This window comes from Solea solea, chromosome 1, assembly GCF_958295425.1.
Source record: "Solea solea chromosome 1, fSolSol10.1, whole genome shotgun sequence".
NCBI lineage: Eukaryota > Metazoa > Chordata > Actinopteri > Pleuronectiformes > Soleidae > Solea > Solea solea.
Window position 1 is genome coordinate 24,069,990 of NC_081134.1, and position 137,475 is coordinate 24,207,464.

At 41.5% G+C, this 137,475-nt stretch overlaps 2 protein-coding genes across 6 annotated transcripts; both read left to right on the forward strand.

Moving 5' to 3' along the window:
- Positions 1-15,132: 15,132 nt before the first annotated feature.
- On the forward strand, positions 15,133-114,400 carry LOC131466496 (disks large-associated protein 1-like). 5 transcript variants are annotated; one of them, XM_058639800.1, is made up of 16 exons: positions 15,133-15,320; positions 42,518-42,606; positions 58,097-59,620; positions 70,844-71,058; positions 74,397-74,592; positions 89,003-89,285; positions 94,157-94,281; positions 95,655-95,780; positions 95,956-96,114; positions 96,913-96,995; positions 99,595-99,640; positions 100,878-101,159; positions 101,931-102,063; positions 102,686-102,777; positions 103,130-103,282; positions 110,620-114,400. In XM_058639800.1, the coding sequence occupies exons 3-16, from the start codon at positions 58,214-58,216 to the stop codon at positions 110,845-110,847; spliced, it is 3,528 nt and encodes a 1,175-aa protein (XP_058495783.1). In that variant the 5' UTR covers positions 15,133-15,320; positions 42,518-42,606; positions 58,097-58,213; the 3' UTR covers positions 110,848-114,400. The 5 variants fall into 5 exon arrangements, with proteins under 5 accessions (XP_058495783.1, XP_058495951.1, XP_058496113.1 ...); XM_058639968.1 differs by having other exon boundaries at positions 58,097-59,476; XM_058640130.1 differs by having other exon boundaries at positions 58,097-58,477.
- Positions 114,401-129,440: 15,040 nt separating this feature from the next.
- Positions 129,441-130,742, forward strand: ptf1a (pancreas associated transcription factor 1a). The gene is made up of 2 exons (XM_058641608.1): positions 129,441-130,221; positions 130,349-130,742. Exons 1-2 carry the CDS (start codon positions 129,609-129,611, stop codon positions 130,549-130,551), a joined length of 816 nt encoding a protein of 271 aa, XP_058497591.1. The 5' UTR covers positions 129,441-129,608; the 3' UTR covers positions 130,552-130,742.
- The last annotated feature ends 6,733 nt before the right edge of the window (positions 130,743-137,475 follow it).

The window sequence follows — 137,475 nt, forward strand, 5'->3', positions numbered from 1 at the left end:
AAACACCCCAACTGACTCAAAGGAGTGGACACATACACACTTTAAAAGTGTTCAATTTAACATCTGTGATTTTGCTGTCAGGTACTGAGATCTTGGTGGATTTAATTCAGTTCGCCTCATTTCATCAACAATGATTTGCAGCCGTTCCTGCGCTCTTCAGCAGATGGATGTTCTCCTGTGATGTTTCAGACATGAACGTCTCACTCCTTGGACTGAATTCAGGAGGTTTGTCATCAAGGAAGCTAAACTGACTTATGCTTTGGTTCAAATCTGAGCTGCTTTTCCTGATTTGATGCATAACACCTGATCAGCAGAAACAATGCCCTCAAAAAGGTCATGTTTTAGACATGGAAGAAGACCAGAAGAAAGTTTTAATGAACGACCCTCACTTCATTTGAAGGTAACACAAATCCAGGGGTCATCATCAACAGAATCATCTCTAGTCAGAAACCTGCCCATTGTTAAGTGATGGTTAAACACGCGAAGAGCATGTGGGTGAATCTTGCCTTGAGATTATTTCATAACACTCTTTTCTGGTCTTAGAAGTGACATTACAGTAATGCTGCGCTCTCTCTCTCACTCTCTGACAACCCACCAAAGTGAAGTAAAAGGTATCAACACATTAATACTTCCTTTTTGCTTCAAAATAAAACCATACTTATAGGGTAAAATATCCACAGCCACACTGTTACAAACAAATTGTAATATTCATTCCATTTCAAAATACCAATAATATTTTCATAAACTCACATCATTGTGTTTGAGGTTAGGTTAACTAGGTAACTACATTATTGTCAGATTTCCCTACTGTCTTACAACCACAGCAAGCAAGCAGGCACCTGTGTGTCCATCAAGATACCAAGTAAGAGGGAATGTAACAGCAGGACTAGCATAAGGTTTATTAGTGAAAATATTGGTATGTGTGAGCAAATACATACAAAACACATTGATATACTTGTATTTTACCATTACTAGGTTATAATAATATAACCAACTGCATTCTTTTTATAATTATTACCTAATTGTACTGAAAATCAAAGTCTGTCACCTGTGACACAAAAAATGGATGATGTTTCAGAGCTCTCATTAGTTACCGCGTATATCGATCCATGTCTTTATTTCTACATTTGACCCTGCACTGTATTCTAAATATTGTTGTTTTATTATTTTTATTTTTGTTAGGTTTGTGAGGGGGAGAGAGAGCGAGGTGGACAACAGTATCATAGTGGGTAGTAACATTGAACAATTGAAATTATGTAAAATAGACAGAACATACTCGACAAGACAAAACATAAACAACGTTAGACTGACATTCAGGTACAGTTTCTATAGTCATTGTTAACAACCACATCAAGAGAGTGTGTCCGAGCTTACAACAGCTATATCAGTTAAGTTTAATTTATCTTAGTGTGTGTGTGTGTGAGTGTATGTGTGTGTGGCTGCAGCATGGTGGCAGCATACGGCATGAGCGCAGCACTCATCTGATTATACCTGTCGTAACTGCCGCCGTTAATGTAGTCATGTGCACGATGATTTTGTGGAAGACGGTCTGGACAATGTGTTTGGTTCTACGGATCTCGCCGAGCTGGTGAAACTCCTGATGGAGCAGCAAAGGTCAGCCTTTCAAGTACACGAGAGGACCTTCCGGAGCAGCTTGGCGTCTGAGAAACATCATGAGAAACAACACTTTGCTTCATCGGCAGACCCTGGGAGCTCTCCTGAACGGCATATTTTTCAAGAATGGTGTTTTTCAAGCCACCGTGGAAGACCCTTTGGTGTCCCCCTCCTGAAGTTCGTAGTTCAGGTACTAAGAAAGCTCCCGACGAAGCTCCCGGAGGAGCTAACGCTGAACGGTGTAGCATATGAAGATCTCAGAGCCACGCAGGCAGCTGGAATAACATCAATTTTTAATGTCTGCCTGGAAAATAGGAGAGTTCCTGATTCATGGAAGGGGGCTCTCGTTCACAGAATTCCCAAAAAAGACAATATTCCGGACAATCCATCAACGTGGAGAGACATTTCCCTCCTGCCTACCATCTATAAGATGTTGATGAAATGTGTCCTTGCCCGAAAATATTGCCTTGGCTTGTGGAGTTGGACATTTTATCACCCAAGCAGAAAGCGTACATCAACCGGCAAGGCATGAATGAACATGTGTTTTGTCTCAAAACAGGTATTGATGACTTCAAACACGAATCCAGCTAATTCTTTGCAGTTTTTCTGGACTTTCGTGATGCATTTGGAACTTTAGCACATAATGTCATGATAACAGCTCTGAAGGAAATACATCTGCCTCAGGTCTATATTGACATTGTTAAAGATGTTTACTCTGGTTCATTCATACAGGTTATCTGTGGTAAACAGCTCACAGACCCAATCCCTCTCCAGGTTAGCATTAAGACTGGCTGTCCTTGGAGCGCAGTTAACTTTGTGCTAGCGTTAAACCACCCAGCCAACATTTTTATGTGGGGCCCATGTGGGTACAAAGTGGGCTGAATAATGGGCCCCATATGGGATTGTCAAATCGCACCCATATGGGATTGTCTACGGGTTCCATGTTGGCCCCAAGCCAATTGCCCATGTGGGTTTACAGCAGGATTACACTAGGTTTTTTTTTACCCCAGCTGGGTAAAACAGACAAGACCCATCTTGGTCCCAGCTTTAAGTCCTATGTGGGTCCTACAAGATGACAGTATGGGCTGATATATGGGTTACAAGTGGGATTGTCCATGGGTTCCATGTTGGCCCCAAGCCAATTGCCCATGTGAATTTAAGGCAGGATTAAACTAGATCTAAGGTAGGCCACAGCTGGATAAAACAGACAAAACCCATCTTGGTCGCAGCTGTAAGTCCTACATGGGTCCTACATGGGGACAACATGGCTAACCCTAACCCTAACCCAAAACAATCAAAACACTAGCACTGGAAAGTCTGCTGACCCTGCTGACCTTTCCTTCCTCATCGTACACACTCGGGCTGTCAATTTCCCTCTATAATCTCATTTGAATTCCATTCTTTATTATTTTTAATATTCTAATTGTATTCGAATTTTCAAGTAAAATGTTAATACATTTTAACTTAATATGTGGTTTCTATACATTCTGTCCACTGTGCCATGCATGGGACTCGCGACGGCGTTAATATAATAACGCTGTCACATATGCCTCCGTGGCAACTCTGTCTCTGACGGCTAAGAGAGGGAGGTAGTAACTGTCCACCATCATGCACTTCACGTGGCCTACTACAATTTTTGAGCTTGCAAGTGCAATAATATCAGAACTGAAAATGACAAATGAGCATGAACTGACAACAGATTGTACATATGGTAAACTAGTACATTCAAATTACTTACCTGGCAAAGAAGAACAGTTTCCAACAGTGAAGAACTGTGATCTGGACAAATCTAAATGTGACAGGAAGACAATGGTTGAGAGAAGCCAACAGGAGGCAATTTTTATAATTTATGTTTTTGCACAGGTAAATACTGTGTGGTTAACATTTACCCACCAAAAATTTTAATGCACTTGTAGATGAAAACTATATCACCAGCCTAGAAATATAATTTTTAAACACGTTTTAAATTATTAAATACAATAACATCAGATAAAATAAATGCATTTTACAGACTCCTTTTTTCCCCTCTCAATCAAACAGTGTACACTAGCCTATAATTATATTTTATTAAATATTATACGTACAATTATCAGAACATTACGAACATTAAGAGCATCTTACTTAAAGGTTTTATTTTTTTAAATGTTCATGATGAACAAACATTGTCATTGCTCCACAGCCGGACCCGCCACACACATTATGAACAATTAATTTAATGTAACACTAGCTTCATCACTGCTTACACAGCTTGTAAAAAAGCAGCAGCAACAACAACAAAAAGTCGTGGCTGCTGAGCTAATTCAGCTTGCATTTTTGTATACAAAATTGTTTATAATGCCTCCACGTTCCACTCAAATCTTTACTATTCATTTTAAAATTGACATTAATGACAAGACGGATCAGAGAGGACTCAGACGCAGAGGCCTTTTATTGTCTTTATTGGCACTCTTAACAAAAACACACAGGCAGATCCTCTTGCTGAGGGAAATCAAAGCGTGGCTATAAAAAACTATAACCAATGGAGAGCGCAACGCTCCTCAAAAGAAACGTTGCGTCACTATATACACGGGAAACAAAAAATCACTCCGAAGAGGAAACAAAACTCAGACTATGGTTATCATTAAACACTTAAACAGAAAACTCTCCAAACGGAGGAAAAACAAGGCTCAAGGCACTTCAAAACGAAAACAAACTCAAAGCACAATCCTATTGATTGGCGATCTATAACTAACTAAGACGAGGTCAAACTCAAAACGCAATCTAAATGATTGGATATACTCAGTCTATCTAACAAAACGTAAGTCACAATCCTAGTGATTGGAGTTTCCTAAAAAGCTGTGAAAAATGAACAAACAGAAAATCTCTCACAAGGAGGAAAACAAAAGAGGCTATAAATCTTAACTAAGGTATTAACTTACAGGCTATGCTAAGAAAACTTACAAAGGAAAAGCGTCGCTCACGAAGAGGATCAAAACTTGTGGTATCTGTGGCTGTGACAAGGAGCTCGGGTGATCAGGCATGGGCTAAAACACACTGGCACTGCAACAGGGGAACAGAGAGTTTTTAAAGTGCACATGGCTTGATTGTCAGCAGGTGTGTGTAATCAGGCCGGCAGGCCGGCAGAGGAGGGGGCGGGGCAAACTGCTGGAGTGACAATTAAATACACAGATGAAAATTTATATATTAAGGTTATAGAACAACAGCAACACCATCAGCAATATATAAAGTAATAAGTAACATATAAAGCATTCTTAACAACAGTAATAATAACTGCAGACTCCAATGAGGAAGAAAAATAATTATGCACATAAATAAGTTATAAAGGAAGTAACAGGGTCTAAACAAACAAACAAACAAACACACACACCAGACTATTTTTCACACACTCAAAAACTACCTTAAAATGCCTTATTGTCCTAAACAAAATATTTTCCATAAACTATACTGTATACTATGCAGAACTGTATTACTGGACAGTGTGCAATACTAAATTGTATGTGCATTCTCAGCAGCTGCAGGAGGCTTTACAAAAGTGCAAAACGACATTTCCTGGCAGCAAAATAGTTCCACTCAAACCTTTGCAATTTTAAAATTCACATTTTACATACATATGAAACTGTATATATTAAAGGCCACAAAGACCGGAAGCTCCGGTCTCACCACTGTAGCGCCTCCCGGTGCGGGCACTAGTCCGGGCACATCCGGTTGCGTACATTCAACCGCAGAAGAAGAAGAAATACTCTTGTTGTAGCTGCTGAGATGCAGAGCATCCACCGTGCCAGAGGGGGAGCTGTGTATCTGAGAGCTGGCCTATCTATTACGTCACTTCCATGTACCTGGCCAATCACAGGACAGTAGGAAAGCTCTCGTTGGCTGGCCAATCACAACACAGTCCACGTTCTGGGGGTGTGGTTTTGGTCTGAAACAGCGCGGCTGACGAGAGCGTCAGTGAGGAGATATTTTGATCGGCTCGTTTGCAGCGATTAGGAGGATTTTAACCATTAAAACAAGTTAATATATGTAAGTAGACCTCCATAACTAACATATATGTGTGATACAAGCATTCTATGTCGCCTTTAAGTAATAGAATATTGAGATATTTTGGCCAGTGGCTCTAAGTAAATGAGAGAGAGAAGCTGCATAGAGAAAAAAATCTTCTCTTTGACACCATATACTCAAAGACGTCACAATGGATTCGTGCTTTGGCGCACTTTGCATGACTTCTGTCCTGCTTCAGTTACGCGGAGGTCAGGTGCGCTCGCACCTGTTATCAGATGCAAGTCTAACATTAGCTAAAGCTAGCTAAAACACTCACTAGAAAATTAGTTGAGTTCAAACAAGCATTTTTGCAAATTCCCCAGTGTCTTAGCTCACACATTTTTTTTTGACAAAATTCCTGCAAATTTGGGGTGAGCATAACTTTGCTGTGAAGCACACAAGTGTTCAACATTTAAATGCCAAATCTGCTCCCCAGGACCACGTGAACAAAATTTAGCGCTTTAGTATCTCAGTAGGCCCAGCAGGAGGCAAATTTAATTTTACATGTTTTTGGAGTGGAAATTAACAGGGTCTACAAGGTTTCTGGCAGTTTGGGGGTCTTACCAAGCAAACACAGGTCACAATTCAACCCTCCTCAGAGTCTACATGGGTCCCATCCCTCCAACATGCTCCTAAGGCCTCAAAAAGCAGGCTTTTAAAAAAAAAAAATTGAAACATTTAATTTGCCAAAGCAATTTAAACTTGCACCAGGTAACACATGAGAGGTTGTGAATAGGATGGAGTTGGTCCTGTGCATATAAAACTTTAGTTTAGTTTTAAATTTACATTCAGGGATACTATTGTACAAAAAAGAAAACTTAAGCACTTTACTGAACCTAGATAATTTTACCCAATTCCATCCCATTCCCACTCTGCTACTTATATCCGTATAGAGTCCACCAACATCGGCTTACCATGTGGTGCCCATGTTACTGAAGCAGCATGGGTCCCAGTTATTGTTTCCAAGATCCACATTACACCCCACTTACACCCCATGCCCACTTTGCCTACTTATATCCCATATGGGTCCCATGTGTAAGGAACCATATGGGGCCCACACAATTTGCCCGGTTCAAGCCCATGCCCACTTGGTACCCCTGCGGCCCATTTGTAACCCATATGGTGCCCACATGTACATGTTGGCTGTGCAGCTGTGTCACCTATAATGTTATTTCCCCTAACCCTGTCCAGGGCTATGCAGATGATGTTCAGATCGCCTCACGTCAAGAGGCTGTGATTAACAACATGCTCTCCAGAAACGGACTCCTTTTTGAAGTGGTCAGGATTAGAGGTCAAAGATTCAAAATGTGCAGTTTTTTATGAAAGACGAAGTGGGGGAAACTGCTGGTATCACTCTAAATCAGATACAATACCTGTGTTCACTATTTGCAATAAGCCACTCAGAGTCTACTCACATCATGAAACATATACATTCTTAGGTCATAAATTCAATGTGACAGGTGAGTGGAAAGATCAGGTCGATGATATTATATCCGACTATTCCAACAGACTTGAGCTTATAAATCTATCACCGCTGCCACTCATCATGAAGCTGGAGGCAGTAAGAGTAATTGCACTGGCCTAAGTACAACATCTTTTTTCTAATGTGCATGTTCCACGGAAATCACTACATGATTTGACGGAAAAAACTGTATATTTTGTGAGACAATGGACTGGCCTGAATACACATACAACAGGTAACTTCATATTTCATAATAAGTGTGAGGGTGGTTTGGGTGTTCCTAATGTTGAGGAGACATATATTGCTACAAGGCTTTCCTACCTGTTAAATATGTTGAACAATGATGATAAATATGTCACAGAGCTTGCCTGAGCTTCTCTGTTTTTGGACCTAAAAAGACGCAAGTTTCCTCGGGCACGTGGGGCGGAGACTAACTTCCTGGGCTTTAAGGTCTCAGAGGAGGTTATATCTGACCCGAACATCTCCGTAAAAGCAATTGTGAAAGTCTGTGGAACACAACATCTACTCCCACGAAGAAATGCTCAAGGTCATCTCCTGGAAGCACAACAACAAAGGCGGCGGCAACAGTGGACTGAGCTGAGATTTCAAGGGAAGACTGTGTGCCTCCCAGCTGCTGACCACTCTGTCTCACCAAATGTTGCCCTGGATGAGAACATCGTCACATTTGCTTTAAAAGCAAGACTACAGGTTCTACCAACTAAACTGAACCTCTCCATCTGGTTTCCAGGCAGTCATGCTCCCCACTGTATACACCATGGTAGTGAACGAAACCCTGTCTCACATCCTAAATGGTTGCCATGTTTACAGGGGGCTTTACATATGTAGGCATGACAGAATTGTGGATTTGATATCAGCAGATTTCTCATCAGTTTTAAAGTCTTCCATCGTGCTGTATAAGCACTCTACTGTAAAGCCAAGCATGTTCAGGCTGTGTAATGTTGCCTCAGTGTTTTCTAATGTTACAGCTAAAACCCCTGAAGTTATTGTTGCCCCACTGGGCCTCAACACCCCCCTGTGCAACTGGCTGCTGGACTTCCTCACCGACAGAACCCAGTCTGTCCGTGTGGGTAACAATACCTCAAGCGTCATCTCCCTGAGCACGGGTTCCCCACAGGGCTGCGTCCTGAGTCCCCTGTTGTTCACCCTGATGACCCACGACTGTCGTCCCAGGTACAACACCAACCACATCCTAAAATATGCGGACGACACAACAGTTGTGGGCCTCATTCAGGACAACAACGAACTGGCCTACAGAGAGGAAGTGCGACATCTGGTGGACTGGTGCAGGGTGAACAACCTGCTCCTGAATGTTGACAAGACAAAAGAGATCATCGTCGACTTCAGAAGATCCCGTCCCAGTCATACACCACTTCTCATCAATGGCACAGCGGTGGAGGTTGTCAGCAGTACCAAGTTCCTGGGAGTTCACATCAAAGACAACCTCAGCTGGACACTTCACACCACCTCCCTGGTGAAGAAAGCCCAGCAGCGCCTACACTTCCTGCGACGGATAAGAAGGGTGTCTCTCCCCCCTCCCATCCTCTCCACCTTCTACAGAGGGACCATCGAGAGCCTGCTGACCAGTGGCATCTCCGTCTGGTCTGGGAGCTGCAAGGCCTCCGACTGGAAGTCTCTGCAGAGGGTGGTGAGATCAGCGGAGAAGATCATTGGGACTCCACTCCCACCCATCCAGGACATTACACACAAGCGCTGCCTAACAAGGGCTCACCAGATCCTCACTGATCACACCGACCCCCACCATGGACTGTTCTACCTGCTGGCGTCTGGCAGGAGGTTCTGCAGCATCCGCTGCAGAACAAACAGACTCAAAGATAGTTACTTTCCGCTGGCCATCAGTAATTACTAATGGCCAGCGGCCATTAGTAATTACCATTAGTAATTACCACCCCCCCCCCCGACACGATCTGTGCAATATTTAACTGTTATTTGTTCTGCTGCTTACAGATTTTGTTCCTGTTTTTTTTTGTTTTTTTGCACTACTTATATATATATACTTATATACAAAAACACTTATTTATTTCTTTTATTAATCACAGTACACAATAATCTACCTCAATTCAATGCTATGTGTTTTTTATCTGCTTGCCAAGCAACGTAATTTCATTGCCAGTTTTCACTGCTGTGTTTTCTGTGCAATGACAATAAAAGGAAGTCTAAGTCTAAGTCTTAATGAAAAGCACAGAGAGGTGCTCATTCTGGAGGTCGGCTGTACTTTTAAATTACAGCCTCGAGGAGGCCTTTCTAAACTCCAAGGACCTGCCAGGTCTGACCTTGCGGTGCCCTGGAGAGGGGCCCCACCAAACATCCAGGAGTGTTGGTGCCCACCAGCGACCCCCGCCGGGTAAGCAGACCGCCGCCCACCACGGCACCTTCAGGGAGGTGCGTCATGATGGGCCACAGCCATGCCTCCCGGACACCCCAACACGGCCGAGGGGTAAGCAGGAACCGGGCGCTCGGGAAAGCACTCACGACCACCACCCCCTGCCCCAGCCCACCAGTGAATGATTTGGTGGTGTGTGCGTGTGCGTGTGTGTGTGATGTGTGATATGGGGTATGTTGGTATCTAGTGTGCAGTTAAAATGGAGGGGGAAGATGTGGTATAGACACCCCACTGCTGGCAGACAGTGGAGCTGTCGACGTGTCTCTCACCCACCAGGCCCTAATGTCTAACATGCAATACAATTAGGGGGAGAGCGGCAGATCATTGGGGGGAACGGAGAGCGGCCCCATCATGTGATGGTCACACCCCCCGATCCCCCACAGCTCAGCCCCCCCCCCCCCAGTGCCCTAGATGTGTGTGTGTAGATGTATCAACCCTGGTGGGGGGGGCATAGGGGGTGAGCAAGAGTGCCCCCCCAAGTAGGGTGCCAGCTTCCTGACTGGCAGAGCCATAATCCCCAATCCCACCCACATCCCCGGTCAAGAAGGGAGGTAGCCTGTCCAGGCTAGGGCCATGGCACCCCACGAGCACCACCGGGGCGAAGGACCAGATCCCCCACACCCGACCGGAAGTTAGTATACTGGGTGATTTAAACCGAATATATATAGACATTAAAAAAATAACACATAATAATCACTAGCCTAAGCATCACCAAGAAAACTATTCTCCTGAATTGGATAAACAAGAAAAACTTCAAAAGATATGTTGCTGTTAATGCCGTATTGTTCCACTAAATTCTGAAATGGGATGAATTTGTTATCTTGGATAATTTGTTCCAGGTGTCTTATAACTTTTTCTTGCCATGATTTGAATTTTAGTGTTGTTTTATTCCGTAGGATTTCTGGGTTATTCAAGATTGGGGTATATTTACATGGGATATGCGAGGAACCAGTGAGTTTGATAAATTCCCACCAGGCTGACAGGGAGGTGTTTATATTTATGCTTTTTAAGCACTGATGCCGTTTGATGGTTTTGCTTATAAATGGCAGATCGGAGATTTAAATTTCTTTACAGAGTGTTTGTTCAATGTCTAGCCACAGACTGTCCAGTGGATTGGGTTTAATCCATTTTTGGACATAGTGAAGCTTGTTTGCAAGAAAGTAGTTGTGGAAGTTTGGAAGTTCCAGACCACCATAGGCTTTTGCTTTATGGAGGGTTTTTATACTGATGCGTGCTAGTTTGTTTTTAGGAATTTAGTGGTGGCAGAGTCTAATGATTTAAACCAGATTGGTGAAGGTTGAGTTGCGATCATTGAGAAGAGGTAATTGATTTTTGGTAAGATCATCATTTTTATGCTGGTAACTCTTCCCATAAGTGATATAGGTAAGGAATTCCATCGTAGGAGGTAGAGTTTTTCAGATTCCGATACCGGTATCGGAAATGCCTCCGATACTGCCGAAAATGTCCATGCACCGATCCAGTCCAGTCCAGTCCATGCACCGATCCAATACCACGTTATTTAATAGAGCTCCGTTAGCTCTGACGCGGTTCTTCTTCGCCGCTCTTGAAACAGTTGCGCTGTGCTGTTTTAGAGGTGTGAAGAAGAACTGATCACCCGACACCTGTAGACAAGGAGCTAACGTTAGCTCATCATGTCGGCGGTTTGGCAGTATTTACCAGTTAGCTCCGTTAGCGTTGTTAGCTGCACTAGCTCCGTTAGCGCGTCTACAGTCAAATTGGAGCGGCCCGTTTATTAAACGAAAAGAGCAGCGCTACAACTAACCAGCGTACCTGTGTCCTGCGTATGTATGCCTCTGTTTTTAAAGTTTAGCCTTACTTCAGAGACTCATTTTAACAATCTGGAGTCAAGTAAAAATGATGTCACGCACGTCCTTTCCCGGTCAGTCGTCATGGAAACATGAAGCTCTGCCAGTGCCGCGGTGTTTGGACCAGAGTGAAAACAAACGTACAAGCTGAAAAACTAAATAACATATCACTGGTAAAAATAAATGATGTCCATTTGCTGTATTCGTTCATGTTTTACAGAGGGTTTAACCTGAGCCAAACCTTACCACCAATGATTTATTTATTTATTTTTATATATATATATATATATATACATATATATGTATGTTTATTTCGGTCATGTCAGTTAGATCACTCATCATCACACATCATCTTAGTGTAGTTTACACAATAAACATAACCAAAAGGGAAAGCCGGAGAAGCAAAAGCTTATCTAGTCCCGTCCCCATTACCCACAGAATACATATTTTCATCATACAATACATCATTTTTCTTTTTCTTATGACATTTTGACAAAAACATGTTTCAGCATCAGGTAGCACTCAGAGATGCAGTCTAGCTCTAGACAGTCAATCAGACTCCATGTATGTCAGCTGTTGTTTGGTTACATTTGCTTCCACTGCCGTATCCACACGGTGTCTACAGATTTCTGTCTCTGACCTTTGTCATACTTTCCTCCTGGGTCATTCTGTATCGATTAATGGTCATCTCTACATACTTCTTTTTAAATACACTCCGTTTTGCAGATTTTTTCATCTCATCCAGATTATTCCACTGACACCCGTGACTGATACAGTAAAGGATTTGGTGATGATAATCATATCACAGTCATGCAGGCGTAGTATGATATATATTTTTTTATAACACACTGGTATCGGTATCGGTACTCGGTATCGGCCGATACCCACAGCACAAGTATCGGAATCGCTTTCGGGAGGGAAAAAATGGTATCGGAACATCTCTAGTAGGAGGTCATCCTCTATTGATTTAAGTAGTGGAGTATAGTGTAATTGTGCAAGATCTGACAGCCTGGAGGAAAACTTTACACCCATATATATAATGTTTCCTGATTTCAAAGGACTGGATGGTGGTGATTTGAAGTCATGGTTGATTGGTAGGATAATCGATTTTGTCCAATTTATCGAGTAATGTATGGCTGAAAATGTATTAAAGGTCCCATATTATACCCTATTTCTCCAAGTTAAAATAGTTCCCTGGTGTCCTAATGAACATGTCTGTGACATGCTTTGGTCAAAATACCATAAGGATGAAGCACCATAGCAGTTCAATAACCTGCCAAAACCGCCCCTTTCAGAACGCTAGGTTTTGTGCCTGGTCCCTTTACATGCAAATGAGACACAGGCAAACACACACCCACTTCCAGGGGGTGTGTCGACGCCGGCACACTCACGCTACCATGACAACAGTTGAACATGAACCGTGGGAGAACATGGCTGGTGGAGGAAACTTTGCGGTTCAACCATATATGTTTGAACCAGAACAAGAGGAAGATACGGAAGACGTTGTAGTATGTAGTAGTAGTATGTTTGTGTAACTCACTGCTTATAAAACTCTAGATTTGTTTTAGTAACTAGCATGCTACTCCCATGTTCTCCACAGCAGTGGGAATGTAATAGCACCGTTTTTTATTATTAATCTTATGGTCAGTCCAGAATTGTACTGACCAAGGTTCACAAAACAGTCTGATGCAAAGTGGTGCGAACATACATTTGCTGACTTTATCCAGCACATTTGCTTCATATATAAAATCCTCTGAGGCTGGAAGCGCTAGTGACGTGTTTGTGTGTGTATTATATGCATGTGTGTGTGTCTGTCTATCTGATAACCTGCGATACTGCAGCCTGTATGTGGATGTACGTATGTGTGTGAGTTTACACGTTCGGCATGTGTGTGTGTGTGTGAGAGAGAGAGAGTGCATGCGTTTGTGCCATTATATGCAGGGACCTCATTTTGATGTGGTTATTAATTACAGGATACATGTTGTAGATAATGACATAATATCTTCTAAAAATACATGAACATAGAAAAACATGAAAAACACATAGAGGAATATAGTGACAGAAATAACCAACCAAAGTCCAACAATATTCTTACCGTGTTTTTTTACCTCGGTGTACATTACAGAGATGTGCAGTGATTGGGATTAGATGAGGGAGCGAGGAATAATTTGAGTGCGGGTTTAATTATGGTTTTATCGTATTTATTTGTCCCGGTATAACTGACCGTTGACGTAGAGCTTGTCCACTGCAATTACTGCCCAGGATCCGCCGTCAATAAACTTTCTTCTCACCGGGAACAGTCTCCTGCGTCACTCCAGGATCTCTTTCTGGAACTGGTCGTCGCTGAAGTCCGTTCATCACAGCTCCCTGCCACGGCCCTTGACCAACTCCTTTTGTTTGAAGTGTTCGAATTTCAGTTTCTGTCCTGTGGATTTTCAGTTTCTGTCCTGTGGATTAACAGATATCAGATGTCACTGACAGCGAGACCAGGAGGGGGTTGGACTATGTGGCTCCCACAAGGTGTAAATCTAAAGCAGTTTGAGGCATGCCTACATTCAAATGGCCACATCTTCAAATATTTTCACGTGTTAAACATTGTTGGAAAGCTTAGAAATCACATTTTCACAGTCGCTCGGCCCACTTGTTCCTGGTTTTCTTGTGGCTGGTCACATATGGGCAAAGTACTTCTAAAAGTGCTTCTGGCAGCTGCAGGAGCAGCATGAGAATGGTGTGTGTTAGAAAAAGCACTGTATGCGCTGTAAAGGTGTGTATATGTGAGTGAGGGAGTGAATGGGTGAATGTTAAAACTGTAGTGTAAAGCACTTTGAGGTGTCATCAGGACTAGAATATCAAGATGTAAATATCGATCATTTATACTGTTCGGTGTTTAAATGCAAGGAAGTAAATGTGCTTTCACTGCGCATCAGCAAAGCTATCCTACAGGCAACCCATTACCCTGGGATTAAGATTATCCTGTTTCACAAAACATGTTTGTTTGCAATTCTGTTTTAGTTTTATCATCATCCTCATTTCATCAAAAGTGCCACAAGTGTTTAAAACCATCACATAGATATAATAATGCATATCTAATTACCATGTGTCCCGATGTGTTTCCTGTGACCCCATGAGACTGGATCTCAAAAAAATCAATGTTCAGGTTTTTGAATTAATTGAACTTTATTAATAAAATTAACTATTAAAATAATAAAACATTTTTTTTATTATTATTGTCTGTTTATTAACAGACAACTTTATTTATTGATGTGTCTGTGTCTGTGTCATTTAGCAGACACTTTTATCCACCCCTGTGACTGAAGGATAGCAGCAAAAGTGAAAGGGATGGTCTACAAAACAATAGTGAGACCTGCTATCCAGCTGAGCCTGCATGGACAGGACAGGTCTGAATATATATAATATTGTTTATGAAGTATTATATGACTATAACAAGCTTTTGGAACGTTCTAGATTCAGGATGTCAGAATCCTGACCCAGCTTTGGAATGAGATGGTCCCTGACACAGCAAATAGACAGCTAGTTAAATAATAGTTATGTTTGTCCATCCTTTTAACACAAACTTATTATTTTCTGCATGTGGTCTGCTTTATGAATCTATGTTAATGTATTCAGATATATATATATATTTTTTTCTTTTTACTCGAACCCCAAAGGAAGTGTACTGGTGTGCATCATAATCCAACTCTGTGCTTTTAATCTGTAAATAAGTAAATCCCCCTCCTTCTTCCGGTGTCATCCTGGCTCACTGTCGTGAACTTGCTGCAGCGCGCGCCGCAGCCAAGCGCCACCTAATGCCCCCACATTTACGCAAGCACGCGCGCGCAAACATGCACACACACACATTCCACCAGTGATTGCTCTTGCAGCGTCTTGAGTCATACGTGCGTTTGGATGTAGCAGTGAGGCTCCGCGCAGCGATGGTGTGAGTGAGGAGACGCTACAGGTAAGCGGAGCTCATACAGCCGTATATGCCGCTGCACACTGCTGCAGCTGCTGCAGCAGTGTGCAGCGAGCGGCAGCCCCCGTGACCAACATCCTCGTCACATTCCTGCTCGTTTCGTGTCACCTCGCCACACTCAAACGTCGTGTAACGTCACACACGAACGAATGTCTCAGAATACGGCGGGGGAATTCTTCGAATGACTCGTGCGTTTATTTATTTTTTATAGCAGTCGAAGTTCGTGGATGGATTTGACGCGGTGACAGTTCTACGTTTACCGCCCCTGTTTTTGCGCAAACATGTGGGAGAGCGCACGGCTGACGCGGAGTTGGAGCGCGATAAGCGGAGGTGTACAGCTGCTGCGTGTGTGTGTGTGTGTGTGTGTGTGTCTGTGAGAGAGAGAGAGAGAGAGCAGATGGATGGGGTGACATTTTTGACAGGGCGAGGGTCCTGGTACTGCAGGACTCAATGTGCATATTCTGCACAGGTGGCTGCAGGAGACAGCTGTGTTTGAGCGATAATTAGCCCAGCCGTGAGAGAGAGAGCGAGAGAGGGAGGAGGAAGGCTCATGTAATGTCCTCGTGAATGCTGTTGCTGCGCAGCGCGGCGCAGCGGGTTCGTGGATGTGTGCGCTTAGTCTTCCGCCTCGATGAGAAGTTGTGAGCGTCAGTTGTCGCCTGTGGCTGTGGATGAGCGCACACGCAGAACACTAGGTTTCTAATTCAAGATGACAAGGTGGTCAGAGCTTCAGCAAAGGGGAACCATCTCTGTAATAATAATAATAATAATAATAATAATAACAACAATACTAATAACAATAATAATAATACTAATAATAATAATACTAATAATAATAATACTTCATATTATTCGTACATTCCCACTCAGCGGAATGGCACATGGCATATAATTAATTGAATGCATTTCATGGAGGCAGCATCAGCATTTCTTGGTCCAACCAACAGCTCAGCCATGTCTTTCAACATGCTGTATCGTAGCAGGTTAAGTGAGACAGTATCCTGCAGGAATTACTTTTTCAAATGGTTAAAAGGTTTAAATGAAGCATTTACAGCCCAAGGTTTCCCAATCCTGAGCCTGGAATCCCTGCATGTTTAAGCCGTTTCCCTGCTCCAGTAGGCTGGTTAACGTCAGAGTGCATGCTATTGCTTTAAACCTGCCTGTAGCGCACCAGGGATTTGTGATTTTTTCCCCTTTTTAGGATATTCTTAAGTTGGCCAAAAACTGCATCCTTACCAGACATGAATGCAGAGCATCCAGGCTACTGCTCCAGCACACCTGATTGGAATGGTCCGCTCATCAAGCCCTGCAAAGGCCAGATAACGACCCATTCATTTCAATCAGATATGTTGGAGCAGGGAAACATCTGAAACATAGAGGGCAGGATTGAGAAACCCTGATTTAGCTTATCAGAGGTGTTTCTAGGGTGTCTGGGATCGGTATTAGTGGACCCTGGCCGACAGTGGCCGATGGCTTTGTTGCCTCTGCCCACTGGAGAGATGCAAACCACCACTATTCTTTGAGACCTTTGCAGGCATGGGCACCCTAGCACTAATGGGGGATCACTTGCGATATCACTTTGGATGAAATGTGTGTACATGGCATCATTCTTAATAAAAGCAACTACCAAGACAAATGTTTTGGGCAAATGTTCACTCCAAAAAACAAATAAAAAAACGAATTGCAGTGCATGACAGCTAGGTGAGAGTAATGCAGGGACCATGTAGGTCAGCTGTTTGGGACAGAGAGACCAAAGTGTTACTTATGGTTCCTTACATTCGTAACATCTATTGCAGCTTCACAGTTTTAATTAAGAGAGCATCACCCTGCATATAAACATAGTACATGGTACAAGATATATGATCTTTATGGAACTCATCACTCATGTAAAATAGCCTAGAGCACTTTTAAATGCAAATAAGGGAACATATACAATATACTACAACAATTACACAGTTTGTGTGTTATGTCTTGCAACAAAGTTGTACAGTAAAAGATTGAAATAATCATAACTTCTGTAAGTAAAATGAACAAAGTAATACGGCAGGGCTGTGTAAGAGCCATATGTTGGTCTTATAACATGCATGATCTCCTTTAATCATGCTGCTGGTAAAATCTCAGCCACTTACTTAAAGGAATACTTCACCGGTTTGCATTTAGCTTTGTATTACTAGAATAGACGTAGTATTTTTGAAAAATCGTGCCTACCTCCCTCAGTTTCCCCTGAGTGAAGAAATAACTTCCTTCTTTTTTTGTCATGTGCCTAGCGGTGACGCGAAATAATGAAATGAAATGTAATTGCGCATCACTGGTAGGCAAGCCTTGGTCCGAGGCTTGAAGCTACGAAGCTAGTTCTGCACTTTTTAGACCCGCCCATAGGGGGACGGGACCGCATTCCCAGAACGTGAACGGTGTCCGCCATCTTTACCAACAGTTACGCCAACAGGCTCTAAACAGAAAACAAGAATGACAGAATGTAGTTTGTGAACTGATGTAGCTGCCGAGGGAAAATGAGGAGCCGGCTGGCAGCTGCGGGCACTGGTGCTGCCGAGGGGAAAAACCTGCCTCTCATGAGGATGAAGAAATGAAGAAATGGGCAGAGGGAACAGCTGTATGTGTCACAGAGCACCCCAGCTTTGCTCACATGCACAGATAAAGTCCTGGAGACACATTTCAGACCCCTAAGGGTGAATTGGAAATGACAGACAAAGCCTGCAGAGAGAAACGGACATATATAAAGTGAGTATTTTGTTTTGTATTTTTATATTTACCGCCGCGTTCATCCCTGTTGACATGTAGCGCCAGCTAAGCTAACGTTAGCATCTTTCCAGTTCATTCACATCTATGCTACTGTAAGCACAAATAGTTTGTTATGCTAACATTCTCATTGTTTTGTAGACAGTGATGTCACCTAATGTTGTGCTTGTTGTTTTGTAGACAGTGATGTCAACAGCTTACCATCACTATGTGGAGTGGAATCCAGAGAGACCGGGGAAAGACAATCGTCTTGTTTTAGCTGCCTGTTCAGGACATTATTAAAAAATTAAATTCATATTGGCTGTGGTTCATTTTCTAGCCCTTAATGTTGTTCCATTACAGTATTATTCAATAAAAGGTGATTTCATATTGACAAAATAGCATCATTTTTACAGTGTAATTCTAACGTGTGTAGTATAGTAAGTATTATATAACAGCAACTCAGGAACTATTCAGTCTCCTTCCACAAGTCTTTACTTTCGAAACTGTGCTGTACACATGGATGCAGGGTGAGGTGAAAAAAATCACTTTATTGTTCACAAAGGAAAATGTTTTGCCATCATATTCAAGGGTAGAAATTAAAATAAACAAGGAGACAAATGTAAAACAATGTCTAACACATTATGTAAACAAAATAAATAATGAAACATACAGCGGCGACAGCTGGAGGAGCCGGTGAAGAGGAGCAGACACTGGATGGTGTGTGATTAAAGCATGCTTCTCCTGTAAAGGACAAGGAATACAATTACACGTAAAATATGAACAAGGACTTGTCTTTTTTTCAGGAAAACATAAACCTTAGAGTAAAATATGCCAGAGTTTGCTGCGGGAACATTCTAATCCATCCATCCATCATCTACCGCTTTATCCTCCACAGGAGGCTCGCGGGGGTGCTGTGCCAATCTCAGTTGATATAGGGTGATAGGTGGGGGTCACACCCTGGACAGTTCTCCAGTCCATCACAGGGCCACATATTGAGACAAACGACCATTCACTTTCACACCCGCGGTCAATTTAGAGTGACCAATTTAGCTAATCCCCATATTGCATGTTTTTGGACTGTGGGAGGAAGCCGGAGAGAACCCATGCACATACAGGGAGAACATGCAAACTCCATGCAGAAAGGTTCCCTGTTATGTATTTGCCAAGTAATTCCTCACATTTTCCCTCAAGTGCAAACAGTAGAGCAAGCAATGTAGCATACCCCTGTTGTCTGTTTCTTAATGTTTAAAAGAGGGAGACTTCTGAGCAATAGCTTTGCTATTTAACATGGTGCCTAAGTTGGAAGCTAGGGCTAGCTTAATCTTGGCTACTAGGCTCTTTTGGAGATATCGTCTTGTCAGACACGTCACAGGAGGTTGTGAATTACTTGTGATTATTCACCATAAATGCCAACGTTCTCCCTATTTATCTCAAATGACAACTTACGTGAAATCCAATGTAGAGCGACGTGTTTCCAGAAGACTGAAGCTCCATGTGTGAAGTACAGAAGTAAGAACTGGACTTCAATCGTTCACAGAAAGGCAGTCATTCACTAGTGTGTGTGTGTGTGTATGTGTGTGTGGGGGTAACTATTGTATTTTAACATCAAACTGAGTGGATTAGGACAGTGAAAGAAAGAAATTAGGAATGCACCGAAAATTTGAAACTGAAAACAATGTGCACTCTTAAAAGTCTGTCAACACGTTTTACTAAGCTCTACTGGGATCCCCTGCACTTCATCACGACTGCACTCGCTCCTCTTCATAAAGATCATTACTTGGCCATGGGGATAAAGCGGGGCTTGACCCAGGCTGCGTTGGATACGGAGAAGCGCACAACGCAGGAGCGGTGCGCAGAAGATGCACCCTCCTTGTCTGATATGTTTGATGAGGTCCTCCTAAATATTTTCATGCATTATTGATTTATTCTTTGAAGCATGAATATTAATCTATACTAATATAATATACTATAACTGCAATGCATTGACTTTAGTGAGGTAAGTACACACAGTCCCAGCCATAACAACAACATTAGATAAAAAAAAAAAAAAAAAAACTGACGCAGAATTGGCATAATAATTTCTTTCTGTGTTTGGTTTCGGTTTTTCGGCCAACAATTTTCATTTCGGTGCATCCCTTAAATAAATACAAAAATACAAAAACATATTTATTAAGTAAGTTAAGCTTTATCTGTATAGCACCTTTAAAAACAGCTATTTACGAAGTGCTTTCACATACATAATAAAAATACACAGAAAAGGAAGAAAGCAATGAGATGAAAGCATAAACAGATACAAAGATAAAAAGACGGGATTACATAAAAGCAAGTCTATGAAAATGAGTTTTAAGAAGAGATTTAAAAGATGACACTGAGTTTGTGAGCCTTATCTCCGGGGGCAGACCGCTCCAAAGCCGAGGTGCTCTGACGGAGTAAGCGCGGTCAACCCTGGTTTTTAACCACAGCCTCGGAACAGTTACGAGAGCCCCGCCCACGGATCTAAGCGGGAGAATATGAGGGCGTGAACTACTATTTCTAAATCAGGCTGTGATAGAATATGTTTGAGATGGTTCTGATGTGGAGGAAGCAAGACTGTGCAACTTTGTTGATGTGAGGGGTGAAGTCTGAGTCAAAGGTGACACCAATGTTTCTGGCAGTGGGCTTAATGTTACTGGATAACGGACTAAGACTGATGGGACTGAAGATGGCGTTTGGCGGGTTAATTGGAGGAAGTTATGGACTATCCAGCAGTTCACGTCTTTTAGACAGTCTAAAACAGCAACTAGGCTTCTCGGATCATTGGGTCTCAGCGGGAGGTATATCTGTGTATCGTCAGCATAGCAGTGGAAAATAAAATTGGACCTAAAATAGAACCCTGCGGTACACCATAGGCTATTTGGGTTGTAGAGGATGAGTGGTTGCCTATGGTGACCGCACAGGTTCTGTTAAAAAGGTAAGAGCAAAACCAACCAAGTGCTGTGTCCCTGATACCAACCCAGGATTTAAGACGGTCAACTAAAAAGTTGGGATCTATAGTATCAAAAGTGGCACTTAAGTCTAAAATAATTAAAATAGTGCTCTCTCCTCTGTCTGTTAAAAGAAGTTAAAAGGGCAGTTTCAGTACTATGTAAAGCTCTAAAACTGGATTGAAATTTCTCAAATAAAGATCTGTTGCCTAATAAAATAAACCTTGCCTTTAAAAAAAAACTGTAAAAACTCCTCGTAGGTTTTTTGTGTTGGATCATTAAAATGCGAGGGGGAGGTAACTAAATCTAAAACCTTAAATATAACTCTTGAACGGTTCTCTAAAATCAGGTTGGAAAAATAGGCATTTTTTGCTTCTTTTACTGCAGTTTCCATATTTCATCAAAAACATGAATGCCGGTCTTTTTCCAATTTCTTTCATTTTTTTCTACATTCTATTTGAAGTTGTTGCGTAAAATTGTTGTGCCAGGGTTGTGGATTAAAATTCTTCTTCTTCGGACAGAGAGGTAAAAACTTGGCGGCGGACAACTATGTCCTGTTCTGCATGTAAAACGGTTAAAATGGCTTTATGATCGGACACACAGATATCCTCTGATCTTACGTTTTTGGGGCTGAGACCATTGAATAAAACCAAGTGTTAGAGTATGACCTTTACAGTGAGTGGGTTCATTTATAGCTGAGATTAAAAGATTCTAAAACATCTAAAAAGTCTGCGATAAAACCTTGAGTGGGACAGCAGACGTGGATGTTAAAATCACCTAAGATAAGAACCCTGTCGCGTTTACACATAAAGTTAGATAAAAACTCCTGAATAAAAACACTGTGGTCTTGGGGTTCTGTACATTATTAGAATTAAAACTGGAGTATTTAAGTTTATCATAAAACCAAGGTGTTCAAATGAAGTAAAAGCATTATAAAAAACGGGTGCATTTAAAAGTATTTCTAAAAATGACAGCAATTTAAATACTTGTAATCTGGGGGGGTTGCTTGTGCCAGGTTTCTGTGATGATTAAAAAAACTGAACTGAACTTGAACAGCATGGAGAATGTTTGCAGTTAGCATGCTTAAATAAAAATTGTCAATAAAAAAGTTAGAGCTGTGCATGTGGACTGGAGCCAGGTGTGGAGGCTGAGGATTCTGCTAAAATGACCTGCTCCGCGGCCGAGCGAGGGAATGGGACCAGAAATAAAAACGGACTTACCGCAGGACCTTAAAAAAGCTAAAAAGATTGTTAAAATTATCTGGCATTATGGGTTAGGGTTGCGAGTGGATGCTAGTGCTGCTAGCATGCAACCTGAGCCAAGTGTAACGTGGAGTATTTATTTTAAATACAAAATAAATTCCAACCCAAACATGTAAATTGAGAAAGTGGGGTATAAATATATTCATCTGTGGTTCATGTGTACAATTGTCTGTAAAAAGAAAAAAAAAGTAAATAGTAAAACCTTAGATTTTAACCTAAAGGTGAATTTAGCAAACCTTTTATAATAGTATGTAAAAATAAAAAGAATTATGAAGCATGTTGAAATACAAACAAACAAACCGCTGGACAACATTCTCAGAAACATTTAGGGAACATTAGGCTTCTGCATAATGCCAGGGAACTAACTTGACCATGGGCATTCATTGAGTTACACTGTTGGTTAAATGTTAATATTATCTAATAATGATATCTCTTCTAACTGTCTCTTATAACGAACTATGCAGAGAAGTGTAGAAAATATGGCAAAATGGAGTCCTTCGTTCTCTCTTGTGGTTTTGTTCTGAACAAGCTTCCTGGCTGCTGCCTCTCGAGTCTTCTGTTGCCATCCCTTCTCCTGTACCACCCACGTCCAAACTTAAGTGGGAGTATTTTGGTGTACTGTGATGAATTATACATGACCTGTAGCTGTGTGGTCCAGAAACATTCTTGCATTGTACATCGCTGCCTTCATACTGAAAATGGATTTGCCTGCCTTAATAGTGCCCAGAGCCTCCCAAGCCTTTGTGCTACACTTTAGCTTTCACTCCACATGTTGTGTTGTGTTGATGCCAGTACACTTCATAGAGAGTTGCTCCCGTTCAATTCTTAATGATCATAACCAACAACAATGTGACCTTATACAATTATAAAGCTTTGTTCTGTGTTAAAGAAATGAGTAAGATACAAACTTAAATCAGTCCCACCAGGATTTTGTTGGTTGGTTTTGTGATTGCTATGACCGAAAATGACTGATTTTGTGGCAGTTTTTATTACCAAAATGTTATTTTTGATGTACAGTAATTACAAAAATATTTGTGACAGTCCTAGGCTCTCTCGGCAGAATAAATATACAAATCTGCCTCTTCACTATGACATTGTCAGTGTATTGTGTAACAGACTCTTGTAGGGCTGCATGATATTGGGAAACAATTTACATTGTGATTTTGTTTTTGCAAAGTTCGTACAGAGCCTTGAAAGTCTGGAAAATGCTTGATTTTAAATATAGTGTTTTCAAGGTTTGAAATGTGCTTGAAAATTGAGCACTGTGCTGGAAGATGCTGGATTTACTATATATTGACCAGTGTCGTAATTAAAATGTCTTCTGGAAATTAAAATAAAATTAAGTTTTCTTTCCTTGCGCACGCCCCTCACCTGGCGATCGCGCCAGGAATGATCCAGAACCACTTCGCCGCTCTTTGTAAGTTACAATAAATTCCGAGTTGTGTGTTATTGACATGTCGATACAAAGAAATAGTATGCTAAATTGACGCTCAGAACCGTTAGCAATTAGCTGGTCAGCTAGTTCTCGTTCAGTCATTGCATCAAATGCATGACATCAAAGTCATGTTTTTCGGTCTTTTGTGACGCACTCCCGCCACACATTGTATTTCTCACGCTGAAAAAAAATTATAATATAAAGTTATCTGGTGTGCCGCTATCGCTATGGAACCGGGAGGACACTGTTCTCATGCACATGTGCTTGCCTGTTTACCCCCGAGCGGTGCTCACTTAAGTTGATACTCCATCTTGTGGCCAAAAGGATAAACCACACCTCTCTGTATGTGCTACTTTTCATTACAGAAACTGGAGCACAGATACTATCGCTCTACTTACCTCTTAACATTTGAAATGAAATAACTTAAAAAATATATAGGAAGGGGGACTAGTGTAGTCATATTTCCATCATCTGTTTTTGATGTTGTTGTTTATTTTCTTTTTGAAATAACAATTTGAAGTGCAGTTGCAGTAAATACTGTTTCATTGTTGCATATAGTCCATTTTAGTCAGGAAGCTACTTTTAGTTGTAATGTTAAATTTTTAGATTTTACAGTACTGTGCAGAAGTCTTGGTGCACCATTAGATTAGTTGATTCAGCAATGCTATAACGACAATAGAGGATCATTATTTCTATTTCACTTTACTGGAACACATCCAGAAAATATGTATGCAGTTTTTTGTTGTTTTTTAAAAAAAAAATAACATCCAGGTGTCAAGTATTTAGCGTGATCTACCCTTACACTTGAACAATAACACAGCTCTGTTAATACTGGAGTGGAACCTTAATTAATGTTACTGGTGAATCCTGTGTTTGTCATTCACAAGAGATTGTTCCCTTGCTATGTAAATTGGGTTGTCATATCTGCAAAAGAGCAACAATAAAACATAAATGAATGTAAACAGGGAGGATTATTTGTCATTTATGTGTATAGAGTTTATTTAAAGCTTCGGGGTCCTTGAAAAAGTTGATATTTTTTCTTGAAAGTGCTGGAAACGTGCTTGAATTTTACTCTTAAAAAGCTGTACGAACCCTGTTTTTGGCAATGAATATTGCGATATATCCATAATAACCCATGGCGACAGGGCAGTTCTATTCTGTTCAGGCCCCTTTCAATTCCCTAGCCTGTGGTAACAATCCAGAACAGTTAATGATGTTTCAAGCAAACGTAGGGCTAATGTCAGCCACGTTCCGTTTTTTTTTTCGGTTCAGTACGGGAAGAAGGAAAACCCCTCAAAATGTCTTTCATTCATTTATCATGATTTTTTAAAACTTTTTTTTCCCTATTGTTTTAGACAATAGAATATAGTAAAAAAAAAAAAGAAACAGTATAATCCTGCTGCTATAACTCAAATACTAAATAAAAATAATAAAATATTACTTCAACTAAATGTATTCCAAACATTAGTATTGCACAACAACAAAACACAGCTGTACCAAAATAGTTTGGTTCAGTACGTGTACTGTTACAGGTCTACTTATTAACATGCAAACTTAACCACTAGCGGCATAGTCGGGTGGGAGTGTGGGCGGGTGTAGCTCGGGACCAACTGCTAACGTTGCGATAGCTAAGTGGGATTTCAATTTTTAATCTAATAGATTAAACATCTGCAATGACTTTACAGTTGATATGGCCAGTTAGCCACAGTAGGTTGAAGCCAAGTGTTTCATACCATTACTAACTTTAGCGGTTTTACGTTAGCGATGAGAAGTAAAACATGCATTATTCACTCATAATATTCTGCTTACTGTTGTAAAAGCACAAAACATACTGTATCTTTGCTCACTTACATTAATTCATTGGCGTCGTGTCGTCTCTCCCCTCTCATCAAATGTCAGTGTCTCTGCCATTGCGCCGAAGGACGCTGGATTCAACCAATGGGATGGCGCAGCGACCCGATGACGAAAACGAAAAATTAAACTTAGATGCGGACAGGAAAGTCTCAATCAGCGGTTGGATTTTCAGGGAGTCCCTCATCCCTAAATAGACACTTAAATAACTCTACACCAGCATTATACTTAGAGGAAACACCAGCGAAAGATTCTGGTGGCCCCTGACAAGTGTACTCAGTGCCCATTTAACACCGGGTTAACACAAGTGTTTAAATTTTCATCAAAACACTTTGCTGTGTAGGGCTGTCAATTTTCCTCTATAATCCTATTCAAATTCCATTCTTTAGTATTTTTAATATTCAAATTATATTCATATTTCTTATTAAAATTTTAATACATTTTGACGTAATATGTGTGATGAGAGCATGACTCACGACCCAACACTCAGCTCTCCCGAGTTTGTCGCCGATGCATCTGGCAACGTTTTTGGCAGTGTGGCTCCTCTGAGATCCAGTCGTTTTAAGAATTATATTTATGTCTATGAAATGTGCGGTGACTGTCACGTATGCCGACATGGTCATGTGATGAGCATGTGATGGTCGTGCAGCTAAGAACAGTGTACCTTGGCTCAAACTCTTGAATGAAGTCTTTGAAAACGGACCCCTGCAAGATGTTAATCAGTCTCATGTCTTTGCAAATAAAGCGTACCAGTTTGCCATGGTGCAGTTTTGGCAGGTGTCCCCTCAGGTTGCTCGTGTTGAGGGATATTTCATTTCGACATTGTAAATTGTGCAGATGACGATATCCTTTATTTGAATTTTAAAGTTGATGGAAAGCGAAAAACTTTCCACACGTGGCTTTTTAGATGGTCAGGCGTGGTGACCTCCGTGGGTGTTTTATCACCGGCGTTTCTGACTGAACATGAGATTGTTGCGATTCAGAAAACTTTATTGTTCTGCGTGACCAAAGCATTTTGTTTGTCACATGTGGTTTTGGCAAAGGAAAGAGGGCGGGGCTTGTGTCACCACGTTTTAACACATGTACTAAAAAAAACAAAAAACACACATTCGAATAGTAATTAACATTATGTTAATATTGAATTATTATTGATTTTTTTTAATATTCAAATTATACTCGATTCACAAAATTCATTCCAACAGCCTTAGTGGACACAAGTGTCTTTGGTCTTCAGTAGACCGTGGACACAAGTGTCTTTGGTCTTCAGTAGATAGTGGACAAAAGTGTCTTTGGTCTTCAGTAGAGAGTGGACATAAGTGTCTTTGGTCTTCAGTAGACCGTGGACACAAGTGTCTTTGGTCTTCAGTAGATAGTGGACAAAAGTGTCTTTGGTCTTCAGTAGAGAGTGGACATAAGTGTCTTTGGTCTTCAGTAGAGAGTGGACATAAGTGTCTTTGGTCTTCAGTAGACCCGGGACACAAGTTTGTTTGGTCTTCAGTAGACCGTGGACATAAGTGTCTTTAGTCTTCAGTAGACAGTGGACACAAGTGTCTTTGGTCTTCAGTAGACCGTGGAAACAAGTGTCTTTGGTCTTCAGTAGAGAGTGGACACAAGTGTCTTTGGTCTGCAGTAGACCGTGGACACAAGTGTCTTTGGTCTTCAGTAGAGAGTGGACACAAGTGTCTATGGTATTCAGTAGAGAGTGGACACAAGTGTCTTTGGTATTCAGTTGACAGTGGACACAATTGTCTGGTCTTCAGTTGACAGTGGACACAATTGTCTGGTCTTCAGTAGTGAGTGGACACAAGTGTCTTTGGTATTCAGTAGACAGTGGACACAAGTGTCTTTGGTCTTCAGTAGAGAGTGGACACAAGTGTGTTTGGTCTTCAGTAGAGAGTGGACACAAGTGTCTTTGGTTTTCAGTAGAGAGTGGACATAAGTGTCTTTGGTCTTCAGTAGAGAGTCGACACTCTGCAGCTTCACAGAAACAGTGGACCTGTAGTTCTGGATGTAGCTGGACGTTTTCTTCTCCTTCACCTCTGTGACACAATAACCACCAGATCTCTTGTTGAAGTAACTTTGATACCTTGAATAGAAACGTGTCATTTTTTATTTTTATTAACTGACATTTGCACAACGTTTTAGTGAAAAAAACAGTGTTGTTTTGTGACAGTGGAGGAAAGTTTATGAGTTTAGAAAGTTAAAGGGGACATATTATACCCTATTTCCCCAATTAAAATAGTTCCCTGTAGGGCTGTCAAACGATTAATTTTTTTAATCGCGATTAATCGCATTTTTTCCATAGTTAACTCGCGATTAATCGATATATTAAAAATATAGTTAGAATCAAATAAACACAAAGAAAAAATGTCTTTTATCTTTAAATTTCTTCTTTCAAATAAAAAAGTGCATTGTAGACCCACTTGACATGTCTATTTCAAAAACACAGCACATAAAATGGGCCTAATGACAGTTAAATGAATGAGAACTCAGAACTCTGAACTCTTAGTGCTAACTTTTCTCCTATTTATTAAGGCAATTGCTAAGGCAGACCAGTCTGGTAACATTTTCAGTGGACAGTGCTGCTACCGCTGTAGTTAACTTAGCTTCATCCAGTGTTCGACGACGACTCACACACTCAACCATAGAACTCTGATGAATCTGCTGCTTGCTATTAGCCTGGACTGCACTGCCGGTTTGTTTTGCTAGTAGGTGGTAGCTCAGACTGCTAGTACTTCGGAGATAGTGAAATTCTGTCGGACACAAGGCGCATATTACTTTTGTTTTGTCGACTGAGCCATCTTGAAGTTTTTTAAAGTGAAACGAACCATTCAGAAGCTCGGGGGTATTTATTTCCATGACCACGGTTTGAATAGAAGAAGTATTGCTCTCATTCTTCTTCTTCGTCTCTGCGGGTGGCAAACAACTTGAAGGTGCCTTACCGCCACCTGGCCTGGAGGTCCCACACTACAGTCTAGTAGAGGACAATTAAGAGGACGATTAAACGCGATCAAAAAAAATTAACGCGTTAATTTTTTTAATTAATTGCATCGGGATTAACGCGTTAACTATGACAGCCCTAGTTCCCTGGTGTCCTAATGAACATGTCAGTGACATGCTTTGGTCAAAATACCATAAGGATGAAGCATCATAGCAGTTCAATAACTCTGCTAAACCCACCCTTTCAGAACGCTCTGTTTTGTGCGTTGTCCCTTTATATGCAAATGAGACACAGGCAAACACACACCCACTTCTTCCAGGGGATTTCTGATTTGTCCTCTTTACAGCGCTCACTCGCTCAGATCATGTTCCCTCAGCTCCATACCTCTCCCCCTCCCTCCACTAGTTCTCTGACAATATCAACATGGCAGCGTGCGCGGAAAACAATGAGAGTGCCGTCACAGGAAGAGACATCCTACATTTAAAAAACACTGTTAAAAACACTTAGGGATAGCACCACTGATCGCCACCGCTGATCGCCAGCAGCGCGCTGCGAGCTGAATAATCTGCCGCTGTATGTGACTGCATCAGACCGGTGACTGTGCTCCGGAGACCTCGCCACCGCTGATCGCCACCGCTGATCGCCAGAGAGTGCCGTCACAGAAAGAGACCTCCGACACACGGATACTTAGGGACAGCACCGCTGATCGCCACCGCTGCATAAACTGCCGCTGTATGTGACGTGTCAGAATGGTCAGTTATGAGCTCTATGTGACCTTTTCTTAAAAATGTGCGTGTTTGTACGTCGGTGAAATACGTTCGCTGACTAAATACGGCGACCGCTGGCCACAGTCTGATGTGAAGTGGTGCGAACACACAAACACACGTTTGCTGACTTTATCCGGCACATTAGCTTCATATATAAAATCCTCTGAGGCTGGAAGTTTGTGTAAAACACTGTGCTCCACTGTGCAGCCACCAACAGTACACTTGTCCCTCCACGTTAACATAATACCGCTCTTCCTCCCTCGCCTGCACTCTCGCAGGGACAAGGTGGAGCTAAGGTGGAGCTCTCGAAGTAAACTTACTGGTGGGGCGGTAACATTCGCGGTGAAATGCGCATGCTGCCGTCATAAGCGGAGGGAATTCAACATGGCGTGTTTTATCGCCTATACTTACACAAAGGGGACCACGAAAACATGACTGAGTATTCTTTTTCCACACTTTGGCGACTGGTAGGGCCTCCAGAGTCCCAAATCTAAGTATTAAAATGGTTAAAAAGTTGATTTTGCATAATATGTCCCCTTTAAAATATATTTTTTTAGTCCTCTTTTTTGATAGGTCATGAAAATGTTTCGATAATTATGGATATCGATCGATATGAAGTAGTTATATAGTGATATGTTTTTCAGCCATATCGCCCAGCCCAATTTGGATAGTTAGTAAGTTACAGTAAATGACAGTAACCCATAAAAAACGCACTGTAGGGGGTTCATTACCCTGTATCAAGTGAGGCACCGTACAATGGGGCTTTTTTTATTAGTTATTGGCTACGTGGTCGGTGTAGTGGTTAGCACTCTTGCCTCTGCAGTAGGAAGACCATGGTTCAAGCCCCGGTTGGAACGAGGGCCTTTCCACATGGAGTTTGCATGTTCATGCAATATCGGGATTAGGGTTAGGTTAGGGTTAACCCTGAAAGTACCGTCACTTCACAATGTTTCAGATCAAATATGTACATTTTAAATTTGGGGTTGATGGTGTAAAATCTTAAACTGGCTTTTTGCAAATACCCTTGTCACAATCAAACAAGCACAAAAGACAAAGAGAACAGCACTTTGAATATAAGAGTGTGTGTGAGTGGGTGTGTACCTTTCAGCTAGTGACAGCGTGGGAAACAGGAAGCTGGGAATGTAAACAAGAAGGAGGGGGGAAAGAAATGGAAGAGGGGTCTTTGATGGGGTGGTTGTTACAGTGACGCTCCACCCACTTCTTAACCCAAAATGGCCATGAGACGCGTGTAACAGTGGCACTTGCTATTACAACGCGTCCGCGCATGATGGCTCCTGTGCTCAGATTCCGACCATCAGCTCTTGTCTGCTCGTATCGCACATATATGTTAGTTATGGAGGTCTACTTACATATATTAACTTGTTTTCATGGTCAAAAACCTCCTAGTTGCTGCAAACGAGCCGATCAAAATATCTCCACACTGACGCTCTTGTCAGCCGTGCTGTTTCAGACCAAAACCACACCCCCAGAATGTGGACTGTGTTGTGATTGGCCAGCGAACGAGAGCTTTCCCACTGTCCTGTGATTGGCCAGGTACCTGGAAGTGACCTAATTAGCACGTCAGCTCACAGATACACAGCTCCCCCTCTGGCACGATGGATGCTCTGCATCTCAGCAGCTACAACGAGAGTAGTTCTTCTTCTTCTTCTGTCGTTGAATGTACGCAACCGGATGTGCCCGGACTAGTGCCCACACCAGGATGAGCTACGGTGGTGAGGTTTGCTGATAATGGAAGTGCCTTTCCGTTTTGCAGAGCCCAGAAAAACAATAACAATAACCCTATTTTCACAGCAGTGGCTGAACTGTTTGTTCTGAAACTTTAGGATTTCATAAACGAGGTAATGATGCAGATACACAAACAAAAGCAGCGTTAATTGGAGCTTCCGGCCTGTGTCATCTTTAATTGATAATTCACAATGCCACATCAATCAGCTGAATTGAATTGCAGTTGTACGAGGTAAGAGGTTGGCAAAGATGGCCGCTTCTTGCCTGCATGGTTGCTGTGTTTCCTTGTTAAGGCCACTTTTGTAGGATGAGGTGCCAGGTTAGATGAGATGTTAGCACTACTATGCACATCTAGAACTGAAATCTAAGAAGCATGGACATCCCTAACCGAGTAACCTTAATACAATACTTTACAAGGACAAACAGTCTATGCTTTGCCAATTTCTGTGATGCTATGCTAGGCCCAGTTATGTGACCAGCTACGTAGATGGTTGACCATGTTACTGGAACCTGAGGAACAGACACTAGAAACATGGTCATCCATTTACTGTCTCTGGTGTCACCATGTTGCTCAGGTTCCTCCTTACAAAGTTAGCTAGTTAGAGCTAACTTGGCTCTGGATCCTTGGTTAATCCTTAGGCATCCTCTCTCCTACCCTGTGCGACTGCTGGGCGCCCTAGACACCTGGATCCTTATCGACCCGCTGCTGGGGGTTGGCCGGGCACTGGCAAGGTCCCCAACTCAGATCCCAACCATATCTAATGACAATCCCTGCACATATACACATATACACAGATATGAACACACACACACAAACACATCCCACTGCAAGATACATTTGAACTGATACAGCTGCTATAAGCCTCTCTTAATGTAATTTACTATTACTATAGAAACTGTTCTTGTTATACAAATGAATGTCAGTGTTGGGATTAGGAGCGTGATTGGTTATGAATTTAGAATATTAATAATTAATTAATTATGGAATAATTAATTTCTTATAAAAAGTCAGAGTCAAAGTTAAATTGGGGCACCACTCCTCTTAAACAGAGGAGAACAATCGGTTCTGAATAAACCATTAATTCATAACCTCCAAAAATAGTCTCATAAATTAACGACTACCAATTTGGATTAGGATTAATACTTAACTTAATAATTGATAAATCACAATACTACATCAATAGTTAGGTGAATTGAACGATTGGAGTTCTACAGGGAAGAGGTTGGCAATATACACACTTGTGCAACATTAATCAGACCAGACTGTATATTTTATAAAACATTTATTAAAAAGGCATCAAAGATTTAAACAAGAATATCTACTAAATGTAACTATATACAGTGTGTGTGTGTGAAAGAGAGAGAAAGAGGGAGTCTGTGTGTGTACAGGTCAAATGGTCAAGTCAGACAGAGGTAGACTACAAATCAAGATGGCGGTTGACAAAGAAACTACAAATCAAGATGGCGGAATCAAAGATGGCTTCTTGACCGCATGGCTGCTGTGTTTCTTTGTTAACTACTTTTGTAAAGTGAGATGTCAGGTTAGATGAGAGGTTAGAAGCATGCACATCTAGAGCTGAAAGCTAAGAAGCATGGACATCACTAACGTCATATTAACCTAAATCTAGACATTACAACAACACTTTATGTGAGCAAGTAAGCTCAGTACAACATTTCATCTATGCTTAGCCAAGTAGTGTGATGCTATGCTAGGCCCAGTTACGTTACCAAGTCCTTAAAAGATGCAAAAGTGTCCTTTTGAGGTGCTGTCTGTTGGTCCAGGAACAGTAGATGGTTGACTGTGTTTCTGTTGTCTGTGGCTCAGGTTCCTCCTTACAAAGTTAGCTACTTGGAGCTAACCTGGCTCTGGATCCTTGGTTGATCCTTAGGCAGGCTCTGGTATCGCTGCCTCTGATGGGAGGATAGCAGGCTGCTGTGTGCGGGCCTGCTCGAAGATCACCAGAAGGGCAGGGGAGAGCAGAGGAGCATGTGTCCTCCGGTGAGATGGAGAAGAGAAGAGAAAGAAGGAGGGGAAACCTGGCTTTTGTATTGCCTGTTACATGGGGTCACATGTCACAAAGTGACCACTGAGGTGGGTTTCCCACTGATGTGTGGAAGATAAGGGGTCTTTATTGACTGAGTTTTATGACACTCTTTGTCTTCGAGCAAGGGGCCATGTGTTCTCCATCCAAAATACATGTGACTCCATCTTGAATGAGCTGATCCCCAACAGTCAGTCTAATGTTGTTTAGGATTTGTTTTTTTTCAAGTATGTTCTGTCTGTTTAACTGTTTAATGTTGCTCACCTATACATACACTGTCCACCTCTCTCTCTCTCTCCCTCCCTCCCGCTCACTCCCTGTCTTTCCCTCCCCTTGTCTGTTCACTCCCCGTCCCCCTGTCCGGTCCGGTCCACACCACATAATCATAAAACATAATCATAAAACAATAAATAAATAAGAATACAAATAATAATAACTACAGGCCGAGTATCACAGACTTGTCCTTCGTACTTGGCAGGACGAGGTGTGATCTGTTAAGATTTTGTGCTCACTATAAAGATGCATAGTCTGCACAGGAGTGACTGTGGAGTGACATTTCAGCCTTTAGGTCATCAATGGGCAGACTGTGGTCCGGGTCCAGACCCAGACTCTGTCTTGTCCGGACCCTGAGCCAGAACTGACATGTCATTGAGTTGTAATCAGTTTTGGCGGAGATTACATTTTGACCAGCGGCTCTTTTCTGACAGTGTTTCTACCTTTTCTACAGGACATCCTGCCTATCTCTGATTGGCCAGTACTAGTCAGCCAATCACAGGCAGAGTAGGGCGGGACAATAAATATTGTCGAAATGGCATTGAACTACAGCTTTCAGAGTCGTTGAACTCACACAGTGCAGATATTGATACAATGATACTGCCACTTCAATATACATATATATATATATATATATACATATAAATGAATTGTAATGCATTACTAAATTATAATGCATCTTAAACATGATGATGCTGGAGACCTGTACATGAGGACATTTTCTCTATCTGGACCTCCTTAAATCATAGTTGACTATCCCTGCTTTACAGCATCAAATTAAAAAAATAATAATAATAATAATTTAACATATCCGGAAAATTAACACAAGATATATCAGTGACAACTACCTAATAGTGGGCCACACGGCAACATAGTGGCTAGCATTACTGCCTGGCAGCAAGAAGGTCACAGGTTCAAATCCCAGCCGAGGGTCTCTGTGTGTTTGCCCTGTGATGGACTGATTGGCTCCAGCTCCCTCACCACCTTCATATGGAGGAAAAAAACAATGAATGAATGAATGAACTACTCAAAAGTGACAGATACCAGGTTTGTCCTAGTTAATGGTTGTGTATAGCTGGACAGCATTGTGTTGTCTTGTGAAAAAACCCATAATTGAACTAGTAAGTAACTACTAAGTAACCAACACCTCAATTGATTTGTTGTTGTTTTTAATAAAGGATACATGTTGGTCTGTTTGGTCCTCAAACCACTTACTGATTATAGAAATCATCTTATTCCAGTTTGTTGTGTTAGATTGTTCAAATGTACCTAATTAAATGGTCACAGTATGTAAAAGTGTGACTATTGCAGTGTGCAGTGTGTAGTGTTATTTATCTGTGTGAGTGATGTGTGAGGTTGAGAAAGCACAGTGAGTGAGTGAGTGTGTGACAATGTGTCACACATTTATTTCGCCATCTCATTTAAGACACCAATCCAGAGACGGGATGCGGCTGCTTTTCCCAGTGAATTTATGATCTGCACAACATTACTTTTTATAATGTGCACTAATACACTAAGACACAGTATGGTCAGTTGTGTTTTAAGCAATTTATTATGATGAGGTTTTATTTGGCACATGAAACAACATACAGGGTTTCCGCAGGTCATTAAAAAGCATTAAAAGTCATTAAATAAATTTTGCTAAAATTTAGGTCTTAAATGGCATTAAAAAATATTAAATTCTATTCCTAGAGGCATTAAAAGATAAAAAATAAATACTTTTGATGACAATATAATATTGTTTAGGATATAAACATTAATTTTGCAGGGGGGGGGGGGGGTTGGCTGGCAATTAATTGGGCTGAGTGTTTATACGTGTGTGTGTGTGTGTGTATACATATACTGTATATATATATCACAGGTAAAAATACTGTTCTTTTCAATGATTGAGAAACATAGCTTTAACAATTGTTAAACTTTATATATATTAATTATTCAGTGTAATGAGTTGTGAGCTCAGGTCACTTTACTCTCTGTCTTCTCATTTTTCCTGTTGTAAATCATTTTATTTCATTCTAAATTTTTAAATAGTTCATTCTGTTTTCATGGTATATAAGAATATGAGATTGAACTGATTGTTAGTCAACTTCACTTGCATATTGAATGTTAAACTGAGTTATTTACTGTCATTTTATAGAATAGATGGAAGAAGAGTTTCCCGCAGTTTTCTTTTCCATTTTTGCTGATGAGATCTGAACTGTTACTCAAAATCTGATATGATTCAAATCCTGAATAAATCCAAAAATAAATTTGACCTTGACCTATGCTCCATTTCACAGGTCAGACCCAGACCCAGACTCTGTCCAGTCTGGACCCAGAGCCGGAACCGACATGTCATTGAGTTTTACTTCAATATATATACATTCATTGTAATGTATGTACTAAATAATGTATAACTAAATTATAATGCATCTTAAACATGATGATCTCCTCCTTAAATCATAATTGACTATCCCTGCTCTATGTATTCATATAGAGGGTTACAAATACACAGAGTATTTGTAGCAGGGTTTTAATGTCCAATCTGCTGCCCAACCTTGTTTGGTTTTACACCTTAAAATGATTACAAATTCTTAAATGTTATAACGTACATTAGAGACTGCTTCTCCACAGGGAGATCTTAGTCTGGGGGACTCTTGGCTCTTGGCCTGTTTTTCCTTCTCTATGAGTCGTTTTGCAAGTTGACTCTCAAAGAAAAATCAACCCCAAAGCAAATGTTGGCAAGACTTTTTTGCTATGCTTCTTTATGTTGAGGCTGCTTTTGTGTAACGGCGCACACTGAAAATGCTAAACTCCTCAGCAGTCAGAGGAGCTGACAGAGTTGAAAGATGTTGCTGTTTCAGCACAGTGCATGCTAATGTTTCTCAGAGGATATGTTGGATTGACGGGAGGCTTTGTGGATGATTTCAGACTCGTACAGTTCCCCCACAATGTACACTAGATCTGTTTAAATACTGAACATTGAGTTTAAAGTCTCCTGGCTCCTGTTTGTGGAGGATGAGAGAAGGCCAGCTTTGCTCTGACACCATTCAGAATGAAGCGTCTCCACATGAGCTGCTGCCTGACTCCTGTGGAGTGATGTGTTGTCTAAGTTTGGATGTGAGATGTGCATGACTGGCATATGGCTGTGAATAATGACAGCATGGAGCTGATCAAAGACCCCGAGTGTTAATGTGTGTGAAGAGCAATGCAAAATATCTCTTCTGACTTTTCCCCCAGGTGTCAGGAACCACCTTGCCAAATTTGAACGATTAAAAAAAGTTGCTAAATTTGTCCACTGGAGGAGCTGGTTACACACATTGACATTGGTTTGCACTAGAGCTGCAACTAACGATTATTTTCATAATCGATGACTTGGTCGATTATTTAATCGATTCATCGTTTGGTCCATAAAATATCAGAAAACCTTAAAAAATGTTTATCAGTCTTCGTCAAACCTGGAAATGACGATGCTCTCAAATGTCTTATTTTGTTCACAAACCAAAATGATTCACTTTTAATGATTTCTTTGTTCTCCAGAGCACGAAAATGAAGGAAATATTCACATTTAAGAAGCTTAAACAATCAGAAATCTTGTTTTAATCATGAAAAAAACAATAAACCAATGAATCAATTATCAAAATAGTTTATAATCGATTAATCGATTAATTGTTTTAGCTCTACTGCCCACAAAACCACACTTCTTCTTCACATGTTCAGAGCTCAGTGGTTGAAATCCCTTTACACGCTCTTCTTGTTTGTGCATGTGTTTTCTTAGTCTGATGCAGATTGGGGTTCTGTTCATTGGAGCCTCTAAATTGACTTGAGTTTGAATGGTCACTGGCTCAGAATGTAGGTGCTGTGAGAGGTTTGCTGACCTGTCCAATTTAATACAAAAAGAAAAAAAAACACTAAGTATAACACAACAGTGGCAAGGCAGTGGTTATTAGTTGTAGGCCCGTCTGAAAACAAGCAGAGGTGGGTGTGAGGGATGGAGAGCCGACCCATCTACGACTGTGTTTGTGGGTGAAAGAGGTCTGACAGGTAGTGAGGCGTGATGAGTGATTCATACGTAAGGAGCAGGATTTTGTAGGTGACGCGTGAGGTCGATGAGAATGGGGGGTGATGTGCAGGCAGCGGAGTTCATGATGTATTGGATCCTGTTCAGGGCTTTAGAAATGTAAAAGTAATGGTACATATACTGTATGTCTTCTGTTTTCTTATTGTGGTTTTATGCTGACTACAAATCTCCTCTCATGCCTCTTTTTTTATTGTCTTTGGGGATAAACATTGTCTGCAGGTTTGTGCAACAGCAGTGAGAACTCTCTAATTAAACGACATTTTTTTATTTTTTATTTATTTATTTGACCCCTTATGGAGCATTATGAAAGCTTCCCTGAAAATAGATGTTTTGTGTGTGAAGCGGCGGTCGACCGAACAAATCAAAGCCTGCAATCTATACATTCACTATACAGTGAGAATCAGGAAGAGAATGAACCAGACGTGTGCAAGTCCACAATTCTCTTCCTGATATCTTGGCTGATTTATTTTGACTTTCCCATAATATTACACAAAGAAGCAGTGTGTTTCAGGTGTGCCTTAAAATACATCCACAGGTGTGTCTCTAATGAACTCAAATGTTGTCAATAAACCTATCAGAAGCGTCCAAAGACATGACATGTTCATTTGGGCTTTCCCAAATTGTTTAAAGGCATAATAATCTTAGTGTATGTAAACTTCTGACTTTGAAGAAAGTAATACAAAATTGTCTAAATAATCCTTCTCTCATTATTCTGGCATTTAGCAAATAGAAATAATTGTGGTAATCCTAACGGACCTAAAACAGGAAAAGTGATTGTCTGATTTCATGTCAGACAGTGAGAAAAAAACAACAACATATGTGTCTTTTTATATAGTGTATGTAAACTTCTGGTTTCAAACTGTATATCTAAACTTAATCTAAAAAAATAACAACACATAATCTAAATGCCAAGGCTTTATTTTATTCCACAGAATTAAGAACCAAGCAAGGACAACACCAAAGAAGAAGTAATCCAACAATAATACAAACAAGGATTGACAATTAAATCCAGAAGAAGGCAATAACTCAGCATTTATGCAACATTAATCTGTGAGCCTGATTTCTTCAGGAAGCATGTAATACCATAACGCTGAGGGGCCCTGAAAGAAAAACCCACATTCACCTGTGACCATCATCTGGAGATGATCTTTTTTTGATCTTTTTCTTGACAACATTTTTTTATTGTTCATTTGGCATCTGAGGGTTAGACATTCAGTGCACAGCCGTGGCAGAGAACAGGAAGTACAAAGACAGCGATAAGGACTGCTGATTCTAGAAATGGCCCTTTTTACATCCAGTCTAAGGGGGAGAACTGCTGCATGTGTGTGTGCTAACAGTCAGCTGTTTGACATGCAGGGTCACAGGGTCACAGGGTCACAGGGTCACAGGATCACAGTGTAGAGGCTCACAGAAGCTGAACCTGCATCTGCCATTCAACCTGCCAATGTGCACAAGCTTGTTTCTCATGAGCCTGTTTCCAGGCAACAACTTCATTAGGTTTCCACCAGGATGAAAAAATAAAAAATAAAAATAAAATGGAAAAGTTCCCCCGGGTGTCATTTCCCATCATTAGCTGTAGGACAAATCTGAGACTGTTAACACATTAATCTGAAACAGAGGAGCTAGAAATTGCTCGGTTGTAAACAGTATGTATGTATACACTGAACACTGGAGAATAGAAGAGAAGTGATTAAATGAATAATCAGATATATATGCTCCTTTTCATTTTTACTGGTTCAGCTGAGGGCCTTCCAGTTCTGCATGTTCTCCAGGTAGTCCGGCTTTCCACAGTCCAAAAACATGCACAATTAGGGATTAGGTAGAGTGGACACTGTGAGAGGGAACGGTTGTTCGTCTCCACATGTGAGATGCTACGATGGACTGGCGACCTGTCCACTGGCATGGTTATTTTCGTTCATGAAAAGCAACGAAATCACAAAAACTGAAATTGAAAAAATAAACATTTTCATTAACTGAAATAAAAATAAAAACTACAGTACAAAAAAAGAGCTAACTGTGAGAAAGTAGGTCAGTCCCACCTCTCCTGACCTATAGTGTATTTATTTTGAAACGCTTGTATTTGAGACACAATGCTTATTATTATTGTCACCTTTTTGAATCTTGCACCAAATACTCCATATTACAAAAAACTGAAACTAACACTGAAAGTAATAAAAACTAAACAAATTAAAAACTAAAACTAAAACTAATAAAGAATCCCAAACTATTATAACCCTGGTCCAGGGTGTACCCCTGTGTAAGCGCCCCTGAGAGCCTCATGTGGACGATAAAGCGTTAGAAAATGGATGTTTCACCTTTGCAGAGTCAGGCAGATTTAAGTTATTGAATAAGTAAAGGAAACCATTTATATAATCTAATGGATTGACCTGTGTATCAGGTGTATTTGTAACAAGGGATGAACCAATACTTGAAAAAGGAATCATTCATTCTTCTTCTTCTTCTAAGGCTGTGCACTAAGGTGTGATGCTTCCCTCCACAGTAGGGCTGCACGGTAAATTGTTCAAAATCGGCCATCTCGATTCACAACGACACGCAATCTCATCTCTAAGTGACAGCGCTTCTTCTGCATTTTATTTCATGAGCTGCATAACAAATATAAACGTTCCTTTTTTCCTCTCTGGGTTTCCTTGCTGCCTTGCTGCCTTCTCTCTCAACACATTTACAAGCATTTACATCACGTGATTCAGTGGAGGTGAAGCCCGTCTGCGGTTGAGAGTTTACTAGCAGTGGCACTGACAGAACATAGGAGAACATGTGCGTGAAAGACAAATAAATACAAAATGGATGGTGATAAAAATCCAGGTGGTAACGCTTTGATTGGAAAGAAAACCATGACATTTTCAGCTTGGCCAGTTCACTAAACTGTTGCAGCTCTTTTTTAATTGATCACATGGAAATGAAGAACGTTTAATTGTCTCTGCATGTCCACACTGGCGCAGACCATCTGTGAGTTTTCCTGTCATTGTCAGATAATTGGCTAATCCACAAATCCCGGTCTCAGTCTGGTCTTTTCAGTCAAAATCCAGACTAAAGAGTTTCCTGGGAACTGATTGATTAGTTGTTGGACTGTTGATCTGGTCATCTGAAGTTAAACATGTGTAAGTTACAATAGTGATGACCTATAAGGCCGGAAGTTTCCTTGACAACCACAAATACTGCTCAACTCACTCTGGATTAAACGCAGGGTAACAATATAAGGACAAACACACACACACACACACACACTGGTTGATGTCTTTCATAATGTGACATGAATCCAGATGCAACTGTTAAAAAACACTGTTCTGACTGCTGTCAGTGTTAAACATGTTTAAATGGAAGAGGCTTCAGCTCGGTTGTAGTTGCTGTGTACTGTGTCCAGCTGTATTACTGTTGCTAGGTTACAGTGGTAGTGTATTAGGGGAATAGACCAGAGCATCCATCTCATTTAGGCAATTTCTAAAACAGTTTGTACTTTTTTATTCTGGTTATCAGATTCCTGTCATGATTTTGTGATTGTGAATATTTGACATAATGGAATAGTGATATAATTACTTCTGTAGATTTATGTATTTATGTCAGTTGTGTTGCAGCTTGCAAATTTGACTGCACTTGTCTTAAAGAGGCCATAGCCCGGAAGTGCGTTTGGGTGTGTATCGGCGTCATTACCTCGTATATGAAGCCCTACAAGTCCATAACAATCAGTTGAGCCACTGCTGAGAGCGCAGGGTTTTGATTGTTTTCCTGAACTCTACGAAGCAGCTAGGCACTTCTGTTGACTAGTTACGTCACTGGAATTTCACCACTCCTGTAAACAGCAGGCACATCCCGTTTAGAGTTCAGGCACATCCGGTGACGTACTTTCAAGCGTAGAAGAAGAAGAACTACTCTCGTTGTAGCTGCTGAGCGTATCGGTTGAGAACATGTTGAAGCGAGTGTTTGTGATAAACAATAATAAACCATACCAGACACTCCACAAGCTCCCCGCCAATGAGCAAAGAAAAGCTCAGTGGATATCTTTCATATTTGATGGGAATATGCCTGCGACATTCCCCAAACACCGCCATGTATGCGGCAGCCACTTCACGGAGGATTGTTACATAAACTTCGAGCAATATAAAGCAGGACACAGCACCAAACTTCACCTAAAGGAAGGATCAGTGCCAACAATAAGTATATTACAATATTTACAAACCGTAAAACTGTCTTTGTGTGCTTGTTCTGTCGTTCGGCTACAGGCTAAACTACATGTTAAGCTACAGGCTAAGCTCACGTTTCATTTGCATGTGTGTTTATCATCTCGGTAACCACAACGTTATCCAAGCTTCAGGCGTCCTGCAGCAGTCTTTCACTTGTCAGTGTCTTCTGACTCTGGGTCAGACTCCGGATCAAATGCGTAAGGGATTACGGCGTTGCTCAATGTTTTGATAATTGCTAGCAGTGTATCCGCCTTTCCAGAGGGGGAGCTGCGGGTCTAAGAGCTGACGTGCCGATTACGTCACTTCCAGCCCCCACTTTGAGACCCCTGGAATAGACAGTAGTCCCCCCACCAATGTTCCTGTTGTGAGCCGTCTGAAACACACAGATGGCATGTTTTATTTTAATAGTAGAAGACAAAAAATAGAGATCACTTGCAGTCATTCTAACGCTGTACACTTGTGTGTATAGGAGCTAGTTAGCTAGTGATAGCAACCATTAGCTTACCCTCATTTGTCGTCTCTTAGCGTCTTGTAACGTCTCATCTTCGGCTTCATACTATTGCATGGCTTCCCAAACTTTTCCAGTTTTCCGTCTCGCCCCCTTTTCTGGGATCTTCTCTTTTGTCTGTGACTAAAAGTCACAGACATGTCCACCATTGTTTATGTGTGTGTGTGTGTGTATCAGAAGATGTCACAGCAGTTTTGCGTAGGTGCGTTGTGATGACCCCGCCTACGTTGAGAAGATACTATTTTGTAGTGGAAAACCATCCTAAACTGTGCCGTGCCGAGGAGAGTCAAGACAAGCTGGGACCATAGTGCAAAAGGGCCATAATAATCGAAAAAGGGTGATTGAAGGTCAAAATAATATTTTAAACAGATGTCTTTTTGTGTCTTTTTTCCCTAGACAACTTGAGTTAACATGAGACCAGTTACACAGAGATGTTAACGCCGTCTAGTTAGCGATAACTCAGTGGCAATGGGGATCTAAAGGAGGTGAGTAATCATGGAATTGTCCTCACTATCACATGTGAGTGTGGCTTGTTTCCTTTAAAAAGCTTTGACATCATTCAGAGAGAATACAGCTCAAGATGTAAACAAGCCCCCTGTAGGTTCGAGTCCAGATCTCCCCTGTACTGTGGTTTCTGAGACTCACTTGGCCTGTATATCATCATGAAGACAAATCTTCTGTGTGTGTCTATGGCACATTCCATTTGTAGTCGGAATTCTGTTTTTCCTGTCTAAGGAATGCCTCCTGTACACGGATTTCCAACTTTACTCCCAGTTCCAAATTCCGATGTATAGGGAATGCAGAAACACTCTTTAGTGTTTTTCCGGACCCCTGTCTCGCGTTTTTTTTTTTAGATGTTTCCCTGCTCCAATACACCAGATTTAAATTCAAAGATTCAAAAATTCAAAAGGCTTGTAACAGTCACCCTTATACGTGGTGGTGCTACAAGCTCATAATCAAGCTCTGACAATGACCCATACATTTGAATCAGGTGTGCTGGTGCCCTGTGTATATGCTTCTGGTCTCTTCCTTCTGTCTCTACCTCACCTCCCTCTTTGCTTTTCTCTCCCCTATTTTCCTTTCACCCCAATCGGTCGAGGCAGATGCTGAACTTTTGAGTTTAGTTCTGTCAGAGATGTTTTCTCTCCACTGACGCCTGGTGCTTGCTCACTGCTCAAAGTTCCTTGGGGCATCACCCTTTGAAAGAAGGAAAAAATTCACTGATTCAATCTCATGAATTTAGCGGATGACCAATTTGTACTTAATTTGTAATTATTGATAAATCACAATGCCACATCAATAGTTAGCTTGAATTGAATGATTGGAGTTCTACTGGGAAGAGATTGGCAATATTAATCAGACCAGACTGTATGTTATAGAAACATTTATTAAAAAGACATCAAAGATTCAAAAAATAATACTAAATAATAAATTAATAATAATAGAAAATATCTACTAAATGTAACTATGTACTCTGTGTGTGTGTGAGTATGGACTAAATGGCCAAGTCAAGGAACAGGTAGACTACAAATCAAGTTGGCAGAATCAAAGATGGCTTCTTGACCACATGGCTGCTTTGTTTCTTTGTCCAGGCCACATTTGTAGGATGAGGTGCCAGGTCAGATGAGAGGTTAGTACTAGCATGCACATCCAGAACTGAGAGCTAAGAAGCATTGGCATCATTAACATCACATTAACATCAGTCTAGACATAACAACAACACTGTGTGTAAGCGAGTAAACTTGATACAACATTTCACAAAGATAAACAGTCGTTGTCCATGCTTAGCAAAGTAGTGTGATGCTATGCTAGGCCCAGTTACGTTACCAAGTCCTTAAAAGATTCAGAAGTGTCCTTTTGAGGTTCTGTCTGTTAGTTGACTGTATTTCTGGTGTCTGCTGCTCAGGTTTCTCCTTGCAAAGTTAGCTAGTTGGAGTTCACTTGGCTCTGGATGCTCAGTTGATCCATAGGCAGGCTCTGGTGTCACTGCCTCTGATGGGAGGATAACAGGCTGCTTCCAGGAGGCCTGCTTGAAGAACAGCAGAGAGGATTCTCTTGTTGCTGGGAGCTTGTTTTGCCATGTTAATTTCATACAGTCTATGGTTAATTTCATCAGGAGGAAAGTGCTAATGGGAGTGTTTTTAGAGCACCCTTGTTTCAAAGGTAACAGCGTTTCTTCAGAGAACACCCCCCTTGTTTTCACTATTTTGAATTAGCCCAACCCACACAGGGTGAGTGACTCGTCCCGCAGGTGAACACGGCCCTGCAGACGTACTTAGTGTGGAAGTTCAGGACACATTTAAAACACACAAAGCTCTTGGCATGGCTGGTTTATGGGGTATAAATAACAAACGGAGGCTGTTGAAAGTCGACAGGTGGCGCTGGTTTATGAAATGATGTTGTTTTAGCAGCTCGCCTCAGGATGAGCTACCGTGGTGCTAATGGCTAACTCGCGCTCACTGTGCAGCTTCGTAGCCTCTGATTTCTGAGGTTAAATAAAGATGTTAACCTCTGAAATAGCAGTAGCACACAAACACTGTTGTTGTGATCATTGGATCTACATGCATCCAACACGCAGAGCCCACGTGATCAAAACAGGTGCTGCTGGATAGAAGTGCTGGAGCGGAATGGACTGTTGTATCGGAGCGCTTGTATCGGAGATTTTAGAGGCACTCCGATATAATCTGATATGTGTTTTTTGGCAATAGTGGATCAGGACATCCCTTGTTTCACACTGATGTTTCACACTGACTAAGTTTTATGACCCTCTTTGTCTTTGAGCAAAGCGCCATGTGGTCTCCATCCAAGATGCATGTTGACTCCATCTTAATGTCCAACACCTCCCATTTACCTGGGCTTAGGAGCAACACTAGGAGCACAGTGGATGTGGCTGCTCGGTGACTGAGGTCAATTGAGAGTGTCCAATGAACAATGAGCTGGTTTGGATGACCTGGTGGGAATTCAAACTAGCAACCCTCCGATAGCAAGCCCAGTTACAACCGGCAACCATCCGGGTTAAGTGCCCGATTCCTTTCCTCTCGACCATCCGCTGCCAATGCGCCGTCACTAGTGAACAACCTAATTCATCTGACACACAAACTTGGTGTCATGTCGTTAAAAATAACCCTAAGATATGCAGTTAGAAGTAATCGGTTTGTGAATAATATGACAGGAGAGAGGTGTTAAAGAAATGATTCACACATCTTTAACAGCCGGCTTGTCATTTTGGTCCCCAGCTCCTTCACACATCCCACCACTGAGCTGTTCCCTGCTATCTGTCTGTCTATTGTGGGCTTCTTCGGCAGGCACAAACACAGGATTACATTTCTGAAAAGAGAGAGCAGCTCTGTGCAAGAAGGGAAGCAGGTATGGAGAGAGGGAGAGAGAGAGAGAGAGAGAGAGAGAGTCATAGAGACGGTGAGAAACAGGTTAAGCCCACGCTCTTCTCTTCTCAACCCTGTGTTGAATCATAACAATCAGTGGGCGAAAAGAAGGAAAAGAAATCATTTCCACACAGATCTCCAGTCGGGTGGGGGACGTATGGATAGGATGAACACAAAAGAGATTAAAGGGAGTTGTTTGTTGCCTCCAGCGTTAGGCTCCCCCTCTCTCCATTAGAATGACTGCTTTGTCTCTTAGTAAAATCTATATGGTTAGATAAAAATCATTACAATCTTATCCAGTGAAAGAATACTTCTATTAAGGAATTCACTGTTGACAATAAAACATGGATTTTGCAAACTCGGAGTGAAAGTTTAGTTTTTAGTGTTAAGTATTGAAATGATACATGTTATGATAAAGAAATCAGTGTATGTACTGCCGTTCTGGTCAAAACCCCGCTTTTTTAGACCATATGTGCCCAGCCATGGAAAAACCCGGAACACGTCTCCTGAGGGGCATTTTGAGTCAATTTATAGATTCTTGACGTGTGGGTTCTAAGCTTTCCGTCAGGGTCTAACACGAGGTCTAAATCTGAAAATATTTGAAGAAGATGTGGCCATTTGAATGTAGGCACACCTCAAACTTCTTTAGGGAGAATTTTAGCCTCAAAGATTTACACCTTCTGGGAGCCACATAGTCCTGGTCTCGCTGTCAGTGACATCTGATATCTGTTAATCCACAGGACAGAAACTATTGTAGTAGTTTGAACAATGGTTATCAATAGCAGGTCTATGGACCCTGAGGGTTCTATGAAGAGGTCCCAGGGGGTTCCCAGAGAAAATAAAATAAAATATGACTATACATTTCATAAAAATGAAAAACAAGAAAGGTAATATACTTAGGCGTTAGAAGGATCAAATATAGGTCCATATTTCTAATGTCAAATAAAATAAAATACATTTAAGTGGCTCTGTGGTGTAATGTGGATGGATCAGTCTGTAACTGAATGAGCTGATGATGATGATGATGATTTGCTAACCTAGATCATTAGCATCACAGTCAAAGCTGGGTCATTCACACATTATTCAAGCGTTTCAGTTTGGTTTGTTATTCACATTAATAGCAGATGCTCACATACTCCTGTTACAGCTTATAATACGATCATCTGATCAAACACAAGCTTCGATGTGCAGAACATTTGCATTTTAAAACAACAATATTGTACACAGTGAATTATAAAAAGAAAAAAAACAAAACATGTTTTAATCCCTGTATGTGACTTTCAATGAACACTAACGTCACATAGATTAACGAACTTGATTTCAACTTGCATATTCTGAAAAAAAAAAAACTTGTGCTGTCACTGGTTCACTACATCAGTCTCTTGTCCAATCCCAGATGCAGCAGCTGTTGCCCTGTCACCTTTCTCTCTCCACCATGTGAGCAGCACCTTGTTTGGCAGCTGCAACTTGCAGTCACATTTCACCACCAGACCACACCCCTGCTCTGTGTGCTCCATCCCTGGGCGGAGTGAGCTGCAGATGAGGGGGTTTAGGGGCCGCCCACATGGAAAAGGGGTTGAGGTGAATATGCGTACCTTCTTTGCCAGAGTTCCACACACCGTCCACACAGAAACGCGCTTCAGGACCTGAAACAGTTACCAGAGTGGGGAAATCTCAAAACGCCGGCCTTGCGTTTCCGTGTAGACAGCACATTTGATACTTTAGGGAAACGATGACGCCGTATTCCCGGCTCTCTCCCGTGCTGTCATTCATTGTCTTGTGTTTGGAGACTGTTTGACAGTCTGACAACTACTGTCAATGAAAAGTAAAAAAAAGTTAGTCTGAAACGACACATCACAAGAACACGTCCTGTCTTTAGAGAGCCAGCCTGAAACCATCAGCTGAGTAGGGGCTCATGTCCTCTACCTTATGCACTGATCCACAATCTGGGTCGTCACAGCATGTGTCGATGGATGGCCAAAAGAAATGCAATAAATTACACACTATAAGAGATGGAAATCTCAAAGGAGGCATCAAACAACTGAAAAGATTTTAGTATTTCATTATTTTACAAGAAATTAGCGGAGTCCTCTCTCCTCTGTATGGCTCTCAGATACAGGTTGTGCTTTATTTCCTGTTCTTATATTGCACAGAATCTCACACGCCAAAATCATGTGGCACACCTGAAGAGGTGTGCCACATGATTTCAAACTTGTATACACCAGGTTTGCAGACGTGATTGTAACTTATACCAGTGTTCATAAATGAATGAATGAATGACGATCTTTGCGTTGGAAATAAGCACATGCCCACTTTTCTGTGCACTTTGATATATGAGGGTCGTTGGGATCGAACAACCAGCTCCGCCCACTGCTGTGACTATTATTGTTTAGCTTTGATCGGAAGAGCGCAACATGCTTCCAGAAAATCATTTGAGCTGCTCTGCTCCTCAACTGCATAAAGGATTATATGTAGTCGTGTGGGATTTGACAACACTTGAACGCTGCTGAAGCTCAGGCTGAATTCCCATCTGCAGGTCTTGATGCCCAATTCTGATACACTGCCTGCGTCTGAAGACCTACTTACATTTGTCTTACCTGAAAAGTGCACTGGTTCACACTTGGGGAGACAAAACACAGGGTGGGTGTGGAAACTGACCTGAAAATGCTCTGTGATCTGACACAGAAGTGAAAGTGGTGTTATTATGAAATGTAGAAATCCTTGACTTGTTAGAGCACTCGTTGTCTTCCATTGTGCAGGTTGGCCGAGTCATATGTTCATACGTAAGGAAGCAATTGGCAGAGGAATATCAGCGGCAAATGCACATATTTGATTCACATCTAATTTGTTTTCACGGATGAATAAGGGGTGAATCTGATCTGACGACATCAAATCATGTTCTGTATTTTCTGCTTACACTGTTATTGGTCATATCTAATTTGTGCCACATGGGAGACCAACCCAATCTCCTGCTTGGAAGAAGTGTTTGCTCGACGGGAATCAATTTGAGGTTCACTTAGGTATGGACTAGAGCATTTCCTTGAGGTCACCTTGGGGAACACTTTCATGTGTGGCACAATAGCTTCATGTCAGTCATCTTTGGAAATATCCTATTTATTTTACACACTATTTGTCAGGTCTTACAACAATATTTCAGTCTGGTCTACCCATTCCCAGATATCTATTCATATCTTGTATAAACAGAGGTTGCATGAAAGATTAATTTATGAATATACTATACTATAGAAGATAAATCCAGGACAAGCTTTTCTCAGTTCATATTCCAAACAATGTCTCTTTGTGGAGTACAATTAGCATTTAAAAGTCTCAGTTTGAGTGAAATTCATCATATTGTCTGCACAGAGAGCACATTTGTTTCTTGCACACTTCTCATGTCTCGTGTCTGAAAATGAAGCCGTAACCTGAGGTGTTTTGATGCTGCGCTCCTGGTGTGTCTGTTCTTGCTAAGCAACCAAACCTGGGATTAGCTGAGATAGAGTCAAAAGAGTATTATTTTCTCTTCCTGTTGGATTCCTCTATAATAATTGTACAGTCTTGACCGAACCGTTTAAAGTGCCTCTAGATTGTGTGTTATGAATCGGCACTATACAAATCAAATGTAGTTTTATTGAATTGTATCGTCGACACTGCATTCCCATCAAACGCTGGTTTTTCTGCTTCATGCATGTGCAGAAAAAAGAGAATTTCACTCAGCGATTCAGGACGTTTGTCTCGTCGTCGTTCGTGTAACTCCAGAGGAGCTACACAGGGATAGCTACGTCGAGCAGCCAGTTTAGAGTGTCCTCCTCTAATTGGACCAGGCCTCCAGAGCCATGCGGGGCGGCAAATATGGGGCACTCATTTATGATGTGAGATACCGATTGCACAGCCCCACATTGGCAGGCGTCTGAGGTGCTCTCTCCAGTCAGCTTCAGGAAGGACTGAGTATCCTTCCCCAGCCGGTCTGGAGGCGGTTGAGCCGGACCCATGCCCTCCGTGGGAGGGTATGTCCAGGTGGTGTTGGGGAAGGGGTGCCGATGAAGGAGTGCAGGATGGTAGTGTCCTTCCATTCATCGCTCCACCTCATTTCCATCCAAGTGTCGGAGGCAGGGCCAGATCCTAACAGCTTGGCAGCTCTTGTTGCGAAGTGTTGCCTCGAGATCCGCTGTGGTGTGTCTTGCGGGATTGGGATGATGCTATTCTGTCTGGCTGAAGTGCCTTCTCCGCAAGTTTAAGGATCTGGAAGTCGCGCCTTATGTTAGGTGGATGGATTCCGGATACCACATAGAAGGATCGGTTCTGGAGCATAAGCATCATGAACTTCACAAGCTGTACATCAGGGATCATTTGCAGCAACTTCAGATAGAGGCCACGGTGCCACACGGTGTCGTAAGCGACTGTTAGGTCAATGAACACAACTCCAACTTTTTCTTTCTTCTGGAATGCACCTTCTATGTCATGCACGAGGCGGATTATTTGGTCTACTGTAGACTTTCCTTTGCGGAAGCCTGCCTGGGCTTGTGGAAGATGACTTTCCACAATGTCATTGATTCACGCCAGGATTGCGCTCTCCATCAGCTTGTATGGTATACAGAGCAGTGAAATTGGCCTGTAGCTCTTGGGGTCTTCGGCCAGTTTCTTGGGTTTGAGGATAGCAACCACTTGTGCCTTACGCCAGACAGCTGGTAGGGTCAGGGTTGACAGACAGTTTTTGGGCTTGGGTTTGCTGCTTTGTCCAGAGAGGTGGTTAATCGTACTCCACGCCTTCCTGCTTGAGTGGGTGAAGTCAATTGATGTGACGGTTTCCTCCCAGCGAGCTTGTCTCTTTTTTCCGAGCATCTGTATGAGGTGGTTGCTTTTGGAAGGTTTTTCCTCAATGCTAGCGGCGTTATAAGCTTGGAAAACTGCCTCGCACTCACTGTCCCAGCAGGGGATATAGCTTTTACGTCTGCCTCGGGGGATGGAGGCCTTGGCGGCTGAATTTAGCATGGAAGTGAAGGCCTTATACGTCACTGAGGCTGGTTGAAAGGGGTCCGGGAGCTCAGGGAAAAACGACTCGGTGAGGGAGGTAAATTTACTCCAATCTGCTTTACGGAAATTCCACCTTTTTTTCCCAAGGCTGTTGATCTTCATCCCTATTTCGGTACTGAGGATAATTGGGCAGTGTCCAGACCGGGGAAATTTATCGAGTACAGATCTTTTACATGAACTCTCCAATAAGTTTGAGACAAAGCATAGATCTTGGTTAGTCCAGGTCTTGTGACGGCCAGAGAAGAAGGACTTGCCGTCATTGGGGTCAAACAGCAGATAGAGGTCGGATGCTTCTGCCCATTGGGCAATCATCTCCCCATTAGCATTGGAGTCTGGGTAGCACCATAGGGTGTTTCTGCTATTGAGATCGCCACAAGCAATAGTTGTTAAGGTGACCGGGGGAAGATGGTGAGTGGAGACTGTCTCAGGCGGGGGTTTGTATATGTTTGACACAGATACATCTCCGATGGTGACGCAGATCCCTTGTGTTCGGTTGTCCTCTGGCGATCTTTGGATAGATGTTACATGAACACCCTCGCGTGCGTATGTCGCTAATCGTGATGTTTACTCGGTATAAAGGCTATGGTATTAAAGCCTTTGATAGTTAGGTTCTCTTCTGCAGCAGCGTGGGTCTCTTGTAGGAGAATAACGCTGATGTTGTTTTCATCTGCAAGATGGCGGATGAGGTCTCTTTTGGTTCTTGTTAGTCCTTCAGCATTCAGCTTTAGGATACTGATATTGCTGCTAGTCATAGCTTTCGAGTATGTATACTTCCTTCTGGAATTGAGTTTGTCTCAACTGTGCTTTCAAGTTGAAAAAGAGCAGACAGTACTTCTTTGAAAAGTCGGCATCAACCATATCTCCTGCACAATAAATGCACACTTAGCACAAGAATCACACCTGTTGCAGCAGACGCAGGTTTGGTTAAACTGTCGGCTAGAGACGAGGAGAGCTTATTTTAGTTTTGGTATAGTGTATGGGTTTCATTCCCAATTTCTGTTCAGTCATATCTGCTTCCCCTAGTGCTGTGGTTACCATGGAGACACATGCTTTTTTAAGCAAGGGGAGACACAAAGAGAGAGATTTCTGGAAAAAGACACACTTTATAGTGCATGTGTGACTTGTCAGTTCGACGTTTCCTTTCCTCTTATCGGCCAGCTGAAATGGGAAACTAAATAAAATTTAAATCATTTTTTTTTTTACAACATACACATTTAGATGTAAAGTCCATAACTTTGAAATATAAACAGTTGTCTGGGAAATTCAAACCATTGTCAAATGAGTTCACACAACACTATTCGCTCCATGTGACTCTTTTGCAGCCACATGAGAACAACATGCGAGTGATGCGACACAACTTACCCAACGGTCTAAGCACAGTCACTCGGGAATCTGAAAATAACACTGGAAAATCTCACACAAGGGTAAAGACAATCTGGCACTGAAGGAGGGGAAGACCGAGACTAAATTCTCTGTGACAATGAGACACAGGTGCAACACATTAGGACGGGGCCAGTAATCACACAGGAGGGAAACTTTACAGGAAGTGGATCTGAAATGAGTCAAGACATGAGTACCAAAATAAAACAGGAACCAATGAATGAATAGAAAAACAAATAACAGAAGGACAGAACGGGACATGAATAATCTCAGCTGACAAATGGGGCGAAAGGCAGGGTACACCCTGGGCAGGTCGCCGCCAATCTATAGTTTTTAAATTTCTTGATATTGCAAATGGTCTAGGACTCATGGTGATGGGAAGTACATTATTTTCTCGATTCACTGATTAATCTTTTGGTCCATAAAATATCAGAAAACCTAAAAAAATGTTGATCGGCGTTAGTCAAACCTGGAAATTATGACGTTCTCAAATGTCTTGTTTTGTCCACAAACCAGAATGATTGACTTTGAATGATTTTTTTGTTATCCAGAGCAAAGAAATGAAGATTTATATATTAAAAAATATTCACATTTAAGAAGCTTAAACAATCGGAAATCTTGTTTTAATCATGAAAAAAGCTTCAAACCGATGAATTGATTATCAAAATAGTTGTCGATTAATTTAGTAATCGATTAGTAATCGATTAGTAATCGATTCATCGATTCATCGTTTCAGCTCTGGTTATGTCCCACAGAAACAGTTCCACAACTGGACTGACTGGACTGTTGCCTAGCAACACAAACAACGAGCATAGCCCGCATGCTCCACTCGACAGCAGGTTATTTACACTACTTTGACTCGTGTACATTTATATGTATGTTTCCATTAATTGTTCAGCCAGAGAAAAAGTGTGTGTGTGGTGACTGATAATGGACGTCTGCTCTCAAACGTTGTCCTGTAGTCAGCCAGTGTATCGATGGAAGTGAGTGAGTGGATAGATGAAAAAAAACGGCCTATTATTGACCAATACAACTTTTTTAATATTTAGAAAATACAAAAATACAGTATTTTATTTCAGCACATGGTGTGGCTGCTGTATTTTGATATTGTTGTTAGTTATTAGGGTATTTGATGAGGTTTTTGACCATGTGGGCCCTAGTTACTTTTGAATGAACATTCAGATCTGCAGGACAGAACCTTTTTTTCTTGTTTAGACTATATTTGTTGTTCTGTTCAAAGCACATTATAAGTCATGAGGAGTCTATGAAGCGTTTCACTTGTGCCCACTCACTGCCATGATCTCCTGCTTCTTCTCCTCGTCCTCTGCTAAGGATTATTCATGATTTACGTCAAAGGTTTTTTTCTTTCTGGAAAAATGTGTTTGTGGAGTACTTCAGTGTAATTAATGATTATTATAAAAACCTGTGGATTGGAGTGATACGACAGTAAAACATTAAACGATGGGACACTGATTGGTTTATGTCACATTTATATCTATACAGTATGAATGCATAAATGTACAGGTGTGTGTATGTTTGTTATGTTATATATGTATGTTATGTTATATAAATATTGTTATTTTTTAGATCCGACATATGCTTTACATATATACAACAAACAAACAAACAAAAAAATAATATTGATGGTTCAATTATATTGTAAGATGAGCGTATTGAACTGGTAGATAAGGTAGAGACGGGATATGGATGGCTTAAGGTAATGAGAAGTTTCTTTTATATATAATATTAACATACAATGCTTATATACATGAGTGTAAATAAAATGCTGTCTAAGTGCTAAAGAAAAAAGCTTATGTTAAAATCTGTAAAAAAAAAGGCATTTATGTTAAGCTTGCTTTACAGTGTTACATGCTGTTGAATTCTCATTCAATAAATAATAATATTTTGAGTGTTTTCTAATATTGATTTCTAATAATACAGTATAATCTATTTCAGCATCGCGTCCTCATGGACACAGCACGACAGCATTACTGTTGGAAAAAATACTGTGTAAATTAAGCATCATAATTGTCCTCTTTAAATTTGTGCTAAATACACTGCTGCACGGGTAATTATGGACAGGAAGTCCTAAATTACTATGTCTCGCTGAAAAGACATTGTATTCACACTGACACCACAGTGTCTAAGAATAAACTGCAGTGACTCAGAGGAGGAAGTGATTCACTTCAAATGATGCATTAGTGAATCAGACATTAATGTACCAGAGCTGAAACATCAGGGCCTTTAGGTTATTTCTTTTTCAACCTGTGAGAAATAAGATGAAATGACCTGAGCAAACACCCGGCACAGGAGCCGACGTTACCGCATTTTATACAAATATGATTCCACTGTTCTATTTTTCAAGATATAAATAACAAAAAAACTAACTGTGTTTTATTGTTGGTTCATATTCAACTTTAAAGGTTCAGCATTATTTCACCGTTTTCCATCAAACAATGCGATGACTATAGATCTACAGATCTTAACCTTAAAATGACAAGTAGTTCAACACAATCTGTGATTACATTATACTGGTTTATCACTTCATTCAAATGTAATCTCAACTATAATGTGATGCAACTTTACAGATCTTTGTTAATGGTAATGAAGAAATGTTTATGAAATGACAGAAATCTGTAAATATCTGTGGAATTATAGAAATCAGTATTCATTTAGTCTTTCCTGAAATGTATGTTTAAAGATAGTTTATGTTTTTTAAGTGTATTTGTACATGTACTAAACTAATTTACTCGACATTACTGTAGACAATCAAAACATGTTATTTTACAGAAATTTCACACAAAGGTTTTTTTTTTCTTTACAGTTTCCCTTTTTTTTTACATAAAAAAACCTGTAGGTTTGTAGATATTGAGCAGTACATGAAGTCAAACACAGATACGACATTATGCACATTTTTCAGAATAAAAGCCCCCGTGTTGACACCACATCGTATTAGACTTAACTACAACAACGACACTCTTGCAAATCTAGCTTTCTTTGGAGACCAGATGCCCCTTTGCTCAAAAACAAATGGCGCATTTCCACTGGCTCTACTCGCCTCACCATGCCATGGCACAGTCTAAGTAGCGTTTCCATTAGAATAGTATCCGGTCTGTGAGGTTCCAAAAGCGTGCTGAGTAGGTACTATGCGATGATTGGTCAGACTGCCGGCCGCTGACTGCCCAGAGTGCCGTCACAGGAAGAGACGTCCCTGTGAGCTTCACCACTCACAGCTCGTTCAGAGGAAGGAAGAAGTCGCCGTTGTGGTGGAAAATAATCTTTTATTTGTGTCCAACAGAAAAAGTCTGATCTGTCTGTTTTGAGTACATGATCATATCAGAATTGGCATATTTCAATGTTTTAGTCTAATAATCAATGATTTGTTTTATAACTGCAGGCGCACTGGCCCGCAACAACGACAGCGATCTGTTTGTGTCTCATCCGCGAAGCTGAGCTCCTGTGTTCAGTGTCGCTCTGTGTGAGGACATGAGACAAATAATCAGTTACAACAGTTATATCGCACTGATCCTCCACCCCGACTAGTCGATTTTGAGTCGAAATTTCAGGGCTACTGGGAAAGAGGTTGGCAATCTTCACACTGCAATTTAATCAGAGGAAGTGACCCTAGAGCCTGCCTAAGGATCAACCAAGGATCCAGCACCGAGTTAGCACCAACTAGCTAACTTTGTGAGGAGGAACCTGACCAACAGACACCAGAAACACAGTCAACCATCTACAGTTGCTGGACCAACAGACAGCACCTCAAAAGGACACTTCTTGCATCTTTCAAGGAAGCGGCCATCTCAGAATGATTCAGTATTAAAGAAACTGAAAAAATGAAGAAAATACTCACATTTAAGAAGCTTAAACAATCAGAAACTTTGTTTTAATCATGAAAAAAGCTTCAAACAGATCAATCGATTATCAAAATAGTTGTCGATTCATTTAGTAATCGATTAATAATCAATCAATCATTTCAGCTCTAGTGTGAATATTGCCAACCTCTTCCCAGTAGAACTCCAAACCTTCAATTGAAGACATTGATGCGGCCAAATCCAAATTGGTAATTGGCTAAATTCATGAAACTGAATCAGTGAATTTTCCCTTCTTTTGAAGGGTGGTTTCTCGAGGACCTTTATTAAGTAAAGTAGTTATTATTTATAATATTTATTATGAATTCCTGTGTGTGTATGTGCCGAGTAACAGCCAGAGAGGGACAAGCAGCAGCGATTACAGGTCGTATTCTAAAAGCTGAGGTCTGGGTCGTATTCAGGGGTCGGACAGACCCATATTTAAGCTTCAGTTGGAGAAAAGGTTGTCTCTGCTGCACTGTATTTTCTGTTGTGATCAAATCAGACTGAGACGCTTCATTGGTCAGTTCCAGTGTCTGAATCAACCTCCCACATTTTAAATCTAGTGTTGCCCAAGCAACCGCTTGTTCTTTTTTTACCTCTCGGCATCTTGTGTCTTGCAGATAAAAACAATTTTTTTCTGCTTTATTCAATTTTGTTACCAATTTATTCAGTCAATGTCATGTCAATATTCTGACATGTAGAGCAAGACATGAGTAGACTACAATCTGCTACATTGTCCTTATAGGCCGTGTTAATATGTATTTTTTACCATCGTAGGTATTATGCCGTCGCCCTTATTTTCTTCTTACACATGCATATGGGTAAGGGATACCAGGTGGAGGGGCTCAGTGGTTAAGACCGGTACACTGTGTGCGAAAGACATCGTGGTCGCAATGGTCGCAAGTTCGACTCCACCCCTGGCTGATTGTACTCAATTCCATTGTAAGTCGCTTTGGATAAAAGAGTCTGCTAAATGACATGTAATATTATTATTATTATCCTGTGCAAATATAATAATAATTATTATATTACAATTATTACAACACAATGCTTACACACACACACGCCCTGCACACAGTGTCATGTTACGTTGTCCATGTCATTTTATTGTGAAATTCCCCTCTTATTTTGAAGTCTTTTTCGTCCCTCGTCTGCGCGCTCTAACCCGATCTGTTTCACATGTGTCTCGTTCGTCTCAGCTGTTTGTCATCTCCCTGATCCCTCAGTGTATTGAACCACTCCTTATCCGTCCGTCGCCAGTGTCAAACGTACTTTTTGAGCTCTCCCCGTTTTTGTAGATCTTCAGTGGATTATTGCACGTGTGTGCTTCCGTGAATCTGCTAACCTCGGCTTACCTGCTCCAGTCAGTGTTCTGTCCCACGTCGATCTTGCGCCTGCGGCTTTTGGTCGCTCATTTGAGGATCTTTGTGCCTGTTCACCTGTTTTTTGGTATTAAGAAGAATAAACCCTTTTCTTACCACCGTCCTGCATTTGGGTCCAGTCCTGTACGTTGTTAACGGATTCTTGGGATTCAGTACAGTCCAAAGAACTGCCATTCCCATCACTCGTGTGTCCCGAGCAAAAGCAGGGTCGTTTGTTTTGAACTATAATTCCACCCACAAATATCATCATGACAATCTGTAACTGTTTAGGTCATCATACATCATACAGGTCATAGGTACTCAGCCAGATTTTGTCATTTTAGTGCTCGCTGACTTTTCACATTATGTGACTTGGTGTACATTTATATTACATGAATTGCATCCTTTTATTTTATTTTCCACTCACCATTTAATGCTCGACTGTTGTCATAGTAATAAAGGTAAACGTGAATTGAAAAGAAGTTAATCTCCCCATTTCATGAGCTGCGTCACAAACCCGTTCCTTTTCCCCTCTCTGAGTTTCTCACCACGTCACATGATTCAGTGGAGGTGAAGCTCGTCTGTAGTTGAGGGTTTACAAACAGTGGCGCTGAGTGAGTGCGGTACAGAACACAGGAGAAAGTGCTACGGAGAAATAAACAAACTAATTTTCAAACTCTACACTCAACGGACACGACGTGGTATCTGTGTTGAGTGGTGTTTTTGACACACTCGGCAACTGTAGGAGGCGCCTGTGAGTCAACAATTGAAAAGGTTGCTCTTGTATAAATAAGATCTTGATTCCTCCAATGCTACTATAATTTCATCCTGATGAGTTAACTTCCTGACATATCGGTCTCCTTTTTATTTCATGAAACTATTTTTTTGTGACTTGACGTGACCAGGTCTTGTGGTTTTGCTTTAACGTTCTCTTTCTTGTTGCTCCTCTCTCTTCTTGTCTTCCAGAGTCGAGGGCTCTCCTCTCAGGGACAGACTTCTGCAGCCCTTTGCTGACCACTGGCCTGCCTGGCATCCTTCATCCATATCATTTCTCTTTTCATCCTCCCATTCATTCTCCCTGTCATGAAAGGCCTGTCAAGTAGTCGGAGTCACCATCACGTGGTCTCCTATGAACCCTCGTATGATCCACTGGGCCACCATGTTGACCGCAAGCCATATTTGATCAGTCAGATGGACATGCCCGTGCCCGTCCCAATCCCACATCCATCTGAGCTGCCGTACTACAATGCTCAGCGCACCTCGTACCCTTCTGACACCAACAGCATCGTCCCATATGGAACCTTCCCAAGGAGGTGTCACTCAACCTCCTCATCTCACCATCCTGAGGTAAAGGATGAGTGTATGGCCATGGTTCCATATGTAGGAGGAGGAGGAGGAGGAGGAGGAGGAGGAGGCTATGGAGGTAAAACGCCCACCCGGGTACCAGCACACTTTGCGGACCCGTTTGAGCGTCAGCCTTCATTTTCCAGAGATGGCTACCACACACTGCAGTACAAACGAGGAGTGCTGGCCCACAGTGGGGGGCTGGGGGCCAACAACAACAACAATGACAGCCCAGGGAGAATTCGTCACCTGGTCCACTCAGTCCAGAAACTCTTCACCAAGTCACACTCACTGGAGGGTCCACACCACACACAGTCCTCTAAAGGGGGCAAAAATGGGAGCATTAATGGTGGTGATGGTGGAGGAGGAGGAGGAGGTGGTGGTGGTTCACGGGCCAGCACAGAAGGTGAAACTCCACCAGTGGGAGTGCGCCATCGGAAGCGCAGCAAGAGCCGCGAGCGCTGTCGTTCAGCCGAGCCCAAGCATCGCAGCCACCACCACCACCAGCTACACGGCTCCGCATCTGCTCCGGGCTCCGGATACTGGAGCTCAGATGACAACCTGGAACGGGAGCTGTGTCTCTACCACCCTCACCACCACCAACCTCCACCCTCACCCGCGCCCTCCATTTCCCCTTCACCCATTGCCATGACAATGGGCCGGTACCCCAGCAACAACCCTGACAAGTTTCCCCAGACTCCCCTTCCCAGTCTCTCCTCCTCACAGTCCCAGCAGTACTTCATGATGGACCCTTACAGCACTCTCAGTGAGCACACACACACTCATGCACACCATGGCCATACACACCACCATTCTGCACTCAAAGTCTCCCGGAGCAGCAACGATGTGAAGTATTCAGCGCCATCGTCGGCATGTGTGCCAGTTAGTGGTAGCAGCAATAACAGCGGTGGAGGTATCGGTGGAGGAAGTGGTCCCTTGCTGCCGCTGGGTCTTGTGGACGGGCCCCTTGTGAAGAAAGGGGCGTGGTCATCAAGCCTAATGGTGAGCAGGGCCCAAGAGGTCTACACCAACACCAGCCACAGCCAGCTACGAGCCAGCGCAGGATCCGGTAACCTAAACCTAGATAGAGCTCTAGTCAAATCTAAGGGCAGTCAGCAGCAGGAGCGCTCTTGCCATTTCTTACAGGTAAATAATTCCTCCCTGAATCCCATCCAAAACCAGTCAATTCACCCTTTTACCCTTTGTTGACCCCCTCTTCTCCACCACTTTTCTCACCGATGTTTCCTCTAGCACAGTGGTGTCCAGTCCTGTGAGACTCGAAGTTCAGTTCAGTCCCACCTAGCCTTTAAAGTCCCCTTTATTCTCCAATATGTGTATTTTTCCCCACACAGAGTGAAGCAACATTCGCTCTGTATCTAATTAAAGTATTCCTTATGTTGGTAATGTACTGAAAGAATTTGCCAAAGAGAAAACATAATACCTCCTAATCTAGAGATAACACTCATCAAGTTAAGCAGATGGCAATAACTGAATATTTGGTTGACTAATAAGATCATGGGCCAAGAAACCAGATGCAATTTTTTTGAGTATATTTACCAAATTGTGAGCTGAGAGAGCCATCAAAGAAAGTAAAAAAAAAAAAACCCAAAAGATACCATGTACTGCAATGTATGGATATTAGCTGGGTAACATTATCCAATGGTTAATAACGTAACCATTGAATCGATCTACATGTATCAATGTCCAGTCCTTTAATGTGATGAATCAGTACACAACGGCCTTAAATCAGGCCTCAATGTTGTTGACTTAGACTTCAGCTGCTCAGGTAAACACAGGCAGGTGTTTTTTTTTGTAAACAAATGAACAACATAGGATCTCTTTAAAGGTAAAGCAGTCATAGATCAGACTAATTCTACTTTGTCACTGAAAGTGAATGACTACATTAAACAAAGAATCATAGTGCATGAAAACCAAAAAAAAAAACATCTACCGCAAGTCCTGTCGTAATGCTGGTATCAATATATGTATGAAATCAGCTGTGAAGAGAGAGATGCACTTCACCTCTAATAAATATGTCTCTTCCATTGGTGTCCTGATACAGGATAAGGCTGCAGTGCTGATGCTACTGCACATTTAGTTAGTTCGTTACTCTGTGGCTTCACGTTCAGAAAGCATCGTCGCTATTAGCCGCAGAGCTGTACAGATGACAGATGATCTCATTTAAAGAAAAGCTTTGCAAGAGTAGATGCGAGCAGCTATTTTATGTTTTTTTCTAAATGAGCAATTTGTGTACATGCAGCTGCACACGAGACAGTGACAGCGTGTATGAGTGTGATGGGCTGGTCTGAGCCAAATCTAAGGGTTAAGTTTACATTGATGGAAAAATGACTGGACATCACTAGTTAAGGCTGGGGACACACTAGAACTGATCACATGCTGCATTGTTGAGTTTATGTTTGATAGTATTTTATATACTCTCTGTGTCAGAAACATTATATCCTTGTCATTTTGATATGGTTCATGAAAATTATTCAAATCATTTAGTTTATTTGAATAATGAAGTTGCCATAATTAAACATTGCACCGTGGAATCATAATTTATCTATACTGTATACAGTATATATAATGGATTTCTCTGTTTAACTGTTTAAAATATACAGTGTAGAGCAAACAAACATTCCCATTCATTATTTGCAGACTCTCAGTGTCATGCTGCAGTCACATATGAAGCTGTAAAATACAGATTGTAATAAAACCATCTCTCAATAACCGCCTCCTCTTTAGACTGCAGACAAGTCAAAGCATGACAATAATGGCTGCTGGCCTTCTTCTTACATTTGGCAACTTCTCATTTTTACATAGCACAAGTTTCTAAAAAGACTCCAAACTGAAGACTGCGTTACGCTGATATACTCGTGATTAAAGTGAGTTTCTGCTCTGTTAATAACAGATTTTGAAAATGACCGACAATAGTTTAATTCGTCAGATTAGTACCCTGAAGTTGGACTGACCTCATGTCCACAGATTAAATGTGCAGTTGTAGTGTGTCCACAGCTTTAGAGGGAACATCCCTTATTAGTATTCTAAAGTCTCCTACGCTGATCTTGGAAGAATCTCCCCCTTTTTTTTTTATCCCCACCACTCCCCCTGTCTTTCCTCCACTCACCCGACTCACACCCACGCTTCCTTTCGACCCAACCCTCTACCACCCACCAATCCACCTCCACCTCCTTTGCTTCCTCCTGGTTTGGAGAGCCTCCCTCTTCCTTGTCCTCTTCCTCCTCTGTCCTTCTTTTGAGTTGACGAGAGAAGTAAGTGCAGAGCCAGTAGCAGCCTTACTCTCTGAACGCTAGGAAATCACATGAACTCATGAAGAATGACATTCTTTCCTCTTTGCAGAACTCATTTTTTAATTTAGTAGTGCTTCTCCTCCAGTATCATGTCTTCCCTCCATGTTTTCGTCGTGATGGTTCCATGTTCTGCTTCGCTGGGCTGTTTTTCAAATGTTGCACAGTGTTGGAGAGGCATTTAACTGCTAAACTTAAACTTTCCCTTCATTCTATTTAAAAATCCACTAAACCGCCATGACTCGGGATGCACTGAAAATTCGGCGACCGAAACATATATCGCCGAAAATGCTTAGCAGGCTTAAGGGAAAACATGATATTAAAGGCCACATAGACCGGAAGCTCCAATTAACGCTGCGTTTGTGTGTGTGTATCTGCGTCATGACCTCGTTTATGAAACCCTAAAGTTTCAGAACAAACAGTTCAGCCACTGCTGAGAAAATAGTGTTGTATTGTTTTCATGGGCTCTGCGAAGCGGATCGGCACTTCCGTAGTTTGATGTCGTCATCAGAAATCCTCACCACTCCTCTCACCACCGTAGCGCCTCCCGGTGCGGGCACTAGTCCGGGCACATCCGGTTGCGTACATTCAACCGCAGAAGAAGAACTACTCTCGTTGTAACTGCTGAGATGCAGAGCATCCACCGTGCCAGAGGGGGAGCTGTGTATCTGAGAGCTGGCCTATCTATTACGTCACTTCCAGGTACCTGGCCAATCACAGGACAGTGGGAAAGGTCTCGTTGGCTGGCCAATCACAACACAGTCCACGTTCTGAGGGTGTGGTTTTGGTCTGAAACAGTGCGGCTGACGAGAGCGTCAGTGAGGAGATATTTTGATCGGCTCGTTTGCAGCGATTAGGAGGATTTTAACCATGAAAACAAGTTAATATATGTAAGTAGACCTCCATAACTAACATATATGTGCGATACAAGCATTTGATGTCACATTTAATAATGAGACTCCCTCTCCCCAACTCCCAAGAGCAGAGCCCTGGAGGTGACATTTGTTAAAGCTTTATAACTTGCGCACGCTTTACTTGTATGCGCGAGATAATGTCTGTCTATGTCACCTCCAGGGCTCAAGAAACAACCAGCAACACGACAAACAAACCATTTTATAGGTTCATTAAAATCGAGCACAAAATGTCTGCCGGCAGTCTGGCTGTGACTGGTTTGAGGACGTCCACTGCAGCTGGGATGTTCAGGCCTCTTAATCAGATTCCTCCTGTGCAGGACCAATCAGCTCCAAGGATCCACCTAGACTCACTCACACATGCCCAACCACAACCCATCGGTTTCCATTTTCATTTCGGTGCATCCCTGGTCATGACAGAACTGTCAACGCTTAGATGACAACACAATTGGGTTTTTATGTTTACACAAACAACGACTTTCTGCCTATGTGTCATTTCCTGAAGCATGCAGTCTTTCATTAGCGTTGACCTCGTTATTAATGTGCCAGATTATTTAAAGTTTCAAACAACCTGTTTCAAATTCTCTTGTGAGGTTTCCACTTAACACAAGTTCACGCTAAAGTTCTTGTGGAGAAACAGTCAACGCAACAGTCAATCCTGGATTTATTATTAGTAAATGCTATTGAATCCCAGCTTTGGGGTCGAGGAAAGAAGTATTGCTTTCAACTGTGACTGTGTGGTAAAGAGAGCTGCATGTATCACTGAAACACCACAGTTTTGGCCATTGGTCGAGGTGAAGTGTCTCAATACTGAGGGGAAAATGAGAATTGCTAAACGACCTCCCCAACACTCACTGCTGCTGTGCTCATGTATGCCTGTGTGTGTGTGTGTGTGTGTGTGTGGTTATAGGTATTGTCCTCCACAGTTTAAAGTGATGACAGATTAGATATTATATTATAATTTCCATCATATACAAATATTTATAGTAGGTTTGTATAAGAGACTATTAATCCTAAATGTTCTTACATCTCGACCTGATCTGCTCTCATTGTAATTTGGCTTATATGTGATGCTCAAACTGCTGCCTGGATAAATACAGTGAATCAATTCTCTCAGAAATACAGTAGAGTCACAAAACACCACCACGTGTGTATTATGTGATATCCTTCTATCTGACCTTTGCTTTGTATTCTAGTCATATTATATATATCCAAAATGGCGGGCCCCGAAGGGCAGCAGTCTTTCAATTTGGCTGTTGCTTCCATTTTAAGTGTCTTCCTCCATCATCTGGATCATTGTCTGTTAGACGAGTAAAAACAAACACTAAGTCAGTCAGTCAAACAAAATCAGATCCCCTCCACAGCCAAAAAGACACCAAACCACTGCACTCTGATATGACTTTACTTAGATTTAATCACGAGTGAACGACGTGTTTCTCCCATGCAGAGACAGGAGCGATGCAGCCACTCGTTTCTCCGGCAACCAAATTTACCTGTGAGGCAGGGAATCACAGAAAATGACTAAAATCCTGCTTTCATTGCAGTCCATAAGGCGCAGTTGCTGTATATCATTTGTGAATCCTCTGTGCTTCCCTTTTTAACAGATGTATAATCAGGTTCCCCCCTCTAGGATTTGGCTGCACTTTTTTGCTGCTTCCCTCCTTACATACAAAACAATTGATATAAACAGGCAACATCGGTTTCTAAATGAAAGAGAAGATTGTTCTGACCTTCCTGGTTTCTTGGAAAACTGAAACTCAGGGAGGCAAATGGAGTGGTGTTGTGTCGTGTTGCTAAAACTTAAAAATGCATTAAATATCTGACAAAGAGCATCTGCACTGACGACAGACTCCACATCAGAAAGCTGCCGTTGTTCAGCCGTTGCAGTGGAATGAGTGGCGAGCTGCAGTTGAAGTGAGGCTTGTGCGTGGGCGAGAGGCGCCGCTGATGCTTCTGCAGCTGGTCCTTTCCCCGCATTCTCTTTTTATAGCCAAACTGCTCATTTGTGTCTTTGACGTCACACGCACACACACACACAAAGAGACCTGTTCGACTGCTTTCTGTCGGTGATTCATAGATAATTAGTCAGAGTAGCAGTGAAACTCTTCTGCTGTCTGTCTGTCTCTGTCATTGTCTGTTAAATGCTCACACTCACAGTAAAACCTGAATCTACACTGCCTTATGTATAAGATAAGATAAGATAATCCTTTATTTGTCCCACAATGGGGAAATGTAAAGTGTGCCACAGCAGCAAAGACAGTAAAGGTAACAACAACTAGGACTGCATGACAGGGACCTCGCACCAGATGCAGGCGTCCCCACACGAGTCGGGGAGTGCAGCAGTTCCCTGAACTCATGTTTGAACGTTTTGATGTACATGTATGTAAGTCATTTCAGGTGCAAACGGCCAAAATGGACGCACAAATTCAAAAAGGCCGACTTCCTGTTGAGTTGAGGCCATGGTTACGGTCGACTTTTTTGTTCGTCTTGGTCTATAATATCTATAAAATTCTGTGGAAGTCAATGTGTGCCGAAGTCATGGACACTTCCTGTTTTAAGGTGAATGTTTGAAATTTGCCAAAACAGCGAGGGTTGCCGTGGCCACACAATTTTGAATCCCCCAACCCTTCCAACAACATTTCATCTTTGATCTGTCTAGTACAAATTGGCGCATTTTTTATGTCAGTACGACAAACGAGTTCAGACGAGTTCACTCATTTATGTGGGGAGCAAATCACCAAAATGTAAGCCAAAATTCTAAATGGCTTTATTTTTAATATTTGAATTATATTTGAAGTTTAAATAAAAATTTGAATATTTATTTTTTTAATTTGTTTTTAATTAACTTAAAGGGGACATATTATACCCTATTTCCCCAAGTTAAAATAGTTCCCTGGTGTCCTAATGAACATGTCTGTGACATGCTTTGGTCAAAATACCATAAGGATGAAGCACCATAGCAGTTCAATAACCCTGCTAAACCCGCCCCTTTCAGAACGCTCGGTTTTGTGCATGGTCCCTTTACATGCAAATGAGACACAGGCAAACACACACCCACTTCCAGGGGGTGTGTCGACGCCGGCACGCTCACGCTACCATGACAACAGTTGAAAGTGAACTGTCGGAGAAACATGGCTGGTGGAGGAAACATTGAGGTTCAACTAGGGCTGGGAGATTGATCGATTTTAAATCGAAATCGGATTTATTTGTTTGGGCGATGTTAGAAAAATGAAAATAGATTTTTCTGATTTGTCCTTTTCACTGCGCTCACTCACTCAGCTCCTGTTCCCTCCGCTTCATTCCTCTCCCCCTTCCTCCACTAGTTCTCTGACAATATCAACATGGCAGCGTGCGCGGAAAACAGCGAGAGTGCCGTCACAAGAAGAGACGTCTGACACAAGGATCAAGCCGAACACTGCTGAACTGTAAATCAGTTAGGGACAGCACCGCTGATCGCCAGTGGCGAGCTGCATAAACTGCCGCTGTATGTGACTGTATCAGACTGAGTCTGTGCTCCGGTGATGGAGGACGTACTGAACAAATATTTTTAATTAGGACGTGTCAGAATGGTCAGTTATGACCTCTATGTGACCTTTTCTTTGTACGTCGGTGAAATACGGTCGCTGACTAAATATGGCGACCGCTGGCTGCAGTCTGATGCGAAGTGGTGCGAACACACACACACACGTTTACTGACTTTATCCGGCACATTAGCTTCATATATAAAATCCTCTGAGGCTGGAAGTTTGTGTAAAACACTGTGCTCCACTGTGCAGCCACCAACAGCACACTTGTCCCTCCGCGTTGACATAACACCGCTCTTCCTCCCTCGCCTGCACTCTGGCATTTTATAGGGACAAGGTGGAGCTAAGGTGGAGCTCTCCAAGTAAACTTACTGGTGGGGTGGTAACATTCGCGGTGAAATGCGCATGCTGCCGTCATAAGCGCAGGGAATTCAACATCACGTGTTTTATCGCCTATACTTACACTAAGGGGGACCACGAAAACATGACTGAGTCTTGGTTTTTCACACTTTGGCGACTGGTAGGGCCTCCAGAGTCCCAAATATAAGTATTAAAATTATTAAAAAGATGATTTTGCATAATATGTCCCCTTTAATATCACTTGGTCATTATAGGTTCTGTCCACTAGAGGGCATACAACATTAAGCTACTAATAAACAGTGGTAAAACTGTTTCATTTGGTCAAAGGAAATAATTAAGCTTATAGGGACAAAATTAATGACTTTATTGAACATGTTAAATTTTGACACATAGCATCTTTAAATGAACTGAGAAAAACAATTTGCTGGTTTCCTGGTTTCCTATTTCAAAAGCGATCTTTAACAAGTATTTTCACTGTTGGACAAAAACACAAACGGATCCAAACAAATTAAATTACATTTGTCTTGTGAAAATAAATCAAAGTGCACAGCTTATGGACGTCACTGACTTTCCAACAGCAATTCCAAACAACTTTGGCAATATTTAGTCTTAAAGGTTGTTGGCCAAAAACACGAGGTGATCCACGTTTGTCGCCGTCTGCTCACAGTAACACATCTAACACGAATGCCCATTTACGCCGGCGTCACACGGGCATTTCTGTGGCAAGAACGAGGAAGGAGTTAGCCTCGGGTCTGTTTGCTTTCCCACAAATTCAGACAAACACAAATAAATAACAAAAGCTGTTAGGCTGGTCATAGCCAAAGATTTAAGGAGCTTAGCAGAGTTGCACTTTCATATAGAGTTCAAGTAAAGCCACTGAAGACAGAATGTGCAGTGTATTGTGAACAATAGATCTATACTGGATGTAGTTTCTTGACTTTTTTTAATTGCATGTAATTCCACCACTGGCCAAGTTTATTTTGCTCTTTGTGTTGCGAAAACCGGTGAAAAGTATTCCTGACTCGTCGTGGCTAAATAGAAATGTTATTTTTGTACAAAACAAAATACAAACCAAACCGTGGGCTTGTTGAACCGTCCCTGAACTGGGACAATAATACATTTGTAATAGCTGTATTTGATATGAAGATTGTACCAGGTCCAGGGTTCTGGTGCCTGTTTAGGCATGACATGGTTTAGTGGCACAGTGGAGCCACATCTCTCCTCTATCTTCTTCTCTCTTTTCCATTCTTCCCGTGCCCCTCCTTTAGCTCCTCTCTGGAGGCAGATGGTCGTGCATCGGGCTGAACGATTTTGAATAAATTTCTAATTGCGATATGATTCACGATATCAGAGGGAATGGTCATTTTTACGTCATTATTCTGATTTTCATTTAAAAAAAAACATTTAAAACAAATCTTGTGTGATATTTGTGCAGACCTGCGAGAAACAAAGATATTAGATGTCAGTCTGTAGAATAAGATGTGTACGGGGCGAGAAAATAATTCATCTAAAGTGATATTTTGACACTGTGATATTTTTGCTCACTGTGTTCCTATATTAAGTTTCTCTGTAATTAAGGTATTGACCTTAATATGTAAAGTGCCTTGAGATAATGTATGTTATGATCGCTATACAGATAAAATGTAATTGAATTACTATTATAAGTCACATAATATGTGACTTATATTATTATAAGTCATATTATTATAAGTCACATAATATGTGACTTATAATAGTAATAGTGAACAACATATTTTGTTGTTCATCTGCTATACATCAACACAAAGACCTGTATGAAAAAGCTTGCACATTATTAAGGAGGCATTTGTGTTGTTGCCTGAACTCAGGGAAAAGAGCTATTATAAGAAAGTAGTAATTACCTGCCATTAAAGTGCAGGTCTCTTATTTTCATTCCCTTTATTATATTTGTATATACTTCTTACATTTGACAGTACTGTGCAAAAGTTTTAGGCAGGTGTAGGTGTAATCAAATCATTATTTCCCATTGCCTTTACACCAGCTTCAGTTCTTCTTTGTACACATGCACACAACTTTAAAGAAGTCGACAGGTCGTTTGTTGCACACTGATCTGACTTAAATCAACGAACATTAATGCTCACTTGAGTTTTGTTATTCAGTTTGTTGTTTTTATTATTAATTCCATGACTACGCTACATTTTAGGCTTGTGATTAAAAGATAATCATAACAGAACTCCACTCAGCTAAAACTCATTGAGAACTTCGAACTGTTTCAATTTTGTAGAATAAAGTGTTTGTATTTCATCAGTAGTCGGTACATTTATTGTTATGACTCAATCTGCTTTAGTGAGTTTAGGGACGACCAGGTGTTTTTGGGGGGTTACAGTGTGTCACTAGCAAAAGAGAGATTACTTATGTTTAAACTATCATTCCACACATAAATCAGTCATCATGCACTAGGTGCACAGCCACATTCGTGTCATTTCAGTGCTCGCTGACGTTTTTCATGTTAAACACTTGGTGTACATTTATATGACATTTATTATGTTTCTGCCACTTACTGTAGTCATAGTAATAAAGGTAAAAAAGTCAATTGAAAAGTTTTTCGGATTATTTAATGCCCCAAACTCTAAAATAGATATTTGTAAAACAATTGTGCATTAATGACACAAAGAAAGAACATGTACAAAAAAGCTTACTGTATTTACTGTATTACCTTATTGTTTTTTGCTGAAATTATAAATAAACAAAACAATAGTTAACAAATGCTGGCACAACAATATAAAATACATTTTAGTGTGCAGTCAGTGTACGTGTCCCTTCAGGATCAGGATAGGTCTTATTTTCCAAACACAGCAGCTTGAAATTACCACCTTCCCCCGGGTGACCATGCTGTCAGGAAACAAAGTGTCTGCACTGCTGCTGCTTGAATCCAGGCTCAGGGTTGTTATACCTGACTCAGCGAGGTGTAATCCTGTGAGAAAAAAAAACGTGGAAAAGAAAAACCACAAACCAAAAGGTTCTAACCACTGTTACACTGTAAGTTATTCACTTTGAATACACTACACATTATAATTGAACACAAGCTAATTTGCAAACTCTGCACTCAACTGATATAATCTGTGGCCATCCATCCATCCATCATCTTCTGCTTTATTCTCCACCACAGGGTCGCAGGAGGAGCTGTGCCAATCTCAGCTGACATAGAGCGATAGGCGGGGTACACCCTGGACAGTTCGCCAGTCCATCACAGGGCCACACACACATAGAGACAAACAACTGTTCACTCTCACACTCACACCTATGGTCAATTTAGCTAATCCCCAAATTGCATGTTTTTTGGACTGTGGGAGGAAGCCGGAGAACCCAGAGAAAACCCACACACACACAGGGAGAACATGCAAAGGCCCTTTTTCCAACCGGGGCTTCTTGCTGCAAAGGCAAGAGTGCTAACCGCTACACCAACTGTGTGGCCCATAATCTGTGGCCAATATCTGTAATATGACTCCATCCACAACCATTCATGCAGCGCATCATGTTTTAGTGTGCATGATGTACTATGACTGTTCACGTCAGCACATATTCAGTTATTTAACAACTGCATAGACTTGCAGCCATCGCTGCAATGATCTCACCTTGCAACCCGACCACTTTCCTCTGTGGTGAAATGACGTGTTTTCAGTGATTCCGTGATGACTCTCCTCTACTCATTTATATTATTATACTTCTGCTGTCACCTCCACAGCTAAAGCTTAAGCGAAAACTTCCAGTGGCTACTGTGTGGAGGCGACGCAGTCAAGTATAACCCTGACTTTTTGTTAGTTTCTTTTACGTGACAAAATAACTGTGAGACTTTAAAATATAATAGTTGATGTTATTGGTTTTTGTCCCTATAAGGAAGACAAGTCCCTATAATGTGACTGTGTAAACAGATGTAGGTCCCCACAACATGTGTTATACCTGGAACAAACACACACACATATGATGAAGTGATGGAGAGCAGATGTATGGGAGAAATTTCAGAATGACCCAAAAAAGACACAAACACACACACACATCCACACTGTTACATGCTAATTAGTGGAGAGACTGAACCACAGTGGTGTGTGAGCTGAATGTGCAGCTGCTATGTTGTGTTTCTATTGTGTTTGTGTGAGCTGTGTCGAGTCTGCATGAATGAACCCTCAGGACAGTGTAGGTAGCCAGTGTGGTGGCTGGGACTGTGGTAGCAGCTGTGGAGCGGATCGCCCTGACGGCGTCTCCCTGTCCTGTCTACCCGGTGATCAGGTGCCGCAGGATGAGTGGAGCGGCTTCTCTCCTCTTGGAAAGGAGGACGACATCCCCTGTCGGCGGATGAGAAGTGGCAGCTATGTCAAAGCCATGGCTGAGGATGACAGCGGAGACTCTGATGGGAGTCCCAAACCGTCCCCCAAGATGCAGGCACGTCGGGCCAGCTACCTGAAAGCCACACAGCCGTCACTGACCGAGATGACCACTCTACAGTAAGATCTCATTCCCTTTGTTTGGATTTATTAAGCATGGCTCAAATGTAAATTTAATTAGAGATGATGATGTGTGATTTTTGTATGTTTTTGTTTAATCATCATCAACTCTCCTGTCAGCATTTATTTCTATGCATTGGTATTGACTGCTCCGGTGGTGTATTTCACGTAAGGTCTTTCTATTAACAGTCTCTTTAGATAAAACTTGTGGTGTCATAGAGCTCCAGGATTAAAACACACAGAGATGATATGTTTTTATTCCATCACGAACCAACTGAAGTCTAGTTACGTGGCATCAGTTGCAGAATCCCAACTCTACGTCATTGTATTAGGCAAAGTTTGGAAAGTTTGGAAAGTTGCAATTTTTCAACTCGACTCAAAAGGTGACGCGACATTGGCCGTGTTAACCGGTCGAGGCAGATGACCGCACATCTCTGAGCCTGGTTCTGTCAGAGATGTTTTCCTGTTAAGAGTTTTTTCTCTCCACTGATGCCTAGTGTTTGCTCATTGTGTGAATCTTAATATTACATGTAACTGGTTATGGAGAATGTACTAAACACAATTCCTTAAAATGGGAAATTCACAAACGGGTGACATCACGGAAAAGTCGATCTTCATTTTTAATTCATAAATGTGGTCTCACGGAAGTAAATGACATAATAAATCTTAGTATTTTTACATGAATTGTTATTACTGTGTTGTTTTAAAGTCACTATAATGAAGTGGGTCCAGCAGACCCACGAACATGGAGTTACGAAATTATGAACACCACACAGGTGAAGAAGTGAAAATGATTAAAACTATTTTTAAATTACTATGATACGCAGCAAAAACATTTAAGACAGACATGTGCAGACAGTAAAATTAGACAACACATAAACAAGCAGATTAAAGAAAGGTAAAAAATTTAAAAAAAAGAAACTATAGTCTATGAGAAATATTGCACATTGCAGGTAGATGTGTAAATAAATATAGTGAATATTGCGTATACAGAATGTAAACACAGGATAATGCACTGGTGTACAGGCATAGGCACAGATGATGGAGATCATGAGTTATAACAGCAGTTGGGAATAATGACCTGTGGTACTGTTCCTTTTTGCATTGCGGGGGCAGCAGTCTGTCGCTGAAGGAGCTGCTTAAGGCCCCCACAGTCTTGTGTAGGGGGTGAGAGGGGTTGTCCATGATTGATGTCAGCTTGGCCAACATCCTCCTCTCACCCACCTCCTCAATGGAGTCCAGGGGACTCAGTCCAAGACTGAGACCAGCCCTTCTGACCAGTCCGTTGAGTCTCTTCCGGTCCCTGTTTTTAGCAGTGTCGTGCACACACCAAAGGACCTCAGTCTCCTCAGCAGGTGGAGAAGACTGTGGCCCTTCTTGTGCAGGACATCTGTGTTGTGAATTCAGTTTGGTTTGTTGTTGATGTAAGCCAGAGCTGAAATGATTAATCAATGAATCCATTATCCATCCAATGTTATTGGATGGATAATGTTAAACCATGTTAAACCATTTTGGTTTGTGGACAAAACAAGACATTCGAGATCATCATCATCACGTTTGACGAACACCGATCAACATTTTATAAGATTTAAGAGTTAAGTCTTGTACTGAGGTCATTAAATACTAACATTTTATAATGGAGGCTCACCTCCTTCAACTCAATGAGCACAGACAGATGCACGAGATCTGTACATGACCAGTGACCCAAGGCGGTCTCTACATCACAGTGAAGGGACATGTAGCTGCTTAGTGTGATAGCCAACAGAAGGTCGACTTTTGCTTTCAACTGTCTTCTGATTGACATGTCACAGACCATATTTTTCCAGGCCTGAAACAGTGTATAGACGAGACGCTGAAGTGGAGCTCTCGCTCTCTCAGAAGACATAATTATCGCCTTTGTCTAATTAAACTTTCACAGCTCTTTAAATAGTGAGAGTAATTACAGTGAGTGATTGAGGGACTTGGGCTGCTGCTCTGTGTTTTCTGTTGTCTCGCAAAGTGACAAATGATCCCAACCGTAGGTCTGAAAGAGTTCAGAGTGTCATGTTCATGTTTGTCAGGGACAGAAGAAGTACGGACGTTGATTTCAGCTGGTTTTGGTAGAAATGGGTTTATATTTCGCACCATTTTGGTAATCTCTATCGTAACTTGGACCTGAACCTCCCTGCATCCAAATAGTTTGACTGACATTGACTGGCAACTCGTGAGATGGAGTGATGGGGTTCTAAGTTGATGTTACAGCAGTGCCAAAGATAATCACAACTGTGCACAAGAAACACTGATAAACAAAGACCTGTATATTTCACTAGAATATAAAATAAGTGTTTAAATATTCAATCAAATGACAATATTAAAACTGAAAAACAACTTTAATCATAGGTTTCATTGTGCCACACCTTAAAGGCGACATAGAATGCTTGTATCACACATATATGTTAGTTATGGAGGTCTACTTACATATATTAACTTGTTTTCATGATTAAAAACCTCCTAATCGCTGCAAACGAGCCGATCAAAATATCTCCTCGCTGACGCTCTCGTCAGCCGCGCTGTTACAGACCAAACAGTTGCTGTGATTGGCCAGCCAACGAGAGCTTTCCTACTGTCCTGTGATTGGCCAGGTACCTGGAAGTGACGTAATAGATAGGCCAGCGCTCAGATACACAGCTCCCCCTCTGGCACGGTGGATGCTCTGCATCTCAGCAGCTACAACGAGACTAGTTCTTCTTCTTCTTCTGCGGTTGAATGTACGCAACCGGATGTGCCCGGACTAGTGCCCGCACCGGGAGGCGCTATGGTGGTGAGGATTTCTGATGACGACATCAAATTAAGGAAGTGTCGATCCGCTTCGCAGAGCCCAGGAAAACAATACAACACTATTTTCTCAGCAGTGGCTGAACTGTTTGTTCTGAAACTTTAGGGTTTCATAAACGAGGTAATGACGCAGATACACACAAAAACGCAGCGTTAATTGGAGCTTCCGGTCTATGTCACCTTCAACATCTTAACGTATTTACTGTAACTGCAACAACAAAAACAGATGATGGAGATATGGCTATGCTACTTTAAGGACAAGAAACAGAATAAGCTACACCCCCCTTCCTATAGATTTTTCCATTTATTTTATTTTAAATTTATGAAACTTCTTAGAAATCACATGTAAATAACTCAAAATGTCCCTCAGCCTACTTGTTCCTGGTTTTTCCATGGCTGGGCACATATTCGCCTCTCAAGCATTTTTTGTATGTTGGAATAATGAAGCAGCTGAATCACTGCAGATTCTTACATGTAATCTTGATAATGAAACAAAGGATGTCCCTGTTGTCTTTGTGTGTCAGGATTTCCACGGAGCACTCTCCCAAACTGCAGATCCGGAGCCACAGTTACCTACGTGCGGTGAGTGAGGTTTCAATCAATAGAAGCCTGGACACCCTGGACCCCAAAACCTTGCTCGACCCCAAATCACTGCTGTCCTCACCCCAATATCGTTCTCGCAATGAAAGCTACATGAGGGCCATGAGCACCATCAGTCAGGTTGGTTGCCAACACTGCTTTTATTTACAGTGTTTTCCTTCTAGTCATGGGATGTGTGGGATTGTTTTTCTGTATCTGATCCTGTGTTACTATGTCACGTGCATTGTGACTAATGCTGTGTTTCCACTACATATTCCCAGTTTGTTTCGCCTCGCCCCTTCGCGGTTTGGTTGGTTTTCCATTACAATATAGTACCGACTCAACGTAGGCGGAGTCATCACTGCACGGCTGCATGAAACTACCGTGACTTTGTTTTACACACGACACACACACACAAACTAGTCAATAGTGACTTGTAAAGCAGTTGTTTTCAGTGTAACTGAATCATTAGAATAAGTTCATTAAAAATATTATTGTATTTTAACTGTATTGCTTTTTCACTGACTTACAGTTTGGCATTGCTCGCGTTGATTCTTATATCGGATGTCACTTCCAGTCACGGCAATCATTGGCCGGGCAGTCTGACGACGTCACGCATAGTTTCAGCTCAGCTCGCTTGAAACCTCGCCAGAGCAGGTACTATAAAATAGTACCTGGTACCAGGTACTATTGCTAATGGAAAAGCAAGATAACCGTACCGTGCCGAGGTGAGGCGAGGTGTTCCGTGGAAAAGGGGCCATAGTAATACAGCACTACATGGTGGACACAGAAAGTGCTACAAAACGGGCATGTATCTCATTCACTGCAATGCAAACTTGCAAGAAATGACATCTTCCTTGTTTGTGCAGTTTTCCACTTAAGCATTGGCTGGCTGGATGGCCATCGATGAGTTGGGAGGAGGGAATAAAGGGCTAGACGATACCTGTTTGAGCTGGGAGACATGAAAGATGGGGTGGATCTTCACAGAAGAGAGCAACCTTGAACTTACAATAAATAGATTTATTACACACAAATATAACAAAGAAACAATATCTGAGAGTCAGTAGTCAGATGATTATGTTTGTAAAAAGGCTGGAACTGAAGCTGAAATGGGGGCAGCTGGTAACATAGAAAGGCTTCAAAAGAGGACATACCTGAAGCAGCATGGGTTGAGGAATAGTTGGCATACTCAGTCCAACACAGGTGAGAACTCTGGGAAGATGGCTTGATTTGCCCTGTCAGTTTTGACATTAGTCTGGGGATGATGTAAGCGAGACGGACAGTGTCACCTAGAAACTGACACAGTGCGAAACTGGGACACAAACCATGGATCTTGATCTGAGAACACATCCATGGAGGTGGAACACATGATCCACCTGGAGATCTGTGGTTTCATGGGCAAGAGCAACAAAGTGAACAACCTTGAATAATCTGTCTGTTTGGTTATGCACAAGTTGAAGTGTCAACCACCCATTGCTGGCCATTAAAAGTGCTGTTTGAGGAGGGACAGGGTTCTGTTACATTATTTACATTACATGTCATTTAGCCGACACTTTTATCCATAGCGTCTTGATTCCTGTTTGTTCAGGTCGTATCTGGCAGATAGAACTGTGTGTGTAAGGCTTGCTGGTTCAGAATCCTCATCTGCTCCCCTGTCATGGTGGGTATTTACTTCCCTTGGGTTCCATTCCTAGGAAACACACTATCTCTCACTATCTAAAGTGGAAGGAGGCCTCCTCTCTCAATTCACTTCTTGAGTGTCTTGATGAGATCATCATCATCATCAGTGTTTCCCATCTGGCACACGATCGGCCCTAGGGCGCGGCTGCTTGGAGAGCGGCGGAAACCTGATCTCCAACATCCGCTCGAAGTCTTTCTTGATCATCATTGTCTTAAGGGCCTGTTGTTTGCTGACCCCAAGTGTTTCTTCTATTTTTCTCCACGACCTCCGTTTGTCAAACAATACTTTCTTCTGAATTGCATCATTCGGCATTCGGCATATATGGGCTACGTATCTCAAGGACTGTACATGGCAGAAGTTTTCAATTGGTTGTGATTGGGTCAGTGCATACAGCTTACTGTTCGAGATCTTAAACGCCCAATCTATTTCGCCATCGACAAGGGTTGCTGGATCGGTCCCCTTTTTTCTTAGGTTTTGGGGAGGAACATTCTTGCGTGCATAGCCACCAGCCATCATCTTACGTAGGAAACCATTCCACACAGTATTCAACTTCTGGAGCTCATTGCTAGAAAGTTCCCATGCCTGTACACTATACAGTAGTCGGGACTGTACACACGCCATCAGGATTTTCATACGAGTGTTGAGATGTATCTCACGGTCGGTCAGCACATGTTTTAGCTCGTTCCATTTCTCGTATGCTGATGCAATTCGGTGGTGTAGGAACTTTGATGACTTCCCAGTGTTGCTGATGAGATGACCAAGATACCGGAATTGCCTCACATTCTTTATCTCCACATTGTTGATAGACAATAGACTTGTTTGCGACTGGATGACTTCGTCCACATTGAACGCCATTGTTTCCGTCTTTTTATAGGACATCTGGAGTCCAAACCTTGAGAAGGTGTTATCGTATATTGTTAAGATCCTCTCAATCTCATCTAAGCTCTGGGAAAACACGACCACATCATCCGCATACATGAGCTCCAGGATTCTGAACACCCCATGTGATGTTCCAGTACGGAGTCCTCTGGGGGACACTTCATTTGGTATGACAAATTTGACACGTGCTCCTGCCTCTGGAAATTGGCCCCTGATCTCATGATTGGCACATCTCGTGACAAAATCCATGTACAAATTGAATATGGTTGGGCTCTCAAGTGCACCTTGGCGGCATCCTACATAAGTGTTGAAATAGTGTTTAGCACCTTTTATACAGGCCATAGTACCAGTGTACAGCGTCTTTAATATGGGTATCAGTTTTGGACATTTGAGGCGAATCTCTAGAGCACGGAAGAGTGCGGACAAGAGAAGCAGACAAAGAGTGGCTTCCGTTCTTTCTCCAGTATGTGTCGAACAATACTGATTGCATCACATGTGGATCGGTTCTTTCTGAATCCAAACTTGGTGGGTAGTATAATGCGTTCATATACTGATCTTACGCTTTCTATAATAATCATGGAGAGAAGCTTTGACAGTGTTGCTATGATGGACAGACCACGGTAGTTTTCGTCTAAGGATCTAAGGCCTTTCTTGTGGAGGCACGTGATCGAGGAGAGTAGCCAGCCAGCAGGGATCTTAAAGTGGACATATTATACCCTATTTCCCTAATTAAAATAGTTCCCTGGTGTCCTAATGAACATGTCAGTGACATGCCTTGGTCAAAATACCATAAGGATGAAGCACCATAGCAGTTCAATAACCCTGCTAAACCCGCCCCTTTCAGAACGCTCGGTTTTCGTGCATGGTCCCTTTATATGCAAATGAGACACAGGCAAACACACTCCCACTTCTTCCAGGGGGTTTCTGATTTGTCCTCTTTACAGCGCTTTACAGCTCTATTCGTCTCCCCCTCCCTCCACTAGTTCTCTGACAATATCAACATGGCAGCATGCGCAGAAAACAGCGAGAGTGCCGTCACAGGAAGAGACGTCCTACATAAGGATCGAGCCGAACCCTGCCGAACTGTAAATCACTTAGGGACAGCACCACTGATAGCCACCGCTGATCACCAGCGGCGCGTGGCAAGCTGAATAAACTGCCGCTGTATGTGACTATATCAGACTGGTGACTGTGCTCCGGAGACCTCGCCACCGCTGATCGCCAGCACACATACAGCGGCAGTTTAGGCAGATCACCGCTCGCCGCTGGCGATCAGCGGTGGCGAGGTCTCCGGAGCACAGTCAGTGCTGTCCCTATGTCTTTTTAACTGATTTTCACAGAGAGTGCAGCACCGATGCACAGAGAGTGCAGCACCGCTGATCGCCACCACTGATCGCCACCACTGATCGCCAGCCGCTGTATGTGACTGTATCAGACTGAGTCTGTGCTCCGGTCATGGAGGACGTACTGAACAAATATTTTTAATTAGGACGTGTCAGAATGGTCAGTTATGAGCTCTATTTGACCTTTTCTTAACAATGTGTGTGTTTGTACGTCGGTGAAATACGGTCGTTGACTAAATACGGCGACCGCTGACCGCAGTCTGATGCGAAGTGGTGCGAACACACGAACACACGTTTGCTGACTTTATCCGGCACATTAGCTTCATATATAAAATCCTCTGAGGCTGGAAGTTTGTGTAAAACACTGTGCTCCACTGTGCAGCCACCAACAGCACACTTGTCACTCCGTGTTGACATAATACCGCTCTTCCTCCCTCACCTGCACTCTCGTAGGGACAAGGTGGAGTTAAGGGGGAGCTCTCGAAGTAAACTTACTGGTGGGGCGGTAACATTCGCGGTGAAAGGCGCATGCTGCCGTCATAAGCACAGGGAATTCAACATCGAGTGTTTTATCGCTTATACTTACACTAAGGCGGACCACGAAAACATGACTGAGTATTCTATTTCCACACTTTGGCGACTGGTAGGGCCTCCAGAGTCCCAAATATAAGTATTGAAATGGTTAAAAAGTTGATTTTGCATAATATGTCCCCTTTAAGAGATTCCCATATCAGTACTTGAGTTGTTCGCTGAATATTTTATCAGTTCCCTTGCATCTGCCATTCTTGAATTTAGACATACATTCCTCTATCTCGGTTTCCTCTGGTGGACTTTTCATTAATAGTATCTTGGTCCACCGGGGGGATGATGTGAGGGAAGCGTTCAGGTTCAATCAGCTCTGGTTGCATGGTAAATTCTCTCTTTCCCAGATGTTGTGCAAAGTGCTCTTCCAGTTTCTCCTGCTGTATGGTCTGAGAGTGCGCAGTATTTTTTGGCTAGCCGAAACTCCTCCTCAGTGTTCCTTTGTTCACTCGCAAGGTTGATCTGCTGAGCTTTGTCCTTGTAGAACGCACTTTTGAGTTTAAGGCGCAGTTTACCTACTATATGCTTGGATAGTTCTTTCACTTCATCTGTGTCAGTTGATTTCCGCCTTTTCTCAAGTAAGGTTAGAACTCCTCGTCTACCCAGGGTTTATCCTCGTGATCTCTGTTTACTGGTGGGATGGTTTCATCTGTAGCTATCTGGATAGCATCGGCAATTTGTTGTTCAATTGTGTCAACTTGCGTCGCTGGCGGGGTCTCTTTAAGGGTATCATCGAGGCGTCTGCTGTATTCAGCCTTTACAGTTTCAGAGTCTCTAAGGGCTTGCATATTTCGTGTTTGTTGGCCTTCGCTTTTCTTCCTCTGGAACATTTGTCTTCGTTTGCTCTTACTTTGGAACATAGCGTCAAGCACTACTGTTCGGTGGTCTGAATCAAACGGTACACTTGCACTTGGGTATACTCTACAATTTTGTGCCGCCCTCTTGACAAACCACTCCCCCAGAATGTAATCAAGCCGTCTATAATACCCTCGATTGGATTCAAAGGACCATCTATGCCTAGGTGTTTTAGTTGAGAACATGGTGTTAAGAATGTACAGTTTATTGTTTCCTGCAACTTCAATCAGCTTCGTTCCATTGAAACTTGTGGGTTCCTCATCATTATTACGACCGACGCAATCCCAGTTGCTGGTTTGGCAGTCGTTTCCTATTGTTGCGTTGAAGTCGCCACAGACAACAAGTTTAGATCCTGGGTGTGATTGTTTGGTTGTGTTTAGTGTCTTAGACAGAGTATTATAGAATGCTTCCTTAGTAGAGCTTGCATGAGTTTCAATTGGACAATAGCAGGAGACTATGGTCAGCTTAACCCCGTGAACAGATATTCTAGCCGACATGATTCTTCCTTCCAAGATGTGTTCTATGTCAAATAGCCTGACATGGGGTGCTATCACTATCGCAACACTGGCATAAGCCTTCCTCTGTAGTCCGTTGTACAGGACGCGCCATCCTTGGAGTACATCATCATTGAACTCGATCTCGCCCTGGCCAGGGATGCGGGTTTCCTGCATGCAGCATACGTCATGCTTTAGGTTCTTCATCTGTATCACATGCTCTGCCAGCTTTACCTCACATTTTGATGTTCTGACATTTATTGTTACGACCCTGACTTGGTGGTAATTCCCTGGTTTCCGTTTTGCTTTATGATGCTTTGCCGTTTGATGTTGCATTCTAGGTATCTACAGTACTTGACAATTACTAGGAGAGACTAAATTACTATGACAATAATGCTGTATTAGGAAATGAAACAAGACAAGATAATTTGGAGTCCTACGTAGAGGACTTTTCTACCTTTTATATAAGCACTATTGTAGTTTGCTTTGTAGCTAAGAGGGAAGAGGCTACTTCACTTCTTAGTGCCAGTGACTCCGTTGGCTCACTCAACCGCAAGGCCGAGCTGTCCAGGGTGTACCTGTCCTAATGACGGAGGTGGAGTATGGCTTGAGTGTGATAGGCGTTTAGACCAAGTGGGACTTACAAACTGCCTCCTTGGCCTAGCGGATAAATCCGAGAGTTACGCTTCAGCACTCCATACAAAGCATGAACTTTTTACATTTTAGTGAAAGGAAGACGGAAGTGATAGTATTTGGACCCAAGTTCTCTTGGGCTGCCCTCATTTTCCCACTGTTGATAATGAAGCCCAGGAAACTGACTGTTTTAGCAAGGAAAGTCACAGTTTGTGTACTTGGAAAAAGATTCTGTTGTCGAGCAACCATTGAAGAATGTGACAGACATGGAAGACGTAGTCAGTCATGTGATTCTAGAAGTACTTGTGTTAAGTTGGTCACAGACCATTAACACGACGGTGGTGGGACTGATCACGGGGGGAGACGAGTCTGCCTACAGGGATGAGGTCCAGAAACTGTCTGATTGGTGCTCAGTAAACAACCTGTCTCTGAACACCACAAAGACAAAAGAAATCATCCTGGACTTCAGGAAACACAGGTCAGATCCACTTCCCCTCTACATACACAGGGACTGCGTATAGAGGACCCACACCTTCACCTTCCTGAGCACCGTGATCTCTGCAAACCTTTCCTGGTCTGCCAACACCTCAGCTGTCATCAAGAAGGCACAACAGCGTCTGCACTTCCTGAGAGTGCTCAGGAAAAGTAACATCTGCCAGAAGCTGCTGGTGGCCTTCTACCGCTCTACCATCGAGAGCATCTTAACCTACTGCATCACGGTGTGGTTCTCCCACTGCACCGAGGCGGAAAGGAAGAGGCGACAGAAAGTGGTCAAGACAGCACAGAGGATCATCGGATGCCTCTGAGGGAAGGGAGGGGCCCTTCCCTCAGAGACATCTACTCTTCCCGCTGCCTCAGCAGAGCTGAGGCAATCACAGAAGACAGTTCCCACCCCGCTTATTACCTGTACTTTTTTACGTACTTGACACTTGGTTGCTGCTATAATTTCGTTGTACATGTGCAATGACAATTAGAGGTTTCTGACTTCTGATTCATAAACAAAAAGGACTTGGACAATGTGCCAATATGGTGCCAAAGGCTACTCGTGAGACTTATGATGTTGACTTATGATTACGATGTTGAAATAATCTTCAACCCAGATGGCCAGATCTGGAGGTGATCAAGGATAAGGATGCCAGAGAGAAACAGAAGGAAGCCTTCTACTCTAATCAGCACCACGGTGCTAGACCCCTTCCATTGTTAAAGCCAGGTGAGAGTTCCCAACGGGTTGGGTACGGTCCGAAAAATTCTAGGCCTTGGGCTTTCTTTTTTCCCCTCATAAAACACATTTCTTGCAGTTTGTAAATTAAATGTTGATTGATGTGAATCATCAGTGTTCACGTGTGGTGAAGAGTAAATCTGGCTGCCTGCTTGATGGAGAGGGGCAGACCTGATGCCCCTGCATGCGCACCAGTTTTGCGCACCACTCCACAAAGCTGCAACATTCCTGTGGCCGAAATTCAACCAGTTGCGGATGCTGCCCGCTGACCAAAGGGCAAATGTACAACAGTATGTGAAGTCCCGCCTGTTAGCTGCGCAGCAGCCGGTACCGGAGCACCCAGATGACACGAGCCAGGAGCAGTGCCGACCCTGAGTAATTTGGTGCCCTAGGCAAGATTTTAGCTGGCGCCCCCTTGCATCGCAGCAGTCAATTTCACAATCAACTTTCATACAATCACACAGAAACTGCATGTGTGTATTCAAGATTTTATTTCTTTGAGTAAAAAATATCACACCAAATAAAAACTAAAGAAAGAAACAAGTGATACAATTAAATTTAAAGGTGCTTTCAATTAAACAATGTTGCTATCGTCCGAAGTAAGCTAGCAAGCTAACACTCTGCTCCAACAACGGTAACTACGATGCATTAAACTATTCATTTCATGCACTTCATCACATTGACATTACTGTACCTCTGTCTTTTTCACGTTTTTCTTCCTCTTCTTTCCTTCTTTTCCTTCCTTGGGCGCCGGATGGCTTCAGTCTTTTGGACATAATTCCGATACAGTGTCATTAATCTTTTTCTTCGTCTCTGGGTCAGATTCAGGCAGCTGGCCTCTTGACCCCGCCCCCCTCACAGAGGGCAGGTACAGAGCAACGGCACCCAGAAAAAAATGCTTCTGCATTATTTAATAGTATTTGCTATGACTTTATGTCGCGGTGGGATTATATAATATTTCGAAATAATAATAATAATGGCACTGGTAAAAAAAAAAAAAAAAAAAGTAGTATTTATAATTAAAAAGAAAAAAATTATTATTATTTTTTTTTTTTTCCCTCCGTTTTCGGCGCCCCCTGCGGATGACGGCGCCCCTAGCATTTGCCTATACTGCCTTTACCCAGGGCCGGCTCTGGCCAGGAGACTGGTGCTGCGTCAACAGCAGCAGCAGCACCCGCTCCCGCTGCAAATAAAACACCGCACTTCGTTCAATGGGAAAATGTATTTCGGGCTGGGTCGGGTTCGGGTGTAAAGACCTGCGGGCTGGGTCGGGTTCGGGTGTAAAGACCTGCGGGCTGGGTCGGGTTGGGTTGTAATTTTCAGGCCCATTGAGAACTCTAATCCCATCCTTGTGAAGCTGGACCATCAGAAATCCTGGCAGACACCTGCTGTTGTCACTGGAGAAAGCATAACACAACAATCGTGCTCCTGTTACAGCTGGAGTAAAAACTCCCTTTTGCTCCTGATGAACATCAGCAAGGTGCTACCAAACAGAGGCCTGACCCTACAGTCTCCACTGACACGGCCTCACTGACGGCCATTGTCAAATCACCACACACTGAGGATGGACTGATACATACCTTTGTTTGATGATTGAGTTATGGACTATGGGAGGGGGAAAAGAACATATTTATTGATTCTTGCAAACATGTCTGTCAGCTTGAATGTTCAGTGAAACTGTGAAGCAAACGTTCTATTGATGACATTACATTATGTGTCATTTAGCAGACGCTTTTATTCAAAGTGACTTACAGGGGAATTGAGTACAACCTGCCAGGGGTGGAATGATCAAATATGATATGTGCAGATTAATGTTTGAAGAGCCAAATCAATTATTGCTAGTATCATACAGAAGTGTTGAATGCTTCATTGAATGTTGAATAAGTCTGTAGGACGGTATTTTTGTTCTGTTCTTAGAGAAGAGAAGAAAAAACACAAAAAGGAGATGTCATAATGTGCACAGTAGATGGTACAGTATACCTTTAGATGTCTTTTGTTTAGATCATGGCTTTTTTCTTTTGACTGGAGACTGTGTGCCACTGTGTGTTTGTGTGTGTAGCAAGGTATCTTTGCAATAGAGCTAGATTGTATATATACATATATATATATATATATATATATATATATATATATATATATATATATATATATACATATGCCACAATGAGTTGGACATGGTTGTTCTTCACCTTAAATAAACACACTGCAGTTTATTTTGAAATTCCAATTCAATATGATCCCAATACAGCAGTTGTGGATGGCTCCTCCCTGTTGGATGGCTCCTCCCTTGTGTCATTTTTCTATTCAAAGATACAGAAAGTGAAGGGAAGCCTTCATTCTTTCATCAGTCCCACCTCACCTTGGATCTGCACTTGTATTTCTCCTCAGCCTGTCCGCACTCACCATCGCCACACCATCACTCTCCTCTGCATGGATCTTACATAAAGCCCACATGAAAGTAGTTGTTAGAGTTTTCTCTTGATTGTACTACTGTTTGTACGTTAAGCCAACAATGGGATGTAACTTATGTAAAGGTGCTTTCAATTATGTTTGGACAACATTTGGCTAGAGAAGAAACGCTGAGATACTTTAGCTCAAATACATGAATTTAAAGGGGTTGACCTGTTGGTGACTTGTTTATGATAGCGGTCCTAGCCTGCGCCTTAAATGGTGGCGATTTATAGCCTTACCATTGACAGTCACAGCCTCACCCCAGCTTTTAAGCTGGGGTGATTTTTATGTCAATATTTTTGCTGGTAAATGATTGACTGGCCCTGCGATGGACTGGCGAACTGTCCAGGGTGTACCCGCCTGGCGCCCATGTCAGCTGAGATTGGCACAGCAACCCCCATGACCATCGAGGATAAAGCGGTAGAAATGGATCAATGGATGGATGTTTGACTGTTTGTAGCAAAAAGAATGCTCCTTACATCTACCTACCGACATGATGTGCACTGTTGCGGATATTTGATTATCAGGTGAGCCGACCAAGGAGGGAGTTTCTGGAGTCAGAGAGGAGTTCAGTTGTAGCAGAGGTAGTCAGACATGGCAATGACAGTGAGTCCAGGAGGTAGTGCAAAAGGATTTGTCCATTGTCTATTTTCCTCATGCCATCACTGAGAGCTGTTGTACAGTCTGATGGCCAGGGGGAAGAAAGAGTTCTTCAGTCTGTTGGTGGAGCAGGATTGGGACAGCAGTCTACCACTGAACACACTCCTCTGCCTGATGAAGGTGTTGTGCAGAGGGTGGTGGGCGTTGTCCAGTATGAACAGTAGTTTGTCCAGGGTCCTTCTCTCTGCCACTGTCACCAGAGAGTCCAGCTCTGTGCCAACCACTGAACCAGCTCTACTCACCAGTCTATCCAGTCGGGCAGCATCCCTCTTCTTGCTGCTTCCTCCCCAGCAAACCACAGCTTAGAAGAGGACACTGGCCACCACAGACTGGTAGAACATCTGCAGCAGTTTTTTACAGATGTTGAAGGACCCCAGCCTTCTCAGGAAGTACAGACGGCTCTTTCCTTTCCTGTTGACAGAGTCCATGTTTGCTGTCCAGTCCAACCTGTCGTCCAGCTGCAGCCCCAGATATTTGTATGTCCTGACCACCTCCACATCGACCCCCTCGATGGACACAGGTTGGCGATGTGGTTTCTTCCTTCTTCCTTCCACCACCATCTCCTTGGTCTTGGTCTTGTTCAGCTGCAGGTGGTTGGACCTGCACCACCTCACAAAGTCCTCAACCAGGCTCCTGTACTCCCCCTCCCGTCCATCCTTGATAAAGCCAACTATCGCAGTGTCATCTGAATATTTCTGCATGTAGCAGAGCCCAGAGTTGTACTGTAAGTCAGATGTGTACAAGGTGAAGAGGACGGGAGAGAGCACGGTCCCCTGTGGTGCTCCGGTGCTGCTGACCACAGTGTCCGATGTGCAGTCCTTCAGTCTGACGTACTGTGGTCTCTCTGTAAGGTAGTTTGTAATCCATTTCACCAGGTGTTAGTCCACCCTCATGTCTGTCAGCTTGTCTCTCAGCAGGAGGGGCCGGATGGTGTTGAAGGTGCTGGAAAAATCCAAGAACATGATTCTCACAGCACCGCACTCCTTGTCCAGATGAGAGTAAGCCCTGTGTAGCAGATAGAGGATGGCATCCTCCCCGCCCACCTTCTCCTGGTATCCAAACTGCAGTGGATCCTGTGCGTGGTGGACCTGGGGTCTGAGGAGATGGAACAGCAGCCGTTCAAAAGTCTGCATGATGTGGGATGTTAATGCCACTGGTCTGAAGCTGAAGTCACCCAGCTCCCTGGGGTGTTCTTTTAGGAACCGGGATGAGACATGAAGTCTTCCAGAGCACGGGGACCCTTCCCAGTTGCAGGCTCAGGTTGAAGACATGCTGAAGCGGCTTCCCCAGTTCAGCAGAACAGGCCTTGAGCATCCTTGGACACACTTTGTCCGGGCCCGCTGCTTTCCTTGGGCGCAGCCTCCTCAGCTCTCTGCTCACCTGATCCTTGGTGATGGTGAAGGGGAGGGGGGTTGAACTGTCCGTGGTAGTGGCGGGGAAGGGGAGAGGGGTTGAACTGTCCATGGGTGTGGCAGGTGGGGGGGCTCTGCAGTCCGGTGATGATAGACGTGATGGGGGTGTGAAGGGTGTGAAGTGGGCAGTCACTGGCTGTGGGAGCTGGAGTATCAAACCTGTTAAAAAACAGGTTTAGCTGGTTTGCTCTCCCAGCATCCCCCTCTTCCATGCTGCTGCCCTTCTTCTTGCAGCCTGTGATGGTTTTCATGCCATCCCAGACCTCCCTCTTGTTGTTCCGCTGCAGCTTCTGTTCCACCTTCCTTCTGTACTCCTCCTTTTCCTCTCTCCCGCCTGTGTCAAAGTCAAAGTCAGAAGTTTACATACACTAAGATTATTATGCCTTCAAGCAATTTGGGAAAGCCCAAATGAACATGTCATGTCTTTGGAAGCTTCTGATAGGTTTATTGACAGCATTTGAGTTAATTAGAGACACATTTTGTATTTTAAGGCACACCTGAAACACACTCCTTCTTTGTGTAACATCATGGGAAACTCAAAAGAAATCAGCCAAGATATCAGGAAGAGAATTGTGGACTTGCACAAGTCTGGTTCATCCTTGGGTGCAATTTCCTGATTGATTCAGAAGCACTTTGCTTCAGGTCATTGTCCATTTGGAAGACTCATTTGTGCCCAAGCTTCAATGTCCTGGCAGATGTCTTTAGATGTTGCTTCAGTATTCCACATAATGTTCTTTCCTCATGATGCCATCTATTTTGTGAAGTGCATCAATCCCTCCTGCAGCAAAACAACCCCACAACACCCCCGTATTTCACAGTTGGGATGGTGTTCTCAGGCTTGCAAGCTTCCCCCTTTTTCCTCACAACGTAACGATGGTCATTATGGCCACAGTTTGATTTTAGTTTTGTCAGACCACAGGAGATGTCTCCAAAAATGAAGGTCTTTGTGTGCATTTGCAAACTGTAATCTGGTTTTTTCATGTTTCTTTTGGAGTAATGGCTTCTTCCTGGCAGAGTGGCCTTTCAGCCCATGTCGGTACAGTACTCGTTTCACTGTGGATAATGACACACTCTTACCAGCTTCAGCCAGCATCTTCACAATGTCTTTTGCTTGTGTTCTTGAGTTGATATGCACATTTCAGACCAAAGCACATTCATCTCTGGGACACAGAACCTGTCTACTTCCTGAGCGGTATGATGGCTGGACATTCCCATGGTGTTTATACTTGCGTATAATTGTTTGAACAGATGAACGTGGCACCTTCAGGGATCTGGAAATTGCACCCAAGGATGAACCAGACTTGTGCAAGTCCAAGATTCTCTTCCTGATATCTTGGCTGATTTCTTTTGAGTTTCCCATGATATTACACAAAGAAGCAGTGTGTTTCAGGTGTGCCTTAAAATATATCCACAGGTGTATCTCTAATTAATTCAAATGTTGTCAATAAACCAGAATCAGAATCAGAAGCTTCCAAAGACATGACATCTTCATTTGGGCTTTCTCAAATTGTTTAAAGGCATAATAATCTTAGTGTATGTAAACTTCTGACTTTGAAGAAATCCTTCTCTCATTATAATGGCATTTAGCAAATAGAAATAATTTTGGTAATCCTAAGGTACCTAAAACAGGAAAAGTGATTGTCTGATTCCATGTCAGACAGTGAGAAAAAAAGCATATGTGTCTTTTTATATAGTGTATGTAAACTTTTGGTTTCAACTGTAAAAGACAATAAATTAAACATTCAGGAAAAAAAGAGTAAGAGAGAGAAGAGAATAACCTCAGTCTTCTCATTCAAACTAAGAATGTTTATTTCCCTCCATGATTTTATTACTTTGAGACAATCATGGAGAGGTTGGACTGATAGGTGGTGTTTTTTTCTGAGGGGAAGAAGAATTTCTCATGCTGGTTCTCAATGGGAGTAAATAAAGTGAGAACAGGAGGGGCCCTAAGGATTGAGCCTTGTGGCACCCCACATGAGAGAGCTGTGGAGGACACAAAGTCGTCCAAATGAGCAGCGAAGGATCTCTCAGATCGGTATGATCTAAACCAACTCAAAGCAACCCCTTCAACACCCACCCAGTGCTCCAAATGTGAAATTAAAACACCATGGTTGACAGTGTCAAAAGCAGCTGTTAAATCTAAGAGAACCAGAAAAACAGAATCACCCAAGTCAGTGGCTAAAAGAATATAAATAAAAACCTTAAGAGTAAGCATTTAAAACCGGATTGGTATACTTCAAGAAGACTGTTGTTAAAAAGCTTAAGCTTGCATAAGACAAGAGTCCTCATTGTGGCTTCACCTGTGACCAACAACAGTTTTTGTTTCCTATTCCTCCCTCCAGCTGAGTGAGTTGGAGGTGAATGGGCAGATTGAGCAGGTGTGTGAGCAGGTTTATAGTGCCCTACAGTCCCAGGCCATGGAGACTGCTATGGATAGCATGGATACCATGGACACACTGCCAATGCCAGGATGCTTCCGGATGCGGAGTCACAGCTATGTGAGGGCGATTGACCAAGGCTGTGCTGGGGAGGAGGAAGGAGAAGGAGGGAGACCGCTGCTCCTGCTGCCCTCCTCCCCACCGCGCACATCTGCCACAACCGTCAGGACCATCCAGAGCAGCACAGGTAAGGCACAGCAATTCAGGAATCAATGTGCAGTGTAAATGTGGTTTTAATTAGTTTTTATGATTCTGGAGCAGAGGCACTGTGTCTGTGTGCTTGCTTATGTGTAAGGTTTTGTCTACTACTACTACTACTAATAATAATAATACTAATAGTCACATGTTGTTGATCATTGGCTCATCACTGTGAGTAAGAACCACCGTGCCTCTTTAATCCTGGAGTGTGCAGTAACTTTCAGTTTCGTGATGTCAAGGAATTGTCATTACATTGGTCACTGTCAAACACAGGAGCTCTACTGTTACAAACATGGTAGTGTAAAATGTCTACAATGTATAAATGTTGCACCAATGATTTCCATGCAAAAAAGGGACATTAGGTGTGTTTCCATAAGCCTGTTTTACGTGCATTAAATACCTATATTTCATTTTTTTTTTTATATTCGTAAAAATGCATAAAAGTGTTTGCACTTTTAATATAATAATAATAATAATAATATCTAAGGCCTGTATGTACCACTGTAGCGCTGCTACAGTAAAACAGACACATTGAGACATTGAGCATGTGTTCAAACATTGTTCTAAAAAAGGTATAAAAATATACATTACATTATATACAATCACAGACACAGAGACAGAGTGAAGACAGCCAGGACGACTAAGGAAAGAAAATAAAAGTTCTCATAAAGTGAACAGACCAAATAACCTCCAAACACAACAAGCGGAAGATGACGGCGAATATAAGCGACAACGAATGCAAGCATGGGACATATAATATCTAACTGTTACTACAACAGGGTAATTAAATCTTATTTTTAGTATGATTGTGTTGTGTAAGGAAAATACACAAATAGTTGATAAAATATTGCTTGAAAAGACAGTAGAGAGTTAGAAAGACAGAAAGTCCATCACATGTAATCTCTTTGCTAAAGGCTGGCGTAATGGATTTAGCAATAGACTGAATACATAACTATGCAATATTTATAGTTAAGTCTATATCATAGTAAACATCATCACTTACCAACAGGGGATGAGCAGCGTCCATCTTGAAAAGTGTAGAGTCTGAGAGTCACACTCTTGACACAGGCCATTTTCTTACAGGAGTAAAATCCCATGACCTGTTCAATTTAGGATGTAGCTGATTTTATCAGCATCATCAGGAGAGGATTTAGGCAAAATGAAATGGCCATTATTTTAATAAGGTGACGACTTGTGATAGATTGAATGGAACAGTAGCTAGTGACTGCTTTTAAAGCATTTGTGAGTGTGACTGCAGATGAGAACCAACAGTGACTACTTTTTTATGATTTCAAAAGAAAAAAAATATGAGACAAGTTGAAAATGACAGTTTTGGATGTGATCTGGACAACAGATCTGTAGACAGATACTGTGCCAATTGCACAACTCTTTTTGTCTCGTTTTTGCTTGCTTGATACTTACAACTACTGTTAATAACAGATTTTTCAATGGAAATAGGAAAACAGTGTCCAACTGTATCAGTGTTGTGAAGTGGATCAGCCACAGTACGACTGCAAATCAGAGGCATTGTGACAGAACTCACAGTCCAGCACAGCATTGTGCAGATACTCACATAATAGGAGGAGGAGGGACATTGCTTAAGGTTTCCGTTGCAGGCATAACTGCACTGTACATGCGTGTTGTGTACTGTTAACAATGAGGCTATCGCACAAAGATAATCTTGACTCGTATTTGTATGTGTGAGATTCAGATGAGAACATGCCAGAGTGGACGCCACAGGGGCTTTTCGCAGATGTTTGGTATTAGGATTGCCTTCATTTGCAAAGTGCTCGACTATGACCTACATTTGCTGCTCCTCTGGGTGTTCTTGTACAGTTAACCAAGAGATGCCACTCACACACACACACAGAAAGAGTGAGGGAGAGTGTGAGAGAAGCTCACTTGTATTCACTCATGTACATGGGTGTGCAGTCCTATAGGACATATAATATCTAACTGTTACACTACAACAGGGTAATCAAATATAGATAAAGCTAAGAAATGAATCATCCCTTCAGCCTTATTGGATATGTGAACTATCACCACAGTACTGCTTCATTTGATATTTTTTCATTTTCGATCAAACTGTACTTTTTTTATTTGCAAGGAAAGAAAAAAGTCCAAAACCACACGACAACTTTTTTGCACATTTCTAAATAAAGATCATAAATCAGATTATGTACACATATGGAGGTAGGCAAATGGTGATGAAAAAGAAAAGAAGATATACAAAGATGACGTTCTTTTGTATGATAATATTGTCACCATTTTTGTACATAGTTTTGTGAATCTATTCTTGACAGGGCAAAATTGAAATAAAATAGACTTTTCTACAAAACATTTCTCCCTTTCATGAACCTGATTTGGGCAAATACTTTATGTCTTTATTTTATTAGGTTTGCTCAACATTTAGTGAGGTTTTGTGTGTCATTACACAGCAATGTCACACTTTTCATCAGTCTGTCCTTTATATTGCCCACTGAGTTTCTGTTGAGCTTCTCGTTGTTATTCTGTGAGCTTTGTTTCTCCACAGTATTATTATGCTGGAATGTGTGTGTGAAGATAAAAATTAATAGAATAGATTAATAGATTCTTTTTAATAGAATAAAAAGAATTAGCTTACTAAATTTAAATAACAGAAAATAAAAAAGAAAGACTAACAAACAAGAACAAAACTGTGGTGACTTTATGGCATGACGGTAATTCAGGTAGTTTATAGATTAGTGCAAATGAAATGATATACAGTGCAAAACAGTCAAATTGCCAGGAAGTGAAGAGGACAGTACAAATAAACAAGGGGGGAATAGTCGAGTGTATTTCAGAATTTCCAATTATATTGAGGGACATGAAGTCAATAACCATTGAGAGGGGTGCATAATCTGAAATTAAAATACTATGGTACGTTGAATTTATTACCAGCAGATAATCTATTCTGGTGAAACTACCGTGCACAGGGGAGAAAAATTAATATTGCCTTTCTACGGGGTGCTGATGACCCCAAATGTCAACCAGGTCCAGTGTTTTGACAAGATTATTAAGTAAGGATTTCAGTGATGGGACCTGACTTTCAGTGATGGGACCTCACCGTGGTAGTGCAGGGTTGCATGCTGACGACTGAGCCGTAGTATGTTGATCACGTCTCGATCGTTGTGGACCCTGACCCGCAGCCGCTTGTTGGCTGTGGCTTGATCTATTTTTACAGGCTTACCAAAGTTGTCTTGGCCAAGCAGCTCCGGGATCTTTGAAACAACGTCTGCCTTTTTCTTCCCCTTCTTTAATGCCCATAATTCTGACATTGAGTCTGGAAGAGCGGCCCTCCAGATCGTTCACCTTGGCTCTAAGGAGGCCCAAAGCCACCTGTAGCTTGTTGCATGAAGCCTCCAGTGATGTGATGTGGCTAGAAACTGAGACTCAGTTTTATGATGTTTCTTCTGAAGCGAGGACAGACAGAGTTCAATTGAGTTAAGGGCGACCCTCCATAGATTTCTTTAAGTCATCCACGAGAGGAGTGACTTTGGAGAGCTCAACTCCATGGTTAGTGATAGCAGCTAATATAGCTTCGTTGCTAGCGGCCTTCAAACTCGTCTTTGTTGAATCCTTCGACAAAGAAGTGCTTTTGGTTTCTCTTGAGTTTGGCCTTACCCCCAACAAACCTAACATGTGTGCCCTCTGTAACGCTCTCAACATTTAGGGAGATTTGCAGTGGGATCATACACCTTGGCATCAGGGGCTAGCACCAAAGTAAGGTGTATCAGGGTGTACAATGAATCCATGAATGGAGAGACACTGTCATTGCAAAGGTCACTGTACTATTGCAAAACATCTGGTTCAAGGTCAATACCCCTTTTCATCGCAGCTGTTTGCCTTACCCCCTTCATGATCCTAACAGCCAAAGCCTGACGAGATGATTCCCCTCTCACACCAAAGCTACTAGATGTTAAGCGGGGATGTCGGACTTCCTTCTAAAATAATTCTCTGACTGCCCCCTTGTATTTTCTTGAATGGTACTCGCCAATTCATGGGTGAACTCTAAACTCTGCATGTAAAAAATCTGACGATAACTAGGAACAAACTGTAGATGTTCTAATGTAGAGCTAATTAATGGAAGGTGTTGGAATAAGGGGCTTCTGGATGTTTAATGATTTCTCGGGATATTACTGGTGGGCAGTGTTGCTACAACAATACAATATCCACTAGCATTGTTCATTTTAGCTGGTTAACCATTGATTAACCAGAAAGGCTTATTGATAAACAAGAGCACACAGAAAGCACAGGCCTCCACCAAAGCTGAAACATTTGTCACCTGTGTACCTGCATTTTTTAAACTCTGATCCACTGGATCCAGAAGACTTTCTCAATCTGAATGGAACTTTACCTGCTTTTAGCTATTGCCATTTTACATAGCGTGACATAATTTATCCTAATCTGTTAAAATGTCGCTGAGATAAACACATCTGGACTTGTTAAATGGGATTAAACCATGTTAAATTTAAATTGCTGACAAATCTGATATGTTTGCCCTATTATAAGAAATTGGGATTTCTTGAAAATGTGATGATTTTTTGTGACATCAGTAGTGGGACAAATTCTTTACACCAAAGTGTAATGGTACCATACTTGTACTCACAAAAACCTAACCTTAAATGTGGTGAAATTATTGCTCAATCATGCAAACCCCAGCACTAACACTTAGTTATGTGTGATTATTGAATGTGTTCCATGTTAAGCTGGGTCACCTCTAAAGTAAATGGTATAGTGCACCTCTTTCCTGTTTAATTCAGTGTGAACTGACTGTTAGAAATTGTGTTTGGACCACGATTCAAGCACACATGTCCTATGTTATCTCTCATTCCTTTGCAGTTTCATCTTGCATCACCACTTACAAGAAAACCCCTCCACCAGTGCCACCCCGAACCTCCACGTGCTCCACAGCCTCCAAGCCCTACATCTCCATTACAGCTCAGAGCAGCACAGAGTCCGCACAGGTACAGCACAGAACATCCAAACATCAACTTGTATGATGAGGTAGATGACAAAGCAACACTAATGGACTATAAAACCATTTGGTGTTAAATATCCACCAACATGTCTGAAAAGAAAGACAGAATGACCTCGTCTGAAGTTCTGAAGGCAAAATTATCGACACAAGCATCTGTCTTCAAATTACTCTGCTTTCAGCTGTCTAGATATTTAATGTGCCTTTATGGCAAAGGGTTGCAAGATGTTTCACAGAGGGATAGTGATCATGATAGTGATTTTTACATTTCACATTTCTGAACCATGGCTGCAGCTGACAGACATTTGTAACCCAGGTGTTGAAGTGCCACAGAGGGGAGGGCGACTGTATCATTTTTATTTCAGGTTCACATTTCATTACACATCATAGTAAACAACAAAAGAATAAATGTTTGCAAATGCATTTCCACCCAATAGAGTAGAATATTAAAAAAATAAAAAAATAAGTAATACACTTTTTTCCCTGGAAAGTATAAAGATAAAATAAAGGTAGTTCACTTGTTTAAGTGTTGCATTTATGATTAACATTTAACCCTTTTGGCTTAAGGATCATTTGTTGTTTTCCCATCCACATCGCCAGTAAAGTCCAATAGGGTCCATGTCACATTAATGTCTATGATGGGACCTCTGGACTCTCTTGAAGGAGCAGAACGTATGGAAGGACCATAACTACAACCAGATAATCTTCCACTCTGAAGGAAATAGTGTTCCTTTTAGTACCAGCGTTTAAATCTTTAGCAGTTCACTGATTATGCCTGAAATGTTATTTCATCATTTCAATCATTGTCAAATTTGAAAACCAAATGGTATGAAGATGAAAACAAAGAGGATGCTTTGAAAGGCAAACAAAAGAGGTGTCATCTAGAGAATGAATGAATAACATACTCGTGAAATTAGCCTTTGCTGTTGTTAAGATTCCCATTGTATAACAAACAACAACTCCACAATAATATGTTGAGCCCCTGCTGGAAAAGGAGACTGGTCTAATGTTTACAGTTGCAGGATTAAGCAAGCTGTCCACGTAACGCATTTTCAGACGTATAATAAAAATGAAGGAATTATAAAGAGACTATAAAGGGACACAGACAACAATACTTGCACATATACAGTATGAAAACAGTGAGGGACAGGTGTGGGTAATCAGTGAAAACACAAGGGCAGGAGGTATAACCAGATGAGAAAAAGAAAGTAAAAAGAAAACAACGAGTCCACAGAGGCCAACGTACGATGACTGTGGCTGCAATGACTTTACTTAAACACAGAATTAAAATGTCATGAAACATAATGGAGACACTAAATATTGTTTTGAAAGCAATGTCTCATGTTTTCTGCAACCACCCAGGATGCATACATGGAGGAGGAGGGACCCAGAGGTGACATGACCATCCAGTCTGGGTTGAGCAACTCTACAGAAAGCATTGACAGCATGAAGGCCTTGACTGCTGCTATAGAAGCAGCTAATGCACAGGTGAGTTCATTTATTGTTAAGCATTTTGTAATGTACAAAACAACATATGCGTTGACATGTAGTGATAGCCAGCCAAACCTTGTAATAAACAAATATGTGTATGAGCTCATTTTTCTTGCTTTTTTGCATCGTGTATTCAGTGCACTTAAAATCTGCCTTCACAATTCTTACGTAGGTCCATGGACCAGCCAGTCAGCATGTCAATAACAGCACCATGACAGTCAGCACCCCCCACTCATCAGTCCTGAGCAGGGGGCCACTTGTTGAAGACCACCAGGACGAATACAGGAAAGAAGTGCTCAGGAAGGGCAAATGTCTCTCTATAGGCATCCAGGTATTTATAGAGAGAGCTACCACTGAACGCAAAAACGCAGGAGGAGGGAATGACTAGTTTATTGCATATTAGAGCTTTAATAACCACTTTTCTTAATATTCCATTCCTGGCAAAAAAACAAAAGGACCAAACTCTGTTTTATATATGTGGTGTGCTTTTGATCGAGCTGTGGCACCCACGGAGCGAAAACCCTGGACATGCCAAGTTTGTTGTGCAGAATGTTCTGTAGCTACTCCTTCACAGGAGGCATTCTCCTTGTTACCTCTAGGTCAGAGGTCACTAATAGACAGACTATAATCCAGACCATAATAGATTTACGCAGACCTTATGATGCAGATTTTGTGGCCATCACAGCCCCAGGGGTCCAGCAGATGCAGTGCTGTAAATCATGTCATGTGATGCCCCTTCATATGAGCCTTTCAACTGTTTAGTGAGTGAGACACACTCCAGAGAGAGAGACGAGAACAAGAACAATAAACGAATGGAGGAGATTAACTTCACATGGCATGATCTGAAGAAAAGCTTTTGGTGAATACATTTTAGCACAGTTTTGTTATGCAAGCCTGAGAAAAGAGCATTTATTTGTATTACAGTGCTTATTTATAATACCTTCAATCTGAAAATGGAAGAAAAAATAAAGGTTAAACATAATTTCATTATTCTTTCTTTCTTTGTGAAACTATATAAGTGAATTCTTGAATACACAGGCACTGATACAAAAGGTTTAATTATACATTTCTCAAGGACATTTTCTCTACTTGGACCACTCAGATTATTAATTCATGACCTCTGCTCTAGGTGGATGGACCAGAGGAGGTTCCTGATTCAGAGGACCCATCTAAGTTTACGTCTGTAGGTGTTCAAGTGGAGGATGACAGAGGGTGAGTCGCACATTTCCATTCTCTCTTTATGTTTTCTTTAGAACTTAAAGAGTGTAAAAGTGTGTGTGTGTATATATATACAGTATATATATATATATATACAGTATATATATATATATATATATGTATATATATATATAATAACTCAAAACTTCAAAACAGCCGCCCTTTGCTTTCGTTACTGCTTTGCACACTCTTGGCATTCTCTCGACGGGCTTCATGAGGTGGTCACCTGAAACGGTTTTCCAACAGTCTTGAAGGAGTTCAAGACTGAGACAGAGAGGCTGAGCACTTGTCGGCCCTTTTGCATTCACTCTGCACTCCATCTCATCCCAGACCATCTGGATAGGGTTTAGGTCAGGTGACTGTGGAGGCCATATCATATGGCGTAGCACTCCATCATCATCATGTAATAAATGAAAAATAAATGACGGTCCAACTAAGCGCAAACCGGATGGGATGGCATGAGGCTGCAGGATGCTGTGGTAACCATGCTGGTTCAGTGTGTCTTCAGTTTGGAAATAAATCCCCACAGCACCCCAACACCATCTAGTATATAAACATGGTACTGAAAGAGCCATACACTGTTATTGTCATGTGGCTGAGTGGCCGTGACTTTTGGAGGCTGTTCGATTCTGGCTTTTTTTTACTGTATATTTGTGAATACAATTTTCCTTTGATGTGAATATTTGATTTTTAATAAAAAAAAAATCATTGATAATATTTTCAATGCAGACTTGTTCACAGTGAATCTGGCTACTAGCATGCCCAATTTATTGCATTTTACTGTACAGTTTTTAAGAAAATTAACACAGATCTACTATAACTTGAAATAAATAACCACTTGTAAACAGTGGACCCGGCAGCCGTTATTCCTGTATAATTAAATATGATCCTGCCAGTTTCATGCCTGTGCAGACGATGACGTCATAGTCCAAGCTCATTCATTGTCTTGTGCTTGGAGATTGTTTGACAGTGTTACTAACTACTGTAAAGTCAGCGTGAAAAGACACTAGAAATCACTGGAACATGTCCTGTCTTTAGAGATTTCATCCACAGGGGTTGAAAAAAGTGTTGAATCATAAAATAAACCGAGGAAAAAACAAAACCTATTTTTACTTGAATTAACAAAACAGATCAGTGACACACAGACAGCTGTACTGCACAGCTCGCTCTTATCTGTGACTCTGTGTGTGTGTGTGTGTGTCTGGATCTCAGTCGTGTTGCAGAATTGTGCATTTTTCTTCTCAAATATTTAGGTTTATGACAATTGGACACTCTAAAACTGACCATAGGTGTGAGATTGGATCGCCTCTGTACTTTTATCAGTACCTGCTCTGGCGAGGGTCCAAGCGAGCTACGGCGATACTATGCGTTGGCCACTGATTGGTCAGAGTGCCGTCACAGGAAGAGACATGAGCAAAATGTGTCCAACGCACGAATCAAGCCGAACAATGCTGTACTGGAGATCAGTTAAAAAGATTGAACAGTCCTAAAAACATGGGTTAATCTACAACAATTACCAGAGAAATGTCTAAAATCTCAATAATTAACAGAGGAGTCTGTGCTCTGGTGACGGAGGAAGTACTGAACACATATTTTTAATATAAGTTACTGAAAACAGCTGCTTTACGAGTCACTAGTCGCTCATTTGTGTGTCGTTTGTGAGTCGCCGCAGTTTCATGCTGCCGTGCAGTGATGGTAGTGGAAAACCAACCTAAACCGTGACGTGCCGAGGCGAGTCCAGGCGAGGCGAGCTGGGACCATAGGTGGAAAAGGGGCTTATGTGTCCCTGTAATGGACTGACAGTCTGTCCACGTTGTGACCCCGCCTATCACCCTATGTCAGCTGAGATTAGCACAGTGCCCCTTGTGACCCTCATGTGGAGGATAAAGCGGTAGAAGATGGATGAATGGACATTGCCGTGGCAAATAATATGGCAGTGGATCTTCACCATTGAGTAAGCTAGCAGGCACAAAAGTTCACATAGCTAGTCATTAACTTGGACACAAAACACAATTGACCTTGTTGCCACTCTTGACCGGTGCTAATAATCTCTTAAATGTTATACGTTAAATGCGTTATTTACTTGATCCTTGTCATGTTTATCTTCCTCTGAACTTCGTCACCGTTTATCCGTTTGCTTCGTACGTCATCAAAACACAGCGATACAGGCTTTCACAATAAAGTTCCAACTGCTAAACGCAGTTGCTAACTTATCATACATGCTGATGATCATTTACAACCGCATTGTCCCCAAATGTTTCTGCATCCGGGTGCACAGCATCTGTCCACCATGTTCACTTTTTATGAAGACGGTGAAGACATGTTGTCTGGTATATACGCTAGTGGTTATACAATATGTCTATGGATATGAATAATAGTCATTGCCTGTCACAATGACATCAGTTAGCAGAGCTCTATATCAATGGTCATAATGACTGTTGGAATCTTATCAATATGTTTAAACACTGATATAAATAAGAGCATGTCACACCTCAATCCCTGCATTTCTTTTTTTATTATTATTTTTCACATACAAATTTGAAACTAAATATGTTCTTTCACTCTTTATGTTTTGTATTTGTCTGGTGGTCAGGTATCGTCGGTTCCAGCGCTCCAACAGTGTTACAGCAGCTGTACAGGTAAGCCCCTATTATGGCAGGTCCTTGTACACTTCAGGGAGAATCTCAACAAATTCAACAGTAAACCAAAAACAGATAATTATGTGTGTCAACATTTATATTTTCTGTAATCCAATCCATCAGTGTAGATGATACATGTAATACATTTGAAATTGCTCAGTCTTTGTTAAGTGTGTATCTATTTATGGTTTACTTACTTACTTACTTATCATTTAACACTTGATAGAATGCATTTGACTCATATTAGAATACATTGGATTCACAAATAACAATAAAGTGGATTTTGCAGTTTTTCAGTGTGTTACGGTAAGAATATCTTTACAATACAGTGTTTAGTTTCATGATACTACATTCTCATTTAAAAAAATTTAAATCTGATTGATGCTGATGGTAATTCAGTGAAGTCTCTGAGAGTCACTACACAAAGATGACCTTTACTTTTTACAGATATTACATTAGGTTTCCTTTGTGTCAGTTCAAGTAAATTCCCATAATGCACGGTGCATTTCAAACTGTGTTTTTGTTAGTGTGGTCAGGTTAAGGGTGGCAGAAGCAGGACTCAAGTTCAGTCAGACCTACTTTAAATGAGACTCAGGGTGATTAGTCTTTGCCAGCCTAAATCATTTTTGGCATATCAGACAAAAATAATGTGATTTGCAAAACAAATCCAGACCAGATTTGGTTCTGCGCCGTATGCCTGGACAGTACAGGTGCAGTGTGGGAACATCTACATTTATCTGCTGTGTCGAATGCACATACCGTTACAGAATTAAAACCCATGCATATTGTGGGGAGAATGCAATTGTAGCAGCTTGCTTACGTTTGGGCTACATTCAGATGTCATTCAGACTCAATTAAGATTGCTAGCCACATTGTTCAAATCTGATGAATTAACAGATCAGATCAAATGCATTTTTTTTGCAAATATCAAAAACAACAGAAAACCCCATATTCCATGATCAGATGAAAGAGTTACTTTAACCAAAACAATTGGAAATGATTCACATCAGCCTGGTTATCTGTATGTAGCCTTTATTTCATTGTATGAACATAGAAATAAAAAAATAAAAAAAGTGCACTGGTACATATGCAACTGGAATTGGCATCTTCATAGCTCCCTGAGCTCAAAATAATGAACACTGGTGCTGTAAATATACTACATTCAGTATCTTATTAACAACTCTGTCTTATCAGTTAAAAACATTCTAACAGTAAATTATTCATATATTCCATCCAGGCAGATCTGGACATGCCCGACTTGCTGGACACCCCTCTTGACTCCCTTGAGACTGATATGGAGGTCCTTTCATCTAGTGCCCTCGCTAGACAATACTCCCGCGATGCCGCCACCTCCACTGTCAGCATCCAGGGATCAGGGAACCACTACCATGCCTGTGCCTCCGATGAATATGAAGATGTGGGCTTCGACCCGTCCATCCTTCCTCCTCCAGACCCTTGGATAGACAGTGTAACAGATGACTCACTTGATGTCAACTTTAACAGCTCTTCTATTCTAGAGGTAGGTGGGAACCAATGCAAGGTTTACAGGCCCATGTGTGTTCAACTCAGAACATACAGTATACACATCAATGTAGTTGTCTTTGTCAGGGGTGTCAAACTCAAACCTGTGCCTTAATGTAATATCTGTGGAAGTAGCACTTTTGGAGTCTTGATGACCACTCAAAGCTGCTGTACACTCCACCATTCACACCTGTTCACATACAGTGCATCTATGTGCAGTACATTTTCTATCAGTCATCTCTCATCTCTCATACCTACTCACACACTGCTGGCACAGTCTTGCCCAAGGACACGGCGGCATGTACAACACAAATGTATAGAAGAGTGGTAAATAAGAGCCACTGACTGGCTTTTTATTACTTCTTATCTCAGACTTGTCCCATAATGTTCACTGCATGAGTTATTTCTATGAAATAAAATAAAATAAAATAAAACATTGCAGTGCCCGTGCAAAATCTGTTTTTGTGTGTGTGTTTAAGTAATTGTTGGTTTGGTGTGTTTAAGTGCTCATTGTTACTATTACACAGCTAAAGTTCAGAGACAATGGCATACAATGAACATGGAAAATGTAACCTACATGGTTGCATAAGAGTTGGTTGGTTTTATTATAGTTAATTCATCAGCTCTTGTACGTATTCTTATCTCATAAATTACTGTCAAATGAAATAATGATAATATACAGGAAAAACTAAAAATCTGTGAGTGAATCAAATCATTTGTCCATGTTGCTAACTTTGTATTATCATTGTGAAAATTGAAAATACTCCAGGTGGTACAGCGGTCAGTGTGTCAGAGAGATGGGCGCTGGTTCCTGAAGCTGCTGCAGGCTGAAACTGACCGCATGGAGGGCTGGTGTCGACAGATGGAACTTGACCAACGAGAGAATGACTTGCCTGAAGACAGTATGTCTGTGTGTATGTGTGTCCATCATGTCCCGGTGGGTCCATGTATAAGTCAAAAAGTCATTTGTCATCACAGCAGCCCTATCAGTATGTGCGTCATCTTCTGTTGTCATGCAAAAAAAGAAAGAAATGAAGTTCATGTTTGCCTATTCATTCTGCAATTGACACTCATGATATGTTGAATTAATCAGGTACCAATAAAAATACTGTTTGCAGGTACTTAAATGTAAAGAATATGACTCAACAACAAAGCCAAGACTGCACAGATTTGACTGGTGATCTACAGCCTGAAACTGTACATGTATTAACAGCTGGTGTTTGAAAACAAACACACAGCTCTAAAATGTGAAATAGTTCTATTGTCAAAAAGAACAATTGTACATTTAAACAGTCATATAATTATAAAATGTAAGAGTATTAGCGCAATACTGAAAAATAAAAGCTTTTAAGAATAAAGTCAGGAAAGCCATAACAGTGTAGGGCAGTGTATTATTTCCAAGCAAAATCAGCTGCAACCTGCAGTACATGAAGGTGCTGTGTCCTCAGTGAACAGTTTTACATTTTCTCAATAAATCATTGATGGATTGTGTGAGTCTTTTTCTAAACACTCTTTTGCTCACAGTCCTGGGGAAGATGAGGAGCGCCGTAGGAAGTGCTCAGCTCCTGATGTCGCAGAAGTTCCAGCAGTTCAGGGAGTTGTGTGAGGAGAACCTGGTGAGTTCAGCAAACATGACTCAGTCAATCACACGTTCTCTGTCACAGACTGTTAAACCATCAAGAATATACTTACACTATCCTTTCTGAGTTACTCTCCAAAAAACCGTTGATAAGGGAACAAAATGAAAGCACCAACACAGTGATGCATTGGCTAGCATTGCTGCCTCACAGTAAGAGTGGGCCTTTCTGTGTGGAGTTTGCATGTGTGCACCTGTCCAGGGTGTGACCCTGCCTTTCAGCCGGGATTGGCTCCAGCCTCCCAAATCACAACAGACGTTATCTCAAGGCTCATCATATGACGTGAAACTAATTGTTACTCCTTCACCTTGTTGTTTTTCTCCTGTGACAGAACCCAAATGCCCACCCTCGACCTGTGGCCTCTGACCTGGCAGGGTTTTGGGACATGCTCCAGCTGTCGATCGAGAACATTAGCCTGAAGTTTGATGAGCTTCACCAGCTCAGAGCCAATAACTGGAGACCTCTAGATCCACCTGAAAGAAAGGTACACACACACACACACACTGGCTATGTGTTCACCATGCAAGGGATGAAAGTTGTAACGTGTGCTATCTTTCATCCTGTAATTATTCTGGGAATTACATATACACCTCTTAAAGTGGGTGTGTCCAAACTTTTTTTTTGATAATGTGAAGATTCCCTGGGGGAAGAGTCCCTTCAGACATTTTTTTTAAAACAGTAAAAGTTATATACTGTTATATAACAATATATACAGTAAAAGTTATATACTGTTTTATAACAATGTTATGTTTATTGTCACAATGTAACCAAATCTAAGCCACACAAAAAACAATTATGCTTTTCTTTCACATTTGGAGTCAGATAACATTGTAACATAAAGTAATATTTAGAGGTGTGTCATATACACATGTACATGACACCAACGGTTGCAGGCAAACCTTATTCAAACTTTTAATACAATAAATGCACTGTTTATATAACAGTTTTGCAGTTGGTGAATGCATTTATCTGTCTGTCACTGCCGGGATGTGAAACCTAAACTCCTTGTATACATATATATGTATATAAACAATATGCTAGTAGAGATACAGTAAAATTGTTTGATAATGAGTGAGGGAGTAGTCAGCATGCTCCTGAGGTCAACTGTGTCAACCACTGTCAGAACTTATGGGCCAATGTGTTGTTATAGTACAGTAAAAATCAATGTCTTAAAATCAGCTCTACTGATTGCGCTTGTATTAGTAACGTCTTATTTTGAAAACCGGAAGTGATCTCACACGGTATCAAACTAGCACTGACATTCTCAGTCGAACTTACGTTCGACTACACGGGCTCACTTAAAAACGTTGGTGCGAATGGCTTGACCACGCGAAGAAGAATGACTGCTCACTTGACCGCAGTTTCTGGCTTCAGAGTAACCCGCATACTCCTATTAAAAAAGAACATAAATGTAATTTTTTTTACGTTTTTTTCGTTGTCCCAACACTAGCTTATGCTTCCCTTCCCGATCACAGGTAGTCTTCTTCTTCTTCTTCTTGTCTTGTCCGGTAACAGATCAATTCCGGGTCAAGTAACTTGTATTTATCAAAATTGGATTAAACGGGAAACGCTCGTTATCCGTTTTTTTCATTTCAGCACAAAATCGGAAATTGGAAAACCGAGTCGTTATCCGTTTTTTCATTTTGATTTTGTAAACGAATATTGAGAAAACAAGTTGTTTTTTCGTTTTTTTATTTCTGTTTTTATTTTGAAAAACAAATGATACACGGCCTCATGTGTTCATCACTTTTATCAGTAACTTTATAAACCGATAGTGACGATAAGACATCAGTGGTGAAGTGAGCACAGGTCTCTTTTTTAATTTTCAAATTTTGTTCTATTTAAATGCACCAAAACACCAAGTCAAATTACTTGTATGTGTAAAAGAACGTAGGCACTAAATACTGATTGTGATTCTGATGCTGGCAGCCTCAGAAGTGGTAAAATTGAGCGGTGCTGGATGTAGCCTGTCAGAGTGTACTGCAAACTTTAAATCTATGGAGATGCATCACAAAAGACAGAGTGAATATATCTGATACTTATTATGTCCCTGGTGTGCTTTTTTTATGAGTTTATAAACAGCCTGAACAGACATTATTCCAGACCTACAGTATCCTGACATCTCCATCTTCCTGATTGACTTCCATTCATCTTCCCTTGTTAGTCACTGAAAGTTTACAAAAGCTTGGAGGGATTCAACTCTGGAGTCTACCGGTTAGATGTAAATGTAAATAATAATAATAATAAGCAGGTGTGCCTCTTCAGCTGCCATAGACAGACACGCACACCCTGCAAAAGGAAGCAGAATCCTCACAAATATAGCACAAAACACGTATAATAATATATAAATCAACATAATAGGTTACAAAATAGACAATAGGATACAAATAGATAAATAATGAAATCACATTTTAAAAAGCAAACATTTTATATTCATTTAAAAATAAAAAGTCCAAATCGTAAATCGTACATTTTACATTTAAAAAGGGAAATAATGAAAAGATTTTAGTCATTTAAATATTTATATTAATCACTATGAATAATCTTCTCTCAATATTGATCAAAGTTAGGATTGGGCATAACTGAAAGGTTTTATTTTGTGCTGACAAAAATAAAACAAAACATATAAATACAACACATTTAATACCTTTTCATTTCGATTTAAACAAAAAAAAAAAGGGCGATTGCAAAGGCTCAAATTACATTACATTACATTACATTACATTACATTACATTACATGTCATTTAGCAGACACTATCCAAAGCGACTTACAATAAGTGCATTTAAACATTTGGGTACAAACAAGAGCTAGAAGTAAGTAAGAGCTTCAAGTAAGCCAAACTATAAGGTGCTAGTCATAAGTGCAATGTATAAGCAAGTTTTTTTTGTCGTCGTCGTCTTCTGACTACCTCGTCGTCGTCGAGGTAGTCAGAAGAAATGTGTTTTTAGTCGGCGGCGGAAGATGTGGAGGCTTTCCACTGTCCGGATGTTGATGGGGAGTTCGTTCCACCATTTGGGAGCTAGGACAGTGAACAGTCTCGAGTTCTGCGAATGCCTCTGTGATCCTCTCAGTGAGGGGGCAGCAAGCCGGTTTGCCGATGCAGAGCGGAGTGGGCGGGCTGGAGTGTAGGTTTTGATCATGTCCTGGATGTAGGCTGGACCGGATCCGTTTGTAGTATGGAACGCAAGCACTAGAGTCTTGAAGCGGATGCGAGCAGCTACAGGAAGCCAGTGAGGCAGCGGAGGAGCGGTGTAGTGTGGGAGAACTTTGGTAAGTTGAAGACCAGTCGAGCTGCTGCATTCTAGATGAGCTGCAGAGGTCGTATGGCACACGCAGGGAGACCAGCCAGGAGGGAGTTGCAGTTGTCCAAGCGTGAGATGACAAGAGCCTGGATCAGAACCTGTGCCACCTTCTGGGTTAGAAGAGGCCGTATCCTTCTGATGTTGTGCAACATGTATCTGCAAGATCAAGCTGTTGCAGCAATGTTGGCAGTGAGGGAGAGATGGTCATCAAGTGTCACACCCAGGCTCCTGCAGTAGAAGGAGTTACCACAGAGTTGTCGAGGGTGATGGTCAGGTCTGTGGAGGGAGAGCCCTTTCCTGGGAGAAAAAGAAACTCAGTCTTGTCGAGATTGAGTTTCAGGTGATGGTCAGACATCACTGAGATATGTCGGTCAGACAAGCGGAGATCCGTTCTGCTACATGTGTGTCGGAGCTGGGAAAAGAGAGAATGAGTTGGGTGTCATCGGCGTAGCTGTGATAGGAAAAACCGTGAGAGAGAATAACAGAACCAAGAGAGTTGGTGTATAGAGAGAAGAGAAGAGGGCCCAAGGCAGAACCCTGAGGGACCCCACTAGCTAGAGGACAGGGTTCCGATGCAGATCCTGTCCAGGTTACTCTGTATGTTCGGTTTTGAAGATGAGAGTAGGGTAAGTGCAGAGCCTGAGACACCTAGTTCTTGAAGAGAGGAAGTAAGGATCTGGTGGTTAACCGTGTCAAACGCTGCAGAAAGGTCCAAGAGGATGAGCACAGAGGAGAGAGAGGCAGCCCTGGCAGTGTGGAGTTGCTCAGTGACAGCAAGAAGTGCAGTTTCGGTCGAGTGACCTGCTTTAAAACCAGACTGAAGAGGATCAAGAAGGTTGTTCCGGTGAAGGTAGGAGGAGAGTTGATTAAAGTTAGCACGCTCCAGAGTTTTGGAGAGAAAAGGAAGAAGAGAGACAGGTCTGTAGTTATTTACTTCAGACGGGTCAAGGGTGGGTTTTTTAATGAGGGGGGGGGGGGGGGGGGCACTCTGGCCTCTTTAAGAGAGTCCGGAAATTAACCAGATGATAGAGATGTGTTAATGAGGTGGGTGAGGAAAGGAAGAAGATCAGAAGCAATTGACTGAAGAAGGTGAGAAGGGATAGGGTCAAGGGGGCAGGAGGTGGGGCGGGCAGAGGTTATTAGGGAAAGAACTTGATCATGAGATAGAGGGGTGAAAGAGGATAGAGAAGGAGCTGAGTTTGTGGTTGGTAGAGTGGTGAGATCAGGAGGTGGGGTTGAGAAAGTTTTGTGGGGTTAGAGAGAGAGGATTAAATTTTAGTCTGATAGAAAGATTATTTGGCTGCAGAGATAGAGGCAGTGAAGGTGGAGAGAAGAAAATGATAGGAAAGCAGGTCATAAGGGTGTTTTGATTTCCTCCATTTCCTTTCTGCTGCCCGTATCGTGGCTCTCTCAGCACGCACTGAGTCAGACTGGGTAGGACTTACAAACCCGCCGTGACGTAAGAGGACAGAGAGAGTCAAGAGAGGAGGACCGAGTAGAGAGGAAGGTGTCTGTGGCAGAGTTGGGATGCATGAGTGAGAAGGAGTCAGCTGAAGGAAGTGCTGAGAACAGTTGAGGACAGAGAGGAGGGGGAGAGGGAGCGAATGTTACGACGGACAAGTGCAATATCTGATGAGATGAGATCATCAGAGTGGGAGAGAGTAGGATTATGAAGAAATGATCAGAGACATGAAGTGGAGTTACCTTGAGGTCGGAGGTGGAGCAGTTTCTGGTGAAGATGAGGTCAAGGTGGTTGCCAGCTTTGTGAGTTGGTGGAGAAGGAGCAAGTGAGAGAGAAAGAGAGGAAAGTAGAAGAAGTAGATTGGATGACTTCTCTGACTGGATGTTGAAGTCACCAAGAAGAACAAGTGGTGGGCCATTTTCTGGGATGTTTGAAAGGAGGACATCTAGTTCCTCCAAGAAGTGTCCCAATGGTCCTGGTGGACGGTAGATGACAACAATGATTAGTTTTACTGGGTGAGTTACAGTTACAGCATGAAATTCAAACGACTGTGAAGGGAAGTGTGGCAGTGGGTAAAGAGTGAAAGTCCATTTGGGATTGATGAGCAGACCTGTCCCGCCACCTCTTCCAGTGGATCTGGGTGTGTGGGAGAAAGAGTGGGCGGAGGAGAGAGCCGCAGGGAGGGTGTTAGCCAAGTCTCAGTGAGGGCAAGGAAGTCCAGGCATTGGTTAGTAGCAAAGCCAGAGATGAACTCAGTCTTGCGGGTAGCTGACTGGCAGTTCCACAGGCCCCCTGCAACAAGGTGTTGGATGTGTGTGGAGTGGGTGGGATAGATAAGTGAGGACAGATTACGGTGATGCTGTGAGTGAATGTGAGGTTTGTAATATCTACGAGAAGAAACATGAACAGGAATGGAAAAAGTGCACATATGTGAAAGGTAGAAAAACAATTGCAGGCAGGTACTTAGCCTCATTAGCCTCCTTGTTAGACTCCGGTTTAGACTCCTTTGTCTTTGTCTTCCTGAAGCTGCCGCTTCAAAGTGAATGCTGCTTTTTAAAAGACACCTGATTAGGCGCTGATTGGTTACAGCAGTGTTGGCCACTCCCTGTAGCCAGTTAAATTTCACACCTGGTTATGGTGATGACTCAATAGTTCCACCAGTGGACCTTAGTCAGCACCATATGCAAATCAAGAAAGTTGTTTCATCATAAGATACAGAATTTAGGTCAAGTATAGCGAGTTAGCAGTACATTCTGTCATTATTCACAGTTCACAGGTCAACATATGAAATCTGCAGTGGGCAGGATCATGAAGATAAATGAAATACTAACACTCTGTGATCACAGCTGTCTGTCCTGCATTCGTCTCGTCACATGAGCAACAGACAGACAGGTGACGCGATATAATCTGTCCATTTATTTTTTTATTATTATTTTATTTTGTATTTTTATTTATTTTATTATTATTATTGTTATTATTATTTTTATTATTTATTTTATTTTCTGTCCTTCTCTGAAACTCTCCTGGTATCGATTTTTATTGTGTTTATTAGTTGTTTAGTCTGTTTTGCTACCAATCTTCCTCTGTTGCTGCCTTTCAGCTGTGTGTGTATGCATGTGTGTGTGTGTGTGCGGGTATTACTATTGTGTGGGGACCTAACACTGTACACAGTCACATTATGGGGACTTGTCTTCCTTGTGGGGACAAAAGTCAAGTCCCCACAATGTAAATGACTACATTTTAAGGTGAAGATAGGTTTTAAGGTTAGGGTCAGGGTTAGGATTAGGCCAGTAGTAAATGTGGTTAAGGTTAGAGTAAGTCTCCAGGAAATGAATGTAGGTCAATGCAATGTCCCCTCAAGTCATGAATGTCCAACGCGTGTGTGTGCGTGCGTGCGTGCGTGTGTGCGTGCTTGTGTGTGGTGACTGTATATCATTGTGAGTATTGGCTCTGTTGGCTTCACCTTTGGCTCTTATTGTTGTCTTGTTTCTGTCCTGTGCTTTTTTTGTGTTGACAGTGAAGGTGTTTGCAAACAGCCACACATCAGTCAGCATCACTGCAATGCCAAAACCTCTGGGTCTCCGTGCATCTATCACATCTGCCTTTCCATTCCTCTGACCTTCCTTCCTTCCTTCCTTCCTCCGTTCCTTCCTTCCTTCCTTCCTACAACTGCCTCAGCATGTGCATTTTTGTTTTGATTTTAAGAACATTTTGCAACGTGGATCAAACTTGACACAGCAGGTTCACAGGAGACGTAAAAATAAACACATACATTAACGACTAATAACTGTAAAACACTAAAACGTGTGTGTGTTTGAACTGGTTTACTCAACGACAGATCTGCTTACCTGCTTTAACTGTTTGCAGTAGCTCAGTAAATGCCAGTATTCACAGTAAAACAAACTAACTTAGACTGTGGTCAAACATGTCAGAAAGAGAGTACAAAAACCCAAAATGAACATAAGTCACAATCATGTAATCTCTTTAGTTTATTGAACTATTTCATCTTTTACATTCTGGGAGTTAAATAGTGTTAACTTGGGAGTGCAGTGTTATCATGCCTTCAGTGTGATAATATGACCACAAAGATGTAGAGAGATAAATGACATTGATCCTGTTTACTTGTGTTTATGTTCAATTCAATTTGATTTTAATGTTATTTGTATAGCCCCAATTTATGACTTATATAATCTCAAGTCAAGACCATTACAATTATTACAGAGGGACACAATGGGCACCAATAGTGGAGAGAGAAATCTCTGTCAGAGTGTGCAAACTGACACAATATAGACGTGCATGCAATCAAGTAGAGTTGTCTATTTTTAACACTTAAAAATCTACCGTGCATGAATCAGAGCTCTGAGGAGCTGCAACACACACAAACACTTTCAGCTTAACAACTCGTATATGAATCTGTCAAAAGCAGACAAAAGAAAGATATCAGTAACACTGGGCAGCACATACACACACACACACCCACACACACACATACGTGCGTGTCTGTGTTTTCCCTGAAATGTTCTGCCCTCCCTCCCCTGCCACCCTCTGCCACCAGGAGAGGAGGCTCCCGCCTCCAGTGCCAAAAAAGCCACCCAAGGGGCCCCACCACCACCACCCTCCTCTGACCAGAGACCGTTCACTGGAAAGCTCAGAGAAACAGCGGCAGGAGGCCCGGAAGCGTCTGATGGCGGCCAAGAGAGCTGCGTCTGTGCGACAGAACTCAGCAACAGAGAGCGCAGACAGCATTGAGATCTACATCCCCGAGGCTCAAACACGGCTATAAGGATGCTAGCAGGAACACACACAGGCTCACAATAACAGAATGGGTTCCCTGGCCTGGATTAGTTTGCCCCACCACGATAGAAAACCAAGCCAAACAACTGTCCACGTCACAATAGGTTGCTTTTATGAGAACATTATTCAGATAATCTGCTTTTAACAAAAACACAGACATGACTGAAATCATTGAATTTGTTTATTTAGTCAGTGATTCTTGTCACTACAGACATTTCTCATGTCTCCAGTCCCAGTTTTTAAAGACAGTCATGCAAGATCACACTAACCACTCTGAACTTCTCCTTCTTTATGTCGGCCTCATTTCTACTGTAGGCTGGGTTTAGCGTGAGTCTGTAATGTGTTTCTAAAACACGTTTTAGCTTGTTTACTTTGTCCAAATCCTCTTGAAATCATCCTGATAGCCAAAAATAAATAAATAAATAAATAAATGAAGTTGTATGGGGAAATCCTTACTTGACCTCCTCCCAATGAGGATGGGGGACTTCTTCCACTGATGAGCTGTAATAAACACAGCCAGTCATTTTGTGTTGATCAGTTCTCACTCTCCAACCTCCCGACTTTTGGTTCATTATGATAAGAATCCTCCGCTCTGCTTCAGGCAGTGTATGTTTTGAGTGCAGATAGGACAACTTATTTATTTATGTATTTATTTATTTATGGGTGGCTATCTGTAACACAAAAAAAGTGTGACCCGAAACAAATTGTGGACTCAATCTCTTTTTAGCAAGAGAATTCAAATGCAAATCATGTTTTACTTTATTAAGAATAATTTAGAAATAACCTCACGTGGGACTGTTTCCTTCCCGCTGTTACACCAACAGAGACAGCACAAGGCAGAGGACACAATCATGATCAATGTGACTAATTTAAAAATCAATAAATGACAATCTTGTGAATTAAACACACACAAAACACAACAAATATTAAATAATGTAAGTTAATTCATCCCTCAATACAGATCCTAGTGACTGTACATGTCAGTGAGGGGCTTTTGTTGACCATGACCTGTAAGAACTGACCAAACCTTACTATCTGTCTGTCTGTCTGTCTGTCTATCTATCCATCTATCTATCTATCTGTCTGTCTGTCTGTCTGTCCGTCCGTCTGTCCGTCCATCCATCCATCTATCCATCCATCCATCTAACTATCTATGCATACAAACATTTTTTAATTAAGGTATAGACACACACACACACACACACACACACACACACATTGACACACAAAACCACCAACAACCAACACATTTCAGACTGCTTACTGTAATGACATCATGTTGAGATCTGATCCGTACACTTCAAAGCTCTTGGACACTCAGTTCAGAGCTCTTTGTCTTGGTTTGAGGTTCTTCAACACAGATTATCTGGAGCTCCTCTCTGGAGAGGAGGGGGTAAGGAAATGTGACGAAGAACCATGAGGTTCTTGATGTTCTTGATCTCTCGGTTCTTCATGAATAACTGAGAGAAAGGACTGAACAGTGATCCAAAAGGATCAAGGAATGAGGAGAGAATAGGGATGAAAACGGAGGGTGTTGAAGAACTGTGATTTTGGTCTTCTTATTCAACTTATTGAACTTATTGAGGAAGAAGAAAAAGAGGGAGAATGAGAATGAGAATGAAGGACAACTTTGATCTGTGTTTAAGAACTTCAAACTGTGATTGGAAACTTCAAACTGTGGGGGCAGCATTGCACCTCTTTGTGTACGGCCTGCCATAACTTATTATGTGTATTATTATTATTGTTATTATTAATAATAATAAATATGAAATATTATTATTAATAAAGCATTTTGATACCAGGTATAAACAGGGTGATAGTCTGTGGTCATAGATCCCAACAACCATTCACACGGCATCACAGGTTTAGTCACATCTTACAGGACATGGTCTGACTTTTATTTGATTGTAAGGCTGTTTTGTGGGGGTTCATGAAGTGATGGACAATCAAAACACACACAAATACTCACAGGTATTACAACTCCTTCAGGTCTCCAACACCTCAGTCTCTTATAAAATATCTCTCTTTCGTTTGTGTCCATCCATTTTTTTTCTTTCTTTTTTTATCAAACCGAGGAACTTCTCGTTATCACCAACTGTGAATTCAACGCCATAAAAATGTGGAAGTGACTTTAAAGGAAAATTCTGTGTTTTTTTTACATTTTAGTTGAAGTTTAGGGAGCGTCACACACAGGGACAGTTACACAGATTTGTTTCAAGCTTTATTGACCGATCTACAGTATATCAAAGCAGTGTCTCACCTTATAATGACCAAAACAACACAAATACACAATGAATACGTTGTAAAGCATTTACTTTTCTTTGAACTCTCCTTGTGTAACATATAAAACCACAAAGTGAGATTACCAAGTGCTGATAGTCTCAGAGAGAGTTGTTTCAGTGAGAAGAGGAGATGTGAGAAATGAACTGTTTGTATCATCGGTTACATTTTCACCAATTTGTCTTGTACAGGGTATAATTACACTTAAGCAATACTGAGTGGGGAAGTGGCCTTTATGGACGTTTTTAGAGATGTAACATTATTTATAAATGATGAGCTGGTATCAGACAGATAGAGTCAAAGATGCAGTGTAGTGTTATTCACATGGATTTTTTTTTTTATTTCAAGACAACCTGTAGTAGTAAAAACTAGAGCTTCCATCGTCTTTCCAGATCAAAGTGACAGGCAGTCAAGGTCTGTTTTTAGTATTACTGATACCTGATATTTCCACATGTGTCCATAGCTGCACAAGCATGACACTAAGTTAACCTACACTGCATTTTTCACCAATTGACCAGAACAGCTGACAGAAAGTAATTACTGTGACACAATGATCTCTGAGTGTTATTACCTGTCTTTTACTTTACTGTACTAGTTTAAATGTCAGGTTTTTTTTTAACTATTTTTGACAGCTGACAGAGGGCCTCGTCACATCAACACCAGCAGCAGCGCATCATTGTGATACAAGCTGAACGCTTGACCATGAACCATTTAGAAGCTGCTGACCTAAACTCAGCTCTGGACTCTGGACCATTCTACATTTCACACATGTATCCTACCTGTGACGTCTCTGACCACCATACGTGCAGAGAGATGGAAACATCTGTTTAAGTTTAAGAATCTGAAACATTATACTAAACATGTGTTTTCAGTCGTCACTAAAAATAATCCGGACACATATTGTCCCACACCTGGATTACTCAACATTCACAGATTAGGATGTGTTAAACAACAATCTGTATTTTATCATTTTTTCCCGCGGTTTGCAGAAAAGTAAAATAGCAACATTGTCTGTGAGTCCAGGCTGGGCATCGTCATCCTTCCTCATCCGTCAGAAAACTCTGTGCAACTTTAAGAGATGTTTTCAAAAAAATCAGCTGAAAACAGTGAACAAGTATGAGATTTCTCTTCAGATGACTTAGATTAAGTGGGAAACAGTCAAAAGTGTCAGTGTGACCAGGCTCTCAGTTACACAGAACTCCTGTGAGGAGTGAGTCATCTTCTCAGTGTGTGCTGGTACTACCCCCCCCCCCCCCCCTCCCCCCTCCCCCCCCACCCATAATTCTTACTTCCTGTGTGTACGGTCTGAAACAGTGGAAACCAAAAAGCTGTAAACATCATGTGTTGGTGTTAAATAGTCACAACTCTTCATGCACCATTTAATGGCTGCATCAGAACAACTGGAACAGAAATGACAATATTGCTGTGGATAAATGCTCTTGTTTCATTTAGAGGTCGATCATTGCAGCAAATATGAACATAAATTATTTTCATATTGCACTAAGTATTATTGGAAGTGATACTTTTGATGTGAGCATGTTGTGTAAAATAAGAAAACAAATGCTTTAGTTTTAAACATGAAGACTGTGACCCTATGTCACTGTATTTTTAATACAATTTTGATATGAGTATTTTTGACTTATTCAAAACGTGAATTTGATAAAGTGAATGAAAATACCAATGATATCTATTCATTTATTTAAAAAAAAAAGAAAATATGTTTTTTCTTTTTAAATGTCTCTTCTACAGCTAAAATGCACACGACACAAATAAAAGCAGTGTTTGATTGTTATTCTTACAATTAGTGTCAATCATAACACTTTTTTAATTATTATTTTGGTGCTTACACCCTGAAGTGGCATGTGTCACTGTTACATTTAATTTTCAATTCCAAACTAACAGAGTTGACTTTTGTCACCGTGAAGCATCTGTGGTCCACCATTATTGTCATTTCTGCTGTGCTGTCACTGCAGCCATTGGACACATACACTCATCTTGTCATTCGAGTGTGAAAACAGCCGTTTTTGTGGAGGAGGAAACAAGCCTGATGATGTTACGCTGTGGTGTTGTCCGGTGTATATCAGTTTAAAGGGATAATTCATGGTTTTGAAAATGTGGTTATATGAGTGACTGTCACCTGCTGCTGTGTGCATCCCGTGGGCCTGGAAACAGACAGAAGTGTCTTTGAATACAATCTATTTCATCTTAAGTCTATGATATCTTAAAAAATGTATCTGCTGTTTTATCTCAACCGTTTCCTGTCGGAAACGGAAGTGTGTGTCATTGTGTAAACTCTCACCAAAGATGTTGCATCGTGACACACAGGAGTTGTCGATCTACTTTTGTGTTTTTCTGCGATTGAATGCGTTTGCAATCCTTTGTTCAGATTTACCTCAGTGACACAAACTAACCGTGAGACAGAGGTAGACCAGCAGCTCCTGAGTCTTCTTCATCTCATTTGTGAGGCGACAGTGAGCGGTTAACAAACTTCAGGCTGTTAAATGTTGTCTGATAGCGAGATAAAGGTGGATATCATGTTCTTAACATATCACAGACTTAAGCAGGTAAAGAGCCGTGTGTTAAGTGGCTTAAATCAGCTTGTTCCTTGTGTCCATGCTGGCAGCCATGGTTTCAGGGTTCTGGTGCAAGGAGCAGCAGGGAGCATGCACACGTCAGGGAGCAGTGATTACATGTCATTACCTCACACACACACACACACACACACACACACACATAACTGAACTATCACTTGAAGCTTTGAGACTCATTTAGGAAACAGAAAGTCTGTGTTACAAACTAGAGATGTGCAGTGTGAAAGTCTTACAGACAGACAGACAGACAGACAGACAGACAGACAGTAAAAGGGAAATGTACAGGAAATGTAAGATCTGAACCTTGAGGTGAAATCTAAAGATCTGGATCTCTCAGGGTGTGCTAATTCAGTTTGACCATTATTATTGTTTTAATCTATTGCTAATGAGTTCTCCATCTTTATGGAATATGAAAATTGCTGGAGTACAATGAAAAAGTAAGCAATTAAGATGTGCAGCAAACGTCGTACATCGCACACAGTGAACACGCGGCTGAATGAGAATGTGAATCCCTCACTCATGTCTGTGACTGCGACACTTCTGTGAAGACACTGTACATCCAGCAGGGTTTCATGGTCTGCTCAGTATCTTTTCCCTATAGAACAACGTTATGCTGTTTATTTGTGACAATGTCATTAATAGAAATGCTACTTATTATCATTTTTGTACAGGATCTGATTACCTCTGTGTTTAAAGGATGATGACAATGACAGTGAGCCATATTCAATGTGAAATACCCTTCTTATCAGTGAAAGGGACAAACAGATGCTGTTTACTTATGTAATCATTCATTTATTTCAATTGCAGATCATTTTTTTAATGTTAAAGTAGCAAGTGAGTGAGTTTTTTTTTATTATTTTGGAAGAGCAGCAGGTTGACATGAATATGCACATACATTTTAAAGACAGTGAAAAGCCTCTCAAATAAAAGAAAAAAGCCTTGATGATTCACAAAAGAACCTCTAGTGAGTAAAGTCACTGTGTCATAAAGGACAAATGCAAAATAAATGCAAAAAGCTTATGTTTAAGGAAGATCAGAAAACTTAAAAATGTAATTAAATGAAACAACAATTTCAATTCATTATTTGACTCAGTTGCTTTGAAATGCAGAATTAAATAATCTGTATGGGGACTTTATTGAAAATTAATATCCAAATGTGCACATGAAGATATATTTGATGGACTAATAAATGAATAAATAAATACAGTCATTTTATAAGAATTCAATAATAATTAATTTCTACTTTAACTGAATCTATGTATAATGAATTTTTATTTCCATTATTTTTTTATTATCATTGGCATCAAGCCTTATGTGCACAGGAAATTGGATATGTAATTTGATCAATTTCAATTTTACAGAATGGATTTTGCTCGACCGAGAAAAGACGTGGAGTAGCGCTGAGCGTTGTGACGTGTTTGAGGTGTAGTTGTTTTTCTTTTCCTTTTTAATTCCTCAGGTGTTTGTGAGTGTGTGTGTGTCTGTGTGTGTGTGAGTGTGTGTGTGTATGTCTGTGTGTGTGCGTGTGTGTGTGTGTGTGTGTTAAAAGGTTTTTATGCGTCTCATTTGTACATATTACCATAATGGAAGATGCACTGTGTGTGTGTGTGTGTGTGTGTGTGTGTGTGTGTGTGTTCTCTAAAGTGCTTCCGGAGTCCTTGTTTTCTATGTCAGGCCTTTCCTCAGTACACGGTCTAGTAGCCTCATGGAATCCTGCTGTATATGAACTCTCCACTCATACCTGCAACCGATCTCTTGTGTTTGTACAGCACTGGTTGAGGGTGTTTCCTGATGCATGCGGTAGTATTTAAGAACCTATATCTAAGTTGAAGACATGTTTATTTATGCTCTTATTCATTTATTTATTTATTTTTTAACTATGAGATTCTGTTGAAGTGCTCTATCACGCTCTTCTGATCTTATGTTGTACTGTATAGAGATAAATATATGTCCAAAGCTTTTGATGAGCCCATAATAAAAACACATTGTCAGATCTGCTTCATTGACTGAGCTCTATGTTAATATTATTGTACATTCACATGATTAGATGTTCAACTTCTATGACATTCAGCACGTCAGAAGGACATGGTATTAAAACACTGAGTGTTTTTTTTTACAATTTTAAGTTTAATTCTAAACTGTACAGGGAGCCAGTGTAGAGAAGCTAAGTTTATGTTTTTAACCCCTAAATGGCCAGGTTTTTGTCATGATGCAGCAAAAATAGTTATTTGAATGGATTTCAATGAGCACATTTTTGTGCATATTGTGTGTTAGTGTGAGTATTTTAGTTCACATTATTTACAAAAATAAAAAAATACATGAAATACAAAATGCACAACCTGGCATAAGTTTTTTAACAATATGCATGAAAAAGGGATAAAATATTCTCAAAATGAAAAGCCAAAAACATAAAAAATGTGTCTAGGTGTGTTTTAAGAACAAAATGTTTCTCATGTTTCATAATGATGCGCAGGTGGATGAGCAAATTAATGTGAGTTCCCTTTAGACCAGGATTTCTCAAACTTAACCAAAAACACTCACGGAAACACTCCTCAAAACAATAGGCCAACTTCACCAGTTCACAAATTACAACCTCCTAAAATGAACTAGTTGATTTGATATTGAAAACAACACACACACACATATGTCACAGCAGTGTGAGAAACACTGACATTTTACATTTTAAAACATGGTATTTTACTTGCTTGTCACCTCGTGGATCACCAGTGAATGGCTGATTTAAACAGTGAGCCAAACTTTATTTGAAATCATTTATCATCATCATTTGTCCCTATAGTTGCTGGTGTCTTTAGCTCAGACTTTCTTGTGTTTGTACACTGAGCTGTTAAGAGAAGAGACATCAGATAAGTCAGTAACTCAGACTCACACCACACTAACTTAAGATAGGGAGGCCTTTTTTTTCCCACCAGGCAATTAAGCTTTTTTAATTCAAGAAACAATAAGGGCCTTTTGCCCCGGCTTAGAAAAGATTGGCACTTGACACATACTATAATTATGTTAAGTTTTACATTCTTCTGAAAAAATGTAGCAGTTTCGTTCCCCAACATTTACACTTGAAAGATGTAAGATGGAGATAATCACTCTTTGTCTATGTTAAGCATGGTGTGCAATCTTCATCTTGCGTGTAGGAATAGACAAGAGTTATCTTCAACCAACTGGCATATTTATTTATCTTGATAAATGTAACATTCAGGTGGAGTGAACATCCATCAGCCACATCCCACAATCGCGTCAACATAGGAGAGCAACACATTTCCGGGGGAAGTAAAGAAATCACAACAAGTGAGTTTCACAGTAAAAGCCCTGGAGTAAAGGCGTCATCATACAACAATATTGTCATCCTCTGACATAGGGCAGAAAAATAAGCATGTTTTAGAACTGTGAAGGAGGCCAGAGTACCTGAGATTCTTAACTCCCAGTCTTTCCTTAAACTCCATTGAATAATTTAATTTTAATCCGGTGTTTCTCTTTCTCTTTAAACCACGAGGTCCTGTCCTCACGTGACTGCACGCGATTTGTCACAAACTGTCTGTTCAAACTGCTCCAGTCGTCAGCCTGCATTATGAATATGAATGCATTCTCCTCTTTAACCACATGGTGGCGGTGATGCACTGATATGTGTCTCTGCTGCAGGATTAACGTATGTCCATCAGGCTCAATTCATCACGAAGTAAGTGAGTAAGTAAGTGTATGATGATGATGATGATGATTATTGTTATTATTATTATTATTATTATTATTATTATTATTATTATTATTATTATTATTATTATTATTAATATTATTATTGTTGTTGTTCTTTTCTATTTATTTTCTGACTGTGATGTAGGTTAACTGGACAGGGAGAGAGAGAGAGAGCAGAGACAGTACATGTACAGGTTTATGGCAGAATACAATAACAGTAACGATACTGACAATGATTTGGACAAAAAGTACAATTTCTACAGAATAGTTAACCAAGCTACAACAGCTGGATCACTTTCACTTTGAATTTATTTTATAGAAAATGTGTGTGTGTGTGTGTGTGTGTGCGTGGGTGTGCGTGCGTGTGCGTGTGCGTGTGTGTGTGTGCAGGTGTTGTCATTAGAATCTGAGTGGGAACAAAGTTACAATACGTGAAACACTTTGAAAAAAGCTCCTTTTTTTGAAAACAAAACAACAATTTACAAATGTGGAGGACAAGGGGAATAGAGCCGGTTACTTTCAACAGTTTAATCAACTGTGTGGATATTCTGACAAAACAACAAGCCAGCTGTGCATCTGTGATGCTGTTGAATTCAAAGATTGTGAAAATGTCTATGAAATAGCAGCAATTTAATGCCATTCTGGAATTTGGGAGGGTGTTCTAAGAGAAAATAACATGTTTTTTTTGTGTTTTTTTTATTATTACCACAGTCCTGTTGCTTCAGGATATATTGCTTTTATTCGTATACTATATTTAAGGATACAATAAAAAGGGTATTGAAATTAATTTGCAACACATTGTTGTTTCATCCAAGTCATAGTGGAAAGCTGCTTTTATTCTATAATGAAATACTGTTCATCATTAAAACTTAAAAAAGTGAATGACGTCAGACGTCAGACATGGTTAATGTGTTCTGGTGACTACATTACACATATTCAGTTTCTAACAAGCTGTGAAGTAGCAATGCTGTCAAAAAGCTTAGAAATAATATACTTAAGATAATTATGTAATAATAATATTTACCTTGGAAAATAAAAAACCTGGTCCTAATGAGGCAGAACCTCATTTCTGAGGAACTGGTTAAGTATAGAGCAGAGATTTGAATTGTGGTTAGGTTAAGGTTTGGATCAGACATTAACTGGTTAGGGTTCAGGTTAGGGATAAGACTTTGTTTAGGTTGTTTAAATGATGTAAGTAGTCCTAAAAAATGAGTCCTAAAAAGAATAGCTGCACAAATCCCTCTGTGTGTCTGTGTGTGTGTGTGTGTGTGTGTGTGTGTGTGTGTGCGTGTGTGTCTGTGGTAATGTTTCTCTTGTAGGATAAAGATTATAATGACGCATTCTCTATTAAAACACTCCATATTCAGCCATGATCATAAAACAAGGAGCTGAGTCATGATACTGCAGTATTATTATTTGGCTCTTTTCATTCGTCTCATTTGTGTATAGAGGTTCACCAACATATTTATTTATTTATTTATTTATTGTTTGTTTGAACAATAGAGAGTTTTCAGACCAATGAGGAACACATGCAATAATCAGAGTTCACACCACTCTGGTATCACTTGTTTTTTGATCGTTTGGAGTGTTTGAAATCGGCTCCCAGTGCCACGTCAAAAAGAAAGTGATCAACTCACTTCACTTCATTTCATTGTCACTAGGTCTGCGCTGCTCCTATTTCTCTTTAAGTTTAATTTAAGCCAGAGACCAAACAGAAGATGTGGAGGATGTTTAAATGTTTAAATCATTAAAACAAAACCATTTATCACAGTTAAGAGAGCTTCAAAATATCATCAGTTTCCTATCAATTTAATTACCCCTTTAATCCTCTCAAGGACTTTTACTCGACCCCTTAAACCTGCTGAATAACCTCAGTGGAGGGCCTTCACAGCCCCTCGACACCATGGAGCCACCCAAAGGATCTCATGATTTCCCACAGTTCTCCAAACAACACTTTTTATGTAAAATTGTTCAGATTTCCATACCGGACTTTTTCATGACCGTGGCCTTGTAGCAGTTTCTCTAACTGAGAAACAGACAAACACTTGTTTGGAGTTGCTACTGCAGGACGCTCCAAAATCTTCACTAATCTTCTACAATCCTGCGTGTAGCCGTCAACAGCCTCCGGGCAGAGCTGGACTCTCTCTCATTCTCCTCAATGGCTCAGCTCTTAGTCTGGAGACACCAGATTAACGCTCAAATCAATTAGAGCCGACAGCAGATGAGTCAATTATCCCCTCCAGACTGAGCCCCACCCCCACCCAGCCAGCGCTGCCGAGGACTTTTGACGATTATTACCCAGTCTTCAGTGGTAGTTTTACTGGCAGGGAAAGGAAAAAGTAGGGGTGGTGGGCCTTTTGGTGTCTTCATGTTGTGTGTTTGTTTAGAGGTCAAAGAGGTGAAAGATTCCTGGATCTGTCTGGCCGGGGAAAGAAAGACCTCCCCACCCTAGACAGCCAATACTGAGGTACCCTTGAGCAAAGTAATCTGCTCACTGACACATAAACACTGTAGAGTTCTCAAGATAAAGCAAAGCAGTTAACCACACAATTTCCAAGTTTAGGTCACATGGCAGGGCTGCGGCTAGAAATGTTACCTCACAGCAAGAAGGTGGCATGGTTTGAATCCTGGTTTAGCTTTGACTCTGCACGTTCTCATCATGTGCATGTGGCGTTTTTTGTTCAGTTTCCTCCCACAGTCCAACATTTTAAACTGACTGTAGGTGAGTGTGAGGGTGAATGATTGTTCATCTCTGTGTGTGTTGGCCTTGTGATGAACTGGTGACCTTCACACAGTGTATTCCGCCTTCACGTAACCTGCCTGCAGCTCCCCTGTGACCCTCATGTGGTGGATGAAGCTGTAGACAATGAATGAATAAGTTCATTTCCAACTCCACCGTGGAGATCAGGGTTTAAGAGCCAAGTCGTCCAGTCAGTCCAGAGAGGACAAAACATGTGGAGTCATTTAACAACACACTGATGGCAACAAGCAAACTTTACTGGTAAGAACATGCTCAGAAGAAAATCATTGGACACAGAAATAACCCACTGTTTTTTTTGCTCCAGTGATCACTAACATATTCTGAAAATGTTGCTGAGGCTGTTTCATCTAAAAGTGCATGTGCTTATTCTCATTCAAACAAGACATGTTGTTTTTTCTGATATAACCAAATTATTTGCCATGTTTTCAGTCGTTTGTGTCAACACTAGTGTTCACAGTTTTATTATAACTATTTCTATTTTCACTTATAGAATAAATCCACGGTCATGTGTTTTAAAAAAAATGAGTAAACGGTGAAATCAGAGTCACTTTTTAAAGCTATTTGGGGAAAAACTAAAAGATGAAAACACACCGTTTGTAACATGTCAGTATTAGCATCCATGTTGTTGACCTGGAACTGAGGTCGCTCCCTTGGCATTGTCTTCATTTCATTTGTGTCACGCTGCAGAGGGAGCAGCCTCGCCATGTCTGCCTGTGTGCTGTCACGCCTGCATGTGGTGGGATTCCCAGACCTCCGTGGTGCTGCAGCTGCAGCTCGTGCGCTGATCGTCCTGTGACCTGCTTTATACCACTGTTTCAATGCATGTGTCGGGCAGAGGCATGAAATGAGAGGCGGTTATTAGAATGCACAGAGTATGCTCAGCGAACAGGTGTGTGGAGATCTCCACACAGGGTTTCTGTTCCAGTCAAAGTCCAGCAGTTATCAGGCACTTTTTTTTATCTCTTGTTGGTCCCGAGGAAACGATCCTGTCTGAAACAAAGACAGTCACTGGTCAAAGTTATTTTTCAGGCTGCCATGAGATGACTTTGTGTTTGACTCTGGACAGTACGCTCAGAACACTGATCAAACCAGTAGTTATTTATGAAATTAAACTCATCAAATCTATCATCATATTAGTCTTCCCCCCCCCCCCCCCCCCCCCAATTATACGTATATATATTATCTAAATTATATAAGTCATATGACTTATTATGACTTGGGTATGCATTGGGCAGAAACAGGTTTCCATAATATACAAAAGAATAAAATAATGTACATCAATGTGATTATTACAGTCAGGGAAATATTTTGACAGTGTATTACTGAGGTTACTAAGGTGTGTACCCTTTCTGCAGTAAATTAAAAGATCACAAGGGCAGCCATAACACACCACTGTTGTCCTAAACTAGCCCTATGGGATATCACCTGTTTCACCATTATTTCATTCAAACCAAATTTACCAAGTTATATAAAGATGACTAGCTTACTTCAGCTGAATGAATGTCATTCATTTAGATTAGATTTAGATTTATTTTATTGATCCCACACTCTGGACACTTGCTACAGCAAAGTTTCAAAGTTCTCCACTGGAATAAGACGTTATTTATTTATGGCACATGTCAAAAAATCTGCTGTAAAGTGTCCACATAAACTCTGTGTTTTGTTATAGCCATTTAGTCACCAACATAAATAAATACATACATAAATAAATAAATAAGAGCAAGTCATGTTGAACATGTAACACAGTTTATGGCAGAACATATAACATGTAGACATAATGTGGCCTCCAAAGCCAAGAGTCAGATAAATACTTGTGGTAAACAAACAGAGGTTATGGTGAGAGCTGACGATGCATCTAATCAACTTGTTAGATTACGGCTCAGTAAAGCCCTTTAATTTGTGTTAGTCATCCAGATGGATAATCTTTTGTAGCCATGAGATTAGAGGGATTACCACTAAATCACCCACAGAGAGGATTAGCTCAACACATATTTTCTGGGTTGATTCCGTTTCTGGATTTCCTTTTCTACTTCCTGACAGGAGATATGCTCATAGGCACTGCAGCAGCAGCAGCAACAGCAGCAGCAGCAACAGCAGCAGCAGCATAAGAAGAAGAAGCAGCAGAAGAAGCAGCAGCAGCAGCAGAAGAAGCAGCAGCAGAAGAAGAATCAGCAGCAGAAGAAGAAGCAGCAGCAGAAGAAGCAGCAGCAGCAGCAGAAGAAGCAGCAGCAGCAGAAGAAGAAGTAGCAGCAGAAGAAGAATCATCATCATCAGCAGCAGCAGCAGCAGAAGAAGAAGTACGCATTTCTAAGAAACCAGCGAATGTTTTCAGTTCTGTATTAGAATGCTTTTACAGAACATGATCCAAACTTTAAAATAAACAAATGAAGTAGAACACTGATTGATAATGTTATTTTCTTATTCATACAAATGACATATTATATAAAATATATATAATAAAATATACAATTAACATATTATGAAACAATATATATTATATTATATGAAAAAAGTAAAACAGTATGTATCAAAAAAGTTCAAATATATTTGTTTTACAACTGTTGACCAAAATATTTCATAGCAAACAAGTTAATGTAGAGTAAATACATATGTCTATTTATATAATTGTTAGTGGAAATGTACAATCAATAATAACTAAAAGTCCTAAAAACATAAAGTGAATTATTGCATAATTATTTGCTAATGCTTGACACAAATAAGTCAGAAGCTACAATTTTATATCCATTTGATTTTTAATGATTTTTACGTTTATTAAAGTCGAATTAAAGGAAACAGGAAAATAAATTCTGTCTGTGTATGAGTTTAGGATTGTGCAGCAAATAGCCAATTATCCTAAATAATTCTAAATGTTTCATCAACCTTATTTATTTATTTATTTATTTATTTATTTACTTATTCATAATGCATACACTCCTTTCGATACGCTAACCCGAATGACGGGTCTAAAGTGCGTCTTTCTTTGTTTTTCTTTTTTTTTGCGTGTGCGTGCGTGTGTGTGTGTGTGTGCGCGCGCGCCCTCCAGCCTGCTGTATGCTGGAGACAGAGGAGCGGCATGGGAACCGAAACACTTGGTCAGTTCAGAATGACCGCACGTTCATGAGCGTCGTGGAGCGCGCGGTCACGGCACGTTAAAAACATGCATGGTTCGAATTATCAGTTGGTATTCAGCAGTGACACACACACACACACACACACACACACAGAGAGAGAAGCAGGTTTGCACAACTATTCTCCTGAAGACACTGAGTTCCATGCATTTAAACAGTCTAAAACATGTTATCCCTTACCTAAAATAAGCACAGTGTTATGCCTCATTAGGACCAGGTTTTGACAAGGTCAGTGTTTATGCCAGTTTATACCTCAAAAAGTTTTAATTAGTACACACACAACATATATGGCCTGTATGTTTAATCTTTAAAAAGGTTTTGCAGCACAACAAATAGCAATGAATGAAATTAAATATGAAATGCACAGATCCATAAAAGACTTTATAATCCCACAATGAATCATCATTTTTAAACGGGGAATACAATGATATTTTATATTGTATAATATCCATAGTTTTGGAAACAAATGAGAACATAGTTAATGACAGCAGCAGCAGTAGCAGCAGTAGCGGCAGCAGCAGCAGTGACAGCAGCAGCCGTAACAGCAGCAGCAGCAGCAGCAGCAGCAGCAGTGACAGCAGCAGCAGCAGCAGTAACAGTAACAGCAGCAGCAGTAACAGTAACAGTAGCAGCAGTAACAGTAACAGCAGCAGCAGCAGTAACAGTAGCAGTAGCAGTAACAGTAGCAGCAGTAACAGTAACAGCAGCAGCAGCAGTAACAGTAGCAGTAGCAGTAACAGTAACAGTAACAGTAGCAGCAGCAGCAGCAGTAACAGTAACAGCAGTAACAGCAACAGCAACAGCAACAGCAGCAGCAGTAACAGTAACAGTAGCATGAGCAGCAGCAGCAGCCGCCGCAGCAGTAACAGTAACAGCAGCAGCAGCAGTAACAGTAGCAGTAGCAGTAACAGTAACAGTAGCAGCAGCAGCAGCAGTAACAGTAACAGTAACAGTAACAGTAACAGTAGCAGCAGCAGCAGCAGTAACAGTAACAGCAGTAACAGCAACAGCAACAGCAACAGCAGCAGCAGCAGCAGTAACAGTAACAGTAGCATGAGCAGCGGCAGCAGCCGCAGCAGTAACAGTAACAGCAGCAGTAGCAGTAACAGTAACAGCAGTAACAACAGGCTTCTGTTGTGTTTGGTGTCATGTTGTTGGTACTGGGATTTGAGTGTATGGTCAGTGTATTGTGAGTGTATGGTCAGTGTATTGTGAGTGTATGGTCAGTGTATTGTGAGTGTATTGTGAGTGTATGGTCAGTGTATTGTGAGTGTATGGTCAGTGTATTGTGAGTGTATTGTGAGTGTATGGTCAGTGTATTGTGAGTGTATGGTCAGTGTATTGTGAGTGTATTGTGAGTGTATGGTCAGTGTATTGTGAGTGTATGGTCAGTGTATTGTGAGTGTATTGTGAGTGTATGGTCAGTGTATTGTGAGTGTATGGTCAGTGTATTGTGAGTGTATTGTGAGTGTATGGTCAGTGTATTGTGAGTGTATGGTCAGTGTACTGTGAGTGTATGGTCAGTGTATTGTGAGTGTATGGTCAGTGTATTGTGAGTGTATTGTGAGTGTATGGTCAGTGTATTGTGAGTGTATTGTGAGTGTATGGTCAGTGTATTGTGAGTGTATTGTGAGTGTATGGTCAGTGTATTGTGAGTGTATTGTGAGTGTATGGTCAGTGTATTGTGAGTGTATTGTGAGTGTATGGTCAGTGTATTGTGAGTGTATTGTGAGTGTATGGTCAGTGTATTGTGAGTGTATGGTCAGTGTATTGTGAGTGTATGGTCAGTGTATGGTCAGTGTACGGTCAGTGTATTGTGAGTGTATGGTCAGTGTATTGTGAGTGTATTGTGATGTATGGTCAGTGTACTGTGAGTGTATGGTCAGTGTATTGTGAGTGTATGGTCAGTGTATTGTGAGTGTATTGTGAGTGTATGGTCAGTGTATTGTGAGTGTATTGTGAGTGTATGGTCAGTGTATTGTGAGTGTATGGTCAGTGTATTGTGAGTGTATGGTCAGTGTATTGTGAGTGTATTGTGAGTGTATGGTCAGTGTATTGTGAGTGTATGGTCAGTATATTGTGAGTGTATGGTCAGTGTATTGTGAGTGTATGGTCAGTGTATGGTCAGTGTATTGTGAGTGTATGGTCAGTGTATTGTGAGTGTATTGTGAGTGAATGGTCAGTGTATTGTGAGTGTATGGTCAGTGTATTGTGAGTGTATGGTCAGTGTATTGTGAGTGTATTGTGAGTGTATGGTCAGTGTATTGTGAGTGTATGGTCAGTGTATGGTCAGTGTATTGTGAGTGTATGGTCAGTGTATGGTCAGTGTATTGTGAGTGTATGGTCAGTGTATTGTGAGTGTATGGTCAGTGTATTGTGAGTGTATGGTCAGTGTATGGTCAGTGTATTGTGAGTGTATGGTCAGTGTATGGTCAGTGTATTGTGAGTGTATGGTCAGTGTATTGTGAGTGTATGGTCAGTGTATTGTGAGTGTATGGTCAGTGTATGGTCCGTGTATTGTGAGTGTATGGTCCGTGTATTGTGAGTGTATTGTGTGTTTGCTCTGAGTAACGACTTCATTATGTCGACAGCAGCTCAAGCCCATTTATTAGTGTTGCATTGACTGGCGAGAATGACACAAGTGTCTTTCTTCCCACGGCCACGGCATGTGTTGCAGCTCTCTGTCTCCCCAGTGTCCACAGAGGCGCGGTGCGCGCACACGCTGCCTGCCCCGTAAAGGCTCCCCCTTCTCGTCAAAACAAAGTGAAGCCTTTCTTTTCTCTGAATGGACTGAATAGATGCGCACTTGCACAGCTCACATCACTGGGCAGCCTCCTCCCCGTATATAACCCAGGAGTGTTAATTTGTCGCGTGAGGTGTCAGAGAGGCGCGCGCTCCGAGGCCCACTACTGTGCTTTTATTTGTCGACCAGCTCTCCACTCAAAACCGCACTGGCTGGTACATGTGGCGCATCGACCACTCTACTGGTGCATGTATTTATGACGCAGCCCTGCCCACTTACGGCGGAATAAATGAGCGAGCTGCTGCTCGTCACTGATCACATCATCACACACTCATGTGTGCAAAAACTGGGGCTGCAACGATGCATCGATTTATATAGAATGAATCATCACTGAATGACTTAATACGTCTGATAATGATTCACTGTTTTGTTTTTAGTAATTAAAACAAGCTCGCCGGTTTTTCAACTTCTTAAAATGTGAAATGTGATTTTTGTTTTGCTCCATGTAACAAAGAATCCTTCAACCGTGGTCATTTGATTTGTGTACAAAACAAAAAAAGACATTTGAGAACATCATCATTTGGAGGTCTAGGAAACATCAAACAATTCTCGATATCTATAGCGAGAAAATAATCAACAGATTAATCAGTTATGGAAATAATCGTCAGTAGCAGCAAAGAAATAATTGATACAGTTGTTCAAAAACCCTTGCAACGCATTATTGTGATTATAGTTATTATTATTATCATTATTATTATTATTATTATTACTGTTATTATCATCATGATTAGTATTGTTATTGTTATTGTTATTGTTATTATTAAGATTATGATTATGATTATGATTATTATTATCATGGTTATTATTATTGATATTGTAATTATTATTGTAGAATGTTATGCTATACTGAATGTATGTTTTGTAAACAAAATAAAACCGCTTCAAATAGTAGAGAGGCGAATGAAGAGGAATCATGAAAGCAGAGAGTTTCACAACAGTTCATAAAAGCTGTTGCTATTTTAAAGGAATGATTTAGCCTCAAATAAACACACATCTGAATTATCAGTGTAAATAATTGCATGTATGAAGCATTGGCTGATATAGTCTATAAGTTACAATGATCACCTCCAGCAGTGGTTTATTCATTTAATTCAAAACATTGTAACGCGTTACACGTGTTCCATAATAAGGGTGACACCATAATATATTATAGCTTCATTCGTGTGTGTGTGTGTGTGTGTGTGTGTTGTAGGAGCTCAGCGCAGTTGAGTCTTGAATGGAGTGGAGGGCAGGGGGCGTGGCCTGCTCGGGGATTTTCTCAGTGTGCGCCTCGCGGACAGAGCTGTGATTGGTTGACCACCCAGCAAACGGCACGCGACTATGGATGTCGCTATAAAGAAACATCGCGTGTCGTTTCCAACTTAAACCAAGTGTTGAGCAGAGAGCAGACAAACATACAGACAGAGAGACACACACAGAGACACACACAGAGACACACGCAGAGAGACACACGCACAGAGACACACAGAGACAGAGAGAGAGATGGACTGTGTGTTGGACCCTTTCTCAGGACTCGACTCTTTCTCCTCCCCGCCTTATTTCGACGATGACGACTTTTTCACCGACCAGTCCTCCAGAGACGGACACTTGGACACGGATGACTTCTTGGACGAGGACGCGGACTTCCTCAACAGTCATTTCCAAGATTATTACAGCAGCGGCAGAGCAGCGCCTCACGATGGAGACTACGACCTCGGAAACTTGTCCTTCTCCTCCTCCTCCTCCACATTCTCGTACGGCTGCGCGGACAGCACTCCGGACATGTCCCCGCAGACGGGCCACCACCACGGCGGGTCCTTGCTGAAGCGGCGGAGGCGCATGCGCTCTGAGCGGGAGATGCAGCAGCTGAGGCAGGCGGCCAACGTCAGGGAGCGGCGGAGGATGCAGTCCATCAATGACGCCTTCGAGGGTCTGCGCTCCCACATACCCACACTGCCCTACGAGAAGCGGCTGTCCAAGGTGGACACGCTGCGTCTTGCCATCGGCTACATCAACTTTCTCGCCGAGCTCGTGCAGTCCGACCTGCCAATCAGGAACTCCAGCAACGAGATGCACGTGCAGCCCAAAAAAGTCATCATCTGCCACAGAGGAACAAGTGAGTTTATTTAGAAGATCTGAATTTACATGCGCGCGCCAAAGTCCCTCAAATCACGATGACATTAATGAAAATCATAAAAACCAAACAAAACATCATTCTCATGTTATTTCTTCTCTCTCCTCAGGGTCTCCCTCCCCCAGTGACCCGGACTACGGGCTGCCTCCGCTGGCCGGTCACTCGCTGTCCTGGTCGGATGAGAAGCAGCTCCGGGAGCAGAACATCATCCGCACCGCCAAAGTGTGGACACCAGAAGACCCCCGAAAACAGCACCACAGAGCGGGCCTCACGGATATCGAAAACGAGCCTCCCCTCGGCCTCGTGTCATAAACACAGACGTCTTCTGACTGCTCATGTATGAAGTGGACCATGTTCACACACATGTAAACTTGAAGTCACTGTACAGTATTCGGTGTTGTACATATTGTTTTATCATGTTGATAATTTGATTGTTTTGTAATTCAATCACCTGGCAATCATGTATTTATTTTTCTTTCGTTCACAAGTGATAATATATGATTTAATTTAATCGCAATTAATGAAATATTTTGTATTGTTGTACAATGATTTATATTTATGTACAAATACGCTGCCATTATTGTTATTGTTATTATTATTATTTTCATTAATAATAAAAGAGATTTATGTGATGAACTTCATATTTGATTTTGTTCAAGACAACTGGGTTTTTATGGGAATTGGTTCAGCAGAAATATTTCCGAAAAGCAGAATCTGTTTCAAATTAATATTACGTGACATGCAACTTGTAACTTAATGGATATAGTTCTTTATCTGTGGGGACTTTTTTCATATTAAAAATGTGCAAATACTTAAGAACTACGTCCCTTTACAAATGTTGACATGACAAAATTGAAGGAAAAGCATTAAATAATTTTCCCTGTACAGAAAGTTCACATGCAACAGGTTTTTGCAGAAAAGAAAAAACATTTGATTATTAGAAAAACAAACAAACAAAGTAGCAAAAACTTCACAGACCAGGCTGAAAATATACATATAAATGAATCTTGATTATCACGTGTAATGATCCGTGTCAGCCACCGTACGGAGGACATTTTGAGTAAAACCAGCAGAAGTGGAAGGGGAACCTAACACTTCACTCAAACTAATTGCCCGACACCGTGACATAAATATGCAAATGAGATGTTAATGAGGAGAAACTGTATACCCACAACAGCTGAAGGTGTTTGAAGCACACATACAGGCAGCAGTGTGCTGGAAAGCTGCTGAAAGTTGCTGAATGCTGCTGCCAGGTGCTGCAGGGACAGATTTTCCCGTGGTAGCGGCATCTCTTCTCCATCATGTGTCCCTGTGCACGCCCCCCCCCAACACACACACACATATATGCAGCAGATCACTGCTGCTAATATGAGCAATGAGCATAAGCTCCAGAGCTGCAATCACAAGAACATACAACACAGTTTGGATTTTAAAGCGCCGCAACGCACAGGTGAGTCAGCTATCATTTGTATTATTATTATTGTTATTATTGTTATTATTATTACCATTATTGTTATTGTTATTGTTATTGTTATTATTACTATTATTATTATTATTATTATTATTATTATTATTATTCATAATAATAATAATAATAATAATAATAGTAATAATAATAATAATAAAATAATAATGGTATAAGTATTTCACACACCAATTTGGGATAGTGAATCTGACCCTCTGCATCTAACCCATTCTTATTACACACAGTAGTAATAACACACACACACCGGGAACAGGATATATGTGAATTGTGCCATTGGATGTCAGTGTAAAAGAACATAAATATTTGTATATGTAAGTGTATGTCATCTCTCTCTCTCTCTCCCTCTCTCTCTCTCTCTCTCGCTCCCTCTCTCTCTCTGGAGCATGTAATCCTATTACAGCCATTAGAAAGTCAAATGTTCGGGAGTCAATGGCCGCCGCTTCATCTTTGGCAGGAGAGTCGCTCGCTCTCTAATTGTGTTAAAACAGTTGTAACATTGTTGTTTCCTCGCACCTAAACGCTTTTGTGTCGCAGGCGCAGTGCAAAGCGCCTCTCCAAATCCTTTGGTGCAGTCGCAGCCAAGCGGAAAGGACACGCTGAAATATTCCCGGCTATCTTGTCACTCCGGCTCCGGGCTTGGCAAGGCATAAAAGGACACGAGCATTTAACTGTGTGACAGGTTTTATTCCCCCCAGCTCCCTGGACGTTATAGGCCACACCAAGCGGAAATTTGGATAAGAAAAGGGCCTGACGCTGAGCTCAAAGGCCGCTGATTCACCTTACAGAAGGGAGGCGTGTTGATATAGCGACTAGAAAACAGCGGAGTTTACTGCGCACACCACTAACGTCAGGATAAGACGCTTAAACTGTATAAATGACGACTTGTACCATTTGATGTCTAATAATACTTATAAGCGATACTTTTGGCTGCGGTTAGTCTTTGTATTATGCAAATATGTTCATATTCCATGAATATCAAAGTTGATACAATGTCCGAAGCATCTACAACAGGCTACTTAATGACTCAGCAGTAAAAGAAACATTGGGATTTTTGTCATTATTTGAGTTTAATGTCTGCAACAGATTGCTCCCTTTTAAAAAAAAACTTGCTCCAAAATATAAATAAAACGTGACAGAAAACAAATGACCTTCAGTTCAGATGGAAATCCCTGCATCTAAATGTGAATGTCAAACTAGCCCACACCATTTTTAGATCTGTTGATTTTTGACCGTAATGCTATCAAACTAATACAATCTGCCTTTGTTGTAACAGGAAATGTTCCATTTATTTTTATTTAGGACTTTTAAGAGTCACACAATATATATTTCCCAATGTGTATGTTTATGTATGTTTGAGTTGTTAAACAGTAGCTGTGCTCTCTCTCTCTCTCTCTCTCTCTGCGTCATGTCAGGTGACGTCTCAATAGTGACGGGATTAGGCGAATGACACTTTTACGCACCGATGGATGTTTAGTGAGTGGCATCCACTGGAGAAACATGTATGATCACTAAATCAAGAGAAAATGTGAGATCAGGGCGACGACTGTCTGATGAACTGATGAGACCACAGAGAGTTTCTCTGCCTAACAAACTGCCACAAATCCACGGAAACTGCCGACTTGGAGTGTTAGCTCTGAGGCTGACCACACTGGACCAGCTCCACTGGTGATCCGCTGCTCACCAACAGGTGTCTGCTACGTGTGTTCACACTGACAGAGGACGAGGTTAAGGATCATTCATCCTTCCCGTGCGCTCTTCTCCGTTAGATGTGACCTTCCAGTCTAAATGACGTCTTTATGAGCGTTTCCCTGTCCCGCTGGAACAGATCGCTCAGCGCCGTGTTTTCTGCGGATGCACCTGGACCTCAAACGTTGTCTCTTTTCATGTGATCGCGCCGAGTCTCTGCACAGCAGCTGCCCTAAAAGCAAGCAAAGAGGGAGGCCCTTGCAGTGTCTTCGAGACGGGTTGGCACCGTATTCCACGTCTTTAATGTCCCATCAGCCTTTGTCCGAGGCACAATATGGCAACTGTAAAGCATGACATTTTGCAATAATAAAACACATTTTCAATGATGTGACGCCAGGCGCGTTTGTTTTGTGCGCTCTCAGCCAATTAACAGCGAGGTCTTTTCGCTGCGCCTTGATAAGCCAATTAAATTTATGTCTACTTTTTCAAGGAGATAAAGGACGTGGATTCGGTGTTTTCTCCTCCTTGGAACAGCGATTTCCTAGCCATCACCTGGCGCTCTTTGCACAAGAGAGCAAACTATCCGGGTGTCCCCCGGAACCATACGGCTCTCACCATCCTGCGCCATTGTCTCCCGCGTTGATCACCAGTTACAGGGATTTAACAAATCCTCTGTTGGCTACGTTTTGTGTCATATTTTCATCCGCAACATTAAGCAGATGCTACGATTGTAACGTCCAAACTGTAGGGCTACTCAAGTCTGAAAGAGAGACGGCCACTCCGTGCAAGCAGGAGAGAGTAAAAAGCTTTGGGCACATCTTCAGAGGAAAAGAACATTTAAAAGCCATAAACAGACTTCAACCTGCTCCATTTCAGCCTTTGTGTTGTTTGTGAATAATTAATGTTAATAGGGACAGGTTTGTATACTTTGAATGCGGGACCACAGGTGCGGAGTGACAGGATGAATAACAGGCCCTGATTTTTGCCAAAGCTCGAGGGCTCTTGTCCAGGGTCTCCAAGCTGATGGAAAATATTGTCATCTCTTTGATTCGCAGCATTACTTTCACCGAGGACAAAGCCGGGTGATGAAAAGCTTATGTTAGAGTGAAACGGGGATGACGGTGGTGGCTCCAGACTCCTGAAAGAAAGAGAAAGGGGGCGAGTCAATGGCAACGCGCGCTTCTGGTTTTGTGCGCAAGTGCTCCATCTAACTCAAATAAAAGAGCCTTTCCAACTTTTTAAAGGACCACATTTTACCTTTGATAAAGGCTGGACGGCTGTTGCCATTAAGCATATGGTGCTAAGGCGCTGGTCTTTTGTCCCAGGCAAGCCCTTGAGATACTAACTTGTGTTCTTTCCGGGATATTTAACTTCTCAAAAACGCCAACTTTATGCGCAGGCAGCAAGTGGCACCGGGGCGCACGAGCAGCTTTTCCCATTGAGTTTCTATTGGCGATTAAAACAACAGGATTAGTGGACAAATAGTAAAATGGTGATTTGATTTTTTTTAAAGCATGCAAGGTTGTGCAGTTTAGGAAAACAACTTTATATATCTGGTGACAGAAGCGTCGCCTTCGATTTGAAAGTTGTTTTTGCGCAGCGTAAACATGACAGCGCACTTAACCCGCAGATGAAACGAGTGCACCTTCTCTCCATTTCTATCTCTTTGTCTGACTCAAGCTGGTAAAATAAAAATCAGCTTACTGGACATAAATGTCACTTTTGTACGTGATAAGGTGTGTGTTTGACCAGCTAATATGTCACTTCTATACACATACCACGTGGGCTGTAGTGAAAGAGGACGACTATAAATACGTTTTAAAGCATATTTCACGTAAAAGAAAATCTTTACATGACAACAACATTTTACACGTTTACGCTGATTTCTCGCGCAGTGGGTTCATGCGTAAAAGCCGAACGCTTGTTTCCAGTTTATCCCGCGTGCTGCACAATAGCGCGCCTGTTGCGCTTGGGTCTGATGATGACTTATTTGATGTGGCGTATCCAAAGAAATGGTCCAATAAACGAGGAGAACCAGAGGTTTCACAGTCCTCTCTGTGACTGAAACCAGCATTCCAATAGTGCGGACTGATGATGACACACGTGTCAACGTATATGATTATGGTAACCAGTAAATGCGCAGTGCAGCGCATTTTCTATCACTCATCTTTCATACCAGCCGTCAGGAGCATGGTGGGGTTAAGTGTCTTGCACAAGGACACATCGGCACGCAGACTAGCGGATCCGGGAATCGAACCCACAACCTTCGAGTTGAAAGACGACCATCTCCCACTCACAGACCACAGCAGTTTAAATGATATCTCTAACCTATGCCACACTAAATTCACATAGTGGTGCAATATGTGGTCTGAGATATAGAGCTTTTTAAAACAAATGATTCGATTATTATTTGTGTTAGTTGTGGGTGAGATATGATGAAAATAATTCTCTGTACAATGTCTGATCTCTTTATATTTAACTTTTAACTATTCAATCTGTGTTTTGGACATGTTTCAATGAAATTCACACTAATTAAATGTTATTTAAACCTCACCTTAAATCAGTCGGACCGTGTGTGTGTGTGTGTGTGTGTGACAGAGCCAGCTGGCTGCCTCTGGCCTCTGAAAACCCCCCTGGTGGACGGAACACGGCGGCCTGACCTCCGCGCCGGAGGACGGGAGATGCGCCTTTGACTGAATTAGCCACAAAGACGTCTTGCTATGATCTTTGTTGCAGCTGAAAGCAGGGTGGATATGAGAGGCATTGTGCACAGCTTTTGCGTGCCCCATCATGAAATATTACAGTCTATTCATGAGGAAGCTGCTTTGAAAATATATGGAAATGAAGCAGACTGCGCTGATGTCGTCCGTGGATTTAAGACAGCAACGCATACAGAATTTAACAAACATTCACCCACTTTATGCATTTTTATGCAATAAGTGAAAGGATGTGAGTATTCCGCCATCATGTTCACTCATTCACTCATTTATATTCTGCAGGAAAAAAACAAATTACTCCATTGACACGATAGAGTCCCCTTTTTAATTCTTAAAAAAATCCCCGAATTACGCCACAAAAAAGTGATAAATGACTAATATGCTAATTGAAGTCACGGCCGTTTGTACGTGTGCGTCACCATCCATCTCCTACATTCTGCGCTGCTGATCCCCGTCGCGCGCCAAAGGACACTGTGCCGTTCAGCCCGGGCCTCTTTGTTCATATTGACTTCAGCCTCCATGGAAGGGAAGGTTTTTCCCTCTTCTTCTTCTCTCCTTCACCCTCCTGACCCCTCCCCTGCTATGTCAGTTGCCAGGATTCAGAGGTGCAAAAGCATGCATCATTTTTCACCAGCTCTCCGTGTTCATATCGACAAAAGCGACTGCTATGGAACAGCCTCTCCGCTTGTTCGCTGGCTTGAACTTCACTGATGTCCGACTGATCTCTTTTCCTCGTCTGAAGGCGGCGCAGCGGGGATGGATTAGCAAGACAAATGCAGCTGTGTGTGAGAGAGGGAGTCAAGTGGCACAAAAAGGCCGTTTCAGTCAGGCGATGGGATGGAGAAAGTCAGCATTATGCGGACGTCAAATCAATCAAAAACAAAAGCCGTATGCAGGAAAATGCTGGGTTTATGGAGCTGACGCCACAGCGCAGGGTTGCAAAAACAGTCTCACTGGTGTCGAGGACAGAGTTTAGGAACATGTCACCATTCTGGATGTACCTGGAAATGAATTCAGGATAAACACTTTCAGCTGGTGCACGTTCAGATTAGGAGGGTGAAGAAACCATAAACAACAACAAACTGAGGCAGGTCGTTGATACAAACGTCCACATCATTTGTTTTATGAGAGATGTTCAGATGCCTGAAAAAAACTCTTGACTAAAGTTGATTATTGTTATTATATTTATTATTATTATTGTTCCTATTCTTATTATTAGCATTGTTGTTATTATTATTGTTATTGTTATTATTATTATTACAATCATCTTTATATTACTGAACAAAGTCTTATTAAATATTTCTTCAACAGAAGGATCCTGGGTTGCAGAGGAAATAACAAATAACA

What these genes read in the sequence shown, in the direction of transcription:
- LOC131466496 (XM_058639800.1), top strand. Translation starts at nt 58,214, where the DNA reads ATGAAAGGCCTGTCAAGTAGTCGGAGTCACCATCACGTGGTCTCCTAT. An exon ending in CCATGAGCACCATCAGTCAG is followed by an intron (nt 74,593 to 89,002) that starts GTTGGTTGCCAA and finishes TCCTCCCTCCAG; the next exon opens with CTGAGTGAGTTGGAGGTGAA. An exon ending in GAATGACTTGCCTGAAGACA is followed by an intron (nt 102,064 to 102,685) that starts GTATGTCTGTGT and finishes TTTTGCTCACAG; the next exon opens with TCCTGGGGAAGATGAGGAGC.
- ptf1a (XM_058641608.1), top strand. Translation starts at nt 129,609, where the DNA reads ATGGACTGTGTGTTGGACCCTTTCTCAGGACTCGACTCTTTCTCCTCC. An exon ending in CATCTGCCACAGAGGAACAA is followed by an intron (nt 130,222 to 130,348) that starts GTGAGTTTATTT and finishes CTCTCTCCTCAG; the next exon opens with GGTCTCCCTCCCCCAGTGAC.